The sequence below is a fragment of the Pygocentrus nattereri genome, chromosome 5, assembly GCF_015220715.1.
Source record: "Pygocentrus nattereri isolate fPygNat1 chromosome 5, fPygNat1.pri, whole genome shotgun sequence".
In the NCBI taxonomy this organism is placed as follows: domain Eukaryota; kingdom Metazoa; phylum Chordata; class Actinopteri; order Characiformes; family Serrasalmidae; genus Pygocentrus; species Pygocentrus nattereri.
The window spans coordinates 43,127,852-43,272,030 of record NC_051215.1 but is presented as its reverse complement, the minus strand read 5'-3'; the positions used below and the strand labels follow the sequence as shown (position 1 = coordinate 43,272,030).

General features: G+C 39.4%; 1 protein-coding gene and 1 non-coding gene across 4 annotated transcripts; one reads left to right on the top strand and one right to left on the bottom strand.

Annotated features, from left to right (window-relative positions):
• Positions 1–35,218: 35,218 nt before the first annotated feature.
• Positions 35,219–106,038, top strand: LOC108426857 (cilia- and flagella-associated protein 46). 3 transcript variants are annotated; one of them, XM_037538275.1, is made up of 59 exons: positions 35,219–35,500; positions 35,739–35,860; positions 37,934–38,065; positions 38,293–38,357; positions 39,331–39,495; positions 40,132–40,255; positions 40,460–40,548; positions 41,210–41,359; positions 42,697–42,796; positions 42,917–43,015; positions 43,276–43,466; positions 46,097–46,325; positions 46,499–46,619; positions 47,824–47,956; positions 48,369–48,484; positions 48,646–48,779; positions 50,068–50,180; positions 52,031–52,243; positions 52,334–52,565; positions 57,532–57,675; positions 58,554–58,664; positions 58,764–58,945; positions 59,299–59,430; positions 62,141–62,306; positions 62,663–62,720; positions 63,548–63,689; positions 63,992–64,175; positions 66,048–66,201; positions 66,513–66,694; positions 71,030–71,170; positions 71,405–71,566; positions 72,760–72,908; positions 77,336–77,434; positions 77,810–77,882; positions 78,022–78,192; positions 79,174–79,374; positions 81,305–81,411; positions 81,531–81,704; positions 81,934–82,066; positions 84,098–84,295; positions 85,016–85,204; positions 85,634–85,762; positions 87,277–87,456; positions 89,060–89,221; positions 89,782–89,879; positions 90,311–90,387; positions 90,728–90,888; positions 92,408–92,514; positions 92,835–92,920; positions 93,916–94,083; positions 97,450–97,529; positions 97,942–98,002; positions 98,589–98,624; positions 101,635–101,737; positions 101,855–101,967; positions 104,233–104,314; positions 104,508–104,644; positions 105,326–105,424; positions 105,563–106,038. In XM_037538275.1, the coding sequence occupies exons 1-59, from the start codon at positions 35,452–35,454 to the stop codon at positions 105,661–105,663; spliced, it is 7,809 nt and encodes a 2,602-aa protein (XP_037394172.1). In that variant the 5' UTR covers positions 35,219–35,451; the 3' UTR covers positions 105,664–106,038. The 3 variants fall into 3 exon arrangements, with proteins under 3 accessions (XP_037394172.1, XP_037394173.1, XP_017552148.2); XM_037538276.1 differs by having other exon boundaries at positions 90,725–90,888; positions 93,919–94,083; XM_017696659.2 differs by having other exon boundaries at positions 90,725–90,888.
• On the bottom strand, positions 62,931–63,001 carry trnag-gcc. Its single transcript has one exon. It is a non-coding gene; the product is annotated as a tRNA-Gly (tRNA).
• Positions 106,039–144,179: the final 38,141 nt, after the last annotated feature.

Below are 144,179 nucleotides of genomic sequence, written 5' to 3'. Positions count from 1 at the left end.
CACAGGGCGCCAGTGGCGAATTTGCCAATCCTGGTGTTCTCTGGCAAATGCCAAGCATCCTGCACGGTGTTGGGCTGTGAGCACAACCCCCATCTGTGGACATCGGGCCCTCATACCATCCTCATGGGGTCGGTTTCTAACCGTTTGTGCAGACACATGCACATTTGTGGCCTGCTGGAGGTCATTTTGCAGGGCTCTGGCAGTGCTCCTCCTGTTCCTCCTTGCACAAAGACGGAAGTAGAGATCCTGCTGCTGGGTTGCTGTCCTCCTACAGCCTCCTCCACGTCTCCTGGTGTACTGGCCTGTCTCCTGGTAGCGCCTCCAACCTCTGGACACTACACTGACAGACACAGCAAACCATCTTGCCACAGCTCACATTAATGTGCCATCCTGGATGAGCTGCACTACCTGAGCCACTTGTGTGGGTTGTAGAGTCTGTCTCATGCTACCACGAATGTGAAAGCACCACCAACATTCAAAAGTGACCAAAACATCAGCCAGAAAGCAGAAAGGTACTGAGAATTGGTCTGTGGTCCCCACCTGCAGAACCTGCAGAATCCTTTATTGAGTGTGTCTTGCTAATCGCCAATAATTTCCACCTGTTGTCTATTCCATTTGCACAACAGCTGTGAAATTGATTGTCAATCAGTGTTGCTTCCTAAGTGGACAGTTTGATTTCACAGAAGTTTGATTTACTTGGAGTTATATTGTGTTGTTTAAGTGTTCCCTTTATTTTTTTGAGCAGTGTATGTTAGAACTTGCTCTGCTTGTGGGATGCAGCCTCTGTTTTGCACTATTCCTCAGAGAAAGGGAGAAAAGAAAGAGAGAGCAAGGGAAAAGTTGTCCTCTCAGCATTGTAAAGGATATCAAAAGTGGCCCACATCCCCGCGTCTGCTGTCATGATGTCCCCATAGCAATTCTGAAATAGTGAAATTTGCTGACTAGTGTCGTATAAGCCCCTTTGTGTCACTAACACCTCACACAAAGGTGTCGAAAAGAAAAAAAGCTTCACTCCCGCGCTACTCCAACTCACCTGGCCACTGCTTTCCCTGCTTTTTTCTATTCAACAGCCAGCCTGGTAAGATTAAGAGCATGAGTCATGAGTCTAAGCAGAGTGCTTCTGCCTTTAATGCAATACAACAGAAAGAAGGAGATTGAAGCCTTGTTCCAGAATCACTATGTCTCTCTTTTCTTATTTCACCTTTTCTATAATTGCCAATTCCAAGGTATAACTGACACCATGTTCCTGATGCTGGGAAGAATTGAACCAAAAAAAAAAGGTATCTAACTGCTGACAGAAAAAAGAGCAGCCCACGAGAAAACAATACTGTGCTCTAAGGAACTGAAAACCTTCTGAGTATAAATAAAGCTCTATGTTTTTATCTCATGTTTAACAACCATTAACAGTGGCATCAGCACTGTCATGGCCAGCTTCTCATGGCCTGTTGTTAAATGTGTTAAAATGTGTTAAAAATAATTTATTATTTCTCATTATCACAATAAACAATTCTTTTTCCATGTAAAGTAGTTCAGTACAGTATTATTGCAAAATAATCCTCAAAGATTATACATTAACAGAACAATCATTTTAAACAACTGGCTCACTAATACAAGTATTATATTAATAATTACGTTCAGGTGTTTGAGCCACAACCTTTGCTAACAAGCATATAAACTCCCACAGATTGCTATGCTGTCTCCATAGACAAACACTGGCAGTAAAATGGGTCATAGTGAAGAGCTCAGTGATTTAAACGTGGCACTGTAAAAGGATGCCGCCTGCCACAAGCCAGGTCATAAAATTTCTGCCCTGGTAAATTTGCTCTGATCAACTTTAAGTGTTTTTTATTGTGTAATGGAAGCACCTGGGAGCAACAACAGCTCAGCCTGACAGCTGTAGACAATGTAAACTCAGAGAAAGTCTCGAAAATGTTACCTAGCCAATGTTGCATCACTCACTAGAGAGTTCCAAACTGCCTCTGGAAGCAACAACAGCACAAGAACTGTGTGTTGGGAGCTTTTGGTTTTTTGGCTTAGCGGATACCAGGAAAAAACGACCTATTGGAATGCATAATGCCTATAGTGAAGTTTGCTGGAGGAAGGACAATGGTCTGGGGCCATTCAGGGTTTGGGCTTGGTCCCTTAAAACCAGTGAAGGTTGTTGTTAATGCTACAGCATGCAAAAAACATGTTTTTCTAACTTTGTGACCTCACCTTACTGAACTTTTTTTTGCGATGAATTGGAACCTCAATTGTGCAACTGCCTGCCATCACAAACCAATAATGAACTGAGACTCATATACAGTTCAAAATCGTATGGCTCATATAAAGCCTTGCCGGAAGAGTGGAGACTGTTATTTGTAGCTGCAGAGAGAGTGATGGACTCCATGTTACTGGCCATGGTTTTGGAATACGATGTTAAACAAGCTCAGCACATATATACACACACACTTCACTAAGTATGCCTCAATGTATTTACACTCTTCGTCCATTTTCTCAGGTCAATTTACCGTATTGGCACACATTATTATTTGTTAGCTTCCTTTCACCCTGTTTTTCAATCTTCAGGACCCCCCCACAGGACCCCCACAGAGTAGGTATTATTTGGATAGTGGTTCATTCTCAGCATTGCATTGACACTGACGTGGTGGTGGCGTGTTACTGTGTGATGCACTGGTACAAGTGGTACAGACGCAGCACTGCTGCTGGAGTTTTTAAACACTGTATCCACTCACTGTCCACTAGACACACCTACCTTGGTGGTCTACAACTTAAATGTAAAGCCAGACATGATAGCTCACCTACTGCTGCACAGTTTGGGTTGGTCATCTTCTAGTTGTTCATCAGTGGTCACAGGATGCTGCCCACAGGATGCTGTTGGTTGGATATTTTTGGATGGTGGACTATTCTCAGTCCAGCAGGGACAACGAGGTGTTTAAAAACTCCAGCAGCATGGCTGTGTCTGATCCACTCAGACCAGCACAACACACACTAACATACGACCACCATGTCAGTGTCACTGCGGTGCTGAGAATGATCTACCACCCAAATAATAAAAGCTCTGTTTTGCTCCTGTAGAAGCCCTGACTACTGAAAAGCAGGGTAAAAGGGGGCTAACAAGGCATGCACATAAACACATGGACTAGAGTCTGTAATTGTCAAACTATAATAAGCACCTGTGTGGTAAGTGGAGCTGATAAAATATACAGAGAGTGTAGCTATGAGGATGTATACGTAATAAAGAGTGGCTGATTGGTGTGCATTATATATATATATATATATATATATATATATATACATATACATATATATATATATATATATATATATATATAAGTGTGTGTGTGTGTGTGTGTGTGTGTACATGTTATTTTTTCTACATGGTGGATATTCTAGCTTGTCTTTAGAGATACGGTCATAATGTCATAATGTCAGTAACACATTAGAATGTCTGGTTCCCTGCCAAATTAACCACAGATGACACATATGTTCCACCAGTATGAATCATAGGCAGCAATCTGCAAGTCAGTTCAGCACCATGAACAGCATTTCAGCCTAACTCTTGTCTCCTGAGGACAGAGAGGGTCGATGAAAATGAAGCTCACTGCCAGAAGGCTAAATCCTACCTTTGGGACCAAAATCTTGTAGTAACCCCACAACCATCAAGGGCTGAAAGTCAGCCAGCGAGAGTAAAATTCACCATGCTTGGTGGGAAGAACAAGAAAGGTAGGAACAATGCTTTGATCAACTGTGTTCTTTCCTAGCAACTATAATGAGTTTGATCCATATTTTTGACAAAAAATATATCATGTTGAATGGCATTTTTCCAACATTCTGCAAAGCTTTTCCAACCCAGCACCAGCTGACAAAGAATACATTTATAAGCAGAACATGGCTAGGTGAATTTTTGTGTACTTATCAATACAGCTTGATACTAGCCAATGAAGAGTGCCTGTTAGCTCATATATACAAAACAGTTAGTATATTGCACCAAGTCTATTCAGCTGTCCCGTGTCATTCTGCTATGAGGAACAGCTCAAGAGCATGCTGCTAGAGGGTTATCTAGAGATAATGTACATGCTTGAAAGCTTCCATACAATCAAGAAATCAAAACTGCTTAGCTAAGCTCAGCTAACACCAGAAGAAACTTAGATGTGAAAATTAAGTAACAAAGAAAGCCCATCACATTTATAGCTATGCAAAACCTCTCCCAAGTGCTCAGCTGTCTCTTTCTGTCAATCTTCCTGTGATGTCCCACTAGGCAGATATCTCCCACACAACAGGAGGCTGACCCTTGGAACTTCATAACCCCATGAGCTGGCTCTTCAAAGCTCAATCAGTGACCTACTTCCACCCTTGCACTAATGCTCTGACTCTCACTTGCATTGCCTAAGTGAGTCAGGAAGGAATGGAGGGGAGAAGTGGTGAATAAAGAGCATCAGCATTGTCTCTCTGATGATTAATGGATGGCAAGAGGGAGGACAGTTTGAGAAACACCAGCCCTCAACAGGCAGCTGCTTCTCACTAGCATTGTTCTGCTCCTTGCAGCGAAACACACAATCATCTTATGATTAAGCATCAGGAGCCAATGCATTATTGACCTTTTTCCCTGGGTAGAAATACCTTCAAAGACAGGGAACGTGACTCAACATGCAGCAGTGAATCTGCTCAGAGACTAACATCAGTATCACTGGTTGAGAGCAACTTCCAGCAAAATGGATTTCAGGCAAAGTAAGGACTCCCAACACTGCCAATTATACCAATTATACAAATTAGCCCAGAAATGGTCCTTGCTTCATCTTTCTTCCCCTGTGGAAAGCCAGCCATACATTTCTGAGCAGCATGAAAAAAATAAACATAAAAGTGCTTCCTGTCTATGAGTATGGAAGAACATGTTAGACCATGTGCACACACCATGTAATTAGATCAAGATGTTCTTTCTGACTCGTGATTTTCTCGCGTCATGTAATTAGAGGAGCAAGAAGGAGTCCTAGTGTGGTCCTTATGTAGATAATACAGTGCGATTGGTGCTAGGCATGCTGGGGGTTCTGCTCTGGTCAGCTCCCAGCAGACTTGCAAAAACTGAGAGCAGTTTATGCTAACACAAAAAAGCTAGACAAGGAAAGTATCTGCTAATTATCCAGATGAATAGAACATACTTCTCCAAAAGCCTGCCAGCCTTAATGACATCTTGCCTCTCTCTTTCTGTGTTACAATTAGAAAGCTGAGAAAATATGCTGTACTACACATAAACAAACACATCCACACAAAAAAAAACATGGGCAAAGCCATATGAAAAACATACAGGCTCTTTACAGTTTGCACCAGCCTGCGTTTCCAGGGACAGGATTACATTCGAATTTCACCTCAGGATGACTGTGTGTGTTATTTAGTACAAGTGTGCCATTCACAGTAAGTGTAGACAGAATGCATTTTTTATATCCTCATACAGTAACATAAGCAGAAATTTATCGAGAGCTGACCAGCAGGTCTAAGTAAGAAAATGCTTCGTGCACTCTAGACAATAAAAGCAGTTTTATATGAACAAGAGCCAAGCTTGATGCAGTTTATGGGCAGAAAAGTAATATCAGATCTCCTCTGATCACATTGAGGGTGAACTCTGTTGAAAAGTATAAATAGAATCCAGCCAAAGTAAATCCAGATACAAACCAATAATAACACATAACAAACAAGATCCTATATGCTGAACCTGAATGACATGCAGCATGCTGATGTCACTGTCTTGAATCTGTTACTGTCACATTGTTTGCAGATTGTGATGCACGTTTCATATACTACATGTAGCACATCTGCAACAAATGCCACCATCTGCAAAGAACCTTCTGGAAATGCATATGTCAGAGGCGGTATATGCATTATTTTGAGAAACAGTGACAACAAACACTGCTGCCTTTGGCATTGCTTAAAAATGAGGAAAATATGTGTGTGTGAGACAGAGAGAGAGAAAGAGAGAGAGAGAGAGAGAGAAAGCAGCTATCTGTGGCTGAGCTGTGCTTGGAGACATGCCTATTAGCATAGATGGATAGATGGATAATCTTTGCTTTTAAGGTCCATTATCTTCTGTAAGCAAACAGCCTAAAAATATAGGATCAGTGAATTCCGCACCCCTTATTCTTTCTCAGGAATGAGAAGTGTGGAAAGCTGACAGTTCCAGCTCTAACGCACAGAGACAGTGGCATAAGACATGCACACACACACATACACACACACATACACACACACACACACACACACACACACACACACACACACACACACACACACACACAACAAACCACCCACCCACCTGCATTCCATTTTATTACATTTTTACTCACAAATACATTCACAAACATGAGCAGTATTTCCATTATACATTTCTAAACACACCATTCGCACTCACACACACATACACACACACAGTCCATCCCTCAGTCATTGCTCTTTGTTTCTTTTTCTCTTATTCCATGCAGGGTACGAACTGTCTTTTCTCATTATGGCTCCATCACATGCTCCTCTCTCTCTCTCTCTCTCTCTCTCTCTCTCTCTCACTGATGAGAAATGGCTATAATGACTTGGCTGCCTGGGCTGAGTGAAGAATGGTGGTGCCTGGGCTGATCTCAACGGGGCACAGCTGCATAGACAGAGTGTTTCTGAGGCGAGGCGATGGGCTGGGAGACAGGAGACGGCAGCCGCTCCACTCTTGCCCTTCATTCCACCCCCTTGAGGAATCGCAAACTGTATAATGCCACCCTACAAGCTGGCAAGGAAAAAATAAGAAACCATGAAACTTCTGGATAGACATAAAACACCTTTTTCATGTATAGTGTGTGTGTGTGTGTGTGTGTGTCTAAGTGTGTCCATGCGTATGCATGTCATGTCAGTGGTGTAGCTAGAATTTTAAGTGAGCCTGTATGTTCCAAGTTCACTATAGTTATCACTATAATGAGGATTACAGACAACAATTAGCTTGCCAGCTAAGAAACCTGCTAAGAAAATTAACTACAAAAAAATAATAATAATTATCTATTTTAGCATACCATGGCATACCATGGCAGGTACTGGTTAATTAACCACAGGCCAACCTGTTACAGCTAAAGCCATAGTGTTTAGGGTGATCGGATAAAGACTGCCATTTTCTCATTAACATTTTCTTTAAAGACATAGTATTGTTGGTTACTTGCCATTACCCTGGTCAACTGTTCCAGTCACTAGCTAGGTAAGTAGTAGTAATAATAGGAAGTTTAGGAAGTTCAGCTAATCAGCAGAAACATTTGAGCACGGTAATGCTGTGCATATACAGTATGTTGCCCTTCAAAGAAAAAAACTTTGTTCCATGCCTCTTTGCAGCATAGGTTTTAAACAGCAATGGTGTGCAATTAGTTTAAACATTGCCTTGGTGACAGCATTTGCTGAAAAGGGGAGTTTGGGTAGTTCCTAATAGTTTAATTTAAGTATAGTTTAATGGGAATTCCACAATTCCAAAATTCCAAAAAACACACTGTCTGATCTCTAAGACGTTGATTTATGAGAAGGTTTCTGCCTAAAATACTGTGGCATTCTACCACTGGCTGTACTGCCATTGCAGCTTGTAAGCATATATGCAAAAGGACCACAGGCTCATAGAAGGGACGTGTGCACCTCAAGAAGGGACGTGTGGTAAACACTTACCCTGGTCTAATTAGTTGTTGGTTTCTGTGTGCTTCTTTTTTGCTTAGTTGTGTAATTCCATTCATAGTCCAAAGGTACATGTAATACAAAATACAGTATCTTACAACGATCAGCAAACTCAGATGACGTGTGATTTCACTGGTGGTTCACTGGGTTCTGTCACCACCACTTTAAAGTCAGTAAATTTGTCCTGCAGGTACCCTGTACCTACACCGCAGATGCATGCGCATGTGCATCAAAAATGTATGACATGCAGAAATTTCTGAAACTTTCTCAGCTCTTCTTCACTTAGTTTGGTTTGCAGTTAATAAGAGAGAATGAAAGACAGAGAGAGAGAGAAAGAGTATATCTAGGCAATACACATTTTGGAGAAATAGAGAGAAAGAGAGAGAGAGAGAGAGAGAGAGAGAGAGAGAGAGAGAGAGAGAGAGAGAGAGAGAGAGAGAGAGAGAGAAAGAGAAGGAGAGGGAGAGAGAGAGAGAGAGAGAGAGAGAAAGAGAAGGAGAGGGAGAGAGAGAGAGAGAGAGAGAGAGAGGGAGAGAGAGAGAGAGAGAGAGAGAGAGAGAGAGAGAGAGAGAGAGAGAGAGAGAGAGAGAGAGAGAGAGAGAAGGAGAGGGAGAGAGGGAGAGAGAGACCCGGATGCCATGCCACATCAGTATTAGAGCACTACAGTTTGCCACTTGTTACTATTCTTGGAGAAAAGAAGGAGAAAATGAATATGGAGAAATGAAACATGGTGCACAGCAACAGAAAAATAGTTGAGAGTCACAAAGAAATGGAAGTCAGAGGGAAGGAAAAAGAGCAGAAAAAGATAGGTAGGCCAATTACAAACAAGCTTTTATGTGAAATGCATGTCTGAAGAGTCCAAGTTGAAAGAAGAAAAAAAAAACAGAATTCCTTAAATATCACTCAGCTTTAGAAGATTTTTATATGCTTGCACCGAGCACCAAGTTGATGAGAATTTGAGAAAGGAAGACAGCCTGAGGAAAAGGAAGAAAAACAATGCTATAGACTGCAACAGAAATAGCAAGGTGTTTTTTGTGTCTTTTATTGTTTCCATGCTGGTGTAGGCTGGTGACCTGGGTTCACTGTGATAGGTTTCTTTGAACGAGTCTGTTGAGTAGGCAACTGACTCTGACACTGTTACATTCAGCTTTGCTTTCTCATGCCAGCTGAGCTGCAGAGCTTTGTGGGATATGTCATGTACCAAGCATTATCACAGGTGATTTCAAGAGCACTCACACAAAGTGTAGTAATCCTACTTACACAAGAGAAGCCTTAGAATCAGCACAGGCTTTTGTGACCACAGCCAGTAATTCACTGCTTTCACTGCTGTTTTCTGCCACTGGTTCTCTAGCATGCACAAGCGTCTGAAGCAAATTCCACACACACACACACACACACACACATAAATCTCTCTCTCTCTCTCTCTCTCTCTCTCTCTATATATATATATATATATATATACACACACACACACACACACACACATATACAGTACTGTGCGAGAGTCTTAGGGAATGTTTGTTTAACCATTTTCAAACCTCTCCTCGAGGAAGCCCAGTATTATATGTAGTTAAAAAGCAGCTCCTGGTTTGACCAATCAGTGCCTCAGTAAATTGTGCTCATGATGTAATTGATGATATTATGGGGGCAGTCGTGGTGGAGGTTAGGAAACCAGCCTCATGACTGGAAGGTCGCCAGTTCGATCCCCAGAGCCGACAGCACATGACTGAAGTGTCCTTGAGCAAGACACCTAACCCCCAACTGCTCCCCGGGCGCTGCGGATTGGGCTGCCCACCGCTCCGGGCAAGTGTGCTCACTGCCCCCTAGTGTGTGTGTGCTCACTAGAGTGTATGTGGTGTGTCACTGCACGGTGAAATTTCCCCGTTGTGGGGCTAATAAGGGTCACTTAATCTTAATCTTAATTAACAAGTCTCTGTGGCGGCTGTGAAGGTGGCAAGGAAAAATATGGACCCAAGAAATTCTTGTTACCTTTTATTGTTTTTATGTTTATTTGAATTATGAATACGACTTTATTCTAATGTATATTGTCATAAACTCACTGCTGAGGTCAACTGTTGAAAAATTTGCTTAGATGCCTAAAACATTTGCACAGTACTGTATGTATATATGTGTATATATATATATATATATATATACACACACACACACACACACACACACATACACTATATTTCCAAAAGTATTGAAATTTGAGTGACATCCCATTCTTAATCCATAGGGTTTAATATCACCCCACTCTTTGCAGCTATAACAGCTTCAACTCTTCTAGGAAGGCTTTCCACAAGGTTTAGGAGTGTGTTTATAGGAATTTTTGACCATTCTTCCAGAAGCGCATTTGTGAGATCAGACACTGACATTGGATGAGAAGGCCTGGCTCAGTCACCACTCTAATTGATCCCAAAGGTGTTCTATCGGGTTGAGGTCAGGACTTCCACACCAACCTCGCTCATCCATGTCTTTATGGACCTTGCTTTGTGCACTGTTGTGCAGTCATGTTGGAACAGGAAGGGACCATTTGTTCCCACAAAGTTGGGAGCATGAAATTGTCCAAAATCTCTTGGTCTGCTGAAGCATTAAGAATTCCTTTCACTGGAACGAAGGGGCTGAGCCCAACTCCTGAAAAACAACCCCACACCACAATCCTACCTCCACCACACTTTACACTTGGCACAATGTAGTCAGACAAGTATCATTCTCCTGGCAACCACCAAACCCAGACTGGTGTATCATATTGCCAGATGGGGAAGTGTGATTCGTCACTCCAGTCCACTGCATTCGACACTTTGCATTGCGCTTGGTAATGTAAGGCTTGGATGCAGCTGCTCGGCCATGGAAACCCATTCCATGAAGCTCTCTACACTGTTCTTGAGCTAATCTGAAGGCCACATGAAGTTTGGTGGCCTGTAGCAATTGACTCTGCAGAAAGTTTGCAACCTTTGCGCACTATGTGCCTAAGTATCTGCTGACCCTGCTCTGTCATTTTCCATGGTGGACCACTTCTTGGCTGAGTTGCTGTCATTCCTAATTGCTTCCACTTACAATTCCACTGCCAGTTGACTGTGGAATATTTAGTAGCGAACAAATTTCATGACTGGACTTATTGCACAAGTGGCATCCTATCACGGTATCACTGGAATTCACTGAGCTCCTGAGAGCGACCCATTCTGTCCTAATTGTTTGTAGAAGCAGTCTGCAGGTCTAGGTGCTTGACTTTATACACCTGTGGCTACGGAAGTGATTGGAAGACTTGAATTCAATTATTTGAAATTGGCTAAGTTATTGCCAAATTATAGCAGTGACTAAAAGAAATCTTTGGCCATTTAAGGAGTTAGAGTTTATATACATCAGAATAAAACTACCTAAATTGTTAGCCATATTGCAAAATACGGTAAAGGTAGCTGCAAAGCCAATTCCACACCAAGTAAGAATAATCGACCTCGCTCTCTCTGGGTAGGTAGGCTTGTCCTCAGCATGATGCTATCAAATGCAGTGGATGTTAGCTAAGATAACAACATTGGCAGTTAGTGTTCTGTCCAATGATTTTTGTGTTCGAGGCAGTTGGAAAAGATGTGGTAGTGCTTCACGTGTCTCAGAGGAAGCATGTGCTAGTCTTTGGTAGCATCATGTGATAGACAGAAACCTGAAACAGCAGATGGAGTTAGCTAAAAGACTAAATTACAGAGAAAATTGAGTTAAAAAAAGTATAGAATATAATAAAAGGAAGAAGAAGAAGAAAAAGAAGAGGAAGAACAACAACATAACAAATAGTAATTAAAAACAAATGCATAATAATAATAATAATTACCTTTCATGTTTCAGGCCTTAAGGGCGGCACGGTGGCGTGGTGGGTAGCGCTGTCGCCTCACAGCAAGGAGGGCCTGGGTTCGATTCCCTGGCCGGGTGACTGGGGTCCTCTCTGTGTGGAGTTTGCATGTTCTCCCCGTGTCTGCGTGGGTTTCCTCCGGGTTCTCTGGTTTCCTCCCACAGTCCAAAGACATGCAGTCAGGCCAATTGGGTGTGCTAAATTGTCCCTAGGTGTGAGTGACTGTCTGTGTGTCTGCCCTGTGATGGACTGGCGACCTGTCCAGGGTGTATCCTGCCTTCCGCCCGAAGACTGCTGGGATAGGCTCCAGCTCCCCCCCGCGACCCTGACGGAGAAGCGGCTTAGAAAATGGATGGATGGATGGTTTCAGGCCTTCATGATTCTGTTGTGAAACTGTTCCATGAGCTATTCATTGTTTTATTCATTCTGGGGGATCCAGTCAGTTTCAATGACACCTCAAGGTTTTTCATCACATTTCTGATTTATTAAATTACTTAATCAATGGTCCTGTGGCTTTCTGAGTTCATTTATGGTGATAGTTTATAGTGATCACTTTAAAATGTATTTTGGATCTTGCAGTCTCTGTTTGGTGCATCATTGCTTCATCTGAGCTAAACCTGCTAGAACGCCATGTGTCTGTACTGCATGTACTGTAAAGAGCAGTTTTAAGGTATAAGGAGTTGGTGTGAGAATCCTAAAAAAAATAGAGAGAGTCCAAAAAAGAGAAGTAACCTTACTCTCAACCATATTCTTAGCATGTATTCTGAGAGTAATTCTGAAAACTTTTTAAAAATACAGACCCACGGGCATTTAGAAGAGCAGCCGAGGGAAAGAGAAGCCTAGGGCACTTAGAAAAGAAACTAAGTAAAGAGGAGACAGAAATGCATAGAAAGCCAGAAAGCTAGGGGTGTATTATGATTCGAGGGACTGAGGCCAGACTGCAGGGAGACACACAACTTGCTGCAACACAGCCGGAGGCAAGTAGCTGAGAGTGAGAAGAGAAGGAGGGAGAGGGGAAGGAATGGTGATGGTGGATGAGAAAGTAGCAGAGAAGTGAGAAGGAGAGGAGAACTCATGCAAAGAGAGAGGAGAGAATGGGGAAGAGGGAAGAGCAGGGTTAAAATGACCAAAAAGAATGAGATGAGCAATATAGAGCAAATGTATGAGAGAGGAATTATAGATAGAAAAATAAAGAAAGATGTGATTTTTTGCTTCAGCAGAGGAGGCCCTGACAGAGACAAAATGACCCATCTGTGGCCTTACATAAAGTGTTTTCCTCAAGTGGGATTATGAATGTGAAAAAAAGTGCTGTAATCTGCTACTCTCAGTCCTGCGGGAGACAAAGAGCAAAGGTATGTGAACCATGAAACAATGGGAATTTTACTATGTCTTTATCCACCCTCCTGCCTCTTTTGTTCACCCTTTCTTTTCTCCAAATGACTGTGCTTTCTCAATTCACTGGGCAATTATTAGATAATTGGAATGACCAAACACAGTCATATGCATTGCCATGGCTTCTGTGGTAAAATGAAAAGTAAAATGGACAGCTCATCAGCGGTCTATCCATGTGCTGTATGTAGAAATTCATCACAGCTGATGAAACATACATCTTCTACTGCATATTGTCTATTGCCATTAATCTCCTTGCAATACACAATGAATAACAAAGGCAGTGATACGCAATGAACATACCACACATGTCAGACTCAATTCACTCTCTCCATTCATTTCGATTACAGCCTGGTTTACCCTTCTTTAGAAGTGTTAAAATAACAATAGGAGTCAGAACATCTCTCCTCACTCATCAGTATGGGTCCACTGAGAAAACCGTTACAACACTCAATGCTTTTAATGTTGCTGCCAGCTTTTAAATGTTGGTTGTTGAAATGCAATTACTAAAGTCCTAACTGAGGACTATGTACATATAAACATGCTTGTTATTTGTCTATGAATTGCTGTTTATTTGTTTCAGTATATATCTAAAAATATAGTTGAAATGTTTTATAAAAATCAATTGGTGTAGTTTTGAGTTTCAGGGGATTGTTGCATTCAGCGCCAGTCAAATGTGTGAACACATCTCACTGGATGCATGCTTTTAAATGTAAGTGCATTTTGGTCTGGGTTATAATTAAATGCTTCCAAATTGTTTCTAAGACCGCCAGCAGAGTCTCATTATGGAACTCCCTGAAGTCTGTTGGAAAAGCACCCCAGGCAGCTCCTTATAAGACTGCTTGGGAGGATGCTGAGAGCATATAAAACTACACTGAGACAAGGGCGGTCTATTTTAACCTCTAAAACTGTAAAGGTTGATATTTGGTCATCATGTCAATTCCTATCCAATTTTTTCCTATACAGGATTTCTACTTTCTCACTGTGTGTGTAGTTTTAAAGCAAAATTTGTAATGATCCATAATGCATTTACTTCCAATGTATTTTATTAATAAATCAAATGGAAGTGATCTAGAATGCTCTCATTCACTGCTCTTGTTTGATACTGCTGCCCATAATCTGTTAGGGTGAGCATGTTACAGCTGTCTTGCCCGTTTAATTCAGTGAGTTTATAACTTCGGTTTTGGTCTCATTGTAAAGAGTCAGGGGTCACTGTGTCAGTGAAATATTTTCGAGACTGGACTCTGAATCTCGGCTCCAAAAATGCACAGGGTAGCACGAAAGCCCTGGTTCTCAACAACTGAGAAATGGCATGTAGACTGTAGATACATAAAAGAGAAGTCTCGCCTGGCTAGTAGCTGCGAAAGGGCAAAGAGATTTATGACGAACATTTGGAGACAAATGGACTTTTTCACATTTACAAGCAGCACAGTTGGTTTCCTGAAATGTTAAATCTGCGACGAGAGACAATCAAACACTAAAGTTGTGAAGATGAAGTCACTTCTTTTGCGAATTTCCTCATTCCATCTTAAATGGTGCAGCAGCTACATTCGGCACCTCAGGCAGAATTTAAGGTGGAACAGAAAAATCAGAACAAGAAACTGGCAAATGAGAAGCGACTTGAGCCTCATAAAATAGCCGAACATTGAGAGACATTTTACAATAAGCTGCTCTATTTCTGAGGAAAAGTTTTCTGGTGGAGATGGGAGGAAAGCAGCTATAGTTGAAGCTTAAAGCAGAGCAAAGTAAGTCTGCATTTTCATTCATTTTTTTTGCCTGTACTAGGGCATTATGACATACTGGACGTTAAGTGTTGTGGCTCCCAAGGTGGACTGATTTTTGTTGAAAGGACAAAATGTCTCTTCTAAATATTTGGGTTGTGACTCCTGATCTAACCTTGCTTTAATGCACAGGGTGCTGATTGGATTTTTCGCTCATCCAGCTGTATTTTTGTTATGTGCCGCCACAGACTGTCCGGGGGCTGTCCTTACCCACTTCCAAGTTTCCGTCGACATTACGGTATAAAGTAAATGTTTTTTTGACATTTATGAATCAATTCAGAATCGATCACATCCGCATCGCGATGCATCTAAGAATAGAGTTTTTCCTGCACCCCTAGTAATTACTAATTCATTACTAGCAGTAATTGAATAATTAACATTGTGAATATTTCATGATAAGTAGTTAACAATGTAGTTACTATATTGCTTGCTATAGTTACTGGACAATTGATAGTAGACAGTGAATAGTTTACTGTAACGTAGGGGCCTTCATTAGAATTAAATTAGGGGCATTCAGATACTCCTGGTTGTAGCAGGCAGGGGTCAACATACAGGCTGCCAGGAAAATATGCATATCCATACTTAAAATTAGAAAGGAAAGCAAGTGTCAAAACCAGTGAAATCCGACGCAGGAATGGACACAGGTTGCAGCACAGAGACTGCGCAAACACATGGTGGAAACAAAGGGGAATATAAAGCCTTCTTAATGAGTCCAAAAGGAGCTGTAGCTGTGTGGAAGAGGAGGAGAGTGAGGAGGGTCAGAGTCCAAGTCAGTCTCCCCAAGAGTGGGGGAGACAAGATATTCATAGTAGTTACTGAAAACTTTATGGCAGTTACTGAATCATTCACAGTATTTATTGAATAATTCATGATAGTTATTTTTTATAGTAGTTACTGATTCATTTGTTGTAGTTACAAATTCCAGAATAATAATTACTAACAGAAAACTAAGTCTCTGTTTTAAGAGGTTAAAGAACTTAAAATTGAACCTGATTTCATACATTTAACAAGAAAACTTTTTCATCACTGCACAATTACATATGTGGTATTTCATAGACTTCACTGTTGTTCACAGGGTTATTCCACTCAGGTGGAATTTTATACCATTAACGTAAGCTCTTGTCTTACTACAATTATGAAGACCATATTTCATAATGCATTAAAATTAAACTAATCTGATATTCCACTTCACTTTGAATTTCCGGGTTTGGGATTTGTCGACATAAGCATTAAAAATTACGCTTTTGTAATCATCAAAGGAAACAGACACAAGCAGAGCAAGTAAGCAGGTGAAAATTTACTTTGATAATGTGACCCTTGGATGAACTTTTATTTGACGCCTTGTTGGATGTTGTCAAGAGGGTGTGATATTTTTCCTCTCCAATTAGTGAGGGAAGATGAAGCAGGGTCTACCTGCCTGACATGCAGCTCTGGATAATTATGTTGGCTTGCCACACTCCTCCTACAGCTTTCAAGTCAGAACTACCACACTTGGCATGCAGCTGCAGGCCATGCTCCCTAATACATGCACCTCTCTGGTTTTTTCTCCTTTAGATTTTCATTCATTTTATCTCCCAAACACTTCTGCGATCTCAAGCCAAAATCTGACTATGTATTGATTATATATACAAATATACCATTTTTATTTATATATTTATTTATTTGGTGTCCATACATCTAGAACAACTATAAGTAATTAGAAACATCTAGGAGCAACAACCTCTCAGCCACAAAGTGCCAAACCACAAACTCACAGAGAGGGGCTGTCAATTGCTGAAATAAAGTGTAGTGCATGTACAAATCATCAATGTTCTGTTGCATCACTCACTTCAAAGTGCTTCTGGAAGCAACATTACCAACTGTGTTTTGGGAGCTTCATGAAATGGGTTTCCATCTGCTCATAAGCCAAAGAATAGACACATAGATACTACACACTGGAGCAATAGAAATGTGTTCTCTTGAATGATGAATCACGCTTTACTATCTGTCTGTTATACAAATCTGGGATTGGAAGATGCCAAGAGAATTATATGGAATGTATAGTGTCACCAGACTGGCGACCTGTCCAGGGTGTATCCTGCCTTCCGCCCGAAGACTGCTGGGATAGGCTCCAGCATCCCCCCGCGACCCTGACGGAGAAGCGGTTTAGAAAATGGATGGATGGATAGTGTCACCAGCAAAGTTCGGTGGAGGAGGGATAATGGGCTAGGGCTATTTTTAGGATGTGGGCTTGGCCCATTAATTCCAATGTAGGGTAATATTAATGCTACAGAAAAGGCATTTTAGACAATTATATGCTTACAACTTTGTGGCAACTGTTTGAGAAAGGTCTTGTTCTGTTCCAGCAAACCTGTATACAAGGCAAGGTTCATTAAGACACATTTTGATATGCACAGAGCCCTGACATCACAGCTGGACACCTTTGGAATGAATTAAAACAAAGATTTCGATCCAGGCCTTCTTGTCCAACCTCAGTGCTCTTTTCCATACTATAAGCAGTCTAAGCAGTCCTTTAGGGCCCCCAAGCATGAATGTGTAGTGGGCACAGTGAGTTGTTAGGCACTACAAGGCTTGTTGTAGTTCAAATTAAGTTAGTGGCTAACTAGTTAAAATCTAGGAAAAGAGGTGTTAGTCACATTGTGTTGCTAGCTAGCTAGTTTTTCATCTATGAAAGCAACTACCGACTGCGTCATAGACTACATGAAATGCATCTTAGGTTTGATCAACAGTGAAAGCATGTTTAAAAGAAAATGTACTGATTTTCAAAAATGCTCGTTGGACATCATGTTGTCGTACTTTAGAATTCACAAAACTCTTTAAGCTCAAAATAAGCTATGAGTTAATTCCTTTTCATTCATCCATAAAAATTGATATGACTGGGACACATCCTACTTATCAATTAGGCCCCCACCCCACCCTGTAGATGTATAGAAATAACCTATTTTCTGTCCAGCTGTGCTACATTGTGCCAGTACACATCACTTCAGTGTGAATAAGCTGGACTGAACTACTGTAGTTTGAAAGGCAGATGCATGTAAATCACAAAAAACAATCAATTCTATATGCACTACATAGTTTCTACATGGTCTCTATGAACAGAGTGAAGAAAGAGAAGCAATGTAGTAACCTTAGAAATTACTTGTGGGGGAAGAGTATACTTAACAATCAAACAATTATGTGACCGTTTTAAAGTGGTCATTCAGACTGATGTGGTCCAGAAATCACAACAGCAAAGCAGCAAATGGAGAAAACTCAAGAGTGGAGACAGCACTGCAGAGAGATGGTGGCTGTGAAGAACACCAGTTAAAGTGTTGCAATGCTTCCTGTGTGATAGAGCACATTCCTGACAGCAACTCACAATAAACATATTCCATATTCCAAGGTAGTCCAAGGCTGGTGCTAAAACCGGTGAACTAGCCAACAGACAGTTCAACAACACTGCCAGAAATTTTTAAAAGAAACTTTTAAAAAATGATGCATTTGACAAAGTGATTAAACATTTGCTGCTTTGAAACATAAAGTGATAACACAACTGCATTAAGCAAAATGAAAAACATTGCCAAAAACATTGCGCTCAAAGATTATCTCACAGCCACGATGACAGATAGAGACATTTTTGAATCACCCACTTGTCATGTTAAGGTGAGTCAGGGACGATTGCTGTGTAAGTGTACGCAAAACTCGGAACAGATAGACTGAAATTTGCCTTTTACATACTGCATCTTTCTGTGTTCTCAAATTAAATCCTGTATGCCTAACATACACCAGAGCAATCCACCAGATGTTTTGAACATTGGTCATGGCTTTCCTCACTGACTTCCCTTCTGCTTGATTTCAGGTGTAAGTTTATAACTCCACTTGCATTTCCCAGAGGCTGAGTCTTGGCTCCTTTCACCCTCAGCTTTCTTATGAGAGGCCTGGGACAAAGTCAAAGTGCTCTAGGAACTTGTGACGTGCAAACAAATAATACCAATAGGTACTTTTTCAACCTTGTAATTACAGTATCCTTTGGATCTGAGAGGATCATTTGAATGAAAGTGAACAGAATCATGAACATCATTTTATGGAGCTGCAATGTGCTCAACATTAAATCACTGGTTGTTTTACATTAAAATTAATACACACTTGGTATCATAGAGAATTTGATTTTTTTTATGACAACAGACATATAGTACACGAGTCAAACCAATAAGATAAAAAGAAGGACAAGCTGGACAAAAATCATGACAACAGACAGTAAATACTGCAAACAAATAAAGTGAAAAGCAAGACAAGCCAAAGAGAAAAAGACAAACTGGCAGTATACTGAAGAAATAAAGTAAAAAGATTGTATCATGTGTCCACACATATACACACACTAACACACATTCAGAATCTTTGTAGCAAAAATACAATAGTCTACTGTAGCAATCTGAGTCAATAATAACTAGGTAATAATGCTTTGCTGTGCAGAAGAGAGGGAGAGCCAGGGCTGTAGCCTGAAATGATCAAAAAGCCAGCTATGTTAGCTTAAGGATGATGTTGCCTTCATTGCAGCATAAAGTCATCATTGTAAAGTGAGCTCTAAAAGCCTAAGGATCATATAGCATTCATGATAACAGTGTGAGGTCATCATTAAGAAAGCCAGCTATGTTACTTTACGGATGATAGACTTCATGGCAACAGTCTAGAGTCATCACTGTTTAAGTTACCTAAATATATTTGCAAACCCTTTTTTTTACAGTCCCCTAAGTTCTAGGTATTAACCAGGTAAGTGTGAGGTACAACCTCCAAAGTACTAGGTAATTATTTTAGGTGATAAGATGGTAAGTACCAGGATAGTCTAAATTAATTTTCCTGAAATGTCTCACAAGCTCTAGGTATTATAGAGGTAAGTATGAGGTACAAACTCCAAAGTACTAGGCAATTATTTTAGGTGAGAAGATACTAAGTGCCAGTATAGTCTAAATGAATTATTATGAAACGTCTTGCAGGTTCTAGGTCAGGCCCATGTGCCTTGTGTTTGACACATGGGTACTAGATTGTCACTCTTAGAGGGAATGTATCTATGTGTTAAATGTATTTACCTGGAACTTCAAAAGAATAAACAGGATATGAGTAGGAGCTCAGATCACTCAGATCTGTAGAGTCTTAAATAGTATGTATCTGTCTCCTACCTTGATACTGGACTCAATCTGAACTGTAAAAGAAAGCAGGGACTCTTTCTATAGTTTTATTGGGTTCTTACCACAAAGTTCAGAAAAATTGGCACTTGTTATGCAAGTGTAAACAGACTGTAGGAGAAAGCAGGATTCGGCACAATGGTAATACCAAAATTAAAACCTTTTGACAACACAATTCCTGTACATTACAGTGTTACTTACCATTTCATTACTTAAAATAATTACCCAGTACTTTGGAATTTATACCTTACCCTTAGCTGGGTAATATCTAGAACTTGTGAGACAATTTACACTGTCCTAGTACTTACAATCTTGTCACCTAGAAAAATTACCTAATATTTTGGAGTTTGGAGTTTGTACATTTACCTGTTTAATACCTAGAACTTAGGAGACTGTAAAAGAAAGGGTTACCAAGATATTTAGCCTGTCATGGTAATAGCCTGTGATCATAGAATTGAAGTCCCAAAAATCCTGAAATCTTCTTCTTCTTCTTCTTCTTCTTCTTCTTCTTCTTCTTCTTCTTACGGCTGCTCCCTTTAGGAATCGCCACAGCGGATCATCTGCCTCCATCTTGCCCTATCCACTGCCTCCTCTACTTTCACACCAACCATCTCCATGTCCACCTTCACTACATCCAAAAATCCTGAAATAATCATAGTAAAATCTGAACAGCTGGAGGAGCTCGTTGTAAACTTTAGCTATGTTAGCCTAAGGGAGATTTAGCCTCCATCCTAAGAGCCCGAGGTCATCATAGTAATTCTGAATTAGTTTGTACATGACATGACAAACTGGAAGGTTTGTTTCAATTAAATATAAGGGGGGAAATAAATATGAAGGTGGACTTTGAGTAACTGCAAGCTAACTCAAGTTTAACACTAACTTACAAGCTGCTATACAACTATACTAGCTGTCTAACTGTCTTCTAAGCACTGTAGCGCCCATGCTGTAATGTGAGGCTTAAGAACACCCCATAACCATGGTAGAACACGGCCCGTTATTTGACACTTTCATAAACAGTAATACAATGGACAGTTCTTCTGGGGATCAATTTCTGTTATAGCCAAGCTACTTTTACATCTGCACAAGCAAATAAATGGATTGGATATAAAACTTGAGGCACTGGTAAAATAAAGCAAATAAAGCTTCATGTCATGCTTAACAGCCCTTAACAATAGGAATCTTACTGGCCCATCATGGCCTCATGCTTTTATAAAACAGTAGCTTATAAAACTTATTATTGTGATGCTTATAACTTACTGTAGCACATGGCCCATTATGGCCTCATGCTTTTATAAAACAGCAGCTTATAAAAACCTATTATTATAATGCTTACAAAAACAGTTCTTTTGGGGAGCAAAGTAGTTAAAAATTATTCCATAGATAGCAAAGTGGATTTGAAAAACTTATGAAAAAAGCATAAATATGTGTGTAGTGTATTTATTGATCATTTGATCCCTTTAGCCCAGTAAAAAAATGCATTTAAGATGAACTCTTGTCTGCCCAGATTATTTTTTTAATCACTTAAGTACAAGCAGTTAAAAAGTGCAGCACAACACAGAGTTGCTATTGTAGGTTGGGCCTCAATACTACTGGGCTTTAATACTACTTTAATACTACTACTACTTAATGCAACTGCAACGGGACATGCTGGTCAGGCATGCAGGGTCAGTGGTTGGTGTGGAACTAGACTCTGTGGCCAAAAGAAGGACTGCACAAACTGCTCTCCATTATGGAGGATGATGGCCACCCACTGCACACCATCATCACAGACAAGAGGAGCATGTTTAGTGGCAGGTTGCTGTCACAGAGCTGCTCTATCTATCCATCTATCTATCTATCTATCTATCTATCTATCTATCTATCTATCTATCTATCTATCTATCTATCTATCTATCTATCAGTAGTGGACAGTAACTAAGTAAATGTAATTTGTTACTGTACTTAAGTAGTTTTTTCCTATATCTGTACTTTATTTTAGTTTTTCCATTTTGGGCGACTTTTTACTTTCACTGCACTACATTTCAAAGTCAAATATTTTATTTTTTACTCCACTACATTTTGAGAAATCTGTCGTTCCTTTTGGTTTTTGTGTGTATAAAAACGTAACATGTCAAAATGAAAGAAGTGCAAAGCAAGAACACCAATCAGGGCACAGCGGTCACTTTGTTCTGAGCTGGTTTTGACCTGTTGGTCATACCAACCCAGTGCAGCACACAGTTCAACGTCAGTACAGCAGTGTAAAAATCTGGGCTCACATGCGTCACCTAAATGATGAACTAACCTAACTTTGTGTAAATAGACCATAATATAGAAATATGTCCACATATGCAGTCGTGACTGATGTGTTTCTTTTTTTCTGAATTCATACAAACACTTTCCTTTTATAGTAAATCAGTTTGGGTTAGTTTATGTTTATGAACAGAGGCCTACAGATCAACACAGTAAAGGAAAACTTATTTGTGATCCTGAGTTTAAAGCCAGTTTTTATTCAGCTTGTAACTAATTTACAAAGTAATCTGAAACTGAAACTTTGCTTGTGTGTAAAAAGTGATTTCAGAGCCGCTCGGTTCTCCCTGATGGAAACTGTTTACCTTCAGTGTTTTGTGCTTATGATCATTTTAATAGACGTCAGCGTCACTAAATGACGGTCTATTAAAAGACTGGTTTACCAAGAGAGAAGCTGGAGGATTTTCACCTGAAATGAGTTCATGAAGTGAGTCTTGTTATAAAAATGATAACAGGACATCAGAGCCATAATTACTCTTTTAGTACTTTTACTTTCGATACTTAAGTACATTTGAAGACAAATACTTTTGTACTTTTACTCAAGTTGAGGTCTAGAGTAAGGACTTTTACTTTTACTGGAGTAATATTTTACCTTGGGTATCTCTACTTTAACTCAAGTACATGATTTGTGTACTTCATCCACATCTACCTACCTACCTACTTACCCACCCACCCACCCACCTACCTACCTATCAATAAACTACATCAAATCTGACCTCCTTCAAGAAAACGACATTTGAACTGAACTAATAGCTGAACTAGCCTGGTGTGAAGTGTTGATGAGGTAGACAGGTAAAAGTGAGAATGAATGAAAATCAGAAAGAACAAGAGAAAGCATGAAATGTGAGAGACCAAAAGAAAGCATGCTGGTGAGAGAGGTGGATAGATTGTGTATGTGCAATATACAGGCACATTATGAAGTAAGCCTAGGCAACCATTAAGTTTGGCTTTGGAGCTAAGCTTTGACAGCCCCAGCTGCACCCTCCGTTCACACAGTGACTGTTTCGTGCATTACTTTAACACTAGTGTACTGACAGTAACCAATCTCCTTCCCCTCTGTGACAGATGCCTCCCCTATGGAACAGAAGGCTCTCATTATCAGACTTCTGATTCAAATGAAGATCATTTGTAGCAGCTCCATGAGGCTCCATACAGAAATATATGAGTGTGCAGCCCTTTGGATGTGACTAAGTAGAGCTGACTCACCCTGTCCAGTCCAATTCATTGTGATTTAAAGCTGAAGCACACTTATGAGAAAAGCCTCTTTAGTGAAGCTTATAGTTTTTGAGGAACATTGAGCTAATTAACAAGTTTATTTTGGGGTATTTTTGGATCTCAAACTCCTTTGAGAGTCAATTACTCTGGATTCTATTTGTAATCTATCTCCATGTTTTTGGGCAAGAATATGTGTTCAAGGTAAAATCTTACCAAAAAGCACATTCCAAAATAAGACTGTGTTCTCAGATCATATATTTTTAGCAACACGGGCCAGAAGCGAACGACGCAGGAAGAGACTTCAGCAGCAAGTCTCTTTAGTCACACATAAAACTCTTATAACACTTCAGAAAAAGACTTCAGTAGACTGAGTCAGTGGGCCCATTAAGGTGGGGGGGTCACCAGTCAGTCAGTCAGCATCTAAACCGGAATTCATCAGGAGCATCTCTGCCTACGTAAAGCATCTCCATGCAGCAAGACCTTTTATAAAGTAAGGCAACACATATAAATAGTTTACTGTCCGTGGCAGAGCATGTGGAGGTGTAGGGTTAGGAAAAAAGAGAAGATGTAGAGGAAGAGAGGAAAAGAGCCCAGAACATCACATAAAGAGGATTTAAGTTAAACAGGTTAATGAGATAATCAATCAAATGGCACTATACAAATATAAAAAAATAGAAAAGGTCTCTTCACCCTAACCCTAACCCTATCCCTCATCCCCATTAGTGATGGTCATTTTGGGTATTTCTGTCTTTTAGCTTCCAGCTCAGCCAAAGTTAATAATGTCTGACCAATGATCCTTTTTTGTTTATTAAAAACTGTTAAATACAATTAAACGCCTAATTAAAAGTGCCATAGAATATATTTATTCAGTGTTTTAAATTATCATCTGATGTCTACCTGCCACTGTGGGGGGGATGTCCAGATAATTTTACATGCCCGTCATTTGTCTTTAGAGTGAAACAAGACGTTTTCCCTTTTTTGGGACCTCATGAATAATTTTATGAGCTGTGCTGCGGTTTGCTGGTTTAGAGCAGAGCACCACGATGGCTCACACAGACGCATATAGACAGTAATTAAGCTAGATTGTTATACCATTCAGTTAGATGTGCTAGTTACTTGGAGCTTGCTAAAAAAGTGTATAAAATCACACAGCATGGACAGCTACTTATAGGACACAGCTGGGTTTGTCATGCCAATGAAGTTGGAATTACCCATCTCTTTAGTGTCAAGCTCTGTGCAAAGCCTGCTCAATAGTATAAGAATTTGAGAATGAAGTCTGGAGTGAAATGTGCAGAGCAAACTAATCACTTTGAATTAAGGGGATCCTGATGTGGGAGCTTCCTATTCTCCAGCTTGTTTTACAAATTTTCCATTCCACATTAAATGGTGAGTTACATTCAGGTGCTGTTCATTCTGGTGCCTGTACAAGCTGTAGCTTTTAAGGTGGAATGGGACATTTGTTTAAGAAGCTGGTGAATAGGAAGCCAACTTCAGCCTCAAGATGAACATGCATACATGCTGACAGCTTGGTTTCCTGAGAAGGGTATGAAAAAAGTGCTGACATCAGCTTCACAGCCTAGAATGGTACATTTCTGCACATAGTCTGCCATTTTCATTGCTGTTTCCCTGTTTTGTTTTGCCTCATTGTTTTGTTGTTTGACAGTACCAAGCTTGAATGTGTGCTGGTGTATGTACATTTTGGTGTATGTACATTTTAATAAGTCAAAATTCTTACATAACAGTTGAGGATTTTGGAATTTACCTGTTTTAACACTTTTGCAAATGCAGGATTTGCATTTGAAGGAGGAGATAACAGTCTTGGAGGTTGATTTCAGAGTTGTTTATTGCTACTTGTTTTAGTCAAACAAATGTTTCAACATTCTTGCTAGATTTGGCTCAAGATCTAAAGTCAGATATAGTTAAGAAGTTTTACTGGATGAACTGCTCTTCAACACAAATCAGCTCCCAATGTTCATCTCTAAGTCAGTGTTCTAACAATTTGCCCTACCCATTGAACAATCTCACCTCACATGTGCATGTAATGGGTTTAGCATACTAACAGTGTTTTAAACATTTTACCATGTTTTTGATGTTAATTCAGCCTTACTTCAAGTCCATAGTATAGACTCAGCTTAATATTAATAATGTACTCAGCCCCTAATAAGGTGATTTAGGCTAGCAAAATCTACTGTCTATACTTTTAATGCGAGTACTTAATGCTAACATTTTCTGATAGTTTGACTTGGGATATCAAAATATCCTATCTACAAAATATCCTATGTTGAGATCTAGCTATAAATATTAGCTATGGTAGTACATTTTGACAAGATAGCACAAAATTTGATGAATTCAATGTGGAGAAACTGCAGTGGCTTAAACAGACCCTGGCGTTAAAAACCCACTGAACACATTTAGGATAAATTATAATGGTGATTTGCAGGCCAGGCCTTCTTGTCCAACATCAATACCTGACCTCATCAAGATCATCAAGTGATCTTTTGACTGAATGGGCACAAATTCCCACAGACACACTTCAAAATCTTTTAGAAAGCCTTCCCAGAAGAGTGAAGGCTGTTATAGCTACAGAGACTACTATGGGGGGCAACTCCATATTAATACCCATAGATTAAAGTTTGAATTCAAATTTATTTTATTGTCCACTATTCTTTTTCTTCTATTTCTTTGACCATGTTTAAGGTGGCTGAGAACAAATATAAATGCTAACATTTAAAACTGCATTTCTATACTCTGACATAACTCCAACTCACCAAACTGTGTTAGTATTTACATTAAATGAACTAATCTAGCCTAGCAAAGCAAGACCTCCGACTGTGGAATACACCACTGTATCCTTTCCATGGTGATTTCAGGTCATAAGAGCAAAATGTGCAGTTTTTTTTTTTGTTTTTTTTACTGTTAACTTCTTGTTTATTCTATCCTTGTTTTCAGAAAGTTGTAGCATACTTTAAGCAAGGCCCTTTACTGCCTCTCCCTTCAGGGTAACCTTGTTAATAAGGCATTGTTCTGTATGCACTTATCCAAAATAAAGGTTCTCAAATGCAGCCAAAAGCACATAGTCAAAGGAGCAGCAAACTAGAGCCACAACATGTTAACTGCTTGACTGTACTGAAGGACAAAGCCTGTGGGCAAAAGCTCATGCTGGCATACTAAATATTGCATTTTTTATATGTTCCAAATGCCCCATGTGATAGAAATGCCCCTTATGATCTACTTATCTCCAGATTTTCAATGAGCTAAGTGATTTATTGCATATTTTTCAGGGAGTGAAATGATGTTTTGGTTCCATGAGCCGTTCTAACTGTCATAATGTTTGATGTGCCTCTTCTGACCTAATTAACTAGTCAATCAAAACACAAGGGAGCATGCGGCGTAGTAGTCTGTCATGTGGGGAGAGTTCTGATGCTTCCCCTGTGTGGTTTCAATCAAGCAGTGTATATCAAAAAATGTTCAGAATGGTTAGTGTTGAGGACACATAGCAAGAGTGAGCAGACAATGAACGCTCACCAGCAGGCCTGGTTTACCCAGCAGGATGCTAACTGTTTCCAGCTACCTGACCAGAGTAATAAAGAGCGATCTATTTGGACTTCAGATAAAGTTTGTCCTTTCATGACTGAGCAGCAACAAAGAAAAATGATGTTAGTGCTCATTTTGTCTCTACCTGAAAGCCATTTTGAACATGTTCCACTTCCCTCCTAGACTTATATTCATTTGCTTTGATTCTTTTCCTGAGTCCAGCTTTTTGCACTCCTATGATCTCATTTTTTCACATCCATCTGTTGATTCATACCTGTTGAGTCACCCCCAAAAAACCCTGATCTGTCATTCATCTGATTTTCATTTTTCTACATAATTTGAATACTGCAGCAGCTTTAGGTTGTGTGAAGATTTCATGACCAACAGAATTGCTTCAAAAAGACTCAAAATCATGTGGAATAAAACCTCTTTATATTAACTTACTCTCTCAGAAATAAAGGGATGAAACTGCGGTGGTACCCTCAAGGGTAAATTTTAGTACCTTGAGTCAGGAAACATAATTGTATCCTATTCCATTGAAATTATGTTGTAATATTGTATTCTTGACTCCCACATATCCCGTCTTGTCTCCAGAATTTTTAATTTTACTGTTTTAAAACTGTAGGTTATTTTACAAAATGTTGGTAGAACATCATATAAAGCAGTTGGCAGCCGAACAACTGTGGGAACGAGAGCTCGCCAGTGCTGGTCCCTCCTTGAATTGGAACACTATATCAAACATTGTATAAAAACCTGGCACATCAATTTATTCATTACAAAATAATTCACAGAGTATATACAACACCTTACAGGAGATGTCAAATGAAATGTATTTCTAGTTATACCTGTAATATTTAGGGGGCAGTCATGGGCTGGAGGTTAGGGATCTGGCCCTGTGACTGGAAGGTTGCCGGTTCGATCCCCAGCGCCGACAGTCTATGACTGAGGTGTCCTTGAGCAAGACACCTAACCCCCAATTGCTCCCTGGGCGCCGTGGATAGGGCTGCCCACCGCTCCGGGCAAGTGTGCTCACTGCCCCCTAGTGTGTGTGTGGTGTTTCACTTGCATGGATGGGTTAAATGCGGAAATGGAATTTCCCCGGTTGTGGGATCAAAACAGTATCACATAAATATTTGCAACTCTGCACCTGGAACATTTATGTATATGTTCTGGGAATGTTCTAAAGTAGCAGATACATGGACCTCTACAGTAGATATATTATCTAAGGTACTTGATCTCAGTATTCCACTGTCTCCACATTTATGCCTTTTGAATGATGACTCTGCTTTTCAGTTCTTCAATTCTTCGATTCAAAGAATGTTGTTGATGGTTTTACAGCCGCCAGAAAACTGTCTTGCAACTTTGGATTGCCCCACGACTTTCAGCTATGAAATTCTGCATATCTAGTTTTCAAAATTTCATTCGGATGGAATATCTTACAGCTAAGCTTATCAAGGCAAAACAGAAAACGATAAGAAACTGGAAGAATTTATATGACTCTATTCAAGAACTTTAGTTTTCAATTATGTAATGCGATGCTGTTTAGTTGTGTAGTTGTTTATGTATTGTGTTTGCTTTATTTTTGATGTGTATATTCCTAAAATGTATGTCACTGTCCTACCTTCCCCTCCCCCTTACCTCTCTCCACCCTTGTTGTAAAACATGAAAAATGCAAAAAAAAGTTGATCACAAGAAAAAAAACGAGGTTATGAAAGGTACAAACATATAATTTTCCACAGGGAAATACTTCTTTAAAGTCCAAAGTTTGACCTTAAAAGCACTGTTGTACATCTGAGGGTACATTTGCATTGTTTATACCTTGATGAACGAAAAATGTACCAGCACAGCATCTTCATTTCTAACAGTGTACATTAAAAATCATGGACGTACTGCTTTTACTTTGGACAGTCACAATATGCTCTCAGCTGGAGATGTTTTCCAGACAGATAGGCATTGTTCCAACACCAGAAGAAGGCTGTGCCAAAAAATGTGGGGCATTTTTGAGAATCTGAGGAAAACAGAGTGACAACCGTGCATTTCTTTCAGAGATAAGAAATAAAGATTTGGTGGAAACTAGAGAAGAGAACGTTTTGAGTGAGTGCCATTTCTAAATGTGCATTTTGACGGGTGACAAATCTGCACTTCACAGCATTTTTTAAACAACAGAAATGAGGGATTAAACCCTGTTGAGTGGTCTCCAGAGACGCTTGTAAATAAACAGACAAATCAGAACAGGAAAACCTTAATAATAGTGCTTCACTTGTAGCTCACCAGCTCATTTGTCAGTTAATATATTAGACAAAGTAGAGACGTGAGAGGCAAAGCAGATGGGATACAGGAGTTTATCAAGCTCATCAGAGCCTGGGCACACTCCCATCTCACTGATCATTACACTTCACACGACTCATGAACTGCTGCGTACTGGCTCAAACACGGCCTGCTGCAGAGCAGTTAAAAGATCTATATATGAAGTCAGAGAGAAATTAAGGGGATAACTGCCGCATCCTTCAGAAATAAATGTGGAGGTTGCAAAAATTCTGCCGTAGTACGCAAAGTTTCTTGAGAAACAGGACATTTCGGACGGAAGGCCTTCATCAGCTGAGCAAGCAAAGTTGTAGGAAGTGAAGCAGCTAATAGTGAAACATCAAGATATCTAAAGCTGTTGCTCTAAAGGTGTTTAACAAAATGATCAGCCAGTCTTTATTTTGTATCTTTTGTTTGCAGTGATGCAAAGTTTTAGTGGCATGGTTAATAAATTACTCCATACACATCTCCATTAACCTCCATTCCTTCATAAACCTTTTATTTCACTTCTAACTAGGACGCCTTTGATGTTTTGGCCAAGTCTGTGGGATATTAATGGAGGAGACTGCTTGAAAATAAAAGCATTCTTAGTATCATGCTGACGTATTCTGAGGCTTCTAAGGATTTAACAAAACTTTTCAACTGAGTTCCTTTTCATATATCTTTTTATATATAAACAATTAACATATTTTTATATATTTAACATATTTTGTATATTTAAGATTTTGCACTATTTATAGGTCACTGCTTCAATTTAATACATCATTTTATTACAAAAATTTCAGATTTTTTTGGACTTATTCCTTTCATTGAAAGGCATGTTCAGAAGGCTCTCGGGTGGATTTGATCTACTAATCAGAGGCTTTTGCACATATCTACAGTACATTAGTGCACACTATTATTTAAAAAAGGGGACATACTAAATACCCAAATTGGGGGCAACTTCATATTAATCCCCATGGTTTTGGAATGAGATGTCCAACAAGCTTATGTGGGTGCAGTGTATAGGTTTTCCATTTACTTTTGGTCACACAGTGTATGTTAAACTCAAAAACCATCACCCCAGAGAATGCAGAGTTCTACTGATCTTGAGCTCAGAACTGTTGAGCTTTACACCCCTCCAGCCGTCACTTGGCATTGGATGTGGTAACCTTAGATTCATGTGACTGATCCAGAGTGTCCAATTATATTGACAATTCTTTTCAGTGGAGATTCAGTGTATAAGCTCTGTGTGTGCAACTGAACACCTGTGTCAGCAATTGGTGCACCTTAAAGTAGCTGAATTCAGAAATTATATACATAATTGCAATTTCCATTAGAAGTTACTCTCTCTGATCCCCATGTACCCACTAATGCTTCTACTTGCCCTTACTGTTTATACCTGTGACTAATTATGTCTATGTACAGTCCTTTTCTATATTCTGTTTGTGAAGGCTTAAATATAATTATTCAACTGTAATTGCATTTTCATAATTCATAGTATCTTGTGCTTCTCTTATGTATAATAGGTCTCTGGTTCTAAACTTAATGAACTGTTTCTTTTCCTTCGTATAACCTCTGATAAGGACTGTGACTATGTTTTTAAGGAAATGTCCTCAAAATGAAGATAGCTTGCCCTTACAACATACTGCCTCTGGCACCAATCTGTTACACGTGTGTGTGTGTGTGTGTGTGTGTGTGTGTGTGTGTGTGTGTGTGTGTGTGTGTGTGTGTGTGTGTGTGTGTGTGTGTGTGTGTGTCATTTGTTTGTATGCAAACACAAACATACTTTGTACAGCATGGCTTTAAATAATTGATGATTTGTTGGAGCTGATCAATAATTGATTTAATGTCACGCGTTTAACATCTCAGGCAGAACTGTGTAGAGGGAATTTCTACAGAGAGAGAGAAGGAGGGAAAGACTTCCAATCCCTCCTGCTCCATCAGTCTCATGGAATGCAAAACTGTTCAGCAACAAATTCATAAATATGCAGTTTTGCAGTCCAGATTTTTATAATTAATGATAATTAATGATCATTTGGTGGATATACGTACAGCTGGTGTCTAAAACATATTTTCTTTTTTTTAATATTTATCCAACCATTTGGTCATTCATTTGTCATGTACAGTGAAGGATATATAGCTTGACTGACACTGACTTAGTATGTGTAGTTTTTCATGACACCCACTTTTCCATTGCAGTCTGAGAGTGACACTGCTAACAGAATGAACCTCTCCAATTAATAGCAAGATAAAACTTTCTTCATCACTATGAATCCTGAATAGAGTAATAAACATTTATTTGATAGTGTCTTTTTTAGCCTTGTCTTTCACTGTAAACCAAGTTCCTTCTTCTTCCAAATTGTGTTGCCTCAGATCTAATGTGTTGCATGGCTATCCCTCGGCATTGTCACAGATGCTAATGCGATTAGAAAAGACACTGAGCTGAAGGAGTTAATCTTTGTTCATCACCTTGAGGCAAACAGAGAGTGAGAGAGACTCGAGAGATATTGCTCGCGCAGACAGGGTGTGATGGAGTCTATTGACTTTTATGCTGAAGAGGATGACAGTACTCCATTTATCAGCAACTCTCATCTTGGGGAGTAAATGAAGGAAGCCCAAGACAGCTAACACGATTAAGGCCGTGGCCTACATTATGAAGTGGAATGCTTAGGCAGCTATCCATAGGCTGTTGTATCACATTATTTCATTATTAATAGGGGATCTAAACAGTGGGTTTACAACTGATCACACTTAAAATGGAACACTGCTGCCTCTTTTAGGGTTACTGACCTTATTTAACTTCAGGGAAAGGCAGTTTCCAGCTGTTATAGCCATTGTTCATTCCAATGGAAAACATAAAGAGCTCAGAAAAAGCCTGAAATGAACTGGCACTATCTGAGTAGAGATAGACAAATGCTTTGCAGACTTAAGGTAAGGGCTAGTCAGCTTTTGTACTCCATTCAGCTGCTGACTAGAGAAAATGCTTCCTGGCCTATATGGCTTAATGGTCTATATTGCTGGATTTTTCATTTCTTTTAATTAAATTTAGAACAAAAATGTTTTAAAACATGCTTTTGTTTTCATCGTGTCAGATTCTAAGCAGCCCTGGCTGCCTGGACACAGGCTTTAAAAAAAAAGAAAAGAAAAGAGATTACCTCAACATCATAGCCTGCTTCTGTTACACTATTACACAGCACTGCACCCACAAGAAAAACCAGCAGAGCACAGAATGAAATAAAAAGCATGGCAAATGGACAGAAAAATACAAGCCAAGGAAGCATGGCTGGGTAAACATGAAATGTATTGTGAAATTTGTTGGCCTTGAAAGTTGCACAGGACCACTTAAAAGATTTGAAGAGATCTTATTCTAACCATAGGCCTGGAAGATAAATACTTTGAGGTTTACAGTAGGCCTATTTTTTGTCCTTGTCAGATGAATTTGCTGTAATGATACGTCTCAGAACACGGAATAGCAGAATGATTTTCTTTCCCCAGACAGTCTCTGCTTGGAATTCTGAATTAAAATACAATGTGCTTGGAGTCTTTGGAGCTCAAAAAATAATGTAATGAGGCTACTAGAGTCAACTAGTGATATTTGCACTTGCACTGAGACCTATTTACCATTAACAATCTACAAACATCTTGGGAAATTTGAGATTAAGAGGCATGACAGTAAAATTTTGTTCTGTATAATAGAGAATCTTTGCAGCAAATGATAAAAGTTGTGATACATTTAGTGACTACTAAAAGAGAAAAATAGAAAATATGTCTATGAGCACAAATACACTATATTGACAAATGTTTTGGGACCTGCTAATTTTTGAGTTCAAGCGTTTCAGCCACACCCACAGCTAACAGGTGGATCAAATTAAACACATAGCCTTGCAGTCTCGATAGACAAACACTGGCAGTATAATGGGTCATTCAGTGACTTTAAGCATGGCACTGTCATAAGATGCCATCTCTGCCACAAGTCAGTTTGTGAAATTTCTGTCCTGCTAGGTGGTGTGAAGCACGCCACCGCTGAACTCTGGAGCAGTGGAAACGCATTCTGTGAAATGATGAATCACGCTTTTCTATCTGGCAGTGATGAACGAGTCTGTGTTTGGCGAATGCCAGGAGAACATTACCTGACCTGACTGAATTGTGCCAAGTGTGGAAGAGGAATAATGCTATGGGGTTGTTTTTCAGAGGTTGTCCTAAGCCCCTTAGTTCCAGTGAAGGGAAATCTTATTGCTTCAGCCTACCATTTTGGTTGAATGTATGCTTCCACCCATGTGGAATGGCCCTTTTCTGTTCCAACATGAGCCCCAGTGCACAAAGCAAGCTCCATAAGGGCCTGGCTAGGTGAGTCTGGTGTGGAAGAACTTGACTGGCCCACACAGAGCCCTGACCTCAACCCCATCGAACATCTTTGGATTAAACTAGAACGGAGACTGCCGGGCCCTCTTGTTCAACATCAGTGTCTGACCTCACAAATGCTCTTCTGGATGAATGGGCAAAAATTCCCAAGGACACACTCCAAAATGTTGTAGAAAGCCTTCCCAGAAGAGGGGAAATTGCCATAGCTGCCAGTGGTATTAGAATGCGATGTTACAAAAGATCCTATGGGTGTAATGTGTAGGTGTCCCAATACAAAGGAAGAGTTTTTATTCTAAGACCTATTATTCTAGGAGTGCACTAGATAGGAAGTAGGGAACCGTTTGAGATCCAGCCTAGCGATCATGGAATAAAAGAAGCTTGGCTGCGTGAATAAACTGGCTAATCAGCACCCAAACATACTTCAGTACTGAAAAGAACAAAAATGCTATTATAAATACAAATAGTTTCTCTTGAAAGTGGTGGTAGATGATAATGTATTTGCCAGAGGTGGATGAAGTACACAAATCATGTACTTGAGTTAAAGTAGAGATACCCAATGTAAAATATTACTCCAGTAAAAGTAGAAGTCCTTACTCTTGACCTCAACTTGAGAAAAAGTACAAAAGTATTTGTCTTCAAATGTACTTAAGTATCGAAAGTAAAAGTACTAAAAGAGTAATTATGGCTCTGATGTCCTGTTATCATTTTTATAACAAGACTCACTTCATGAACTCATTTCAGGTGAAAATCCTCCAGCGTCTCTCTTGGTAAACCAGTCTTTTAATAGAACGTCATTAATTAGTGACGCTTATGTCTATTAAAATGATCATAAGCACAAAACACTGAAGGTAAACAGTTTCCATCAGGGAGAACCGAGTGGCTCTGAAATCACTTTTTACACACAAGCAAAGTTTCAGTTTCAGATTGCTTTGTAAATTAGTTACAAGTTGAATAAAAACTGGCTTTAAACTCAGGATCACAAATAAGTTTTCCCTTTACTGTGTTGATCTGTAGGCCTCTGTTCATAAACATAAACTAACCCAAACTAATTTACTAATTTATAAAATGAAAGTGTTTGTATGAATTCAGAAAAAAAGAAACAGGCCAGTCACGACTGCATATGTGGACATATTTCTATATTGTGGCCTATTTACACAAAGTTAGGTTAGTTCATCATTTAGGTGACGCATGTGCTCCCAGATTTTTACACTGCTGTACTGACGTTGAACTGTGTGCTTGCACAAGCTCAGAACAAAGTGACCGCTGTGCCCTGATTGGTGCTCTTGCTTTGCACTTCTTTTGTTTTCACATGTTCATACACACAAAAAACAAAAGGAACGACAAATTCATTCTCAAAATGTAGTGGAGTAAAAAGTAAGATATTTGAATTTGAAATGTAGTGGAGTGAAAGTAAAAAGTCGGCCAAAGTGGAAATACTTAAGTAAAGTACAGATACAGGAAAAAACTACTTAAGTACAGTAACGAGTTACATTTACTTAGTTACTGTCCACCACTGGTATTTGTTCAATCCAAACATCGTTACAGGTCCTAAACAGAGGCGGAGGGAGCTGAAAGCGCAGGTCTGAAAGTGTGAGGGCTAAAGCAGCAGTACTGCGGCTCTGCGGATGGATACTACTGGAGCACTCCAGTTCGGCGTTACCGTTGCTAAGATACACCTCCCTTAGCAACAAGCACGCGCACATAAAGTGGCTGGCTAGTTTTTAAGCGTTACGTTAGATTAGCTAAATTAGCTATGCTTATTTATCCAGAGTGAGACTTAGCTATTAGCTGGTTTTCTTCTCGGTTTAGAAGCCGTAGTCATGTTTGCTTTTTAGCGCCTGACAAACCGTAGACCAGTTAGTTCAGTGTAAGGGCTGCCCTTACTTTTGAAGTAAACACTCCAGACGTCGCATAAATGGATCTAGAAATCCGTCACTGCTTGATAAAGACACAGGGAAAAAACGGTAACAGTAGAAACTCGGTTGTCGTTTGGGCTCTAATTTAACCACAGTTGCAAATAATTGTATTTCCAGCTCGTAATTTTAACGTAAACTAATTATGTCTGTTGTCGCTTGTGGTAACTTGGCTACAGTGTAAGTTAACTGTTAGCCTAACTATAGTAAACGTTAGCTGACCAGCTCTAGTGCGTATAGCCATATTCTAGCTAGAAACGTGTCAGCTTAATGTGCCTCTGTCTTACAGATCCTGTAGCTCTGAAGAAAGCCTACGCCGCAATTAAAGATGTTGTCTCAGGAAAGACGACGTCAGATGCCAAATGTCTCCTTCCTGAGTTATGTGTGTTGTGTGCAGAGCAAGCTTTACGGGTAAGAATTTAAACACTGTTAATTACTAAGTTTGGGTTGTATGTGAAAATGTTGTCATAGGTTAACTAGCTACGTTACAATAATGCGATCCGCTTTAATTCATATATTGCTTTGCCTTGACATATCATACTTGTAGTTGTTGCTGACAGGTAGCTTTATACACTGTCAAATCCATATTTGTTATTCACATGGAAGCAAAATGGTTTAGACATTTCAATAGAAAAATGCATATATGTGTCAAAATGTCCCCTAACAAAGTGGGGGTTTTGGGAGTCTGTCTGCTGATAAGCAGAACCTGAGTATTTAGTTGAGCTGTGTGGCCTTAGCAGCTGGAGGATTGCTTGGCTGGCATAACCCGGGCAAATTAGCCACAGGGGTGGGTGAACCTCAAATCGAGTAGCTCAGAAAGAAAGCAAAAAGTGTCAAAGATTACAGGCCCTGATAAATGAGCTGCATGGCTCTCAGAGTTGTTGATTTGCTCATTTTCCTCTAACATCCTTACCTGACATAACATTAAATAACCACATCTTAAGTGGCCTGTTATGCAGAGAACACACCTTCAAAGCTTTATCGTAGACAGCAGAAGCCTTACTCTACAGATTAATTGAATTCAGTACAGTTGAATTTCTAAGAATGGGGCAAACAAACATGAAATGGGGCTTTATATGTAGCCAGCGTGTTCACAGTTGAAGGTGAGGATGCACTATTTGAATTGGAAATATGCAACGTTTATGTTGTATACTTTGTGTGTCAAAAAAATAAAAAAACTCTTTGTAATTGCTGTGTGTCACTCACATGCCTTGTGTGAACGTGTGACATTTGAATGACAAAATGAAAGCATCACACTGTTGTTCTCTATGGGAAAGCACTTTTTTTTGAAGAAACCTCAGGCACTGAGGATAAGCTTTATTTTGCATGCACACTGCTGAGACATAGAATTTGGTTCTTCCTGGATCTGCAGAATGCATGCAACATCTCAGCCTGCCATGGAGAGGGATTGAATGGAGTGGGGAGGGGGCTTTGCATTCCCACCGCAATAATACAGTGCTTTCACCCAGACAGAGTGACAGCAGGATCAGGCTGTGCTTCGGAGAGATAACACTAGCGAAGATAATTGGTCACTGCACTTTTTTAGATTGCCACATCTCTTTGACATGACAGTTTCAAAGTATACATTGCTTATCTATGGTCATGGCCAAATGTACTGTAGTAATACAAAGAGCCAAAACTTATCCTCTCTTTGGGCCATAAAAATGAATAAAAGTATGAATTAGGTCACAGTTATCATGTCTTGCTTTGGAGGTTTTTAATCAATTTTTAATGAAGCCTAGAGTCAGTACGTACATTTTTGCAGTCATGGCTTGCATAGACTATAGCTCTTTCATTTCATTCTCTATAGGCAAGTACTTCTGACTGGTTATTCATTCCAAAATTTAACCAAGAAGTTCCAAAATGGCTATAGTTATCATGAAATGTTTCATTTTTATTTCACCTTTAAGACAAAGGTGCTGTTAATAAGAAAGCTAACTTCTTATTAACAGCACCTTTGTCTTAAAGATGAAATAAAAATGAAACATTTCATGGTAACTATAGCCATTTTGGAACTTCTTGGTTAAATTTTGGAATGAATAACCAGTCAGAAGTAAATCCAAAGCTGGGCTCCATTAGGAACATATCCTCCAGCTCCCTGAAAAACTGTCGGGCACATTGGAAATTTATATCTGTCTGAAACTGAGCACTGTTGCATAATCTATGCAGGGCAAAGCTGAAAAAGTCTGAAAGTGCTGTCCTATGAAAGCTTTTTAGAGTCCAGATTTTGCCACTGGAGTGTATTTTAAATGTTCAAATAATGCAGTGCCTTCACTGAATGAAACAAGCCTTGTATGAGTAGGGATGCTGCAGAAAGAAAAATGTTAGGTACACTGAAAGCTTATACAGGCATTGCTCTCCCAATCACATGCTCAATGAAGATTTAAGTGACTGCACTGCAGTGTAAACTGGATTCAGAAAGTGGCTAAATATTCATCATCTGCTTGCAGGTGTATTTTGATTTGTCTGTGCTTGTGTTTTCAGCTGGGCTGTAAGGAGATTACAGAAGATTGCCTAATGATGTATTTTGAGAGCAAACCTTTGCCTAATCAGTTTCTGTGCCGTGCATACTTCTGTCAGGCTCAGTTGAACTCATCTTCTTCTGTCTGCACTGTGGTGAGTAGTTCTGTTGCCTGTATTCATTACATGCCTTAAAGTCATTTCTGAACAATGTTGTGTAAGGTGCATGACTCATAGAGGGTGATGGGGACACATACAACATGCACAGATCGTGAAGATGTAGTCCTTCTTAGTGCATGTGATTTGTTATTCTCTTGCTTTTCAACAGACACAGCATAGTACCTACTGTTTCTACTGTGTCTGTGTCTGTGTTCTATTTCCAGGAGGATATGGATAAAGCTGTGATGTACTATCTGAAAGCTATAGAGATATCCAAAGACAACCCGAGGTAGGCTGTGCAGTTAGCAGGAAAGTGGAGCAGTGCTTTTCCATCTCCTGTCTTGACCAAAGAGAGACAAGTCTGTGCTTTTTTGACATGACAGTCAATGTTGAATAAGTTACTAAAGTTGTGCAGCTTCAGTTGTAATGTCTCACAAAATGCTATCCTGTCTTAAAAGCATCATCTGAAATAGGCTAGATATATTTTGGGAGAGAGCGAGATCTCAAAGGGCAGGTTGAGGGAGTAGGCGACTTGGTATAAACCCCAAGACTGAGACAAGACTACACTTAGTACAAATACACATGTTCTCTCACTAAACATTGCTTAAATACTTTATGTCAGGATGGCTGCAGCTTCAGAGTGCCACTAAGCACTATAAGTAAGTACACTCAGCAGTTCATGCATATTATGGTTGCATAGTCATGAGTGATAGATAACCAATCACTGCTTTCGGTCTGGTATGGAAGCTCTCACATACTGCCAAAGCAAAAAATATGTTGGATATGGAGCATGCTAATGTGTGCAGAGCTCCCTGGTGGATAAATTAGCTCTCAAATAGTCTTCAACCCCCTTTTTTGGTGTGATGATTCCCCTATGCATCTACATCACCCCAGTGGCTCATTTCAAGGCCATTTGTGAAGACCTAGATCCAAGGTCAGCACATGGTGAAAATTGAGATGTACAGAAAAATCAGACACTGATTCTCTCAACAGCAACAGCACTGAATAATTGAACTGGTTTCAGTTTCCCTAAAGCACAGCTGTGTTAAGATAATCTTAACTGTTAAAAAGTTTTCGAAGTGATGCTCACTGTGACATCTTTTGGGAAAACAGATCTTGAATATTTTATTCCCATTCCTGTCTTGACATCTCTTCTTTCTCTGTCCCTCTCTTTAACTCTCCCTCACTTTCTCGCATTCTGTCTTTTTTTCTCCTTACTCTCATTATCTCTAACTCTCTTTCTTCTTCTATCTGTCTTGCAGATACCATTTCCTGGTCTTCAACGCATCACTTCTGTACTTTCAGACTGTGCGTGTGTTCCTGCGGCCTGGCCAACGTCGGCACCTGGTCTCCTCACTCACACAGGTGCTCAGTGCTCTGGAGGTGGTGCATGAGCCTGACTACGCTTGGCGGGCTGAACTGATGCTGTGGGTGCTCACAGATGTGCACTTTAAATCTGAATGTGTTTAGCAGAATTCAGTTATAGCGAGATTTAGGAACATTTTAAAATAAAATGTATCTGAAATTGAAAAGCTGACGCTTCCTTAGCAGAAACATCTGCAGCCAACACTACAAAAGTTTAATAAGCTCTTTAGTGTTGGTTAAAGATGTTTATTACACTATTAGAAATAAAGATATGTGCTGGTACATTTTTGTTCATCAAGGTACAAACAATGTAAATGTACCCTCAAAGAGTGGTTTTAAGGTCTAATTGTGCACCTTACATACTTTTTTCCACTAGTAGAAAAGTATATGTTTGTATCTTTTCATAATCTGGTTTAACACAGAACAGTCAAACAAAAAGCCTGGAGATGAGACTGAATGTGTGGAGTTAGTCCAACTTTGATCATATAACTTCAGTGGATGGTACAGTTATGTTCTCTGACTAAAGATACTGAGATATACCCTTGAGGTACCACCCCAGTGACAAGAGTAGTACTGCCCCATGACAGTTTCATACCTTTCTTCTCTGAGAGTGTGTCTAGTCAGTTTTCTGCTGAGGAATCATAGTTGCATATGTCAAAGCTGCCACTCCAAATAGTTCAACTTGCTTTTGTGTTCAGACTGCTTGTTGAATGCCTAGTGGATGCTGGAAAATACAAAGAGGCAGCTACTTTTGCCAAGGTCACCTCTGATTTTATAGAACTCCATAAACCTGAGATGTATCCCCGCATTTTCTCCATACAGGTAAAGCATTTGCTCTTTCTCCCGTCCTGTTAGTCACACTCTTTATTAAAAGCTACCTGAACAGCTGAGCCCCTTCACACTCTTGTGGTCTTGGCAATCCATTATCCAAAAGAAGCCAAAAGTGTTATTTCTTCTTTCTTTTCTTATTTTTCATGTTTGAGATTTTAAAATTGTTGTGTGCGGATGTTTTGACATGATTCACAGGTACGATATAACCTTATAGATGCCTCCAAAACTTTGAAAAAAACAAGTCCAAAATTACTTGTCATCTACAAGATGCAGAAGCTCAAACAGTAAGTTGATTATTTTCTGTGCGGTCAGTAATATATTTTTTTTCTGTTTTGCTGTGACTTGGGTTATATAAAATGTAATCAGTTTTCTTTTCCAAAGGGGGTAATTGCACTGAGGGGGGATATGTGATATTCATAGAGATGTTTCTACACTGTAGATTTTTTTGGGAAGCCTCTACAGAAAAAAGTGCCTACTTTGCATTTATTGTCTAATATACATTTGAATATTTCTGTTAATCCCAAAATGTTTGCAAGGACCTCTTTCTTTGATGTTTCTTATATAATTTGATTGAGTTGGTGCTGATGTTTTTATATTTGACATCAAAAGGCCCAGCTGTATTGACATACTGTATCTGTTGAAGCTGTTGTGGGATTTTGCTTAAGGCCTGTTAATAAGTCTGGTGAGTTGCGTGGGCCAGTTTTTTTTTTACCCTTCACAAGAGCCCGTGGGGTGCATGATCCTGTGCTGTCCAAATATAAATGAATTTGCTTAGCAGAGCAAAGGAAAAAAGACTTTATCCATCCTGAAATTAAAGTTTGAGGCAACTACTAATTCAAGTATAAATCTTGTGGTGCTTAATGCATCAGCAATGTTCCCTGTCATATACATATCTGCAGGTTTTTTTGTGCAATTATTTGTTCAGACTGTCTGTATTGTCTCCAGCATGGCTGAAGTGAGTGAAGGACAGAACAAGTCTACTGAACTGATGGAGATTTTCCTCTTGCTGACTCAATCATCACAGCCCCAGTCACCTGCCTCTCACAGATCTAGTCATGATCTTGATGAAAGCTCCCCTATTCCTTTGGCTGACAGGTAGGCCAATTACCTTATGACCTTGTAGCACTGTGTAGCTGCTTTATGGCTGGGGGTGGGCAACCAGTTATGGTCTTGATAGGTCCCTTTTGCTCTACAGATAACAGAAATAAACAAAGGAAATTACACATCAGGTTAGCAAACATCCATTTGAAAACTTGTTTTCTAGTTGTGCTGGTTTCGTAAATCTTAGGCAATGATGTTTACAGGTTTATTAAAGAATTTACACACACTGTATACAAAAAAAATTAAGCACTGTTGTTCTTTAAAGTTACATTTTTGATCATTTAGCATAACCTAGGAGTAGCTGACAATAGGTGGCTACGTGTATTTATAAAAATATTTTATAAAATACATTTTTTTACATGCAATTTCAAATGTGCATGAGGAGGTGATAGTGAGGGCCAGAATGCACAGATCAATCAGAATGAGTGATAATTCGATATGTCGGCCTTGTGAGCCTGGTTGACCTGGCTACTTGAGTGAGGCTACATTGCAGCTATGAGGCAGCTTGGGGAGGCCACTTAAGCAATGCAACAGATCTTGAAACAACCCCGCAGGGCCTATATCTGTGTGATGTTACACCATAGTTACAAGCTCCACCAGACAGAGAAAGACCTTTCCCAGCAGTCAAGGACTCTTTATGGGCCAATTAACTGACTCTATACAGTAGTCCATGGAGCTTTTTACCCTGCTGGCTCTGTAACTCTCTGTGTTGTTTTGTTTATTGTTTGTTATATATTTTGTTATTTCTGAAAAGTATCCCTGAGCTTGTGAAAGGTAGTATATGAGTTAAATTAACCCTCAGAAAGTACAGGGTTGCAGTCTCACTGTACTGAGCTGGCTACTCCTACATGTTAGCTGCTAGCACTAAGAACAAATGAGTTTCAATGTGAGGTCTTTATGCAGTTTAGCTGATTTTGTGTATATCTTTAATGTTTTGTTGAATGACAGTGAATCTTACTCATGATAGGTATTGTTTAAAGCCTAAGAGAAACTTGCTCTGTTGAAGGCATTCTCAGCTGGGATGTCCCAATCTAACCAATGTGTAGCAGCATTGTTCCAGACAGCATTTGTTTTGGTTAGACTGGAAATGTAATTATTTATATCAGAAAATCCTATTGTGTCCATGGTAACGATGTGACCTTTTCTTCTCACCTAGCCCCATGTGCACCTTTAACTAACAGATTTTATATATACAGTATCATTACTAGAGAAGCAGGTGTTGATGTAAAAACAGTGTCATCATAGCATAGAATCTGGTATGCTGCAGCTGCTCTCTTTATAGTCATAGCTTTCATACAAGTAAATAAACCTTGGTTCCTGCTCTGTGACAGGACTGAGCTTCTGTTGGAGTTGGCCTTTGTCTCTCTACAGTTGAAAGAGCACAAAATAGCAGAAGACTGCCTGAAGGAGCTAGAAGCCACTGATGCTGCCGTGAGTGAACTAACTACTCTGACCCCCATGCTCTTTCAGATATGCCAAATAGCTTTCTGTAGCTTGTTTTAGTGAGATAGAGACAGTCAAAATTCTGCATATGTTCTCTTTTCCGTGCAGACAATCGCTCAACGCATTATGAAGGAGTGTGTTGAGTGTGAGCTGGCTCTAAAGAAACTGAATGGCCACATTGAGGACTACACCAAAAGCAGTGTGGAGGTGCCAATATGTGATTTGTTTATTGAAACTTGGCTAGTGTATTTTTAACAAAACATAGAAGAGCTACAGATGGTGTTAACCCATAGTAGGTGTTTGATGCTGCTAACACAAGGCAAAATCAGTGATGTGCCATAAAAGAATAAATGCCTATATGCTAAAGAGTGTGTACAGAAAACCAAATGAGTTTCATGTTAGTTATTTAGGCTGCTGTTCTACAATGAGCAGTCTGTAATAAACTTTGCTGTATTTTCTGCTCTAAGGCCAGACTAGCTATTGTTGGCCGATTGGATACATTGCTCCAGAGGGCAATAAAGGAGGGAGATGGTCAGGTGACGCAGTGTGTGTGTGCTTCTCAGTGGAACAGCTGTCTGCCTCTGCTGCAGACCAACCTTCGGAGGAGCATCAAAAGACCTTTGCTTGCTCTTGCACATGCACTGGAGGATATTAACAGGTGTGAACATGTTTATGTATTTGTTATTTAAATCTGAGTAATGCATGTTTCCCAGTTATTCCAGCTTTTTTTTCCCCCCCATTGATAGTTGTCCATCGGAGCTGTGAAGAAAACTGGTACACTGTGTTGTATACAGAACACAGAGCTAGGCAGATGTTCTGCAAAACTAATGAATTTAGACTCAAAAGCAGGGCTCAGAAATGGAATACAACCCCAATTCCAATGAAGTTAGGACGTTGTGTAAAACAAATACAAACAGAATACAATGATTTGCAAATCCTTTTCAACCTATATTCATTTGAATACACTACAAAGACAAGATATTTAATGTTCAAACGGATAAACTTTATTGTTTTTTGCAAATATTCACTCATTTTGAATTTGATGCCTGCAACACGTTCCAAAGACGTTGGGGCAGGGGCAACAGAAGACTGGGAAAGTTGAGGAATGCTCAAAAAACACCTGTTTGGAACATTCCACAGGTGAACAGTTTAATTGGAATCAGGTGAGTATCATGATTGGGTATAAAGGGAGCATCCATGAGAGGCTCAGTCGTTCACAAGCAAGGACGGGGCGAGGTTCACTACTTTGTGAACAACTGCGTGAGCAAATAGTCCAACAGTTTAAGAACAACGTTTCTCAACATGCAATTGCAAGGAATTTAGGGATTTCATCATCTACAGTCATAATATCATCGAAAGATTCAGAGAATCTGGAGAAATCTCTGCAAGTAAGCAGCAAGGCAGAAAACCAACATTGAATGCCCATGACCTTCGATCCCTCAGGCGGCACTGCATTAAAAACCCACATCATTCTGTAATGGATATTCCCACATGGGCTCAGGAACACTTCAGAAAACCACTGTCAGTGAACACAGTTCACCGCTCCATCTATAAGTGCAAGTTAAAACTCAGCCATGCAAAGCGAAAGCCATATATATTGACAATATACTGACAAATCCACATTTCAAATTGTTTTTGGAAATCATGGACGTTGTGTCCTCTGGGCCAAAGAGGAAAAGGACTGTCCGGATTGTTATCAGTGCAAAGTTTATCCATTTGAACATTAAATATCTTGTCTTTGTAGTGTACTCAATTGAATATAGGTTGAAATGGATTTGCAAATCGAGGTATTCTGTTTTTGTTTATGTTTTACACAACGTCCCAACTTCATTGGAATTGGGGTTGTAGAAAGCATCGGATCATTCTGAGCAAATCCAATATTTTAGCATTTCTGTTCTCTATATATGTTACATAGACATTAGGTAGAATAAAGTAAAAAAACTAGTCATTAGGCTATATGTAGGCCTAATCTAATGAAATAGTGAATAGGCAATTAGACATGTTAGACATGTTGATAACATATTCCGACACATATTTTACTGTTTCTGAAGCCAAAATAAAATTAGATTATAAAAGTCTGTACTTACTTACCAAAGGTTGTTATAATAGCATAGCATTGTCTGCTATGCTAAGAAACAAAGAGCAGGAAACAGGTCTAATTAAAGTGAGGAGAAAAGAGTATTCAGACACTTTTATCTTCGTAGCGACATATCATTATGCTCCCACTTTATACTGAGTGTCATGTTCTTGGGATCATAATAAGTGACACTTTTTAATCCCACAAACAGGGAAATTTCACCTCCACATTTAACCCATCCGTGAAGTGAAACACCACATACACACTAGTGAGCACACACACACTAGGGGGCAGTGAGCACACTTGCCCGGAGCAGTGTGCAGCCCTATCTATGGTGCCCGGTGAGCAGTTGGGGGATAGGTGTCTTGCTCAAGGACACCTCAGTCATGGACTGTCTGCACTGGGGATCGAACCGGCAACCTTCCGGTCATAGGGCCAGTTCCCTAACCTCCAGCCCATGATAAGCGCAACCTTTAATTCTCCAGCCATGATAAGCTGAATTATTGCCGGAGTTCAGTTTTTGTTTCTTTTGACCAGAGTACACTTTTCCAAAAAAGTTCTGATTTGTAAATGCTTGTGCAAAGAAATTTTATGTGGGGTATTTGAACAGAGACGATTGTGGTGCAGTTATTTGCAGGTTGTCCTGCAGCTCTTTTTGAGTGACTGCTGGCTTCTCTCTTACCTTCTATGTTGTGAAATCTTGCATGGTGCTCCAGTCAATGGGTGATTAGTTTTGGTGCCATGAAATTTTCTGCTTGCATACTACTGAACCACATGTACTGACAAGAGTGTTTAAGGACTTTGCTGGGCTCTGTAGTTTCTTCCATTTTAGTGTTCTTTCATAGTGTTGGCCCTGAGAACTTGCTACTTGCGTGAAATCATCTTTTATAATGGCACCAGGAGCAATTTGCATGAGAATGTTTTCTTTTTTGCAACATTGATAGTAATACATATACATGATGCTTTTGTACAAATGCAGATATATTACTATCTTACTTTCTTTTTCCATATAGGTTTTGTTTTGTAAACGTAAACGCTTGTTATAATATAACTATAGGTACCTCCTGCAGTCATTGATCGTCGACTTTTGAGATGCTGGACATTGTGCATGAAGTCTTGCATTGAATGAAAGCAGATGATGAGATATGCTGTTGATTCAGAGACATTTGGGAATTTAGAAGTAAATGAATGTGTACCCCATGTGTATACAGCATGTTGTTGGACATGCGGTGTCAAGTGCATGCTGAGCTGGCTGCTATAGAAGAGGAAGAGCAGAGGTTGGAGCCTGCATTAAAACACCTCCATACAGCCCTGGGTCTGGATGAGAAAGGCCAGTACCAGCAGCATCTGTCCTCCTCCTTGCACCTCCTTCAGCTGCACACTAGCATCTACACTACGCCCACACGGCCAGAGGACCAAGCTGCTATGCTCATCCAGCAGGTCTGACCTGAACACTACAAAATTTTAGCTGCTAACTAGTCATATGGTTTGAGCATAGAGATGCGCAGATATAATCAGGGAGCCCAAAGACACTGCTGTGATCAAAGGGGCTTTTGTGTTGGAGAAATTTCTTAATATTTATAGGTTCTTCATTCAGTGTCTGTATTTTACAGGCAAAAGAGGGGAGTGGCTGTGAGCCAGCAAAGAAGTGGCACCCCATGTTGATTACTGCTGGAATTGCTCTGGCACCTGACTCCTTCCAGATGGTCCTGGATGCAGACAGTGCAGTAAAAGGTGTTTTATATCAAAATGTTTAGCTGTCATCTTTCCTTTGGTGCTAGAATTTCTGTAAATGTAAGTATACATATCAGCATGTCAATGATGCAGATTCCAGACAGATGCTAAAAGCTGAAAGGAGTCTAGATATTTGTGGAGGCACTAGTCACTTTGTTATTGGTATCTGCTTTTTCCACAATCCGTCTCGGTCTCATTTGATCTCTGTTCTCTTCTGCTCTCTCACTTTTTAAGAACACCACAGCTCACTGAAGCTTATTAACCCTAGGAAGAGTTTCCCTCATTCTGTGTCTGACAGTGATGTGATGCAATTTTTGTGAGAGAGAGAGAGAGAGTGTGTGTGTGTGTGTGTGTGTGTGTGTGTGTGTGTGTGTCTTGTGGTCAGAGCCTCCAAACCTCAGCCGGAATTCACTCCATTATTCAAGAGCCACAGATACAGGCAAAAAAAGGTGTTTGAACTCAAGCAACAATGCTGACCCTGAGGGACAGTGTGTATGTGCATGTGAATTGAATAAATTATGAGTGGGGATGTTTTCTTTTTGCATGCTGTGAAGAATTAAAACTGCGTTGAGGATGCTTGGTCACAGTTGTGTAATTGATTTTAATATGTGTAATTGATTTTAGAGATAATTTGGTGTAGAAATGGAACAGGAAACAATTTGATTCACTCTGAGCAGAGCCAATATTTTAATGTTTCCATTCAAACCCCAACATAACATTTATAGAAATGCTAGGACAAAAGTGAAAGCTAGTTACTATGCTGTATGTAGCCCTAATATGAATTAATTGTGGCTAGGAAAGCTGTTAGACTAAGCATACTCTGTTTATATTGATAAAGACATGTTCAAACACAGCTAGGAAGCAAGTTGGTAGTCAATTTGGCCTAATTGGGCCACTGAACCAAAAAAAAAAAAAAGAAATTGGTGATGACATTAATTTATTTGGCATTTAATTGCTACAGCATAAAAGGCTACTAGATACATATTTTAGATAGTATAACATAACATACCTCCTTATTTCATGGAGAGTCAGCTCTCAAGATGCTGCCCAGCGTATGTGAAATGATGCATTAAATGAAAGCATGTGAGACATGCTGTTGATCCAAAAACATTTGGTATTGATATTAGCGTTTAGGTGATGCTGAGTTATTTTGTTGCCTTCTGAGTATCAAGTAGAGCTCTTTGCAGTAGCGTGCTGTGTTCAGTTTCAGGCAGCAGTCCCCAGGGCCAGGGCCATTTGGAGCAGCTTGCTGCCAAGGCCCAGCAACACATGACTTGTGTGCAAAGGGTAGAAGGTCAACTAGCCAGTCTGGAGAGAGGCACAGATGATCGAGAGAGGTATGAGGATCTATGCCTGCTTACCGCTCACTTCCCAAGACATCCCAATGTTATGTGTGAATGTATCTGTGTTCTGTACTTGGAACCTCACAGGACTGGCAGACTTTTTCAAGAATTGTCAAGGATGTGTGAGGCAGCATTGTGTAATGAATTGGAATCCGCTAGGACCTCATTAAGATGGCCAGAACCGTTGAGCAGCCCTGCTCAAAATGCTAGAGAGAGAGAGAGAGAACATACCATTAAGGATAGTCACCTCTAGGAAATATCTATTATTTACTTTAACCCAAACAAACAAGCTAACTAAAAATGTTTGTTCTTGGTGTCTGTTCTCATTCTCCACCAATGGTGGAGAAGATTGCTGCTTTTTTGTAACTTCCATTATATGCATTCTGGTGGTATGTTTATGTGGAAGGATGAGATTATGGGCGTCTCTGGTGAAGGCTGCACGGAAACAGGAGCTGTGGGATGTGTGCAGGACAGCGTGCCGCTTCTGTCTGCTCTATGATGATGGTAGATGGAAAAACAAACGTAAGTGACAATGAGGTTAATGTCTAACTTTTTGTAAGTGAAGAGTTTGGAGGAGACCCAGATTTCACAAAGACTTTCTAAGCATTTTGAAACTATATTGTCATTAGTTTGTTTACATTTACTGTTGGAATCTTTTTGGTTACTCTGCTCTCTGTCACCAGGTGAGCTGATGAATGAGATAAAGCCAGTGGAAGGCAAGCACAGTGACCATGGAGTGGCAGCAGTAGGACTGAATCAGGGTGGGGAGAGAGATCTGCTGCGTCTGCTGTCCGAGGTTCGCTTCATCTGTGCAGAGGTAGGCCTGATTGTTGACAGTAATTGCCTAATTTACCTGCTCCAACAACTGAAGGCAGGATGTATTTGGGACATTCAGGAGTTGCCATATGGCCATCTACAGCCCATCCGTATTGAAGCACAGAGCATGGATGGCCTGTAGCTTGGTACAGTAATTTAGGTGCACAACTCCAGTCCTGGAGAGCCGGTGTCCTGCACGAAACTTGAAGGTTTCCCTACTCAATCACACCCACTAAACCTGCTAGTCAACAGATAGATGCAGTCAGGTGTGTGTGAGTATGTAAACCAACAAACTGTACTGGACACTGGCCTACTAGAACTGTAGCTATGCACCCCTTGTCTATATATTAATAAACTATAAGATGTTATACCTGTAATCACGGACACCACACCTGCAAATTAAAAAAAAAAAAGAAAAAAAGAAATGACAGTCTGAAATATGTCAGGGGAAAAAGGTCTCAGTTGAAGAATTGTAGCTGACAAGTTTGTGATGACATTATTAAGACTGCCCTGGACCTCCGGGCTCTGTTCCGAAATGAAGTCTTCAGAGACATTAACTTCCCTTTGAACCAAACAGAGATGTGAGAGCGGGAGAATTGAGAGGAAAAAGAAAAGCGATGACCTTGACAAAAGCAGAAACGGCTGTCTCTGCTGCTCCTCTTTGATAGCAGCCCATCTCTTTGTTCTCCATGAATATGTTTCCTTTGTTTTTAGAGAGGTCGGCTTTTTCAAAAGGCGTCCCTCTAATTTGATGAGGGTGCCAGGCGGCGGAAGTGCAGGGATTGTACTCCAGGCTCCTTAATCGACCTGTCTCGCTTTGATCCTCTGTCGCAGTATGTTAGAGCCTGGTGCCAAAGGCTCTCAGCAGTTCCGTCTGCTTGGCCCACAGACTCCCCATCACCAGCTCAGTATGAACAAGAGACTAGAAGATGTAGACGCTCTCCAGCAAGTTCTTTTTATAGGTGCTCCTGAGTATTATAGAGCTAGAGTATACCAGCTTGACTCTACAGTATCTTTAGGTTAATAGAAATCCATTGTTGTTGAATGATTATAGGAAGACAGGTCTGCAGAACAAGGATTACTAACTGCCTTAAAAAAAAGTTTATTCTAACCTTAATTTGTCACATGTGGTCCAACTAAGACCAAAGTCTGATGCTGAGAGGACTACAATATTTGTCTTTCATTCAACCTAATACAACTGTTCTATTATAATTTATGGCATTGTTTCTTTCTCTGTACCATCTTACCACTCCTATGCTTTTACTACAGTGTTTTGTTATTTTTCACAGGCAACCATACACAAACTTCGGTCTGAGGGGGTAGAACTTAATGGCTCGCCTGTTCTACCCATTGAGGGAGTAGCACGCCCACCCGAGGATGATCATCACTGGGCTCTGTACAGGTACACTCAAATACATGAGTCTCCATGCCTCAACTCTTTAAACTGCCCACATAAAGAAGGACTCTTATTTAGGTTAAAGACCACGTTTTGGGTCACATTCTTGATTAAAGAAAGTGCTAATAATACATTGTATTTATATTGGTTTTCTGTCATGTTATGAATATCACTAAATTTAAATTTTTGTAAGGTGAAATTAATTTCCAGCATTCCTCTGTGTTCTAAAATGAAAATTGGCCATAGAGGCTTTACAGAAGTTTGACCAAAGAGTGTGTCCCACTAAGAAACTGTTTCAGGAAAGTAGTCCATTGCTCTAGACTGGACAAGATACTCATGGGGTCAATAAAGCAGTTTTTTATTCAGTTGCAGCCTTCTTCATAGATTCAAAAATAAAATGACGACAACCACCCCTAATGGAGGGGGGGGGGGTGTTGCATGCCATATAATTCTTTTAATATTCCACTTAGCATAATTAATGTGTGTTCATCATGACTGTAACTGAAAACCTTAATTGAAAGAAGGTGTTAAAGATGCATGTGACTATAATCATAATATCAGCATGTGTGGAAACAAGCCATGGACAAATTCAGTGACACACATTTTCTGTGTATCTGCTTACACTTGGTCTGGGTGATAGGGTGATGCAACCCAATGCAGATGTTTAAAAGCCAATAATAGAGGACTAATTTGCCTATAAATGGCTTGCTAAATAATATTAAATGGTATGTATGTACAATATTTTATTAACTTTTACTGTTAAAGCATTGGGTTATTGTAAGGCCCTAAATACAGCAAGAGTACTCTTACAGTAGAGTAAATTCCTCACTCTCTCTGTTTCCCATATTGTGATTTAATGTCTGATAAAAAATGCAGCATTTTCCGTACAGCCAAAACATAATCCTACATGCTCTTGAAATGCTTCTCTAGCTGATTTTTAGAAAGACTATAAAAATGAAAAAACTTGTCTTTTTCAATAAATCACATACACATAGCTTTGGAAATCACTTGCAGTCTGACGTTCCTCCAGCAAGGGCTGATATTAACAAGCAAGTTGTCACCTACACCAGACAAACATTTTTGCAGTAACATCTGTTAAAACAACAGGTGAAGTCATTTTTAAAACGACTTGTTGGGTTACACAGACTTATGTTATTCAATGTGTGATTTTATTAAAGATTTTCATTCAACAGTTAATTTAAAAAAGCATATAGACTAAGGAATACAACATTTTTAGCTGCAGCAGGCCAACTGTATTGCATTTGGGGCCAGGGGTTGGGGGGTGGTGTAATTGATAATGGCAATTTTTTAAGTACAAAAATTCTGCTAATTATTTTGGTTATCGACCATGCCTACACATAATTACAAACACATTCTAGACTGCATTCTAAACTAGCCACTTTATCTTGTGGAATATGAAGTGCTCAGCCTGATATACTTAGCTCTTCACGCTCAAGCTAACCTGTAAAGACAGGATAATCAGTGAGAGCTCAGCTTTGTCCCACACTACAGCTTGCATTTAATGACTTTCTCAAATTATAAGCCACAGGGAACAATAGTCCCTGAAAACCCATGGCTCACAGCTTGGTAAACAAAGCTCACCAAACACCTTCTCAAATAAGACTGTTAATTGCATAATTGCATAATAATAATGTTGTGTTCTGCCCTTTGCTTATGTTAAACAACACATCCTGTCTCTCGTCAGCCATGAGCTGACGACACTAGAGGATTAATGTCTTCCTCTCTAACCCATATCTTTGTTTCTCTGTTTCTCAATCTCTCTCTTCCTCTCTCTCTTCTTTGTCTCTTTCTCCTTTTGTGTCTCATTCTTTGAGTTTCTCTCGTTTTGTCCACAGTGATTGGATTCGAGAGCTGTCAGCCTATGCTACGTCTAATTTCCTGCGAGGGGCTGAACTGGGGGCAGAAATTCAGGAGGAGTGGGTTGTGGTTAACGCAGCTGTGTACCTATGGAACTATAACAGCCAGTTGCTGGCCACGAGGGGACACGGCACTCTCCTGGCCACATTCAGTCGACTAGTGGAGCTACTCAAACAGACAGGCCATGCTGGGTGAGGCAGTGCCTTCAACCCCTGATTTAAGCACTTTTTTTCAAAATTGTTTTATTATGTATGTCTCTTGCACTGAGCATGTCTCTCTAGGGAGGTGGTGCTTCTGGTCTTTTTGTGTGATGCTGTGGCTAAGGGTATCATCCAGCCTTGGTATGAGACATCTGGACAGATCAAACAGGAGCAAGATAGTGGAAAAGGAGGGATGCAGCAGCAGGCTGACAAGGCAAAAAAAGGTGGAGGAAAGATCTCAGAGAAATCAGGCTCTACCCACTTCCTTACTTTGGAGGCAGCTACTGTACAGGACATCAAGAAGGCTTTAGAGGTGAGAGGGGAGTGTTGAGTTGATTACATGCTAGGGTTGGGAATCTCTAGGCACCTCATGATTCGATTATGATTCAGAGGGCTGTGCTGCTATTATAAAATTTTATCGATGCATCTTGATGCATTTATTTTTCTATACAGGATTTCTTTTTTTCTTACTTTGCAACAACTTTGGAACTTTTAAAGGTAAGTATTTGTAATTATCCATAATGAATTAACTACATTACTAAAACAAACGGAAGTGATGAGACGAGTGAACTGGAAGGCTCTCATTCACTGCTATTGTGCAGAGCACATGAGACAGTTCAGTTACGCTGAAATACGATTCTGTGACAATGGCTGTCCACACATCATGTCTTATAGCTACCCTACCCATTTTCTTCAGCGATTCCATGATTTGGTTTTGGTCTTGTTTACACTTTTTACACTTACAGCATTTAGCAGACACTCTTATCCAGAGTGACTTACAAAAAGTACTTTGTCAGTCTAGAGAAAGTATCTTTACTAGTTACAAATAGGTTAGAGCGAAAGCTAGTTCTGAGCTAAAATATGGCTAGAAACAAAAGCCTATGTTAATACTTAGAGAAAAAGGAACAGAATAAAACATAGTGCAATACATTTCACTGTTGTAGAGTGTGAGGATTTTTGTGTCAGTAAAATATCTTTGAGATAAGACACTGTATCTTGGCTCCAAAGTGTGCAACATAGCACGAAAGCCATGTTTCTCAACGACTGAGTACGGACACAAATCATTGGCAATAAGTTGTGATAGAATGTGTAATTTGCTTCCAAGTTGGAAGCTTTGATATTGCTTGCTCGATGATCCTCAACAAGTACAACTGGACAGAAAACGGGTGGAAATGTGTAATATGGTTTCTCATGTTTATCATTTCCAAAATAGTGTAGTGTGACAACTTCTATGTAGTCTGGCTTCCGTCCAGGTTCTTTTTCCCTTCAACTTTATAGAAGCCAAAGTGTTTTTATATGCTAGCTCAGGGGTTGGCAACATGCAGGCTTTTTCTGCATTGGTGCAGCTCTACAGCACAATTATATTTTAGGTAAGAATAAAATAATCCTCCTTTGTAGTAAAATGCTGTGCTGATCGTTCTAACACAGTTTCAACAATAGATGGTCTTAAATGCTGCTAATTCACCATCCTATAACCCTGAAAGCTGGTGTGCAGACTGCAGGTTACATAGCAACGCAGTCTAGTTTAGCTAGTAACTTTAGCTAACTAAACGGCAAAGAGAGAGATTTAAGATGAACATTTGGAGATGTATGGACTTTTGCAGTTATAGACACTGCAGTTGGTTTCCTGGTATGTTGTAACGTGGAGCGAGGTAGCGGACGCATGTGCGGAGGTAAGCAAATTTTATTGAGGGCAAATTCAAAATCAGGGTCATAATGGTCAAGGGTCATAGAGCCAATATGGATAGACCATGGGGCAGACATGACATAAACCAGAATCAAACCAACTACACAGACAGAGATTGAAACAAAGCAAACATCAAACAAAGACCAATACAAAGACCAGTGAAAACAAAGGGCAAACACAGGGCTTAAATACACACCAGGAAGACGAGGGACAGATGAAAACAATTCTGACTTGATTAGATCTCTAGAATGGTGCATTTCATGTTGATAATTTTGTTTATATCCTAATGACTTAATTATGCTGATTTTTTTCTTGCAAATCAAAGGAATTTCCTTTTAACTATGTAGATAATAATGCAATCAAGTTCTCCTCAAGCTGTGTACCTTGCCAAGCTGAGCTGCAAAGTCTGGTGTCATTGTTGTTTCATTCAGAGCAAACACTAACTTTGGAGTTGTTGGAGATAACAGTGTGCCTGGAGGAATGCCCAGTGCAAAACTTTGTGTGCTATGAATAGATCATAGGCCCTTTAGGTCCTGCCTTCATCAGCCATCTGTCTGAGTTCAGGTTCTCCCAGACTGGATTAAAGCACACCAGTGCACCTCAACTGAGGTGTGCTGTAATGCATGCACTGTAAAACAGGGGAGTTGTACCTGCTCAGGTGTATGGGACAGGAATATGGTGCTTAGCCTTACGCAGGTCTTTGTTCCTTGCTCAGTGTTTTAATACTGAATTCAGCTTAGCAGATGTTACTCAGAACCCATACAAAACATCAAATTAATTAGCATTAATTAGATTTTAGAAAAATTTGAACAGAAAGCTGGCGAATGAGAAGTGACTTCAGCCTTGTAAAAGTCGAACATTGAGAGACATTTTACAAAAAACTAATCTACTTTTGAGGAAAAGTTCCCTGTGGGAGGAAAGTAGCTGTAGCTAAAGCTTAAAGCAGAGCAAACTAAGTCTGCATTTTGTTTATATTTTTTAGCCTATACTAGGACATTAGCACATACTGAGACATATTGGACATTAAATGTTTAGGCTCAAATGGTTGGTTTGATTTTTTTTGTTGAAAGAACAAAATGGCTCTTCTTAACATTTGGGTTGTTGACTTCTGACCTAACCTAGCTTTTAATGCAGAATGTGCTGGTCAGATTTCTCGCTCTTCTATTTGTGTCTTTGTTATGTGTTGCCACAGTGTCCAGGCGCTGCACTTTCACACTTACAAGTTCCGCCTTTTGCGTTCCGTCAATATTACATTAACAATGAAAATTTTAAAAATGTAAAAACCGATTTTTGACATTTGTGAATTGATTCAGAATCGTCCAGGTCCACATTGCAATGCATCTAAGAATTGATTTTCCCCTCCACCTCTATTACGTGCGTCAGTAGAACTCCCCTTCACTTGCTTATAAAGGCTTTCAGTCATACAGGTCACTGAATTGTGTATTGTAGTCCTCGAAGGAGGTCAAGGCATACTATTTATGGACAACAATGTGCACGCTTTGAACGGAGATGACTGTTGGTTTGAAAGAGCTGTGAAGATGGCCATCTCTGTCAAGCTGTGAAATCGTCCTTGAACTATCAGCTGCCTACGTTGCTGTCATAACGTCTTTATCCTTCGTGCCAAGTCACAACTCCAGACTGCTGTAACACTGTAATGACATCATAACTATGATGTGACTGGTTGCCTAGTGGTGCAAGAGAAAAAAGAGAGAACCAGAATGGTGCTTAACTGTTGGGACTGCTCTGCTAGTGATGGTGTACTGATCCTAGACTTGGCATGGTGAAGGAGCAAAATGACCACTTTCTCTTGTAAGTGTATCAGCATTTAACTTAATCACCAATGGGTTTAACAAAATAGCTAGAAGAGATTTAAATACCAGGGAATTTCCCACCACTAAGTTGAACCACTAGTTGGTGAAAGATCTTCAAGATAATATCATGACAGTAGTCACCTGATTTACTAATACCTGTCTTTCTCTTAAATGTGAACCACTGATTTTATTTCCAAAATGTATGCGTAATTCGGTCATTAAGATGTGAACGGAGTCACTGAGAGTGGTTTGATGTTAAATTAGTTTAAAGTTTATTACAATGGTGGCAATGGGAACCAGTGGTCATGATGTCAGAACTAAAATATAGCCTTTTTATTTACTATCCAAACTGATAAGTGTACCTACACATACTAATATGTAATATTGATAATGGCAAAATAATGATGAATCTAAAAGATACATTTTGTTTTGACACTATTAAGATTTAGGGCAAAATCTTATCTATCTCATCTATAATGAAAGGCTGCATCAGGCCTTGGGCAGCTTCTTTGTGTTTATTTAATGTAAAAAGTTTAAACTTTTCTGTGAGGTATCACACATTTTTCAGATGCCTGGCTCCAGTTACCAAAGTTGTGAACAATTCTGACTTGATTAGATCTCTAGAATGGTGCATTTCATGTTAATTTTGTTTATATCCTAATGACTTAATTATGCTGATTTTTTTCTTGTAAATCAAAGGAATTTCCTTTTAACTATGTAGATAAAAATGCAATCAAGTTCTCCTCAAGCTGTGTACCTTGCCAAGCTGAGCTGCAAAGTCTGGTGTCATTGTTCTTTCATTCAGAGCAAACACTAACTTTGGAGTTGTTGGAGATAACAGTGTGCCTGGAGGAATGCCCAGTGCAAAACTTTGTGTGCTCTGAATAGATCATAGGCCCTTTAGGTCCTGCCTTCATCAGCCATCTGTCTGAGTTCAGGTTCTCCCAGACTGGATTAAAGCACACCAGTGCACCTCAGCTGAGGTGTGCTGTAATGCATGCACTGTAAAACAGGGGAGTTGTACCTGCTCAGGTGTATGGGACAGGAATATGGTGCTTAGCCTTACGCAGGACTTTGTTCCTTGCTCACTGTTTTAATACTGAATTCAGCTTAGCAGATGTTACTCAGAACCCATACAAAACATCAAATTAATTAGCATTACATTAATTAGATTCTCATCAGGACGTTAATAAGCTGGACCTAATTAGATCTTAATTAACTGGGTTTGTGAAAGGCTGGAGGCAGATCTCCAGGTGGGGTGATGCCTACCTCAGCTCCCAGAAGATGCATAACAAGGAAGATGCACTTCCCCAATGAAATTACACATTCAAACACTCTAGCAGCATTCCAGTGAAATTACATGTGCAAACACCCCTTGCAATTTCACAGTTTAATGCATCAGCAACTACTTTATTGCATTTATCCCTTTCCATTTCTGCTTTAATAGACATAATTGTGTATCATTCCATGTGGATTTAGAGAAACCTTTTAAATTATGTGCTGAAAAATTTGCAAGTTGATGCTGTGAGAATAAGAGGCAGTGAGTCTGAAAGATTGGAGACTCTCGGTGGGTCTGCCGATACTGCCACACAGCCAAGACAAAGGGAGGGAAAGATGGATGAATGGCTGTGTGCAGGCAATTCTAAAGTGATGGATGGATAAAATAAATGAGAAGGGTGATGTATTTAGGGATCTATTTTTCAACAAATGGATGGATGGATGGATGGACGGATGGATGGTTGGATGGATAGATGGATACTGATATCTTGTGTGTGTTGTAGATGTGCGACTATGCTCTGCGGCTGTGCAATGGGAATGAAGAGACGGTGCCCATCATGGTAAGGAAACAGCTCATCAGCACATGGGTGAAAACCAAACGCCTGCTGCAGCAGCAGATTGGACAGAAACTCGACACTGATGATGAGGTGTGTGTGTTTTTGTTTTTTCTTTGTATATCGTTGTTGTCGGAAGAAAACCTTGTATCTCCAAAATGGTAACTTTACAGAAGCAAAAAACTTGCTTTACTTTTAATGTAAGTCAATGGAACCAGATGTTTTTCCAAGTCGTTTTGGGTCAGTTTATTTAGTCCATTCAACATGAAATACAGACAATATAAAGTCCAACTGGTATTTTCAAATCATGCCAAAAATTGAAAAATGTGAAAAATGGAGATAAAAGGTTTTCGTCATACAGCAGTGATATATTGTGTTTGACATTTGGTACTTGTCCTCATGATGATGCATTTTCTTTGTTAATTGAACTGAAAGAGACAAAATATTGCAGTTTCATTAATAAAGTTGATGTTTAGGTGCATGCATAGCTTTGTTCAGTTACAGTATACAGTCTTTGCTCAGTTTCTATATATATATATATATATATATATATATATATATAAACCTCTTAAATTATGTACTGAGCGCTTTTTTTTATCAGTCAGACTGAGAATGGTTTAAATTGAACTTGCATAATTAACTAATTATCTGACCTATTTATCCCACCTCTTAAATGAGACACACCAACTGAATTATTAAATTATGTATATAGTTCCAGGGTTTGGAATTCATTTGACAACAACATCTTAAAGTTACAGTAGATCAGTCTGCTTTACTGAGCATCATTTGTAGTGCTGCATGAATATTGCTAATGTTTGTCAATATTGACAAAGAAAGACTAGCACATACGTCACTTGGCATAAGGGCTCAGTATGGATAGACTGTGAAAACAAAATATGCTGAGACAAACATAAACATAAAAAAATTAATTCAGTAAGGTCAGATAGTAATTGTCTGTGTGGCAACCCTAGAGTAAAAATGAGGCTGTGGCAGCCATGTCCCGTGTGCTGGTTGGAGTGGAGATGCTGCTGTGTAATACTAATCCCAGACTAATGGAGTTCACCGTACCCAGCCTTGGAACGGTAAGAGAGCTGTGGCTGTCCTCACTGTAGCCATTCAGCTTGTAGTTTTATATCTGTGATTTCTCACTAACTCTTTTTTTTTCTCTCTTTGTCTCTCAGCTGGCACAAATGGCATCTGACTGTAAGTGGTCTGATCCAGTGGTGGAGCTGTATGTGTGGTTTCAGCTTGCTCACTTTGCCCACCAGAGCCAAGATCATGACCTGCTTATGACCTGCACACAGAATGCACTGCAACTGGAGAAAACTGCCATTCATAAGGCAAAGGTTACAGCATGCAGCCTGTAAGTGCTTTTACCAGAAGCCTGGATATGCAAAAGAATTTGATTGTATGAAGCTCAGCAGTTGTCTAAAGGTTTATATGCAGGAAAGAAATATTGCAGGCCAGCATAGAAACACTGCCCCCTAGTGGCCATGAAATGATACTCCTTTAAATGTGACAGCATGGCATAGTTTGTGTATTTGTAGTGTTTGTGTTACAGCAGTATTTAAATTGTATAGATTATCCAAGTCACAGAGAGCCAGTTAGCGAGTTATTATGTTAATACACCAGCTATTTAAAAATGTTTTTAGTTAAAACACTGATTTTGAGTAATGTAATTGATTTGTAAACTAAAGTGACTTTATATGTGTGAAGGTACAGTGTGAGAACAGTGAAGGAGATGTTGAGCAGCTCTGCATGTTTAAGAGGACTGAGTATGCTCCACAAGTCCGTTGGCAATTCTGCAAGCTATACAGCAGCGCTGGGCATGCTTCAGTCTAGCATCAGGTCTGTCTGCTAAATCCTTCTCAATCCTTATACTAGGAGTAATATGTATCTTTATACTGCCAAATACAGTTGCATGCAAAAGTTTGAACACATTCGCACATTTTCCACAGGGAACAAACTTAGATATGGCATTTTCTGCAGATTTAGTGTTGCATGTTTTATGTTTTATTTTTCCCATTATGTTACATACAGTAGAAATGATATTAAAATTTCATATCACGATTATCATGACCAAAATGATCACGATTATTGGTATTATTGTGATATTGTTCAAATGTGTTAAAGTAAAATAAATAAATAAATAAATACTGATACACAAACTTTAACTCGTTTCACCAACTTTTATATTAACACAAGTAGAATTGGCAGCAATATGCACTTTTTGTTTGCATAAACATTAAAAATATATAGTCAGTACATTTGAAGTATTTTGTATTACTTAAAATACTTGTAATACTCTTTAAACAAAAAAACTCTACAATAGTGCAATAACATTGAGGTAACACTTTTTGTGCAGAAAATTGTCCTTACTGGAGGTTTAAATGAACAAAACCTTACATAAATCAAATGTACACATAAAAGCAACATAACCATTCTAAACACAACATGTATGCATGTAAGAACAATTTGCTACAAAACTCGACCAAATGAACACCACTGACTGTATGTCCAGTCTCTTCTTCATAAAGAAATAAATTGCTGCTGGTCTAACACAACCATGCATGTATGCATCTTCCCTCACTTGAGATTGAAATGCAAAAATGTCCGCATATTAACTTTGTTCGGTTTGAGTACTGATCTCTGAGGAGAGACTATGTGCCCACTCGCGCTGAACAATCTCTCTGATGGCACACTGGTTGCTGGGATGCACAAAAGCTTCCTGGCAACCCTGGCAAAATGAGCCAGCTCTGATGCATGGCCCCTCTACCATACTAATGGATCCTCTTCTGCTGGAATGGATGGCAGAGACAGGTAGACCCTGACCTCTTCTTTCACCCTGTTTTCTGGGTTGTCCGTAACTGGATCCTCTTTGCTTTTCTGCTGCCTTTTTGAGGTCATTTTTCCTCAGCAACCCAGCCAGGACTTTCCTTTCTGGTGCCACTGTGGAAGTGCTGGTAGTGGAGGTGCTGGTAGTAAAGATGCTTTGTGGTTCTTCTTTCCTGAGCAGCTTCAAGGCCTCCTGGACACAGCAGTCAACTGTTACAGCCTTAGGCACATCCAAAAAGCTTGTTTTGAAGTGGGGGTTGATGAAACAAGCCATTTGTATGACTGTCTTTGCCTTCTCTGTGCATCTGTTGTTAAGGTCTTCTCTCATTATCATTCTCATCTCCTTGGTCAGGGATGTCTCTTCATCCTTTTCCACTAGAACTTCACGGGTAATGTGGTACAGGACAGGCTTGATGGTTGACAGTGTCACTCTTGTTTCTGAGGCAAGTGCATCTGTGAACTTGCTCAGATGGTCAAGGAGCTGGCACAGTTGCTCCATGACACTAATGTCAGTTTCCTTTGGCATTAAATGCCATATTCCTCTTTCCCCAGCCAGTGTTGCACAGATTGGTTATTGTTGGTCAAGGAAACGCTTAATCATCTTATGCATAGATCCCCATCGGGTCACCTCATCATGGATCAGAGCCTTCTGTGGCAAGTTAAGGGCAGCTTGCTTTTTTCTCAGTTCTTGCCTTCTTTCAATTCACAGTTGATTCGCCGATTGTTATTTTTTGGTTGTTTGTTTTTTTGAAGCTAAAAACTTAATTTTATATTATTAACGAACCATAAGCATAGGTTAAACCACACAAACCATGACATTTTTTTCTACTTCGAAGTCCCCACAGACTGCTACGTTAAAGTTAACTTTCAAGTAGCGGGTGGTGGTCGCGAAGATGACTCGTAAGGTTTGATGTGTTGCCCCCTATCGCCGATATTTTCTTTCGGCATGTTCTGCAGACAGGGTGTTTATCTTCAATTAACATTATTATAAAACCCAAAATATGACCAAACGTCAGACTTGGTCTTCTTAGAGGGCAGAAATATCTCAGAATCTCTGTCACTACATTCCGCCATGTTCTCCCAGCTTCCCCTCCTCCTCCCCCTTTCCCTCTACACACACACACACACACACACACACACACAATGTAATAACGATTCTGCCTTTTTTTGACTCTGTACAGCGAGTTTTTCACACAGTGGTAATCGACCGCGGTTTTAATGATACTTTCAAGTTAAAACGGTACTACTTACCATCATTAATTTACCACGGTTTACTGTTAAACCAGTAATCGTTTAATCTCTTAACATACAGTAAATTATTTTTAATTGTGCATTACAATATACAGAAGTGTGTTCTCTGTAAGAGATGTGTACTTATTTAAAAAAAAACACTTATAAAATCAACAAAACAAATTTTTTGTAACCAGGGTCATCTAAATTTCGCATATGACTGTATTTTTATAGCTATGTTTGGGGCATTGGGAGAAACAGCATCACATTGTAGCTGTTCTAACGTTTTGTTATACAGTGTACATGTATAATGACAATAAACCTTGACTGAACTGAATTAAAGTTTGCACCAGAAAAAAACAACTTCAGTAGTATTTAATAAGTTGTCAGTGCACAGTCGATTATCTTGGCCTTTTCTTAATGCTGTTCTTGTGGTTTACTCTGTTCATTAACATTCAGTTAAATCCTCCACTGTGTTGTGCTATGTTTGTAGCTTTGCTGAACAGGCAGGTAGCTGGTCTCTGTGTGGGACTGCAGCCAAGCACTACTGGAATGCCTGCCTTCCTCTTCTAACCAGTCCTGAGCAGAGAAGGCAGCTCAAAGAACCACTGGAGCACATCGTGAAGGCCCTGACCAACACCTACCCTCGAACAGGCACTGTAAGAGCAATGCCATCTTACCTTTTCCCTTAGCTTAAAAGTTGCTAAACTCCCTATTTATTTATACAATAATTATATGCTAGAGCATCTTGCGTAATAATGTGCAACAGATCAGAATGATTATATAGATTTTGCACTATTAAATTATTGTATTATATAAATGATTATATAGATTTTTGCTGAATTGAAATTGCTAAACTCTAAAGAGTTAGCATTTTCGTGTTGGTTTTCCTAGTACCCACTTCCTGTTGCCCAAGATTAATAGTTTGTAACTGAGCCTTCAGATGCTGTTGCATTGTGCATTAGTATAACAATAATGTAAAGGGCAGTATAAAAGATACTTTTACTCTGAACAGGAAAAACGTGAGAAGGAAACACAAACAGAGCCTTTGACCTCAGCGCTGGACACTGACAGTGAGTAGAAGTATATATGTCATCCATTCATGTGGAAAAGAGACTGAAAGCAGTCACCACAGTGTGTCGTGGTCGCATTCTTCAGAGAAAGCCAGTTTCTTGCTTTCCTTCTTTTTTTTAAAGTAAAGTTAAATATTAAACGTCTTAAACAATTTTCATAATACATGGGCAGTGTCTCCTGTGTAATGGCACAGACAACAAAAGTTTGACTGCATTGGCCGGGAATCGAACCCGGGCCTCCCGCGTGGCAGGCGAGAATTCTACCACTGAACCACCAATGCTGACATGAAAGAGAGGAAGGACCATGCGGCTTTAAGCAGGAAGTACTACGTCATGTGGCCACATCAACAAAAGCTGGGGGAGGAGCTGAAAGACTTAGCAAGCAGTGCGGAACAGGGGAAACAGTCAGGCATGCTCTGAAGTGCCTCACACCGACCAGGGTGACAGGCAAACATTTGTTCTTTCCTTTCGACCCCCCTCTTCCCGTGTTTCTGCCCTTCCCCCCACCTTCCTCTGCCTGCCGCTCTTGCTCTCCTGTCTATTCATACTCACTCGTCTGCTCTCAGCCCTGCTCTGCCTGCGGTATTCAAATGACACCTGAGGCTGCTGAGTGTTAATGTTGGTGGACAGGCATGACCCCCGGTTTGGGGGTGGGGGGCTGCTGCAAAGTATGCATTATTTTGTGAGTTCTGAAAATAAATGGGGCAGAAGTAATAAGGCAGTTTTCAATCATGATAAATTGTGAATTTGTGAGCTGTAACCTCAAACACACATTGACTTTTTCCTTCACTACTTCTCTCTCTCTCTCTCTTTCTATTTTTCTATAGATAAGGCTGAAGATGACCTGGCAGTGAGGGCAGCTATGTACAATGTACTATTTCATATCTATACTGACAGTGGTAGCTGGAAGAGCGGCCTGAAGATCCTGGACCGGGCCATCATGGAGATGCCACACAGCCCACAGAGACTGTGAGTCCATATGACCAGGGCAAATACAAGTCAAAGGGACATTTTTGTAAAACGTTTATTAACATATGTGTACAGTAGGTATAGGAATGTGCTTAATGCTTGCAGGGACATATTGTTGATAAACAACAGAAAATAGGGACAAACAGAGATGTCAAGCCAGACAGCGCTGTGTTTGTGTCTCCATGATATTCTGCTAATGTCTACCTTTACTTGCATGATTGTTCTATATATGGTGTGTGTGTGTGTGTGTGTGTGTGTATGTGTGTGTGTGTGTGTTTGTGTGTATGTGTGTGTGCGCACAGACTCCTTTATAAGCAGCGGGTGCTGGCGAAGGCTAAGCTGGGGGAGAGTATTGTGCTGGATATGCAGAGGTTTAAAGAAGAGGGAGAGCAGGCCTGTGCTCTGATGTGGCATCGTGTGGCTCTCTGTGCCAAAGATACACAGCAACAGTTGGCGTGCTACCAGAATGCCATCAGTACCCTAAAGGTGCACAGAAAATACCATCAAGTCGTCACTGTCAGACAAAAACCTTCTATCTCTGTACAGTAGAAGGAAAAAAAAACATTCTTAGCTTTCAGTCTAACTTAATGTGAAGAGATTTCATTCCATGTAATACTCGGCCATTTCTATTTGACTGTTCAGCACAAAATTTGACCACAGTGTAAAGGCACCTGTTGTTTTGCAATTATGTCAAAAAATGAGAAATGATAGAAATGGAGATGTAAAATATTGGTCCAGTAATGATGTTTACACAGGCGTATGTGCCAATTATAATTCATTTTTACATGAGCATTTTGCAATCTCAGTTTATTTAGAATTAACATAAGATAATCCTGTAAGGGTCCAGCTGGCCCTGCCTGCTGCCAGCAGAGGGCGACAGCAGCAAGGCTCCCAACTGGCCCCGCCTGCTGCCAGCAGAGGGTGATGGCAGCAAGGGCCCCAGCCTGCACCACCTGTTGCCAGCAGAGGGTGACCTCTGCAAGGAGCTATGGACTAATCAGGCTCACTCTGTATACCTGCAGGCTCCCCTATTTAAAGCTGCGGCAAACCTTTGTGGAGGGGTGACCAGTATGGTACTTAGTCTTTGGAAATAAAAGAAAAGAAAAGAAACAAATCTGCCCCAAAACCAAAAAGAGAGAAAAAGAGGGCTGAGTAAAGAAATTGCCCCAAAAAACAAAAAAAAGAGTAATTGCCCCAAATTACTCACAAAAAAAAATCCAAGCCATACAAAAGGTGTTTGCTCTGAGAGCAAACAAGTGAAGGGAAGCATAAAGTCTGCCTTACCGTCATTATTACGGTGAAAGTGTCTTTTGTGCTCTAATTATCTTTTATTTCACCTTTCTAACTCAGCCTTTTGAGCATGCCAGTTCCCACCTTTTTACTTTCCCTTCCTTGAAGGGCTTCAACCGGGGTTACCTATGCGTCCTGGTGGCGCAGCAGTAACTCCATGCACCGCCGATAGGTACAGTGGTGGTTTGAACCTGGCTCTGGGATATCCCACTAACAATGTCATATACACACTCCATTGCCCCTGTAAATCTCCTTTTTTTTCACTGGCTTTCAGTTCTGCGCTTGGTTCCACCTCCACACTGTCCCTTAACAAATCCTTTATTAGTCCCACAGTGCTACAGCAAGATAAAAAAAAATCAACTTCTCCTTCGCAAAATTAACAAAATAAAACATTATACAAAAATCTATAAAAATCTGTTTGCTATAAGAATATTTTTTACATATTGCATATGGAGTAGTGCACAAGAGGTATTAATTATATGGCACATGGATTTTTACAATTAACAATATAAACATAACAAATAGAAAAGCAAAAAAATATTTACACTATATTGCACACAGAGTACTGCATATAAAGGATTGATTATATTGCACACATTACATATTTTTAGTTAAGCTATTTTTGTTACTGTACCTGTAAGGGTGATGGCACTGGTAGCGCTGGTAAGACTAATAGGACTGATAAAATTAATGAACTAAACATTCAAAATGGTCTGTTTTTGCAACTTAACTTTGGCATACTAGGAAATATACTGTTCCAGTTCTAGCGATAGAAAATATAATCATATGTAACATACAGCTATCGTTTGAACCTATATCCAAATCTTAAATGTAGCCTTGTGATGCAAAGATCTTCATTTGAAATCGTGGCTTGGCCATGGTTTAGAAAATTCACATTTGCATTGCAACATGTGCATTTATGTAATGACACCTACTGGACATTCATGTGTACTGCATACAATTAACTGAAAAAGGTGTAGACTGTGGTACCCTCACGTTGAGCTGTATATGATTTATTATTAACATTGTACAAGCATGTGATGTTTACACTGTGTTGTGTCTTTCTAGAGTGCCAGTAGTCAGTGGCAGAAGGTGGATTTCCTGCTGGAATTTGGGGAGTGGCTGTACTATAGTAATTTTCCTGTGGTAGATGCACAGCTGCAGATTCAGAGTGCCATAGACATTCTCCTCACTGCCACCCCTAACACAAGCCAGAGCCCCGGTAACCTAGCTAATCTATTTATTGAGATAATACAGGCTAATATACATGAAGATGTGAAAAATGCTGTGAAAGTACTCATGTTGTGGATGTTTTGGTGGCCTGGAATATAGCTGAGTTGGTGTGCAGAGAGACAAATTGAAGCTTGCTGAAGCAGTTTAAGTAACTAGATTTATGGATTCTTGCAGTGTAATACCTTAATCCTCTTTACAGAGCATTCTTTGTTGGTAATTCAGAAATTCATTTGGACATTCTCAGTTTCGTATCTGCTCTGTCTCTTACTTGTCTCTAATAACATATTTATTCCTGTTAAGAGACCTCTGGGCGGCCAGAAGGGGTGATTCCAGTCAGCTATCTATCTGAGCTGAGGGAAGTGTGGCGTTTAGATGGCCTAGTGAGAGCACACACGCTGCTGGCTTTCATGGAGTCCAGAGTATCCCCCCTGCACCAGCAGTACATGCTCCTGGCGTATTCCTCTGTGTTGCAGATCTGGCAGGTGAAGACACAAGACTCTAAGGAGTATCAGCTTTTCTTTTTTGTGTTCATGATGTACAGTGCAATCCATAAGTAACTGAGGAGTGATTCTATAAAACTCTTTTTATTCAGCATTCCACATTTTACGCACCCTACTTTAAGATTTTCCAGTTTCTTTAGTAAGGTTTACAGGTCATTGCACTGCAGTGATTTCTGAGCTTGAGTGCGAAAGTGGTTTTCCACAAAGGAATAGCTGCTGTCATCAAAGCGTGTTGTTTGTTTACAGTACTTATATGGTGTTTGCTACTCTTGCATATGGCGTACAGTAAATTCTTCTCATTTGATCTTCACTGCTTAGCCTGGTACAGTGATAACTGATGTTATTTTTTATTGCCCATAGGGTATAAAGGCATGCACAAAGCATTTGGCAGTTTGACTGAAAGCAGTGAGTCTGGCACTGTGCTGCATGGCCTATTCATATTTTTTTCATTTAGTTTCAATTTTGTTGTTTGATCATTCAATGTTTAGGTAAAAGGTACATTTGGTTAATAATTTGGTTTTGCACTTTTTCATGTGCTTTTGTTTACTAGTGCATGTTCTCCCCGTGTCTGCGTGGGTTTCTGCCGGGTTCTCCGGGTTTCCTCCCACAGTCCAGAGACATGCATTTAGGCCAATTGGACATGCTACATTTGCCCCTAGGTGTGAGTGTGTGTGTATGATTGTGTATGTCTGCCCTGTGATGGACTGGTGACCTATCCAGGGTATAGCCTGCCTTCCACCCAATGACCACTAGGATAGGCTCCAACAGCCCCCCACGACCCTGAGGGAGAAGTGGCTTAGAAAATGTGTGTGTTTCCTACTGTATACCAGGCAGATATTAATGTGTTTGACGGCATATCTCTGGATGGGGGCTGATATCAAATGCTTTTGTCATCTCTTTGATTCAAGAAAAACACAGAGAAAAATGTATTCACAAAGTACAAACACATTATTGTAACCACTGTTATAGGTCTGCCATAGAGGGATAAAAACAAATTATCTATCCTGCATATCCCACCTAAACCAGGTAGATTCAGCTGTAGAAAAGGGATGCAATCCTTTAAGAAAAAAATTGCTTACTGCTCTGTGGCATTCTTCCCTCCTCTCAACTGATATCCTTAACGTGAGCTTTTCTGCTACAGTGAAAGGGGTTGTTTCTCCGTGGGCAACTGCAAGTAGCGTGAGTGGAACTGGTAGAACTGTCCTTAGCACTGTCAAAGCCCTCACCTACAACATGAAAATGACATGCAAGTAGTTATTAGGGCTCATACATGAAAATTACAAAACATGAATTATATCAACGTTACAGATACGTTCATACGGCAGGTAAATTATAGCCAGCTAGCAAGCTAATACATGCTAGTTTTATGCTAACGTTAGCTGACTTTCAACGCTGATAAACGGCATAGTAACAAGTGATAGTTTTCTCTAGCAAAGCGAGAAAGGTGCACAGTAAACTCTTAACTTACTTGATGATATTTTATCACGGCAAACACTGGTGTCTGCATGTGCTTGTAATATATTCAGCCCCGATTCTCTGATATCCGGCGGCAACACGGGTTTGGGGGTTGCCAGGAGAACAGTACTTGTCTGACTACATTGTGCCAAGTATAAAGTTTGGTGGAGGGGGGATTATGGTGTGGGGTTGTTTTTCAGGAGTTGGGCTCGGCCCCTCAGATCCACTGAAAGGAATTCTTAATGCTTCAGCAGACCAAGAGATTTTTGGACATTTCATGCTCCTAACTTTGTGCGAACAGTTTGGGGACGACCCCTCCTGTTCCAGCATGACTGCACAACAGTGCACAAAGCAGGTCCATAAAGACATGGCTGAGTCAGTTTGGTGTGGAAGAACTTTAACTGTGAGTCCTGACCTCAACCCGATAGAGCACCTTTGGGATGAATTAGAGTGGAGACTGCAAGCCAGGCCTTCTCGTCCAACATCAGTGTCTGACCTCACAAATGCGCTTCTGGGAGAATGGTCAAAAATTCCCCTAAACACATTCCTAAACCTTGTGGAAAGCCTTCCCAGAAGAGTTGAAGCTGTTATAGTTGTAAAGGGTGGGCTGACATCATATTGAACCCTTTGGATTAAGAATAGGATGTCACTCAAGTTCATATGCGTGTGAATGCTGACGAGTGAATACTTTTGGAAGTATAGTGTATCATAATATGATATTTTTGCTCCCACCTCTACTGTGAATGCATATTTCCTTAAAAGTCTCTTTGCTATTCACACTGGCCAGGATAAAGTTAGGAAACTTTTTGGAAAAGTCTGAAAGTTTTAAAAGGTTGCCTGGAAGAGGGTGTATGACAATGAAATACCCGAACAGCAATGAGCAAGCAGGGTATATGTGGCAAGATCTGTAAGAATGGGTGGGGCTTAAAGACAGATCTATCTAAGACGAAGCATTTGGTGAATACATGAGTGGCACAACACACAGGTAGCAAAATTCTGGTGACATGCAGGACTAGCTAGTCCAGGAGTCACCCCACAGTGTGCGGAACCATAAGTGCTACAAATATTTCACCTTGTCATTAAGTCCAAGAGAAAAAGGATAAAGTGGCCAGCAATTAACATAGCATCACTGTGGAACCAGTTAGACAATGATGTAGAGCAGATTTGCTATGCAATCGTAGCGGGAAATTTTGACAGAAAACTTCCAAGTTGTGACAGCAATCACTGTAACCTTGCTTCCTAATGATTTGGAGCAGAGCAAGGGACATTTACTTGAAGAATCAAAGGGAGGTAAATGTCCAGAGTATCAGACAAGCGCTGAAGAACCTAAGGTGCCAGTAAAAGCAAGCAGAGGAGGCCTGACCAAGCTGACGTGCATCCTGAGGAAGACAATCATTGTGCTACATTGAACGGAGTGGCATTGGAGGCATCACCGTGAAAGAGCCCATAAGCAGGTTACAGTCATAGCCAACCCTTACAAGTTTACAAAGAGCTGTTAGGGCAAAAAGGCAGGCTGGTGTGCTTACAAAAGGAGATAGACCACTTCCTGAAGCCAACATACAGGAATCCAGCAAGAAAGCAGGAGTTGCGAGAGTGCAGCACCACAATAAACCACCCTGAACTAAACATGCAGTTTGATACATCAAAGCCCACCCAGAAAGCAAAAGCAGGTTCTGCTCAAAGACCTAACCACCTGAAACAAGGTTTGGAAGAACTGTTCAAAACTTCTTGTGTGCCTGTGGGAGATCCTGCAAGTATTCTGGAGAAGGGGCAAGATTCTGGATCAGTAAAGAGTTTCTAAAGGTGTTTGAATATCTTCAGTGTCATCTTCAGCCGTCTCTGTAGCTGCTTCTTAATGAACAGTTTTATCAGCACATCAGTTCAAATAGGTGGCATTACAAGCATCTCAGAATATTCAGAACATGCAGGAGTGGTCGCAAATCTTATCAGAGAGGCCAGGGAGAACAAGGCTAACCTGTCAGTGCTGTGGCTTGGCTTAGTGAATGTACATGGTTCTGTACCGCACAAGACACTGCAGTTCACACTTGTTAAACAACACGTCCCAAGCAGAATTGGAGCTCTCCTAGCTGACTATTGTAGCAATGTCAGGCTGAGTCTTCTATGGAGTAGTTACATCAGGCTGGAACGAAATCGAGGTTGGGAGGATCTCAGGGTGCACAGTCTCAACGATCGTGTTCTCCCTGGGGAAGAATTTTGCAAAATGTTGGCTGAACCACAATGTAGAGGGCCAGAGACAAAATCTGCCCAATGCCAACCACCCATCAGCGAATTCATAGATGACCTGACAGACACAACTTAGTCAATCTCAGGTTGGCTGCAGGTGGCCTGCAGATGCAAGGGCTTGAGAAGCTGATGGAATGGTCCTGAATAAACTTCAGACCAGCCAAGTTGGGATACATGGTGCTGAGAAATGGAAAAGTAACCTGATAGTCATTGTTTCATTTAAAGGGCCCAATCATGGAAAAACAGCCTGATTAATGCTTAGGGGTAAAAGAGACATTAGAAAGTGGTTATGTAAAAATGAAGCATGACTGTTTTTGGTACAACCAAAACACACAAACAATATAATTGCAAAGAGAAAGAAATAACATACCAAAAAGTGGTGAGATATAAGCCCTTTAAAATCCACCATGCCCATTGGGTTGAGTTACTTACAGACTGCACTAATAATCTTATGATACTATACTATAATGTTAAATATTTGTATTGCTGCTAGCATAGTGAACCAATTAAAGACATTAAGTCAATGAAAACAGCATGGTTTGCTTTGTTAAATTACAATAGCTTTCACTTTGCTCCACTTAAGTGAATTTACCTCCTCCATATGTGCCTTTAATACAGGTGTCAATGGAATCAGCACAGGAAGTCATTAAAGAGGAGCGGAAGAATCCTGCTGTCATTGCTCCACCTACGTCAGCAGCCAGCACCAAAAAAGACAAGGAAAAAGAGAAAGAAAAGGAGAAAGGGAAAAAGTCAAAAGAGGTTTGGTGCTTACCTATAGAATGCATGCTTTTAAAAACTGTTGAAAGTTATTTTAAGTTACTCCCCAAACAGAATTAAGAGAATTTATGCATGGGCCTTTGTTTACTATGAAGTACACAAAAGTCACCATTAAATAAGCAAACACAAATTTATACATTATAACATTTTAATCCTTGCTTCTATACACATCAATATTAATCTTGGAAAATGCCCCTCTCTCTCCAACCTGTCCAGTCCCCTCTTGTTGAGAAAAGGCTCAGAGGCTCAGTTTCAGACATCTTCCTGCCTTCCAGCCCAGAGGAGTGGGCTCACTTTGAATGTCCTGAGGAGGTCCGCCATGCTTTCAGACATGACAGTGGCCCTTACTCCATCAACACGCACAGCATCAGGGTGCAGGTCAGTGGTCTTCACTAAGAGGTGATGCTCTCCATGCTGTCAGTCATTAGTTTGTCCCAGTCTTTTACTCTGTTCCCTGACACATATAATCAAAGAACCAGTATAGTAGAAAAACCTTGCATCGATCCCTACCGTGATCTCTGAGATTCAGTTTTCTTACTTGTGGATGAAGTGGGAATACTGACCTTTATGTTTAGTCAGCATGAAAGTGGAAGCAGTTTTACTTTGCTGAGAGACAAGGACAGGTACATTCTCAATCCATTTTGCTGAACTGAATGTGATGAAGTTGAATTGCCCCACAGGAAAATGACCATGATCTCCTGACACATGAATCAATCAGAATTAGCATGTTTATGGAAGAATGTAATTCAACATATTTTAAATACAATGGATTACACCAAACAAAATATACAGATGAACAGAACTTTATTCATAAATCTATCGCTCTGTATAAATTTACAGATTGTAATCTCAGTCTCTGCCTGCTGTTTTATAAATAAATGGCAGTGCTGCCATCTAGCTATGAGTTTCGCTTCCTACCATATGTTTTTGTTATGGGTTTAGGAATAAATAAATAAGAAAGGTCCTGAGAGACCCAACATGCAGCATAGGGATGTTCAACATGCAAAATAGCAACTCCAAAACAAGGACAAGGACAAGTTGTAACATGTGGATTCAGAATGTATATTTCAATTTTACTATTCTTTGCTGTGATTTCCTGCATGTCATTTGTTGTGATATGATGCACCTAAGCTGACTGAGCCAAAGCTTATTTTTGATAGTCTTCTGTCAGCTGTACTCCAACAGTTCAGAGATGCTGGGCACAGCAGAGCAGGCAACTCTCACAAAACCATCACCCAACCTGTGAATGCCACTGAAACAAATAGTTCAGACAGAACGTAGCGCCAAACAAGTGACTTTTCTTCCTGCTATGTCAAAAAATCTTTTTCCATTACTGGTTTTCGCATTTCACTTTTATCAATAATCCATCTTTTCCATCTCATGCAGGCATAATAACTTCTTTTACGAAATTTAGACATGCATGGGAATTTCTAGCTTTTACTTCCAGGTTTTTTATGTGCATTTTCAAAAGTAGCAAAAAATGTTTTGTTGTTTTAAGTTCTGAGTAATGAACTGCCCATGATTGAATACTTGTGTATAAATGCCTTGCCTATGTCTTTGTCTGCTTACAGAGCCGAACTCTATTCTATCTGGATGTCCTAGTGAAAGAGCTGGAGTCTATATCTCTGACCCCACTTACCCTGGTTCCTCTGCACTTGGCTGAGGTCATTGCTCATGACCTCTCTCTCAGCAAGAGTCACTCCGACCTGTACCGACTCAGGTACAGAGATCTGGTTTTGCCAGCTCTAGACAGCAGATATAGATGTATGCTGTAGTCCTATGAATATTATCATTTAGTTTGAGTCATTCTAGTTCGAATTTCGCATCAGTGCCTCTAAACTTTGAACACATGGACTGGGCCTTGACTCAGTGTCCTTCAAACATTTCACTTTATCTTCCTCTTGGTTTTGGGAGAAATGTCTTCCTCTTGTGTTACTTTAATTTCAGTCAATGAAACATCAGTCTCTGCATATGCTTATTCAGTTTTTATGTTTTTAATACTTACTATTCGCTACCACTTAATACAGAACTTTTGTAAGTTAGCACCAAAATTAAAGCATTGTAAAATTAGTAACCGAATAATTAATCATATAATTAATAATTGTCAACTTATTGACACTTATTAAATGTTAAACCACCAAATTAACTACAGTAACTGCTAAATGCTACACTGTGCTAGCTAGGACAGTTACCTGTAGTTTATCAATGATCTGCTCATTTTTGTTATTGAGTAGAGCAACCTTAGCAGATACCTCAAGTGTGAGTGGACAAAGTGTAGCACAGAGATGACAGTGTTTTATAAAATGATTGCAGTGTGGTGTTTTTTTAAAATGTGCCCTTCTAAAATAAGATACAGTACGTATAAAATTACTCCCAATTATACACCAGTTTGTTCCGGCCACGCAAGCTGATTGGTTGAGATGCGTTTTAACCATGCTGTTATTTCGCCACAACATCACAGGTTTTTCACAAACACTGCATCACTCTGCTAAGACGCTGTTGCTAAGCAATGACTTTGACAGCTGTAAGAGACACTCATTCATTTGAATGTGTTTACTTCTTACTTTGTGCACAAACAGAAAATGAATATTTTTAAGATCACATTTGACCGATAGCCGATTTATCAGACTATGAAAATGAGACTACACTAAAGTCCGAAACTGTCATTACTGCTGAGCAGCCTTACAGTCGCCAGCTGTGACAGAAGAAAACCTAAACAACCTGGAATTAACCAGAAATACCATTCACCAAACAAAATGGGTTGTAAAATGCTTTACAGACATTATTTTTATACAAACCCAATTCCAATTAAGTTGGGACGTTGTGTAAAACATAAATAAAAACAGAATACAATGATTTGCAAATCCTTTTCAACCTATATTCAATTGAATACACTACAAAGACAAGATATTTAATGTTCAAATGGATAAACTTTATTGTTTTTTGCAAATATTCACTCATTTTGAATTTGAGACCTGCAACACGTTCCAAAGAAGTTGGGACAGGGGCAACAAAAGACTGGGAAAGTTGAGGAATGCTCAAAAAACACCTGTTTGGAACATTCCACAGGTGAACAGGTTAATTGGAAACAGGTGAGTGTCAGGATTGGGTATAAAGGGAGCATCCCTGAAAGGCTTAGTCATTCACAATCAGGGACGGGGCGAGGTTCACCACTTTGTGAACAACTGCATGAGCAAATAGTCCAACAGTTTAAGAACAATGTTTCTCAACATGCAATTGCAAGGAATTTAGGGATTTCATCATCTACAGTTCATAATATCATCGAAAGATTCAGGGAATCTGGAGAAACCTCTACAAGTACAAGATTGCCCGTGACCATCGACCCCTCAGGCGGCACTGCATTAAAAACCGACATCATTCTGTAACGGATATTCCCACATGGGCTTCATAAAACCACTGTCAGTGAACACAGTTCGTTGCTCCATCTACAAGTGCAAGTTAAAACTCAGCCATGCAAAGCGAAAGCCATATATCAACAACACCCAGAAACGCCGCCGGCTTCTCTGGGCCCGAGCTCATCTGAGATGGACTGATGCAAAGTGGAAAAGTGTCCTGTGAGTCCACATTTCAAATTGTTTTTGGAAATCATGCACGTCGTGTCCTCCGGGCCAAAGAGGAAAAGGACTGTCTGGATTGTTATCAGCGCAAAGTTTAAAAGCCAGCATCTCTGATGGAAGGGGGGTGTGTTAGTGCCCATGGCATGGGTAACTTGCACATCTGTGAAGGCACCATTAATATTGAAAGTTACATACAGGTTTTGGAGCAACATATGCTGCCATCCAAGCAACGTCTTTTTCAGGTATGTTCCTGCTTATTTCAGCAAGACAATGCCAAGCCACATTCTGCATGTGTTACAACAGCGTGGCTTTGTAGTAAAAGAGTGTGGGTACTAGACTGACCTGCCTGCAGTCCAGACCTGTCTCCCATTGAAAATGTGTGGCGCATTGTGAAGCAAAATATGACAACGGAGACCCCGGACTGTTGAACAAGTTGTACATCAAGCAATAATGGGGAAGAATTCCACCTACAAAGCTTCAACAATTAGTGTCCTCAGTTCCCAAACTTTATTGAGTGTTCTTAAAAGGAAAGGTGATGTAACACAGTGGTAAACATGCCCCTGTCCCAACTTCTTTGGAACGTTTTGCAGGCATCAAATTCAAAATGAGTGAATATTTGCAAAAAAAACAAAAAGTTTATCCGTTTGAGCATTAAATATCTCATCTTTGTAGTGTATTCAGTTGAATATAGGTTGAAAAGGATTTGCAAATTATTTGTGTATTATGTTTTTATTTATGTTTTACACAATATCTCAACTTCATTGGAATTGTGGTTGTACAAAAATTGACAAAACAAAGCTAAGCCTTATATAGCAGCAGTGTTATCACTCAGTCCAACTCTAAATATGAGACGCATTTGGCGAATGGTATTGGGTTCATTTCCGGCTAATTCCAGGTTGTTTAGGTGTTCTTCTGTCACAACTGCCGACTGAAAAGCTGCTCAGTGGTAAAGACAGTTTCAGAACTTAGTGTAAGGAGCTGGAGAGCAAACTGCTGGCAGTTTGTTACTCTGATGTGGCAACAAACTGATTATAGAGGAGCTGCGATTTGGTGGAAGAAATTGCTTACGTTAAAAAATATTAAATGCAACATTTACGTCCCAATTTATTTATTTCTTACTTTATTTATTTAAGTGTTATATAAACGCAATAAAACACTGGAGGTTGTATGTTATCACGTATAACATCACGGCTGTGATGATCTACAGCGAACAAATCACAGCCGTGATGTTATCTCACGATAACGCTCGCGTTCTATTACTTAAATGGCTTCCACAGGGCATAGAGCTGTATCCAGTTTCAAGTTCTGTGTGTTCTCATTTATTGTGCATCAATGAAAATGTATTATATTTACTGAAAAATCTTTAGCATAAAATTGTTGTTTAACTATTAGATTGACGTAGGGCGTTCTGACAATACCACTTTCAGTTACCTATGTTCTTATACCTAAAGCAATGTCTTATGGAAACTCTTTAAAAATTCAAAATTCAAACTGAACAGTAAATTAGGTGTGCTTTTAATATCTTTTTTATCAAGTGATTCTATAAGATGGAAATAATACTTGTTAGAAAGTTGATCAAATATAAATAATAGCACAAGTATAAATAATTTCGCTCTCTTTTTCTGTGGCCTATGGAAGACTATTGGTGGTCATTTTGGTGGCATATCATACTTCAGAAGTTTTGACATTTTAAAATTAGAAAGAATTAATTCCAGAAATTAATAAAGACTACCATAGCAAGTGCTACCAGAGTGTTTTTTTTTTTAAATAAGAGTTCTGACTTACTATATCACATTGTTTCTTTCAAAATGTTAAATACTCTGGTTCAAATTCATTTTTTAATTGATTTTCTAAGTGAAAATAAGTTAACACATTCTTTACAGGGGGCGCTCTTAAATATGCCATTTTCTGCTAATTTTAGTGCACAGTTTTCGTGTATTTAAGTTTAATATTAAAAAATGGAATATTAAATGGATCCATGTTTGCACAGGCTACATTTTATAGTTAATTTTTTGCCTAATATATTAAAATTCAGAAGACAGAGTTGTATGTAAAACTGTGCAGATGCATCTTCTCTGTATTTATTTTCCTTTAGAACATGTCATTTGACCAGGATTGCCCAAATTTTGGCATGTGACTGTATGTACATTTAGTATCTTAAACATGAAGTGTTTTTTTTCTTCATACAATATTGTGTTAATATCATGAATTGTGATTGTGAAAAGATTTAGTGGCTGGGATAGTGTAGTGGGTAACACCTCTGCCTTCTACGCTGTAGACTGGGGTTCAATCCCCACCTGAGCAAACACCCTACACTATACCAATAAGAGTCCTTGGGCAAGACTCCTAACACCACCTTGGCCTTCCTATGTAAAATGATCAAATTGTAAGTCGCTCTGGATAAGAGCGTCAGCCAAATGCCGTAAATGTAAAAGATGAGTGAACGTCTTGCTTTCACTTTTGCTCTAGATTCACATACACTTGTATCTCTGTTCCTCCCCATAGTATGTGTGTTTACCACTGTTCAAAGCCTGGAGTGGGTTACCTTAGAGCTTTTCATGTATTTCAGGATAGTGAAGACCTGTTGCGACCTGGGACTTGAGTCTTCATCACCATTCAGAGAATCATTACTGAGCTTTGCTTGTGTTCCTGAAGATGAGCAGATGGTGTAAGTCATGTTTACAGTATTGGAATGTAGTAGATCATATTGTTAAAATCTACAGGGACAACTTAGTAACAGTCCTGGCATTCACCTTCATTGGAGTATGACAGCGGGTTTTAGAATAAAAAGGGAACTGAGATGTGCAGTAGAAAATAAACAGTATCAAAATAGGCAGTCCTATGTGTTGGCTTTTGTGAAACATAAACATGTCCTTCAAATACTGAGCTTAGCTGTTGGTGAGCATGCAAGCTGTGTGCAGAATAGCTCAACATGATAAACTGAAAATTGCATTATTGAACTTGATTGTTTAGGTTAATGTGGATTCACTGCATGTTACAGATCAATAAATGTTGATGCATAATACCTTTTATTTGATCTTAGGTGTCGAAATGCAATTGCTCTCCAGAGAGAAAGAAATGGATATGAATCAGAGAGTAAAATCAAGACAGATGAGGTTAGTTTGTTGCTACACACATTATTGAAAAGGGCATTGGTGAATTGGAATTATCAGCCTCCCCTGCTGCTTCCTACTCTCTGTGACATTCCTGTGTAAATCAAAGCAATACAGTAGCTAACTTGTCTCCACTCTTCAGCTGCTGCCTCCTCACAGTGGGAGCACTGCAGCTGTAGATAGTGTGTCCAGGAAGAGGTTGGGCTGGTGCACTGTGCAGGAGCTGTGGCTGGACAAGGCTGCTCTGTGTCTCAGTATGGGCCTGTACCAGTCTGCCAGGAGCCTGCTGGCTGAGGCTCACCTGGTGGCCAAGGTGAGAGAGGACACTCACAAGTGTTCATGCAGAGTTCTGTTGGCTAGTAAGAGTTATAATTAAGCATCAGGGAAGAAAGTGCTGTGCACACATGTCCTGAGTTTTATCCAGAAGTGCACAGAGTCAGCTGGTAGTCAGGTTCATCTGTATCAGTGATTCATCCATGTCATACACCAGTTCGCCATAACATCAGAACCACCTTGTTACTACACACATTGTCCATTTTATCAGCTTCATGTACCTTTTAGGAGCACTTTGTAGCTCTACAATTACAGACTGCCATCCATATGTTTCCTTGCATACACTGTTAGCCCTCTTTCACCCTGTTCTTCAATGGTCAGGATCCCCAGGATCACCACAGAGCAGGTATTTTTTGGGTAGTGGGTCATTCTCAGCACTCCAGTGACACTGACGTGGTGGTGGCTTGTTAGTGTGTGTTGCATTGGTACAAGTGGATCAGACACAGCAGTGCTGCTGGAGTTTTTAAACAGCTGTGTCACTGCTGGACTGAGAATAGTCCACCAACCAAAAATATCCAGCCAACAGCATCCTGTGATCAGAGCTACTGTCTCTGCCTTTACATCTACAGTGTGGACCAACAAGGTAGGCGTGTCTAATAGATTTAACAAGGAGTGGATGCATTGTTTAAAAACTCCAGCAACACTGCTGTGTCTGGTACACTTGTACCTGTGAAACACACATTAACTTACCACCGCCATGTCAGTGTCACTGCAGTGCTGAGAATGACCCACCACCCAAATAATACCTGCTCTGTGGAGGTCCTATGGGAGGTTATAACCATTGAAGAACAAGGTGCAAGGGGGCTAACAGATGGACTACAGTCCGTAATTGTAGAACTACAAAGTGCATCTTTATGTTAAGTGAAGCTGATCAAACGGCCAATGTGTGTAAAAACAAGAAGGTGGTTAAATGTTATGGCTTATCATTGTACTAATGCTATATGTGCCTGTGTACTTCCAGGGACTTGGAGAAAAGATGTCATTTGCTAGAAGTTACCACTTGTTGGCTGTTCTGGCCAGTCAGGAGCAGCAGCATGGTCAAGCCCTTGCTTTATTAAAGCAGGCTGAGGAGATAGGTGGGGATGAAGATTTCTGGTTCCACCTCACTCAAAGCCTCCTGAACACCACAGCCAACTGTGCGGGAGAGGACATGTACATCCAGGTTCATTTTATTCATTTATACAAATACTATGTTTTTTGCTGTTTTTTCTTTTCATTTGAATGGATTTTAAATGGATCATAAAGATTTTATTAATCTGCAATGATTTGGCAGCCTTTCTGGATGGCACCAAAACACAAAATTATCAGAAGGGAAATTGTTAATGTGTAGAAGCTTAAAGCTGGTCTACATGCCCAGTATTTTAAGATCATTGTTAAAACAGAGATGAAATGAGTAAAATGAGTCTTGTGTATTCATGTGCAAAATTATTTTTAGCACAAAGCATGTGTATGTTCTTTGTTTTTTTGGTTTGGTTTGTGTTCAACCTATAAGTTATAAATGCAAGCAATTAATAACTTTAGTGCTATAGCACCATCTGCTGGACAAAACCCCAGCTGTACCACTTTGACCATGAATGTAGATCTGGACACTAAAACTACGTTCACATGGCTGACGTGATTTTTCTCGTTTTTAATGTGCCACAGATACAATGTTTTCACACATATCACATCTGAGTCACTTTGAGCTTGTTTACACCTTGCATTAAGTGATGTTCTGTGTCCAGATAAAATCTGGATAAAGTTTGGCCAGATCACACTTACACTTTTCACTAAAATCTCCAGTCCCCAGTGTGTCCAGATGAAATCCAAAAAGGCACATTAACACGTACACAGTTTCTGTTTTACTTTTGTTTGCTTTTTTCCCTTTACATGACAAGTTGACAAGCTTGGGCACTGTCATTGGCCCAGAGTGCAAGAAAGCTCTTAGTTTTTGGATATTTTTAACCTTGTATACCCTTTGTCTTTCATTTCCTTGTTTATCCTCTCACCTGCTCATCAACTTTTGGCAGACGCGTTTCTGCTGTCATAATTGTATACGAACAACAAAAACACATTCCTTTTGCACTTGTAAAAGGTAAAAATCTGTCTCTTACCACCTCCAAATGTGCTTTGAGTGATCCACTTGTATTCTGAATGCAGTGCATCCTGGTTAGCCTGACCTTTCATGCAGTAAAATCCACACATGACCTGATCATCAAACACATGATGATATGAGGTGTAAATGGGCCCTTCCATATGTGGTCCTAGATTAGATATATATCCAATCCATGGCTATGTGTCCTTCATGAGAATGGCCGGATCATAATTTATGTATTTTTTCCACTGCACGTGCACCATCATCGATTGTTAATGTGGCAGCAGAGCTTGAAGTGAATACCAGTAAATGCTGCAAAAACATCTGATCTTCTTTTGCCCTTTTTTGCCCAGCTGAGAGCTGCTCAGAGCATCATCACCATCATGGCTTGTTTTCACTAGTTTGTTTGTTGTTGTTCATGACATATGGTTTATTCAGTGGGATGTACGAATGTGGATCGTTTCAGGGTATAGGTTCACATTCATTAATGACAGGTAATAGTCACTTACCCATGCAACAGATCGGATCAAATCTTAAACGTTGAGACTTACAGTGTCAATGTAGCCTAAGCACAGCAACTGTTCACAGTAACTTCATAGCAAAGAACTCTTAACATCACACCTAATTCTCCAAGAAATACTGTAAAACATTAGTTATATAATGTCATAGTTCATGTACTGAAAAAACAAAAAATATTTTATTTTGGAAGGATAACTTACAGAACAGTTAAATAGCTTAAGAAGTCTTCATCATAAATTGCCAGAGTAAGATTATTGCAGTTGCTTTATTGTACCTTTAGAAGCCCCAGTGTAAACATTGGCTTGGGTTGCTGGACCCAAAAATCCTTTTAATAATTTACTTTTGCTTCGCAAAGATAACAGAATGGAATTTCTGGAAGAAAAGGAAATGCACTGTGATGTTTTTTCAGCAGGTTAAACCACTTACATAGAATGGTCCATCTATGCTTGATTTGAAGATTTGAAGAAGACAGTAATTGCAGATGGTTTCTTCTCTGTAGGTGTGCCAGATAGTAGACAGAGCCATCAGCCTTCTCAGATCAGCTCTCGAGCAGAGACCAAATCGAGCTCCTGTTCTCCATTTCTACATCGCATCACTGCAGGCAAAGTAGGGTGCATGCGTGTGGTTTTATTGCTTCGTTTGTCGTGTCTCATTTTCACAGGCATTCACACATTTTCTAGCATAAGTGAAGCACTATGCTCTTGTGTCTTGGTGTTGCCTTGTAGAGGCGCAGTGCTGTGTCGCTCTACACTAAGGCCTGCTTGTGCTGACCGGGTCAAAACGGTGGAGAGACTGAAGTCAATTTGTGACACTCTGAAACACAGTGCTGCAGCTCTACTCCAGCATGGCTACAGAACCCCTGCTGCGGAGACAACTCTAGAGCAGGCAAACTCTCTGAGGTACACCTCACATACCTGGAACATAATTATTGCTCTTTGGTCTGTTAATAAATACAATTTGCCTTTCATTATACCAGAAATATGCAATTATGAATGATGAATTATGTATGAGAGGCATCCAGTACAGTCATCCCACATGCTAAGAAAGATAACTAAGGTGTTGTGATCATTTGAGAATGTTTTTGTACTTCATTCAGAAAAGGTTAGCCTCTGTTTTTGTTGTATGAAGAATGCTGGCCATGCTTACTTCCGTCAAAGAAGAGAAACAGCAGCACCTACTCGATGCCCTTGTGCTTATGCAGCAGGCTGTGTCTCTGCAGGAGGAAGTGCTTTCCCATTGCCTCAAGCTTCTCCCAACTGAGGTACCTTTTCTGTAATCTAAGCATGTCAAGGCATTGAAAACTAAGCTTTTGCCATGCTATATGTGGTTTCTGAATGGCAAAGTGACAAAGTAACAAGGTTGGTTATTATTTGCAAACCATAAGAACTAGGGGTGTAACAGTGCTTGTGTCACTGTAATTTTTAAGATGCAAAAATATAACATTTTGTGGAGTTTGTGACGGTGTATTGTGGAGAAGGGACATTCTGTTAATTAAGGCACTGAATGCAATTGCATTGTTGGAACACCAAACAGCTATGTTTATTAGTACGTTCATTAGTAAATTAAAGTAACCTTAATCTCAAGAAGATGCCTTCATATATAAATGCATATACAATAAGCTGCAATCAAACTAAATTAAAAAATAATAACCTGCGTTTAATTGATAGAGACCTCACTCAGGTCTCAATCTCAGAAATCAATCTCAGTGCAGTTTAGGTCAATATATAAAAACTGAGTGCTTTGCATTTCATCATGAGTCATTCTTTTCCTTGGATAATGAAATGAAGGCTACCAGTGTTAAATAACAGGCTACAGTCATAATATGAATCAGTGAAAGCAGCAGCTGTGATAGTCAGCATGCCATTGAAAAGTCTGTCATATTTACATCCCTTCCTCACATTCTGGTTGTAATTAGCTTAACAGGCTACCTGCCTGCTGGACAGATAAGCATTAAGGCCTCTCCTGTTGCAGAAAACACAACTTATTTTTTATCATGTCTTCACAGTGTTTGGGACGATCTGTTGTAAGATTGGTGAAATGCAACTTAGCACTACACTGAGTTTGTTTATTTGGCCCAGCATGAGGCTACCTTGTGTCTGTGTGTCCTTTTGGACAAGCCCACCACTGTATTGTACCAACTCCGCTAAATAACCTTAGTAATTTATTTTACCTCATGTTGTACTCTGGAGTTTCATTTTCACAACCAGATTATTCCATTATAAACCCCACTGGGTGTTCATGTTTATAAAATGGCAAAATTAACACTCAAGCTGTTTGGGGAACTCTGAATTGCTAAAGCAATTAGACTCCTGCTCTGTTTACACTCTTGTAATTTCATTTGGCACAAAACCCCTTGATAAGATGAAAGACAAAGTACAACTATAGTAGAACTATAACACTAATCTGATTGACCCAAAGTTTGTACGCACATTCAAGAAACAGATATGTGATGGCTAAACATACTACAACAATCAAAAATCAAAGGCCTCTTTTTATAAGTACCACTTATCCAGTAAAGTACCAAGTCTCCACTGCTTGGATAACTTATAGGTCTCTACATACAGCAGATGGTGCTGCTTTCCCAGCAAAAGCAATAGACATGGTGCACTCTACAGATTCTAGACTGATGACATTGTTAGATGATTTCAATATCTTTAAGAACGTGTGTATTTTGCAGAAAAAGGACAGATATATAACCTGCACTGTACAAGTGAGTGAAATGTGTCTTTGATCATGGACCTACCTGTCATTCAGTCTACTCCTAAGCACTGTGAAAGATAAACTGGTGGAAAAGTGAATGTTAAAACAATAAAAAAGCTTTGCAGAGGACCACAGTGGGGCTGTTCACAGATTTCTGTTCAGGGTTTGTGCTGATGGCTCAAATGTGAGATTCTTGAAAAATTGCTTTCATTTGCTCATCAGCTCTCTTCCTTTTCTCTTCTACCTTGCAGACTCTGTTGAATCATTCATGACTTGCAGGTTGTTGTAACAACTTTTCTGGGTAGAATTTCTTAGTCTCTCTTTCTCTCTCTCATTGCTTGTGCTCCCTCTCGCTCTCTCTCTTTCGCTCATTGCTTGCGCTCTCTCTGTGTTTCTCTTCCTCTCCATTATATGTATGCCCATGCTTATATTGAAGTTCATCGAACCCTAATCATGTGTTTGTTCCCTACAAAAAAAAAAGGTTGCATTTATAAGGTTTTTTGAAGTTCTGAGTGCTGTTAATGTACTAATTACTAATGTACTAATGAGATTGTGTGTGTGTGTGTGTGTGTGTGTGTGTGTGTGTTTCCAGTGTGGGCGATATAGCCTGCCCGCAGTGCGTGTGTGTGTGGACTTTAGGTTGGCTCTGGTTAATCTGGCTCTGCTGATGCTGGAGATGCAGTGTGAGGAGGAGTTGCTTAAAGTGAGACTCCGAAGCTGGAAGAGCTCCATTGAGAGAGCTGTGGAGGACTACATCTTGAGCAACACAGACCTGAATGCTCTAGAACAGGTCAGACCTGAATGTTCTATAACAGGCTGCAATCAATGCTTGTACAGACTCCCAGCACTACCAAATCTCTGCTTGGTGTAAGCGAGAATGTAGATAAAGGTGTCTGTTGTTATAAAGATGGCTGATTGCTGTCAGGTCACCAGTAAGCATCACTGATGGACTGTCAAACAAAGTTTGTGTGATGTGTCCTGTGAAATGCAACCTGAGCCCTCTGACTTTTAAAATGTTTGCAAGATGACTCACAGCAACATACAGACATCATATTTTATCATGCTTTTTTTCCCCTCCCGACTCAGTTTAAAACATGAGGTTTGGCTTAAATATGGACATTTTACCTTGTAAAACATTTAAAAATGTATTACTTTGTATGTTTGATAGTTTGAGAGACTATTGCCAGTTCCTGCTGCAAAGAGTTGTCCCCTGTTGCACTGGCTTGTTAAGTATGTATAGATTAGCCATCAGCTGTAGTCTTTAGCTGTGTATTCAAGTGCAAATTTTCACAGAACTATTTAACTGTTGAAAATAGTTGATATGAGGATCAAAACAAGTATACACTGGATATACAAGACTGGGCACAGGTTGGAACTAAACTCAGAAAAGTAGATCTCTAGGACCAAGGTATAAGACCACTGTACTACAGTGTGAGTTGCAGTATGCAGTAATCAGTATGTGACTTTCTTGGTTTTAGGTTTTACTGAGTCATCTTTTTTAATCTTGTAGGATTGGCTGACTGTGACTCAGTCCCTGGGTCAGATGGCTTTGACTCAGCTGTCTGTGATCAACTCTCTTTCACTGGACTGCATAGAGACCAAAGCTCGCTCCATTGCCATGCTCGGAAGGTGTCTGAGATTGATAGCGCTGCAGAGAGATCCACTCTGCACCATTCCTTTGTGGGATGGACCAGTCATGGTACAGAATCCACATGTGCAGCAGCAATACAGACTGCAAGAGTACAAAGGCAATATTCACAACAGCCCAGTATATGTTTTCATTAATATTTAGCATGAACCAATGAGAAAGATAGTATAATATTTGCTGACAGCTGAATACTTCTGTCCATGTTTGTTATTTTAATATGTGCATGATCTATCTGTCAATCAATCAATCAATCAATCTATCTATCTATCTATCTATCTATCTATCTATCTATCTATCTATCTATCTATCTATCTATCTGTCTGTCTGTCTGTCTGTCTGTCTGTCTGTCTGTCTGAATTTTGTGCTTTGTAACACTTAAGTCCATATATTAAGTGCAGTGAAGTCAGATTAAAACTCTACAGATAGATTGTTTATTAATTTTGATTAGTTAGACTCAATAATGTTTCTGTGCTGCATCAGGTGGAGAACAGAGAAGAGAGAAAGGCAAATGAGGGTGATGATGACGATGAGGAAGAGGCATGCATGGGAAGAGTGGATGGGAGCACAATACAGAATGGAGAGAGCACTGCCAAAAGTGTTGAACTGCAGGTAGCGTAGTCCCCCTTAAACATATACACACCAGTAACAAACTATGCTCATTAGAGCTAGGCCTTCAGTTTAAGCTATACATATCAGAACCCAGTTAAAACGAGTTAAAAAAACAACTCTATGATAATATTAATTTTTCTAAGATTATAGTAGTATGTTAGCGCTAAGCTATTCCCGGCGTTTTTTTTTTGGTCGTTATAGGTTAAGCAGGGATAGTTGAACCTTGTAAAATACTTTCAATGTTTTATTTGATGCTTGTAATAAGTATATTAGCACACAAATAGCAGCTTTACAGTTACGTTTTCTGAAAAAAACTCTGACATAGAGTTGCTGCCTGAAATGCACTGGTCAGGCTACAACTTATACTTGTGATCAGTGACATATCTAAGATTTCAGAAGGCCTAGAGTGACCATTTTTCTCATAAAAACAGTGCCTCCTATTGTCAATCAATGAATGATTGAATGATTCCTTTGTGACACGTTAGGCCTTCAGTCCAGCTTGTGAAGTCCTAACCAGTGGGAGAGCTAACTTGGCTGAATCCACAGAGAAAATTGATTGGACAGTTTTCCACTGGGTTTTTCAAGAATTTACCTCTTTCATTTCCACCCAAAACTTATCAATGAAATAAAGAGTATTACTACAATGCTTAAAGAGTTTAAAAACATCAAGCATCATGATTCTAATGAATAAAAATAAATTGAAATTCCAGACATATATTTTTTCTCATTGATTTTCTCAAATCAATAGGCCTGAAGACTAAGAAAAATCTATAAAACAGAATGGATAATCACTTTGGTTCTGAAACCTGTCCTCAGGCCCCACCATATGATCCACATTTTTGCTTCACCCTAACTTGCAGTGCATAGGAACAGAGTAAAATTGTGGATGGTCTGGGAGGCCCTGGGGACTGATTTAAGAACCACTGGATAAAATTCTAACGTTTAATAATGACTGTTTTCTTGCAGTATTGTGGCAGCTATGATAACCTGCATATCTGTTAGTATGTGTGTGTGTGTGTGTGTGTGTGTGTGTGTGTTAGTGTATATATATATATATATGTGTGTGTGTGTGTGTGTATGTTGTATTTGTGCAGTGGTTGTATTACATTCTGTCATACACATAATAATTCTTTATGATGGCAACTTGTGTATCTCTGAATAGAGAACTGTAGGTAAATAGACTTGTTTTACACACAGCAAGCCATGTAATACTGATTCTTCAACTGAGTAGTTTTACTCTCAGCAAGACAAAATAAGGTTATTGCTTAAAAAAACACATCTCATCTCAGCATATCAGCAGGAATTCCAGACATGTTTTGTCATTCTGGCACATAATGGTGGTGGATGATATTGATGTGTTCAGATTATCACATTTATACATGGGTAAATGCGCACACACACACACACACACACACACACACACACACACACACACACACACACACACACAGCACCACTACAGGTACTCATCAGGATGTGCAGTCTCACGGTTGATTTTGTTTGCTTATCTACAGACAAATAGGAGGGCAGTGCAGCAGAAGCTGGCCCAGGCGAGTGAGACTCTGGCTCAGGCTCTGAGCTTGGCTCTGCAGCACAACTTCCCCCATGTACTCTCTCAAGTCTGTGTGGACTTGATTGAATGCTACAGCCAGTATGACCCAGCAGTCTGTGGCCAGTACCTTGCTCTGCTACAGGTGAGAGTGTGTGCTGTTGTCACAGAATGAAGATTTCCATATATATCACCCTATACAATTTAATGTAATGGCTAATCTATCAGGGTTTTGCCTGTGAGGGCTTCGTGTTTGCAAAGTTGATGACATAAACCATTATATCACATCACAGTATGTGGATCTTTTCATTGCCTTACATTGACATCCCAGGGCTTTGCAGCAGCATTTGTCATTCTGTCTCTATTATAGATACAAAGATTAAACTAGATATTAGATGATGTCATTTTGTACATAGCAACATGAAGCCACTTCTGTTCTACACTGTAAATTAAGTGGTTGTCTATGGACATAATGTAAACATATGTGAAAATGTTGTGCCTCGTTTTCCTACAACAATCCCCAATTTTTGGGTTAAAGGCTGTGGCATGTGATGATATCTGTATAAATCTAGGCTAAATCTAAATAATCTAAAGCATTGTTTAATTTAATAACTGACTTTGTAAATGATTTCTAATATGTTGGATTCTCTAGAACACACTTCTAGTTATGTATGATGAGTAAAATAAAAAATATATATATTGTTGCATGTAAAACCAAGACATAACATGTTAAGAAATCTGGAAGAATATGCGCTGCCAGATTTACAGCGATGTTAAGAGCAAATAACATGGTGGTAGAGACGTGTGGCTGTATGTTTGCTTCATTTAAATGTGGTAGCATTTTTGCTTTATTTGGTGTGCTATTAGTGTTTTGTAACACACACAATCCTGTAAAAAATAATGCCTGTGTAAGGGTTCAGCCTGCACTGCCTGCCGCCAGCAGAGGGAGGCGGCAGCAAAGCACCCAGCCCAAAACCAAAAGAGGGAAAAAGAGGGCTGAGAGAAAAAATTGCCCCAAAAAATAAAAGGGGAGAAGAGGGCTGGAAAAAAACAAAAGAGAGTAATTGCCCCCAAATTACTCACAAAAAAAAAGAAAATTCAAGCCATACAAAATGTGTTTGATCTAAGAGCAAACAAGTTAAGGTAAGTCTGCCAAGTGCAATAATTACGGTGGCAGCGTCTTTGTGTTTTTGTTTTGGTTTGTTTCACCTTTCTACTCGGCCTTTGTTTGAGCACGCCATCCGTGGCATCCCCTTTCTTTGCCCTTCGCTTCCGTACCTTTTCCTGTGTCTCTCAAAGTGCCGTGACCGTCACCACTTGCACACTCTAGTGGCGCAGCTGTAGCGCCGCAGACCGTCGACCACAGCAATGACGGTCCAAACCTCGGTCTGGGCGCTTCATTAGTGGAGATGGCAACTGTATTTTCTCTTCCCCCTTATTTCCCATTACGTTTTTGTTTTTGCTGGGCTTCAGTTCTGCGCTTGGGTCCTCCTTCTCGCCGTCCCATTACTGCCTGAACCACTTTTTGGTACTTTGTCCTGGTAAGGAACTATTTTGCCATGGCTGTTTGCTGGGAATGCTGGTAATATCTGAAATCTTTTTCTTTCTTTTTTTTTTTTTCTTCCCTGCTTTTGACAGTAAACGTTACTTTGTGCTACATTTACCACCATGTTTATACACTGTATGCATATGTGTATTTGTAATACTTTAAGCTGTTCAGTCCTAATCATTCCCTGTTTCTGTCTCAGAGCTGTGTGTGCTGCGCTGACATGTCCAGCATTTTGCATGCTGCATGTTCAGACCCTGGTCATTCTCAATTGGCTGCCCTGCTGGGTCTGCAGAAGACCCTTCAGTCCTCTCCACAAGTCCTCCTCTCAGCAATCGACCACTCACTTCACTCACTCTCCAAGGTGCTGCACTCTGAACTTTCACACTGTGAAAATTACACTTTGGAGATGACTTAACTTTGAGAAGAGAAAAAAAAACATTTTATCTGCCATAAGGATGCATAGTCTAATACATTATTTCTCATCCCTCTGCTTGGGCCTACCTGATGGTTGCTGTAACTTGTGTTCCCAGTATCCCTGTTCCACATTAATGGTTTGGTTCAGGTGTTTTGGTAGCTGGGAGACTGTGAGAGTGCGGACCCTCTGATGGGCCTCAAGGACTGGATTGAGAAACGGTCTAATAAGGGAGAGCTGGTCTCAGATGCACACAAAAGAATAACATTTTTTCCAAAGCTTTAATCCTGTTTTGTTCATCTAAACTGTATTGTTCCTGTGGCTTGCTTCATTTAACATGAAAAGGTCAACTGAATTCTTTTTTTTTACATTCCTATTTTAGCCCCCCATTTACTATACAGCAGGTCTTACATCAACAGCATGTCTAGATAAGTTATCCATCTGGATAAGCACTTCGGAGTACCAGGATTCACGCCTGATCAGACTGTAAATATGCTTTATCCGTTCAGGGCTACCAGCACTTGACTATAAACCCTAACCACCTGAGCTTGCTGGGAGAAATGCCACCCAATCTCAAAATCCTTCTGCTGCAGCACTCTCAAGATGGGTAAGGTCATGCAGCATGTAATCAGTAAGAAAACATTTTTTCTAGTAAAACAAGCTAATTTAAAGGAATAGTTTGACAAAAATTCTAAATTATATCATTTTTTTAATTATATGTTTTGCTTCTTCAGTTTAGAACTGGGACTACTAGGCTAACAGTGCTAAAAAGCAATGGAAGTAAATGGTGGGATCATAAAGATGTACAGATTGCAAAATACAGTCACTCATTGAGTCAGTTTTTACTTACATGTTTATACAATGCACATGTGCATAAACACATACTTATCACACTCTCCTGATTCTGTATACACCCAGGATCATGATGTCTTCTTTCCCAGTAGTAATGAATAGATACTGATGAGTGCACTTCTACCATGTTCACATCTTACACCCCCAAGCAGTTAATAAGATGTTGTGTTTGTTTTCTTTTTGCAGTTCAGTGCTGTATGGGGCTTTCTATGAGAAGACAAAAGCCACTGAGAGTCAGAAAGGGAAGAGCATGCAGATAGCAGGTAAAAGAGCCATACCTTCTGGATTTCCTCCATCACCTCTTCAGCTCTTTCTCCAATACGTTGTATTCATGCATACATGTGTACAAAAGTGTATTTGAACAGAGAGTGTAGGCTCCTAAATTTTGAAGCTTTTGCAAAGAATGAAAATGCATCCATTCATGCATTGTAAAGAACAACTTATGGTTCTGAGGATGCTGATTGGATGCTGAATGCCTGCGAGGGGAGAGTGTCTTGTATCATTCAAAGCCTTGTGAACTGAAAGGGGCTCACTGGGACCTATTACTGCACTGAGCTGCAAGGGCTGGTGTGCATCTTATCATCTGTTTGTGTGCTGAAGCAGGTGGGTTAGCGTGTTCCAGAGTGGCCAAGGCTCGAGTCCATCCTTCTGTCCTGCACCAGCTCCAAGACCAAGTGCAAGCCTTCAGACACCTTGCAGCACAAGCCCTGCTTGCAGATTCTCGCAACCACATATGTGCAATACCAGAACATTGCACTCAACTGGTACATATGCACAAACTCATAGTACTGTGCAAAGGACAGAAACCACCCTTTGATTAATTTCCAGTCAAAGCAGCAATTTTTCAGTGACAGGAAAAATGGAGGAAACTTAAGTTTAACAGAAAATTTAAAAAGCCCCAAAAAGTATAATTTTAAGTCTATTAGTATTTTATTTATCGACTCTTTTATGCATCCTAATGGCACGTTAATTTAATTTAATTACAGCTCTGTCCTCTCAGCAAAAGATGTTCTTAAAGGTGTCACTGACATTGTTACCCTTCAGAAAAACACTAAATTAGATAAGGTTATCAACATGTATAGGAAATGGAAAAATGAAAAGAAAGTAAGTGAAAACAGGAATTTTCAAAACTGGAATTCCAAAAATCATTAAAAGATATAGAGAAATGGGACTGTGCAATTTTTGAGAGAAAGGAAATCAACCTTCCCTCATGCTTCAGATGTTAAAAATCCACAGGTGTTTCTGTCTATCCTTCCACTGTGAAAAGATCTGAAAGGATGTAGAAAAGAGTAATGTTTGCAGTAGAACACTGAAACTGGACATCTGAGATGTGTAGTAAGGTTTTATGGACTGATGGGTCTAATTGTTTAATTAGATTTAATTGTGAGAAGCATAAAATGCAACTTCAAGACTGAAGGTATTTACATCTTTAAAGGTTTTTACAAGAAGCACAGAAAAATATTCCTGGAGATTTCTTCCTCTCAAAAAAGATTCAGATTCAGATTCAGATTCCTTGATTGATCCCAGGGGGAAATTGCAGAACTGAAACCATGAAAAAGGCAAAGGGTGGACATACGAAATATTAGAAGAAAATGTTGTTATGTAGTGATGGAGGCTTTTTTTGTAGGTTTCTTTTAAATGTTTTTGGCTTTTTTCCAAACAATGGAAATTGAATGATTTGTCCTTAATGGCCTTTTTGACTGGTGTGGCATGCGCCCGCCCCGAGCTCCGCCTCCTTGTTATTGCCCCCAGCTGGCAACTTGACCACCTGGGTCGAACGTAGCAGCCTCGCTGCATAACGGTGCAGGGCCCGGGTGGCGGAGCTCGGGACTCGCTCCTTGCACTGGTGCCTCTACGGTTGGCACCAGCGTCCTCGTCCTCCTCCTCACACGGCCACTCCCGTGCCTCGCATCCGTCCAGGGAGTTCGGGCTTTGCGCTCTGCCCCCTCCACACTCACGGCTCTCTCTCTGGCGTCCTTGCCGAGGTTCGTCGCCACTGAGCGTTCGGGCCCCGCCTTTCTGCCGGCTGCCTCGGCCGTCATCGTCACCTTGGGGGGTGGGCGCATGCCACAACTGGAAATCAAATAAGTGAAGGTTGGTCTCTGACTTTTGCACAAGCATCTGCACTATGTACACTGTTAGTGGTGTGTCCTTGATTATTGTGACAGTAGGACCTCTCATTAGAAACCATTTCTCTCATTGTGTAACTTTAAAATAATCTCTGTCTCTCTCACTCTCTCTCTCCATCTCTATCTGCCTGTCTGTCTCTTGCTCTCTCTACAGGACGACAGCACAGACAGAGAGTTGGGGTTACATTTGCAGGCTATAGTGAAAGAAATGAATGACTATCTGGATCCTGTTCTCTCTCAGTTTGACTTCTCCTGTTTTAGGTAAATAAGCACATACACACAAACGACTTTTCGCAACATATGTATCTAAAGCTTTCAATAATGAATGTGTGTTTGTTTGGATTAGATTTTTTGCTTCCTCAGGCAGCCATTGAATATGTCGCGCTTGTGTTGATGCATAGTTCGGAAAAGTACGTAGTTTTATGTATGTGTGTGTTGACCTGAGCGAATCCTCACATTCCCAAAGGCTGACTATCCCCACTCCTCTCAAAGACCCATTTTCCCTTTCATTTCCTCTTGTCAGTGGAATATTCCTCCTTTTGTCGCTCTGATCCTCTCTGTCTCTTATCGCTCTCTTTCAGCCAGCGCCCTCCATCGATATCCATCGGCGAGTCGGCCCGGTCCAAAGACAAGGAGGAGAGAGGGACTGCAGATAAAGCTCTGCCTGGTAGTCACCTCACTGGCTGTAATATCCCCATTATACACATGCTTAGAGAAGACGCAGTCCCATTGCAGTTCAGTTCAGGCTCTGCGGCGTCAAACATTAAAACTGCCATGTTTTTAACCGTTTAACTATTAATGCAAGCTGATCTCGTGGCTTTGTCTAGATTGAGGTTAGTGTAGCCCCGCTAGCAGAGATCCACTATGTGTACTTGTCAAATTCTTTGATTTTGATGTAAGTCTAAATTTGTGCAAAGCAGTAAACTTTTTTACTCTTGTTTTTTTGGGTTTAGCAGCATGAGATCCAGGATAAGATTGCTTTTTGATATTTTCTGTGTGCAGGAAAAGATGTTTGTTGACAAAACAAGACATCTGTGTCAGTGAGACTTAAGTATTTAATTGTTCCATGAGTAGTTCAGTTTTCAGTTTGTAAGTTCAGTTCCAAGTTTCAGTCTGACTGTGTAAACATCTTATAGTTTGTGTGATGGAGTCTCTGAATAAGACTCTCAAATACTGGTCTCACCATTGCTCTCCATTGATTTTTCAAAATTTCTGGTTGAGATGCAAAGAAAGTCCTTCAAAGTAGTTTGATGTGAAATAATTTTTTTGGGAGAAACTTACTGACACACATTTCTTTATAGTGTGCTGGAAGGAACCTGGGGTCATGATGTCTTCAACACAAATATAGCCATTTCATTTTTATTTTATTTTAAAATAATAATCTGTAAGCTTACAAGTGTCTTCTGAGTTTTTGTATGTAATGTTCTTAGGAGGACTTCCCTGCATTTACCACTCCTCCATGAATTAATTAAAAATATGTTTTAGGCCAAAGCCTTATCTCAGCATAGGCAGCATATTTGTGACTGTTTGCAAATGACCCTGAATAAATTTTACATCATAACCATTTGATTACGCAGAAATTTTGAAAAATGGTGTGTGCCTGTGTGAACGCTCTAATGGGAGATTGTACATTATTCTGTTTGTATATGCATGTTTGTTCAGTAGGATCACCTGCAGAGCAGGGGGAGTGTGTGGTACTATTAGCTGACAGGATGTTGCTGGAGATGCCGTTAGAAGCTCTGGCAGTTCTGCAGGGGGATGGAATCAGCTCAGTGTCCCGGGATTTCTCTCTGCAGGTCTTCCACACACGCCTCCAGAGAGAACAGCCAGGTAAGGCAGCAGCAGGATCACCCTTGGACACAGGTCGAACCATTGGACACTTTTCCACTTTGCCTCAGTCCATCATAAATGAACTTGTGCCCAGAGTAGGCAGCAGCATATCTAGATGCTGTTTATATATGGTCCCTTCTTTGCATGGCAGAGTTTTAACTTGCAATTTCAGAAGTGTTGCTGAGCCCATGCAGTAATTTCCACAGCCAGACAGTGTTGAGTTTTGCCCTTGTCCCTTGTGTGCTGTGTTTTCTCTGATATGTTGTCTTTGGACTATTGCAGTAGTAATAGTACAAAGATTCTAAAATGAGATTCCAAAACTTTACAACCTCAAGAATTCCCAGAAAATTCAATGTTCTAGGGAAGGTGGTATTCCAAATGTGACAATGATATATGAGTTGGAATTTCACTGGAAATCTTCTTTAGGGTGTTGTGTGTAATTAGCTGTCGAAAAGAGCTAACCCTACTGCTGTTGGAAATGTCAGGTTGTAGAAGACTCCATGTAAATTTATTACATGTTTGATGGGTTCACATCTTGGTTTCACCCTGCTGTCTAAACAGAAGAAGGATTCTCACTTGGACAGAGCTGTCATATTTACACTCAGACTTAATGGAAATGCCCTACAGATTCCAATTTGTTTGAAGCTAGTTACTTGTATAGTTTCAGTCTTTACTGTGACTTTACTGAATTAAGAACAAGCAAAAGAACATCTTACATTATGACTGTGGGTGGCAGAAGTCAGGAAGTATTTTAGGAAAGTCTAAATGCATCCTGAGGTATTTCCATCTGAAGCCTGTTAATCTCTTTCTACCCCCCACCACCTTGTTCACAAAACCACCTAATAAAAATGCCATGCTAATGGGAGTCCTCTAATAGGAATTGCACAGTCAGGATTTACATCCTCATAATCTCTTTTAAAATTCAAATGTGCCTCTGTGTACAGGGGACTGGAGGACTGGTTTTAAATTTTATTTGGGTAATTAATTTATTCCTTTCCAACTCATGTGCCCCTTGTGCGTGTAAATTGTCAAATTAAAAATGAAATGTCCTCACCCGCATTTACCCACGAAGTGTACGCTCTGACTCATTAAAGGCTGAAAATTGGGAAATGTACTATTAGATTGGGGTAAAATAAGCACACATTTGTCCTATTTATTAAAAAGAAATTGAAATGATTTTCTGTAAATAGGATTGAAGTGAAAAAAATGATTGAAAAAATACTCGTAATTGAAGGCATTACAGAAAGGAGTAGGTTTGTTTTAAAGATATGGGTACAGCATTATTAGTGCACTTAATCTGAAACATACTGAGTGGCCTCTCCATTCTGGCACCATTTACATTACCTTGAACATTTTAACTTAATCTTGCATGTAATCATAAAGTAAGAGAGTGAGAGAGAAATAACTGTTAACTGGGTCACTGAGTATATCTGGGACCCAAACAGTGCTGTACTGCATGACTTCAGACGATGTGTGAGCTCAGTGTGATTGGTAGGCTGTGGGTTGATGAAGCTCAAGGGAAACGTTTATCTTCTTCAGCTCTATATGTCGGGCTAACGCATCATTTAGGTCATTGTGAGTCCTGCTTTTACTTTTCAGCAAAACTTTATAATATGGATTCTTATACCATGAATGATTATAGAACTAATCTGTGTAATTCATCACTTATAATAAATTAAGGTTTGGTAATATTATGATTAAGCACTGTAAGTGGATCAGGGGAAGTTGTTGAAACAGGGGAAACTGGCCTGCAGTACTCAGGACTGATACATGCCAGTCAGAGGCCCCAGGCAAAACTGTGAGTACCACCCATAGTCACTTCCACAAAGCAGAGGATTTTTCTCTTAGTACCAAAGCCATTTTACTTGGTAGAAAAATATCAATCACCCTATCAGCATCATCCAATAACCGGCTAAATACATTAACTGTTTTACTATGCCAGTGTCCAAAGTTGGGCTATATGAATAATGAAGCATCCAATCAGGAGAAATTTGTATTTCTTAAGGATGTAAGAGGGGGGGGGCTGTACATACATATGCCAAAATACCCTTGTTCAAATAGCGTTTTTTTTTTTTAATATCCTATACAGAGAGCATTAAATATTAATTTATAAAATAAATTTAATAATAATTTCATCCTGTTCATTTAGTGTACAGTTCCTGATAAATTACTGAGTTTAATATATTAAAAGAACATAAAAGATATTTTTAAAATATAAAAAATGTTTTAAACATGGTTTTATTTTTTCCAATATGTTAAATTCAGTGAATAAACAGTAATCAGTCATTAAAATGTGCAGGACTGTGGTGTCTGTAGAGAATGTGTTAGCTTATGTTTTATGTTATGTTTGTATTGTTTAGGGTGAGCATTTTCTTTTCTCAGGACCATCTGCATTTACATCAGATTTATAATAAATGTGAATCCTGCTGATTAGTCAGCTTCTTTGCCCCAGCATCTTTGAAATTTCAAATGAATGATATTGTACTTTTTTATTCAAATGTGATCATGCTTGCTTTTCCAAAGGTTGGATCATTTAGTGAACTCCCCACCCCCTCACCCCCTCACCACCCCCAGTGAGCACAAATTAGGTTCAAATGAATGTGTCAAGTGCATGAGTGAATAGAGAACACCTGATGCAGATCAGACAGAAAGGCAATGCTGATGACAAGGTTTTTGAGAATGGATGTGTGTTTATGTATGTACATATACATGTGTGGACTTACAAACATAAGTGCACATATTTACATCCATGACATGTTTTGCTTCAGTAGAACAGCTGTAGGAATACTTTCAGGAACAAAAGAATTCCATACCATATTCCCTCCATTACCATAATTTTGACTTCTGTAGTTTACCATTATGTCAGGAAGACATAGGGCCCAGAGCTGCTCACCGAAGGGGCTGTTTGTTATTCAATGCAGTATTTTGCTTGGAAATTGCTGGATGAATAACTGTGTGGAATATAAAAAAGCTTATTTTAGCAATGAAATGTTTTGGGTTGACACAATGCATTTTCCTTCATGTTTTATTTCAAAGCACTGTGAGTATTTGAAGTTCTTTTTCTTTTCCCCTTTATTCACCCACATCCTCAGTCCATACCACATCAATTTTGCACTCATTGATGTGTGAATATTCTCTGCTCTTTGTTGAATTTGCAGATGAATGCCATGGCTGGCATGCACTGCAGCAGAACAACAAACAAACTTTTACTTAGCCACTGATGCTAAAGGTCATTTGCTGTTTTAGCGCTGAAGATAGATTTGGGGTTTGTTGTTGGTGGTTTCAGACAGGGCTAATGCTGTGTCATTTAAAATCCTCAGTCAGACGGTCATTTCCTGTTCTAACACTACTTCCTGTTGATGACAGTTGAAAGTGACCATAAAAAAGAGACCAAAGGTGGAAAGCCAGCCAAGGGGAAAGGAGATCAAAGCAAAGCCATCAAAGTGGTGAGTCAACTAAATGAATCTGGCAGCGGCTGATAGAGCAGTGGAATATTACTTTTACCTGTCCTCACAGCAGTCAATTATTTAACTGACCCTTCCTCTGCTTTTAACTCAGCCTCTCTCAATCAGTTACATAATATGTTTTTCCTAATGATACTGTGTGTTTGGGTGCCCAGTCATTTTTCTTTCCTGTCATCATGAACCAATCCCCGCGCTTTGCCTCTTTCCTTTGTCTGTACCTTCCTGCAAGATGCCCTTTTTATTTTTCAGATTCTAACTCATTCTTTCTGCTTCCTCCCAAATGCTGAAGAGTGTAGCTAATTCTATGATGGTGTGTTTACTACATAGTTGAAATTTTGTACATGCCTGGCCTTTGAGGAATTTGTAATTAATGTCATTGGTTTTTCTCATGCAGGTCCCAGTAAACCGTATCTTACCTTTAAACACTCTCCCAGTGGACACTCACAACTTCAAATGTATCCTCACTCTTTTCTATGAGCTCACTGTAGTGTTTTGTCATTTGGACATGTCATACTTCAACTTCCTTTTACCTATGTTGCTTATCCAGTTCTTACAGTTTTATTTTGCACTCTCATGACTGATTGAGCCGTCTTTTCATAGTAGATGGATGGACAGAAACACCTGTGGATTTTTTTTAAATCCGAGACTTTATTTTCTCCTTTCTCATGAAAGTTTCAAGTACTGTTTATCTGATGGTGACAGTTTTGGTGATCTGCCAGGTCTTGCATGATTATTATGAGTCCCATTTATACTATATCCTTTAATAATTTTGGAGGCTAGGTTCAAAAAGTACCTCTTTGCTCATTTATTTTCATTTGACTTTCTCTTTCCATGTACAAGTGAGTCATCTTATTTTTAAACTCTTCAGAAACATCTCCTGCAAAATGAACAACTTGTACTTAATGACCACTGACTGGAACTGAATTATAGAAGAAGGGTGGTTTCTGACTGGTTGCCTGTACTGTATATGTAATTTGAGTTTGGTCATGAAGATGAATTCCAGTTTTATCCACCATTAAAAATTCTTTAACACATGTTCAGATGTTGTTGATCCGCAAAATGATGGGGGAGACTGTGGTAAGTAGAGTCAGATGTTTTGCTTGGTGAATATGTTAAGAACCAGTATGAACTACATACGAGCTAATATTATGTAAATGCTATCAACTACCCAGAGGTTGTCCAGCTTGTCTGTCAGGCCAGCCTTTTATCATTAGTGAGAAGATTCATAAGATGTAAAATTCATGAGGTGCCCTTAACTATTTCGGAGCTGTGAGAATGAGAAACTTCTTCACAAGTGTGAAGAGTGTTGTAGATGCCTGAGAAAGTTTTTGAATATATGTTAATGATGTGTTATTAGTTCTAGTAGTTGTATCTCAGTGTTTTACTTCCCATGACTACAGTACATACAGTAATTTCTGAGGGACAATGACTAGATCACTGATCAAGTGATATGATTAAATAAATTAACATAATCCCTCAGTAGTGTTCTGAATTGTTTCACTGGCAGTAATTTATGCTCATTTGTAACATGTTGTAGAATTGCTGGAGCACTATAAACAGAACTTGTGCTGTGGGCTAAGAAATGATGACTTATGGTGATGTGTCCGATAGATGGGGATGCTCATAATGTCCCTTTTGATGTTCCAGTGGGACATTTGAAGCAAAATGTTCATACTTTTTATATAATGAGCTGTGTAAATATTACATGTTGCAGAAATAACCAGAGTTTAAATGTATGGAAATCGATTATATCTACTCCCAAACTTTGTGTGGTTGCATGTCCTGATCCTGATATCCTTAATCCTGCTTGAAATAGGGCTTTTTTGGTTTTGGAGATGATGTTCAATGACAGAAACTGTCCATTACATGTAGCACAGTAAATACTCAAAACAAAAAGCAAAGAGCAAAATTGATTTTTGATGTTGTATGTAGAATATCCATAAATGTGAGCCAAAAGGCCAAAACAACCAATGTAAATCAGAGAAGAAGGCATTGTAGATTCTCCTAACAGTCCAGTAAATGTTCTTGACACAACGGTGGAACAAGAGTTAAAAAATGATTATGGGATCTCACATGATAGCATGCTTTTATACTATTTTGAGAGCTTGACTAACCTATAAAATCATTGTTTGGCTCAAACTATAAGCACAACCTCACTCTAATCGTGATATTTTATTGTATTGCACTCAGAGGACAGATTTGAGTTCCCATTAATGAGGAATTCCCTTATAGCTCCTGCCATTTGTGCAAACCACAAATGATCTAGTCCACTAGCCTGGATTGTTTATCCAAGTCCTCAGGGACTCTTTGTCTCTTGCAAGCCTTGATGGAACACAACTCTCTGAGGAATTAAAATGAAGTCATCCATTCCATTAAATTATATACCTTTACTTTGTTATTGTGAATATATGAAGCACTTCTCGTTTAGCAATCCTTGTGCTATCTCATTCTGTCCTGACTGCCTCATCAGACAGCACTGGCTGTAAAGAACACAACTACTAGAAGCTAAATGACTAATAGAACAGTAGCCTTGTATGGATTTAGTTGGGCTCATGTTTATGTTGATTGACCTCTTCTTGCCCTTGCTGTAATTGAAAATGTCATAGGACAGTGGTAGTCCTGCACCTAGCTGGATTTATAATACCATGTCTGCAGCACTTTTATGTGAGATGTCTGCAGTGGTTTTACTGCAGAAAGCTGTTTGAGCCCAGGCAGCCTCTCACTATGATTAATGCTCTGTTAGAAAAACAGTGGGGTGTGGCCATAACACACCACCCTCCCTATTTCCAACTACCATCATGCACTTGGGCTTGGAGATTTTAAATGGATAATTCCCCTTTGAAAAACATTTCCCAAACATTTTTATTTAATCATTTTGTACTTACCTGACTTTGATGCCCACATGCGGTCTGAAGAGATTTTGTAGAAGTCTCGGTCTTGTAACGGTCTCGTCATTGTTTGGAGTCTCAGTCTCAGGGTAAGCTGGACTGGAAATTGTTCTGGAGACCAGCCGAGTGCCTCAGTCTGAGGCAACTGGAAACTGAACTTTTTTATCTATCGAAATTGAATATCAACAAAACCTTCATACAGAATAAAACAGTCCTTTCTTTGCACATTTAAATACAATTTACTGCTGGTTGAGGTTGGTTTGACAATTCAGACATCCTCTGAAGGCAGATTAGAATGTTGTTGCTATTATTACATTTTTTAAAATTTAATTAATAATAAAGTATGTGTGTTGTTTGATTAATATGCAGTTGACTTTAGCTAGTGATTCTAAATAAATGTTAGAGAAAAAGGGACAGAGAATAATGTTACGCTCATTTACTTCCAGACATTACAGTGCAAAGCTGGACTAGAGTCATGTATAAAGAATGATAGAGAAAGTACAACAAACTACAAACAAATTTCATCATTTCATTTTTTCTTTTTATTTTTATATTCTGAAAAATACTTAATCTGGTCTGGGTCTCCTGGACTTGGGCACTTCTAGTCTCGGACATTACTGCTAAACTTTTCTGAAGAGCAGTTGGTGCTAGGCTGATCTTAGCTTTAGTAGAGAGAGGATTTGGGAAACTGTTACCCCAAATGAAATGAATACTTTCCATAAAAGACAGTACATGTCTAGTTAGTGTTGCTTTAGAGGTCTGGCCTCTAATGCCTGATCTTACAGGAACGATTTTGCAGTGAAATCCTCCTTTAATTGTGTATTTCTTCCTTACTTTTTCCATTTACCAGATTCTATTCATCAGAAAATTAATAAACTTTTCCTGATTTGACCTTTGTGTGTTACACTGAGAGAACAGTAAACTACACAAGGCAGTGGTTCTTCATGACCAAGATTAAAAACCACTGATCTGTGCAGAGGTGGGTAATTCAGGTCCTGAGAGTAAAAGGCCTGCCCACATTTGCTGCTGGTTCAAGCTAACAAGAAAAGCCAGGCAGTTAAAACTAAATCCACCTCTGGATCGGTGTCATAAGCTACATTCCCATTCATTTGTTATGGGAATAGTAATGCATACAGTGTGTAAGTGACAGGAATAAGTGGAATTACATTCTATTGTTTGATGGGTTTTCCATCCCGCAGAATGGAGCAGTCCAGCAGAGAGAATGAGGAAAACTCTAGAGATGTACTCTCAGCAGTTCACACCTCTCTGGGATGGGATCATTGGCAGTGAGCATGTCTGCAGGTGAAGGTTTACCTTTGGCAACACAGAAGAATGCACAATCCACTTAGCCAAATTTACCACACCTTTCTGATGTTTGCTCTCTGTAACGGTTTATATGATGCTGGTGATCTCTTTCAGTCCTGCAGATCTGGAGCCTCTGTTGGCAAACTGCAGTTCTTTCATCTTCTATGGCACAGAGCGCTTTCTCTCCCACATTTCACCTGCCAGGCTAGTCACCCTCAACCTGACTGGTATGTGCCCAGACACTTCTGTTTTTCTTTCAGTCTGCAAAGATTATGCTAGCTCTGTATTTCAAGTCAGACTCCTTATAAATTCTCATGTTTACTGTGGTGAAATGAGTGCTGAAGTGTTCTAACAGAGTGTAAATAAAAGCTGCCCCATGCTTTCATATTTCTGTATCATATGATGTAACAGTTATTCTGGATGCATTTTAATAAATTGTAAGCAGTCATATTTTTAAGGCCTATTGCTTCTTGTTTTGTCAGAGAAATGAGACAAAACAACAAGTCATACGTTTGGCTATCACAGCATGTCTTTGTATTTGTATGATAACGGAACAAACAAACTTTTTAAAATGGAACAGACACAGAGCTGTTCACCCACTGTGGTTGTGAGTGAATAAATTTTAGAAATGTTTTAGCTTTGAAACAGAACTTTTTAGTCATTTTACAACAGAGACATTCTGTTTTACAGTTTATAGATAGAACAGGCCCTGAGAGTATGTGGAGTGGTTCCTCTTATGCAACAGAGTGATTTATTGATCTCAAGGACCATGTTTATAGCATCATCAAAATTTCTGATTAAAAGTGAATCAGGCCTGCCAGACTTACATAAGTATGAAATGGAGACATTAAGCTATTTAAGCACATCAATCATTCATGTGCCTTGAGATTGCATCTATAGAAAAACCCTTGTCTTAGAAAACCACTTATTGAAAACCTCAATAAATTCTTATTGATACTGTCACTTTCCCACATGCAAGTGGAAGACCATCTGTTGATGCAGATAGGTGATAAACAGGTTTGACCAGAGAACATTTTAGACATTTCTGAACTTATTTACTTAAACATTCAGTTCAGATGGATATTGACAAAAGTATTTTGTGAGGAATGTTTATAGGGGATTTTATTTTTTTCAATATTGCCTTGGTTGATATTGACAGTTAGAGAAGAGAACACACAAGAGGCATTCACAAGAGATCCGCTATTGGAATATTACCAAGAACAAAAATAAAATGGTCATCTCTTCTATTGTCTTGTTGTAGATTATTTACTTTTGTGAGGTTTTTTAATATGCAAGTTACACAGATGCAGATTTCTGGAAGTTGAGCTGAGTGAAAGCATGACTTTTAGTGGGTTCATCTAACATAGTTGCATCATTTTTCACACACACATCACACACACACACACATATCACACACACATATCACACACACACACACACACACACACACACACACACACACACACACATATATATATATATATATATATATATATATATATATATATGTGTGTGTGTGTGTGTGTGTGTGTGTGTGTGTGTGTGTGTGTGTGTGTGTATATAAAATATACTTAGTGAAAACAGAAGATCCCAGACGAATTAACAGAAATATCTCATCAGAAAAGTGTGCTTTCCTCTCCATTTTGGAAGGGATCTGTGTATGTGAACAACAAGCAATGGGTAACTAAACAAATCCAAAGCTGTTTGGTCTTGTAACCCGGTAGGCTCTTCTTGGCCTTTGGCAATATACTCTTGTGATAGTCACACTAGAATCAGAACAGGGCTTATTGTACATTTTAAGTGTTGTCATTCACCCCAGAGGTTATGATGCAGCTTGTGGCCTGATTATTTTAATGGAAACCACATGAAAAAAAGCATTTGCTGTTTTTTGAATGTTCACAGAGGAATAGAGCAGAACTGCTCTCCCAAGCAGTTTTGTTTGTTCTCCATTCAGAACATAAAGGCCTTAACTGACTGTGGTAAACTGTGTAGACAGACAATTTTGCCTCTAGATTTTGTCAGTTGTAAATTTTTCTACAGATTAGTTCTTTATTATCAACTAATCTTCCTACATGAACTATCATATGTGGCCTACCAACTTTGCATTCAGTATTGTTTTTACATGGCTTTAGAAACTTTCAAGCAAGCCAAAGCCTTGTAGCCTTAAGTTTTAAAAAAAAGTAGGACAACATGGACCATATTGACAGTGCATCCCAAAATAGGAGCACTGATCTACGATCTGTTCTTGTCCATAAGATCATCATAAATAAGACATGAATCTGATTCTGAACTAGAACTCCTTCTCTAAGAAGCTTTGTGAAAATGGGTGAATAAAGCAAAGAACGCAAGTCTATAGTGTGGATCATACCATCACTGTCATTGTAGTTATTCAGCATGAATTTTAACTTGGTGTGGTACAAAGTCATGCAGTTTAAACAAGCTCATGGTTGCCTGTGCTGTATCTCCCTGTTTACAATACACTTCTTCTACAGAATGCCAGATGGCTATCCTCTTTGACCTGGTTCAGAACAACACTAGTATGCTTCGTCAGTCTCAACAGGATGTCCAAAAAAGGTGAGACCATGCACCGTGTGCCATCTGTGTAATATAACTTCAGTATAACTTCAAGTATCTCGTCACTAACTCCTTAAGGCTTATAGAGCACACGTGCCCCATTCTTAATTGGTGTAACATAATAATATGATGAAATGCCCACTAGCAGGCTTGATCACCCCTTTGTTTCTGTCCTTGTGCCTCGGCTATGCAGTAAGGCCCTCTTGGCTCTGGAGGCTCCATTACAGTGTGTGTATCTGCTCACTCTCTGTGGAGTTCACTCTGTAATGCTCAACCAGTGGTCCAGCAGCGCGAAGACTAATGCTCAAAATATGGAAGCCATCATGGAGAGTAGGTCTTTTACATGTTGGGGTAGATAAATATGCCAACACACAAACATAGTGAAACTCCGACACTTTCACACACCTACAGAAACACACCCAGTTCACAAACAGATTCATACATATTTTATGCAAATTTCTGCATGAATCAGTGGTTGAGATATAAACAGTCATGTAGAGTGATTTGGTGTGAAATGGTTAGTTGCAGAGAAAATACCGGTTGTCATGTCTGCAGTGTAATTCTAATGCTATTTAAAGTCCATCAGTGAACCTACATCTTTTCTTAGTTTTTTGTATGTGATGTTTATAATGTAAAATAATAGTATATGTAAAATAAATTTTCTTTGGACTATTTTCCTTACAATGCTCTACATGTACCTCCCCATGGATGGGTTTAAAAAATTAGTTTTAGACAAAAATCTTAAAACTGTCTTTAACAATGTCTCAGCCATCAGGCAGAATATTCATAATGATTTTATGTAATTATTTGATGTACCTTTTGAGGTATTAAACTCTTCAGACAGAACAATTCTGTAAATTTAGCATGTTTTTCTAGAACAGAGCATTTTGCACCAAACCACTCTGAATGATTTACATTTTTTATATAGATTTATTTATGCCGGAATTTTGAAAAATTGGTGGAGTGTCTTTTTAATGAGTGTTTGTATGTGCGTATATCACTCTTATGTAGATCTCTTGAAAAAAGGACTGCTGTCTGGCCAGTCTGTCCACACTTTGAGGAGGAGCGCAAGTGTTACTGAAAGAGATGTAAACGCTTTGGGCCAGAGAGGTTAGAATGCTTCTGTGGTTGAGTGTAAATGTGTTCAGTGTTCAGTTGATGAGTGTGTCTGAGCTAGTAATAAAAGTCTTGATTATTTATTGTTTATGAATCCTTTAATGCTCATGTGCCTTTTTCTCTTTCCCCCAGTGGCTATGTGTCCTATTGATGTGGACAGTGTACTAGGCTGCGGTTCACCCTCTTCTCTCAACTTCATCATCTATGGACTACCTAATTTAGTCATTACCTGACCCTCTGGGGCTGTTCAGGATTTAACTCCACACAGCAAGGAATGTTGAAAATAGTCTAATAATGCTATTGCCCCAGGCTCAAAACTTTGACACAAACACGTACCTAATAAGAGCTTTTTATTATTTTTCCAGAACTATTATTGTATTCCACTTTTTTCTTTTTTAAATTTGATCTACTTGTTTTATTACTCTCAATAAAAAATAATCTTTCAGTAGACTTTGACCACAGTGCTTCAGAGCATTTTAGAGGAGATGAAAAAGTTTATTTCAGTCACCTACAGCCTACCCAAAAGGTTTCTGGGAGAGTGTTTGAGCTTATGGAACATTCAGCAAATAATTTAATAAAGTAGATTTTAAAGCCATGGCCATGTCAAAGCTGGACTGCATTTGAGTTGATCCCTGTTCTATTAAACAGAATCACAAGTGTGTTTACTTAAGCTTCTAGAAGGGTTTACAGCATTTTTGTAAAAGCAAATGGGTATATTACTGTTTTAAAGGTGGGTGTGGAGGCATGCAGACTTACACATTTTCTTTTAATAGACTAACATATTGTTTCGTGCTTGTTTCATGGCAGTATGTGTCAGTATGTGGGTTACCATCTCTGTACCTCTCTATATCATACAGCCTCAACTGACACAGTAATTCCTATCGATTTTGAATTGTACGTATTTGAGGTGTGTGTGTGTGTGTGTGTGTGTGTGTGTGTGTGTGTGTGTGTGTGTGTGTGTGTGTGTGTGAGAGGCAGGTAAATGCTAGTGACCGGTATTATAGGCCCTCCTCTGCTTTTGAGCACAGGCTTGTTGCCTTGTGCTCAGGTCTTATCTTGTATCTATGGGTCACCTTGTCTCGTCTCTGTAATGCTATGATTGCATAGAGACTAGCTCCAGAGACTGAGCTCTTATCACAGAAGAATGCAAACATGAAGAGTTTCCCAAAGCAAAGCAGAGAGTACAGGACGGAGTCAGAGTTGTGAAAACCCATCAGAAAGCAAGTCATTAGGTAAGAGCTGCAGTATAACAATTATGCTTATGTGCAGTGTATAAGTGTTCGAGTGATCAAACCTTGCAATGGATTCTAATTTTAACAAACAGTGTGTGTGGTTATTAGGCCTTGAAGCAAACTGCTTCACAGCAATCAGTGATTCATTCAACTAAACAGAGCCTGGTTAGGGTTGATTATTAATGTTAATTTAGAGGGATGTGTTTATCAGAATATGCAGCGTAATAAGAATATTACCTCTAATCCTCTAATCCTCTGTTTCTCAGTAAATTCAACTCATTTTTAATCAAAAGACTTGTAATTGGGACACACATTTCCATCCACAAAATCCTCTGGCTTGTGGTGGGGCGGATCATTTTTTTTTCTTTAGGAAGGCATCGACCTCTGGCTTTCAAAGACTGTGTGGAATTCATTAATATCTAAAGGAAGAGCTTTAGGTAAGCTGTGCCAGTTTGAAGTATGAAAGTGTTTGATATGTTTTTAAGGGGCTCCCAGAAAGAGCAGTCATGCAAAGGGCAGGAGGCACAAGAAGGAGACCCAAAACATTACTGAAGGTAACCTGCAGTACAGTATTGGCTAGCTTGCACCACGTAAGCATTAATTTAGCTCTGTTCTGTAAGGGCTAATGTAGATATACAGGTCTGAATAGATGCTTACCCGTATCCTTAATAGTAGTTACATTATAGTCAGGATTGGGATGTGATGAAATACAAGGATTCAGAATACAGAAATTAAATACCTGTACTCAGTCCAAGTTACATTTTTTACATTTTTAGAAGAATACTTACTTTCAGAATACTTACTCCCTAAATAAAACATACAATCTGCAAAAGAAACACTATCAATGCTTGTTTATTAACTAATTAATTAATTTATTGTTAGTATGTGGCCAACATGCTTGTTGGGTGAATTCTAAAGAGGACCTCAATTAATGGCGTCGTTACAAATACAGAAGCTCCTGCTAATACTTCAGCAAACTGATATATCAATGTGATCATTTATTAATTTCAGTGTTACTGAGCTCATTAAGAGATGATCACACTAATAATCTCCTCAGAGGTGGACATGTTTGCGAGTGATAAGCTTAGCGTCCTTGTTGTGCTGGACTCCTGCTGAGGGAATTATGGAAGCAGCAGTAGACCTTTTAATGAAACAGAATTACAAAAAGAAAACTGCCCACCAGTAACAGAGGAGTTAATTAAAAGAAAAAACATTTTTCTCGTATGCCTTATCAAGATGTATTCTAAAATGTATTTTAAATGTATTCTGACTGTTACTTTTTGTGCGTTGTAATAGAATACATTACTCAATTCATTTAGGACAGTGTAATCAGCTTTCAGCCATCATTACTTTTTTAAGGTATTTTGTTCAGTCCTGATTATAATTCTACGTACATTCATGGAAAGACTATACTAACATTTTTTTATCAAACCTTGAATATTTTGTCAGTGAGTGGAATGCATTGTTATCCACATACATAATGCATTGTTATTTAAGTAACAATGCTTATCAGAACTGTTTATAGCCTGTAACCATTTGGTAACCATAAGGTGCTTTGCTGTGACTGATTAATGTTGTATTTGTGCACTTTAGACTACACCATGCAATGACTGAATTCTTTGTTCTGATTTGGTCAAAAAGAAGTTGATTCAGCTCTGAAAACAACCACACAGTCGTCTGCAAGGCAGTTACAGTTGGAAAACAAATGCCCTTATTAGAGTGCTTGAAAAAGCGCTCTATTGTTATCTCTCATACTACTTCTTATTCTTCTTCCACACTTTTCTGTGATTAATACAGCCTGAACTGCTTAACGTACAGACTGAGTTTCGAAGGTGTAGGCGCTATACTTGTGCTGTGTATTTTTAGAGTCAATCTGATTGGTAGTTTTTAATAAAATTAAGTTTAAAAATTAAAAACCTCCCATAAGAATGAATGGCGGAATGTTCAGAACTTCAAATTCTAACTGACATTGATGATGTCACAGCAGGCCACTCAGTCTCATAGACACAGCTGCTCACGCAGGGAATCTGCTTTAAAATCCTTAAACTTTCACCTCCATTTCAGTTTTAAATGGTAAAATGAGAAACTTGTCCTTTCTGAAACCTCCAAATATCTCATCATTTTATCAATTAGCTTTAGAGTTATGAGCATTTGTTTGGCACTAGGCACAGAAAACTGCCCCATTCACTCACATGTAAATTTCTCAAAATCAGAATCTGCTTATTTCAAGATTTTCTGTATTTAATTTGTAATAACTCAGACATTTTCTTTTCAATACACACATTACACCAAAATAATCCTCAAGGGGTCTTATCTTACACCATCTATCCGGTTAAGCGATGACTGTTTGTTCAGAAGGTGCAAATCGAACTCAAACAAGGCTTCTCCACTAAGAGCTGCATAATAACAGAGTGAGTTCATTTGAATGACCCCATCCCCCCTCCCCCCTCAAACACATACATCTCTCCCTCTCTACACACACCACACAGACACACACAAACCAACACATACCTAAGGAGGTGTTGTTCACCTACAAAGAAACACACACAAACGCACACACACTGCAGCTCTTTTCAAGCACTCTTGCAGTTCCTTCAGGAAATACACATCTAGTTCTAATCTGTAGTCCTTATACACTACATGGCCAAAAGAATGTGAACACTCCTTCGTATAAGTGTGTTTGGCTATTTCAGCCACACTCATTGCTAAAGGTTGCGTGAAATCAATCATACCGTCTCCATAGACACATGATGGCAGTAGAAGGGCTGTTATTGTGCATTTGACTCTGGAGAAGTGGAAGTGTATTCTCTGGAGCAAGGTTGAATCTGCAGATGACAGGAGAATCCTGTCTGCCTGAAAGCGTAGTCCCAACTATAAAATTTGACATAGGAGGAATAATGGTCTGGGACTGTTTTTCAGGTCTCTTAAGGCCTATGGAGTTTGTTTGAAGAAATTGTTGGCCGCGTTTGACATGGAACAACTTGACCAGCCTGTTCAGAGAACTGACGTCAACCCAATCATATGTCTTTGTGATGAATTGCAATGCTGACTGAGCCAGGCTTATTGCCCAGCGTCAGTGCCTGACCTCACTAATGCTCTTATAATAGAAGTAAGTTCTGACCACCATGTTTCAAAATGTAAAGGAAAGTCTACCTAGAAGAGTGGATGCTGTTATAGCAGCAAAGAGGAAACAAACCATATATTAATGGACGTGTGTTTAGAAGAAATGCTCAACAAGTACAACTGATTTGTAATGTTCAGGCATTTACATGCATTTCTGTGAAATCTTAATCCCTCGGTGCATATTTAAATCAAGACTTAAACTTATAAGTAACCATTAAAACAAAGTGAATGTGATTACAAACTAGAATTTAAATGAAATTACTAAAGCTAATATTTCAAAATTTGGACTGTTTTTTAGTTCCATTTCTTGCTAGCCATTTTTACACACACGAAGCACTATTAAAAACACTATGCCAATACTAGATAGGGCTCCCTTTGCTACAAAAGTAGCCTCAATTCTTTGTGTCATTCTCAACCTTCCTTTGAGATTCTGGTCCATGTTCACATGATTATGTTATGCAATTCGTGCAGATATTTCAGGTGCGGTTTTATATTCCAAATCTCCCGTTTTATCACATCTAAAAGGTGTTCTATTGATTTGGATCCAGTGGCTGGTAAGGCCACTGAAGAACACTGAACTCATTGGCATGTTCATGTTTGAGACAATTTGAGACAACTTTAGCTTTGTGATGATTCATTATCATGCTGGAAGTAGCCATTAGAAGATGAGTAAATTGTGGCCATAAAGGGATGCACATGGTCAGTAACAATAGTCACATAGGTTATGGCATTTAAGCGATGACTGATTGGTATTAACTGGCCCAAACACCTTTACAAAACATTCCCCACACCTTTACATCACCTCCACCAGCCTGGACGTTTGACACAAGGCATTTGGGTTCGTGGATTTATGTTTTTTGGCACCAAAGTCTGTGTGGCTCAGCAGAAGTCAAGATTCATCAAACCAGGCTCAGTTTTTCTAGTCGTCAACTATCCAGTCTCGGGGAGGCTGTCTGCTGGGGCCTCAACTTTTATCCCCCATTCTGATGGCTGATGTGAACATTACCTAAAGCTGCTGGCCCATATCTGCAGAATTTTATGCACTGCACGTGATTGCATGAATGAGTAGGTGTACAGTTGTTGCTAATAAAGTGCTTGGTGAGTATAGTTGCTATGGTCTTGCACAAGCCCTACCTAGTTTTGTAGACATGATGCAATTAAATAATAAAGAATGAATTGACAAGGTTATATGATAAACTTAGATAAAATATTCTTTGCAAAAAAGGTATAACTCATGGCAAGTTGCCATGGTATAAGTGCATCACTTGGCCCTGGAATGGACTGTTTTGTTGTTTATTGTAGTAACACATAGCCTAGAGTGGTTTTCTACATGGATACGTAATGCAGTGTCCGAGAAACCGTTTGACATTTGACACAGGAATGTACCTACATTTATGTCATGTCTATAAAGACATTTTATATCACATGACAGAATCACATGTGGTGTTCCAATACATTGATATTGGTAATCTCATTATGTACACTGCTGACAATAGAATGTTATGGGGGCTCCAGAGAGCAGAAATTACTGTACAGTGTAGATACATTGTAGAGACCTGAACAAGACCATAACTGCGCTATGTATACAACAGTGTGAAACAGATGTACTGGAAAATAAGATGACCTCATACAGTCTAGTAGTACAGTCTTGGAACCTTTTCTGGCTTTCTACATTGCAGTGTAAGTGAAAACATCATGCTGTTAAAGGGTTGAAAAAAATAAATCACAATGTCACCAAAGCTATCATGTAGCAGATTTATGAAATTCGAAGAATTTGAATATGTTACTAAAGGTGATGTGAAATAGAACACTGTATTTACAGTTGCGTAGTTGAATAAGGAGAGTGTGGTACATGAAACTGACATACTATGAATCAAAAACTGTTGTCTCCTCCTTCAGATACAAATTTCACATTTGCAAGAGAGCATGGTAAATCATGCCAGTTCCAGAATGCTCAATCATTATACTTCAGTCTTGACTCATTAATATTTACACCCCCAAAATGTACATACACCAGCCTATGTTCTAGTCCACTAGGTATTGTGAAGAACGAAACAGCGAGTGAGCAACGCCAGTGAAAATGCCAGACTATATGCAGAAATGTTTCAGGCTGTGAAGGGGATGTTGGTATTTTCATTCCCTTCCCAAGGAACCAAACTGTCAACGTGGATGGTTGATGTTTATCTTTAAATGAGGCTGAAGTTGAATTCCTGCTGGCCAACTTCTTAATCGAATGTTCTGTTTTACCTGAAATTCTACAGCCTGTACAGCTGCCAGAATGTAACTGCGGAACCAGTTTAGGTGAAACGGGAAATTTACAAAATAAGCTAGAGAATACGATGCCAACTTCAGCTTCCACGTGTTTAACAAAGGTTTATCAAACCTTAGATAATATTGAGAAGGCTTCGTTCAGCATTTCACACTGAGGGGCAGTTCCAACTTTATTAGCATCACAACTTACAGGTTATCTTCAATCGAAAGCTTCATAGAGAGCTAACAATTTTCATTTACTTTGAGTTGTTGTCGAGAACAAAAGCATGCACCCAGTATAGATAAGCAAGCTCCAAGTGACTAGCATATCTAACTAAATAGTATGACGACCTAGCTTATTTCCACAGAGGTTCATTTTATTTTCCTGTCTGTGTCTATTTCGAAATATTGCTTCTGTGTAAGCCACCAAGGTGCGCTGCTCATCAAATTATCAAATTATTCATGAGCCCACCAAAAGAGGGAAAACAGCTTCTTTCATTCTAGGGCTAAATCATAAATGCATTGTATGGCACTTTTAAGTTGTTTTTGTTGTCGCTATTTAGATTTCAGTATTCCCTTCGCTACAGGAGTTTTGGAAGATGTTTTAACAGTCAAGGATGTGAGAAAATAGTCACTACAGTTTTAGAATACTCCCAGAAGCTGTAACTGTAACTCTAATGTGTAATGAGAAAAGTGCAAACATACTTTGGCCAAATCCCCAGTCTTGCAGTTTTTTTCCCCTTAAATTGGATGTCCAATTTTTACTACCAGGAGTTTTCACAAGCATTCCAATGAGTCCTCGATAACACCTCCTCTTTATAGTCCGCATCACAGCAGAGGGCTATCACCCATCCAACTTCGCGTTTTCATGACCTTGCAGCTTCTGACCAGTCATAGCAGATTGTTGTTGCAGCAGATAAGATGAAAAACAGGACTGCAGTGTAATCTACGCCAAATGAATCATTACACCCCATTAGGTCACTTTCACAGTCTATTCTGCATTCATTTAGAAATTAAAGCTTAAATCAATGCCATGGCTCCACATGGGAGTACAACATGAATTAAGGGCCATCTGTGAGCACGAGATTCTACAATGAAGTGTTATGTTACCCCACACATGCTCACCCAAGACTAAAATAACTCCTGTTACAATAAATAATGAACAAATTTAATCTGCATCAAAGGCATGTTAATCATGACTTTCATTACAGAGATAATGAAAATAGTTATATAGCCTGGATTTGTAATCACTGTGGAATTCATACAGTTTTGATTTATGACTGTTCTTCATAATTTTTGTTAGTCACCAATTTTCAATAGATAAATTGCTTGACGTGCTTTCTTTAGTTTCAAGTCAAATGCAGTGGTGCTTGAAAGTTTGTGAACCCTTTAGAATTTTCTATATTTCTGCATGCCACGGTTGGCTCCTCCACCCTCGATATCCCTGTGTATTTAAGCACTGAGTTTGCCTCTTGTGTTTGCTGGTCTTTGTTGCTTGAATCTTTGTTTGTTATTTGCTGTGTTGTATGTTCTGCTTGTTCTGTTGCATTCTGGTGTCTGTTATGTCTGCCCCCCGATCTCTCCGTATTGGTTACTTGAACCTGGACTGTTACGACGTTGACCCTGGATTTGCCCTTAATAAATCTCCACATATGCGTCCGCCTCCTCGCTCCCCGTTACGCTGCATAAATTTGACCTAAAACATGATCAGATTCAAGTCCTAAAAGTAGATAAAGAGTACCCAGTTACACAAATGACACAAAAATACTATACTTGGTCATTTGTTTATTGAGGAAAATGATCCAATGTTACATATTTGTGAGTGGCAAAAGTAGGATTAACAATTAATTTGAAGGTGAAATTAGAGTCAGGTGTTTTCAATCAATAGGATGACAATTAGGTGTGAGTGGACACCCTGTTTTATTTAAAGAACAGGGATCTATCAAAGTCTGATATTCACAACATGTTTATGGAAGGGTATCATGGCCCGAACAAAGGAGATTTCTGAGAACCTCAGAAGAAGAGTTGTTGATGCTCCTCAGGCTGGAAAAGGTTACAAAACCATCTCTAAAGAGTTTGGACTCCACTAATCCACAGTCAGACAGATTGTGTACAAATTCAAGACCATTGTTTCCCTCCCCAGGAGTGGTCGACCAACAAAGATCACTTCAAGAGCAAGGAGTGTAATAGTCGGCGAGGTCACAAAGGACCCCAGGGTAACTTCTAAGCAACTGAAGGCCTCTCTCACATTGGCTGATGTTCATGAGTCCACCATCAGGAGAACACTGAACAACTATGGTGTGCATGGAAGGGTTGCAAGGAGAAAGCCACTGCTCTCCAAATAGAACATTGCTGCTCGTCTGCAGTTTGCTAAAGATCACGTGGACAAGCCAGAAGGCTATTGGAAGAATGTTTTGTGGATGGATGAGACCAAAATAGATTTTTTTTGGTTTAAATAAAAAGCATTATGTTTGGAGAAAGGAAAGCACTGCATTCCTGCATAAGAACCTTATCCCATCTGTGAAACATGGTGGTGGTAGTATCACGGTTTGGGCCTGTTTTGCTGCATCTGGGCCAAGACGGCTTGCCATCATTGATGGAACAATGAATTCTGAATTATATCAGAGAATTCTAAAGGAAAATGTCAGGACATCTGTCCATGAACTGAATCTCAAGAGAAGGTGGGTCATGCAGCAAGACAATGACCCTAAGCACACAAGTCGTTCTACCAAAGAATGGTTAAAGAAGAATAAAGTTAATGTTTTGGAATGTCTAAGTCAAAGTCCTGATCTTAATCGTAATGTTGTGGAAGGACGTGAAGCGAGCAGTTAATGTGAGGACACCCACCAACATCCCAGAGTTAAAGCTGTTCTGTATGGAGGAATGGGGTAAAATTCCTCCAAGCCAGTGTGCAGGACTGATCAAGAGTTACCGGAAACGTTTAGTTGCAGTTATTGCTGCACAGGGGGGTCACACCACACCACAGAAAGCAAAGGTTCACGTACTTTTGCCACCTACAAATATGTAATATTGGATCATTTTCCTCAATAAACAAATGACCAAGTATAAGATTTGTGTGTCATTTGTTTAACTGGGTTCTCTTTGTCTACTTTTAGGACTTGTGTTAAAATCTGATGATATTTTAGGTCATATTTATGCAGAAATATAGAAAATACTAAAGGGTTAACAAACTTTCAAGCACTACTGTACTTTGTACGCTGCTGTAAGTGGGGGAATGAATGAATGAATTATTATATTCCGTGTACTAATGATCATAAACATGAGTCTTTTGCCCACACTTTGTTCACTCTGTTTTGGCCTTTTGCAATGCTGGGCTACTGTCCCTAAATATGTTTTCTCATTGTGGTTGATTCCAGCATGAATGGATATTGATTTTTGGCTTTGTGTGTGATAAAGTGGTTGCTTGCTCAAATCTTCTAAACCCTTTAACATCTGTTCAGTTGGCCCTCAGAAATATGGTGTCTGTGCTTATATTGCTTTAGATGAGAGGGAGCTCCAGGCTCTGCGGCTGACTTTCCATCAGCTGAAGCCAGGAAGGCCCAAGAGAGAAAGGCCCAGGAGACGCTTCACAAGCAGAGGTTACCCACCTACATCCACCACCCCACCGTCACACCCACAGTTTGGAAGGTTTTATATGAAACTTCAGGTCTGTCCATCAATAAGGAAAAGCAGACTTGAGAAGGCCTTGACCAGGTCAGGGAGGCTGAGCCCTGCCCTGTCAGATCCAGAGCTTCTGCACTGTGGGCTTGTAATAGTAACTTCTGCACTGCAAAATATATCTTGAAATCATGCTTTTACATGCATTTCATAATCTGATAACTGCATAAAATCAGATTTTGTCAGTGATCCAATCAATGTGTTTACATGCACTCAAGTAATCAGATAGTGGGAAAACTCCAGGTATACATGAGTTAAGCTTTAATCGGATTTCTCCTTTTCAACAGACCAATAAGCTCACAGAAGACATGATGTAAACATAACGTAAAACTCAAACTTCACACTCAAAAACTTGGATTAAAAAAAAAAAACATTGCACAACTTTACTTGAAAAAATTAATATACATCATCTAGAAGATTTAAATTCTTCATTTCTTCAAGCATGCAGTTGGTCCAAAAGTGTTTTGTTGCCATTGTGCAGCATTGCTGCTTACTTATTTCCGGTACTGCTGTCTGTTTTGCACTAAAAAATCCAGAGTATACATGCACTGATTACTGTGCTGATTACTGAGCTCTCCTTATTGAAATTGTTAATCAGATTTCTACACTTGACCCGGATCTAAGAAATCTGAATATGCTTTTTATATGATCATTTGAATAATCAGATAACTGCAGAAATTAGATTATGATTAATTATTATAAATTTTATATACATATATATATATATATATATATATATATATATATATATATATATAACATTTCTCATTATGAGATTGTTGTAAGAGTTTTATTTACCTTTATTTAACATTATTTACCTCACATCTAAACATTTTTATTGATTTTAAGGCATTTTAGTGAATGGAAGAAAGGTTTGCTTGTTTCCAGCATTATTTCATAAAACAAGCAAAATGAGCTACCAGTCAGATTATCTCTAGATGAAATAGCTTAAACCAAGTAAAAAACATGTCGAAATCAGTTGAAAAATCTTAATATTTTTACAACGATCTCATAATGAGAAATAGTAGCTGTTTTAATTAGTCTTAAAATGTTTTTTAGTTGCCAAGATATCATTTTTTGTGTGTCTGCTTAGGTTATATAGGCATTCTGGAAATTGGAGCTCATATCTTACTTATGTCACTGCTGTGGAGTGTGTAATGTCTGAATTCCTGACAGTATAATACTGAAACTGTCTCGACTTGAGGAAGGGCTTCCTAAGTAAAGGTAGGCCGTCTACCCAGGACTTTGTTGTTTTACTAACCGCCATACAAATTAAACTGCTCTTGATAACAGCTTCTGCTAAACGAATACATGTAAATCCCATGCCTTTTCTAATGAGGATGTGGAGCTACAAATGATCAGAGAGAACTTGTAACCTTTGGTTTTGCTGCATGTCCTCCTCAATGATAGATTTTGTCTTCTTTAAACATTCTGGTGCGGCCAAGAACATGACCTATTACCTGAAAATATTCCATTTGCTCATGACTACACCAGATTATTAAAGCACCGCTGCCTGCTTAATCAGAGCAGATAGCTGTGAACTCGAAGCTGGACAGTGGGCTCGACTGATATGACCTGTGTAGATCTATCAGAGAGGCCAAGAGACAGTACAGGCTGAAGTTGGAGGGCTACTACACCACCGCAGTGGCAAGGACAGCACATCACCAACTACCAACAGATGAGCAGGGTGTTCACAACCAGCCACACTACACTACCTGATGAACTAAATGAGTTTTCTTCAAGGCCCTCAACCCTGGCCAACTGAGAGACATTATGTCCACACAGAACACATCACTCACTGTGACATCAGTGGGTGTGTGCAGGACCTTGAAGAGAATAAACCTACAGAGAGCAGCCGGCCCAGACAACATCCCGGGCGTGCACTCAGGGTTTGCTCATTAGAACTGGCTGATGTGTTTGTGGACATTTTCAATCTGTCCCTCATGCGAGATTTTGTGCCATCCAAGTCCACCACCATCGTACCCCTCCCAAAGAAAAGCATTGTGACCTGCCTAAACGACTATTGCCCTGTTGCACTCACCCCAATCATGATGAAGTGCTTTGAGAGAATAGTCATGACTCACATCCAGGAGCCCATCCCACACACCATAGACCCGCCTTAGTTTGCATACCGACAGAACAGGTCCACAGATGACGCAGTGACCACTGCCCTCCGCATAGCCCTCACACACCTGGAGGGCAAGGACACATATATCAGAATGCTCTTCATTGACTACAGCTCAGCATTTAACATGGTCATCCCACACAACCTCTCAGAAAAGCTCCTCACCCTCGGACTGACACCCGCCCTCTGTAACTGGGTGCTGAACTTTCTATCAGACAGACCCCAGTCAGTCAGAGTCGGCAGCCGCACATCCAGCACAAGAACAGTGAGCACAGGGGTCCCCCAGGGCTGTGTGCTGAGCCCCCTTCTGTACACACTCGTCACTTATGACTGTGTGGCCTCCCAGAACAAAACCAGCATCATCAAGTTTGCAGATGATACTACAGTCATTGGACTGATCACCGGTGGGGACGAGACAGCATACAGGAAGGAGATGGCTGAGCTGGTGGCCTGGTGTCATGACAACAATCTTTCCTTGAATGCAGACAAGACTAAGGAAATGATTGTTGATCCAAGGAGGAAGCAGGAGCTGCACACACCCCTGTACATTGGGTGAGACTGGGGTGGAGAGGGTGATAACCTTCAAATTCCTCAGCATCCATATCAGTGAGGATCTCACCTGGTCTCACAACACACACTTCATCATCAGGAAGTCCCAGCAGCGATTGTATTTTCTGAGAACACTGAGAAAATTTGGCATGCCAGCCAAAATTCTCAGCACCTTCTACAGGAGTACGATTGAGAGTGTTCTTACCAGCTCCATCACGGTCTGGTATGGAAACTGCACTGCTCAGGACAGAAAGGCTCTCCAGCATGTGATCAAAACTGCACAGTCCATCTCAGGAGCAGCCTTCTCCTCACTACAGGACATTTATCACAACAGGGTCATCAGGAGGGCCCACAACATCATCAGGGCCAGTACACACCCCCAGTACAGACTCTTCACACTCCTACCTTCAGGCATATGCTACAGGACTGTGAAGTCCAGGACTACAAGACTGATCAACAGTTTCTATTCACAGGCCATCACGCTGGTGAATACCTCACTCACTACCTCCTCCCCGCTCCTGTTCTGAACTGGTTTAACTTTGGCCAACCTTGAACTCAAAAACTGCACCTTACATACGCTGTACTGCTGCTGTTAGAACACTACTGTTTACATCTGTTACTGCACAAAACACTACTGTTTACATCTGTTACTGCACAAAACACTACTGTTTACATCTGTTACTGCACAGAACACTACTGTTTACATCTGTTACTGCACAAAACACTACTGTTTACATCTGTTACTGCACAAAACACTACTGTTTACATCTGTTACTGCACAAAACACTACTGTTTACATCTGTTACTGCACAAAACACTACTGTTTACATCTGTTACTGCACAAAACACTACTGTTTACATCTGTTACTGCACAGAACACTACTGTTTACATCTGTTACTGCACAAAACACTACTGTTTACATCTGTTACTGCACAAAACACTACTGTTTACATCTGTTACTGCACAAAACACTACTGTTTACATCTGTTACTGCACAAAACACTACTGTTTACATCTGTTACTGCACAGAGCGCTACTGTTTACATCTGTTACTGCACAGAACGCTACTGTTTACATCTGTTACTGCACAAAACGCTACTGTTTACATCTGTTACTGCACAAAACACTACTGTTTACATCTGTTACTGCACAGAACACTACTGTTTACATCTGTTACTGCACAAAACACTACTGTTTACATCTGTTACTGCACAGAGCGCTACTGTTTACATCTGTTACTTCACAAAACACTACTGTTTGCTGTTTACATCTGTTACTTGATGTACTTTATGAACAGCTGCTCTACATATTTGCACATACGCATGTGTAACTTTAATTTTATTTCAACTTTGCACATACTATCCATTTTTACTTTTACTTTTTTACTATTGTTTATTCTTATATTTTCTTTTTTTCTATTCTCTTAAGATTATATTTGGTGAATGGAGGAACAGCAAAGTAAGAATTTCATTGTACAGTGTAACTGCCTGTTCTGCTGTGCATATGACTATAAAACTCTTGAATCTTGAAATGACCACTCAATTCTACATTAACTGCTCACTATCTGAGTCTGACAAGGTTCTTGTTAAACTATTAACTGATGTAGTGTATTCCAACACTACCAACAGTAGTGAAATACATTACACAGCGTGCAGGCTCTTCAATATAAATAATTATACCCGCCATTTCTATTCATAGAAACAGGCATGCTCCGAGAAGGCTGGGGGCATCACACCACACTGTGCTAACTGGTGTCCCTCATCTGTTTGTTTTGATCAGAAACCTTAAAAGGGTCATGTACATCTTCATATTTGGAAGTGTGAACCAATTTGCACATCAGCCTACAAATGGGACAACTGCTAAATGTTTTCAGTAGACCAATCTGCTTACTTCCCATGTTTAGAAAAGGAAACACCATTCTTTTCTGCAGGAGCATGTGCTCCAATGTGTTTCTTCTGAACAGTAGTTCTCCTTTATTGTCCTCTCGAGGGCATTTAATTAATGTCAGTCAGATAATGAATGAGGTGTTGCTGTTTTTCATTACGAGCTAATGATAATCATGAACAATATACAATGAAACATTGGTAACTTATTATTAATGAAATAGGAGTTACTCATGATTGGGAACAGTATAAAGTAAAATACATGGTAACGCATAAATACTGAACAAGGATATAATGAAGATCTGGAACAGTATTATAAAGTGAAACTCACTATTAACTAGTAGTTAATGCTGATCAGGAGTTAATCATGATCAGGAACAGTATTATAAAGTAAAACACATGGTAACTCACTATTAATGAACTAGTAGTTAATCATGAACAGGAGCAGTATAATAAAGTGAAACACATGGTAACTCACCATTAATGAGCTAGGAGTTATTTATTTCCTCCATCACTTGTGGACACAACATTTTCAGTGTGGTATGACAAGGGTATTACACAATTCAAATATTTATATGTAGATGGTGTTTTTGATAGTTTCGCCAATTTGTCATCTCGATATGGCCTCCCTGTTACTCATTTGTTTCACTATTTTCAAATTCGCAATTTTGTGGCTGAGTGTTTTCCTAATTTCCCCTCTTTACCTCCAGAACAGCGGTGGGAAACCATGCTTTCATTTGTTCCCCATCACAGAGGAATTATTTCAAAGCTGTATGACATTATCTTGGCTTTTAGTAGCCACTCAACTGGTAAATTTAAAGGCATATGGGAGAGTGAGTTGGGAATACAAATTCATGCGGAATCCTGGGAACAGGCCATAGAAAGGATTTGATCTACCACCTCTTGTGCTCGTCTCAGACTTATCCAATTTAAGGTCTTATACAGGGTGCATTTCTCTAAGATTCCATGGCTCTCCTTGTCACCTTAGCCACATGTTTTTTTCTTTGTCCTGATCTGAAAGGCTCCTGGGATGGTTATTTTACAACTATGTCCACTGTTCTTGGGGTGAATCTCCAACCTTGCCCTCTGATCGCTATATTTGGGATTCCCGACCCCTCATTAGCACAACTCTACACAGAAGGATATTATAGCTTTCACATCCTTACTTGCAAGACGCACCTTATTGTTGCATTGGAAGTCTATTAAATATCCTTCTATCTCCCGTTGGCTCAAGGACGTCATTTCTTTTTTTTTAACTTGAGAAAAATTAAATATACGTTGAGAGGATGTACGGTCAATTTTTCCATAAATGGCAACCCTTTATTTCCTATTTCACTAATATGGAGATACTACCTGATTGAGTGTGTGCTTGTTTTTGTGTTGCCTTTTATATTGTATAAAAAAACTAGCAATATGTGAGTTGGTCATGTTGAGCTGAGGTGGGGTGATGGGGGAGGGGTGGTTATTGTTTAATACACGGTATTTAGTAATTAGTTTAATTATTTTATGCTTCATTGTTATTATGGTTTTTTTTTGGTTAGTTTTGTTGTTGTTGTTGTGTGTGTATGTGACCGTGTACATATACATATGTTTCAAAAGGCGAAAAATGGGAATTGGTAAATTGTATTTTTTTGATTGAAAGTATTGTATTTTTCCAATTAAAAAAAATGAATGAGCTAGGAGTTAATCATGATTAGGAACAGTATTATAAACCAAAACACATAGTACCTCCCTATTATTGAACTAGGAGTTAATCATGATCAGAAACAGTATTATAAAATGAAACATGGTAGTATTAATGAACTAGGAGTTAATGTGTAACGCCAGGGAGCGAGGAAGCGGACGCATGTGCTGAGATAAGCGACACTCCAGGGTCAAGCCAGTCCAGTTTCCAATGATGAATATCGAGCTTAGGGTGGACAGACATAACTAAGAACACCAAACAGTCCAAAATTGAACAGAACAAGCCAAACATAAACAACAAACACCAGCCAAACATCAAACATCTAACGATACACATCTCAAACAAAGACCTGCAACCACACAGGGGAAAACACAGGGCTTAAATACATGAGGGTAAATGAGGGACAGGTGGAAACACAGGTGGGAACAATCAGGGCGGAGTAACCAAACAAGATGCCGACTTGGATCAAAACAAAAAGCACATGGACTAGACCAAAACAAAAGCACATGGACCAGACTGGGAGGGCCCAATCGTGACATAATGATTTTCAGGAACAGTATTATGAAGTGAAACACAAGTAACTCCCCATTAATGACCGAGGTTAATGATGATCAGGAACGGTATTATAAATTGAACTACATTAGAAATAAAACCCCCTAAAGATATAATGTATTTTAGTAAAAAGATATTAATAAAGAAATTTTCACACCCAAACAAAACGAAATCAAAATGTGTCGTTACTACTGAAGGAGAAAATCTGAGAGCTGAGACTGATCACAGTGTTCTGCTAGTACATTAGTTACACATATATGTTTCATGGCTGAGGCACAAAGGTTTACTTCCTATGAGCTTATATCTAGCCAGCTAGCATGCACTCATAATCAGCAGCAGCTTTAGGTTTAATAAAGCACTTGCATATGCTTAGAATTCTGAAGCAGCATGGAAAAACATATATTGTACAAGAAGACCAAACCAACTTAGCTCAAATTAGTTAGCACGTCAGCTAACTGTGTCTACTTTAGTGCTGCAGTCTGAAAATGTTGAATCTGAATCAAAAGTCTCACGTTAGCTGCCCACTGGTCTCCCATGAGTCTGATTCACTCATCGTACATCAGAGGACACATCGAGTCACGATTAAAATATGAACAGAATTATCAAACTAATCCACGGAAAATGGAGGATTAACTGCTGTCCTTTACCAGCACTAGCAAGAACCTCATGGGTGCTCAACAGAAACACCAAAGCTATCATAACAAGAGTCCTGTACAGCTCTATTGTTAAATGTAAGTTTACTTAATTCAATCGAATATTTATATCACCAGAGACTGTGTGTGTGCGCAATACTTACCTGAACACCTACCTGCGATACTCACCTGTTGACAGTTACCTTGCAGAGGCAGCAAAAGAGAGGCAGAGCAAAAAGAGCTCACTCATGAATGTGCCGAACGGCCCACGGCTACCTCATGAGAGGGGTGATGTCTGTAACCTACGTCACAGAAAACAGAGTAGGACAGTGTAGCAAATGTGCACACTGCAGCTAGGGACTTTACCGGTAATGGGATCTTAAGGCCTTGTAATATCAGTTATGCTTTTATTTATCCTTGTTTTTAATCCACTCCTGCAGAGGGGAATGGATGAGCTCAGGTAATGTAGGGGCGGGGCTAAACCTATAAGAAGTGGGAGAAAGGTTCTGGGAGTAGGCTAGCTCAGAGATACTCACCTGAGATTGTGAGGAGACTGAGGAGAAAGGAGTAGAGCAAAGCTTGATAGTTTAGTCCTATGGCCTTGTGGCCTAAGACTACCTATAATTACCTGTGCTGCTATTTATTCAGGTCAACATTTTAACCATCGTTTATTTTGTGTTTGTACAGTTTTCTTTTGTGTTTCCACTTTTGTAAATAATTCACGCCGTTTGCAAAGAATCGTTCCGAGTTGGTCCATCTTCAGCCTGCATCTGCATACCTCATACCCATTCAGCTACAACCTACCTGGTGACTTCGTGTCTCCTCATGGAGTTCGGCGAAGCATCGTCACACATACCAAAACTGCAATAATAATATTATTATTATTATTATTAGTAGTAGTAGTAGTAGTGCTAAATGTTTTCAGTAGACCAGTCTGCTTACCTCTCATGTTTAGATTTTATTTTATTATTAATAAAATAATAATTAATAATAATTTTATTATTAAATGAAAACATTCTGATCTGCCCAGATAAGCCATCATGAAAAGACCAATTAGACGTTATTTGAAATAAAATATAAAATAAAGGATTATAAAATCAATTTGTCTGTGGGCCAAGTGCCAGGTGGTCTTCCCCAAAAAGACCTGGTACAAAAATGTAGGTAAAAATATTCTGTATTTTTCATCCAAGTACTTAAAATACCACTACTACTACTACTAATGATGATGATGACGATGATGCTGATGATAATAATAATAACAACTATTATTATTATTATTATTATTATTATTATTATTAATGATGCTCCTGCAAAAAAGAATGGTGTTTTCTTGGTGTTTTTAAACATGAGAAGTAAGCAGACTGGTCTGCTGAATATTGTAGTATTTTAGTAGTTGTCCCATTTGTAGGATGATGTGCAAATTGGTTCACACTGCCAAATATGAAGATTAGCCTTTTAGGGTTTTTGATCAAAACACATGAGGGACAGCAGTCAGTACAGTGTGGTGTGATGCCCCCAGCCTTCTCGGAGCATACCTGTTTCTGTTAATAGAAATGGAGGGGAAATCGTAGAGACTGCACACTGTGTAATGTATTTCACTACTGTTGGAAGTGTTAGAGTACACTACATCAGTTGGTAGGAACCTTGTCAGACTCAGACAGTGAGCAATTAATGTAGAATTGATTGGTCATTTATGAGTAATTATTCTAAGAAACCATAGTCACTAAGAAATTCTCTATGAGACTCAGTAGTTATTGTATAGTTAAGAGTGAACTACCCTAATCATTAGTTCACTATTGCCTACTGAGTAGTTAACTAGTAGTCCTTGGTAGTTAAGCGTAGTTGCTTAAACATTAATGCATTAATTACTCATTTATTCCTGCTTAATTTCTGATTAGTTACTTATTAACTAAGAAACAATATTGTAAGGTTTTACCAATTTGTATATTATACATTATATTTTGTACAGCCTGATTTGAATTCTTGTGATCAAGTTGTGATTAAATGAACCCGACTGAAATGTTGTTCCCCTGTTAAACTTTTACTGTTCAACAGGCATGTTTTGATATAAAATATGAATGTTGCAAAACAGTGTGTGGAAAATACTGCATGTTGAGGGTGTGTGTGACAGAGAGACGTTCTAGAGCAGCCAGATGGATTTGAAATGTGTAATCTGTATAAAGACCAGGCTACAAGAGTACCCCACACTCCTGTTTACAAATTCTAATTGAAATTTTCTAGGTGATAAATAATTTTCCATTTCATCTCCCACTGAGCTCTGAAGTAGAATGGAAAACCTGTAGTGCCCCCCCCCCCCCCCCCCCCCCCCCACCGCCAACCCCTTCACTTCTTATTGATTTTCCTTGGTTGCTGCAGTTCTGAAGAAAATAGACTTAGCTAGAGAGAAATGTGATGCAGCTTGGTATGTTTTTCACTCAAGACAACAAGGAGAGATTAAAAGACTAAATGCAATCTGAAGGAAGAGAGAAACCATTGCTGTTCAGTCTTTAGGTATTTATAGCTTCTAAGCTTTTTGTGGAATGCTTCAAACAATTCCTGCCTGTGTGCACGCTCAGACACTACGGTAGTAACCATGATACTCTGTTAAAAGTGAGAGGTCAGCTCAACTCAAACTGATATAGTAATTGATTACATGGCTTTCCTTGAGTTGGCTCAACTTCACAAAAGTTTGCGCAATGCAAACTTCTTAGTTGAGTTGAAAGTTCTTTTCATTTTTTATTTCTGCATCACACTGAAGTAAGTAAAAAGAGCTTTCCTGCTAGACAGCATTCCCTCTTGAGTACATCGTTATGGATGGCTGTGGCATTGCTGAGGCGCAAACTCACAACCTCCTGTTGGGGTGACAGCTTAGTCCACTGCACCACTCACTTGAAGCAACTCAGTTTTTGTGTCAAATATGTTTAATGCACTGGGGAAAATGTTTGTTATTTTAACTTTAATGTTTGATATAGTCTCATGGGGTACAATAGTCTAATAGTTCATCCCAACATCAGAAGATTGAAGTTTGAATCCTCGAAATAACATAGCTGTCCGTATCCGGAAGCCCAAAAGGAAGATATGCCAGATGGGACTGTGTGATAGAAGGAGTGCCAGCTAGTGGGGAAACTGAGTAAAAAAAAAAGAACCCAAATTCAGTTATATTTGTTTAACTGAGATGCAGACCTAGAAACAATAGCTGGGAGAACTTTTGACTCAACTGAAAAGTTTCAGAGAGGACAACTGCAGCTTTTGAAGCAAACCCAAACAGGAAAATGCTGCGATTTACAGGACAACTTGCACAGGTATTTCACAAATATCCATCCTTATCATCCGTTACATTCCCTCATTTTCCATTTCTTATTGTCAACCTCTCTCTCTCTTTCTAACCCCTTTCTAACCCCCCCCCCCTCACCCCCCATCCTTGTTCACTGCTCAAACAAGCATAAATGAGTTGACTTTGCCATCATTAATTGGATTGCTCTTAACAGTCTATCACAGTCCATTTGCTGTGAGCCGTTGCTGCTCCTGTAGCTGGCTGGCTGGCTGCTGTCTCTCAGGCCTTTATTGATTACAGATAAACACAGCCCTTTGCTTTCCATCCACAGCATTCTCTTTCCCACTACAGTATATGATGAGCAAATGAGATTAAATGTATTTTATTACTGTGATTAGAACCTGTTGGTTTTGAATTGCTTTGAGAAGCCTTTGCAGTTTCAGACTGCACTGCTGTGCTATGCTTTCTCTTTTCTTCAGCTCAGGATCCATTACACAGAATAGTATGCCATAATGCTGCTTATGTTGTACAGTCTCTTTCTACCGTCATACTGTACCTAAAAGTTTACATCTAAATGGATGCAGATATTTGATCTACTATATTCGAATTGTCACTTGCCTCTTCTGGGTCTGAAAACACAACAATCAAATGCAGTCGTATGAAAATCTGTATGTAATTATGTAAGTTTTGGCACCTGTAGTCAAATTTCATGTTTTGTTGATTTTGTGAAAATAAACACAATCATATCATCTACAAAGAACACACGTCGTCTTCCATAATTACTGTTTATTAATTACTGCTTATAAAGAAAAAGTAAAAATCTGCAAATAAATTGAAATTATGCACTAAAAGGGGCAGAAAATGTCATATTTAAATCGGTCCCTGTAGAGAATGGGTTTCTTTTCATTTTAGTGAAAATTAACAAAAGTTGACCAGGGATGTTCAAACTTACATATATCTGTGTAACGCGGAGCGATGAGGCGGACGCATATGCTGAGATAAGCGAGATTTATTAGGGGCAAATCCACGGTCATGGTCAAGACAGTCCAGGGTCATAGGGCCAACACGGATAGATCGGAGGGCAGACATGACATAAACCAGAATAAACACAGCAAACAGAGACCGAGACATCAAACAAAGACCGGCGAACACAAGGGCCAAACACAGGGCTTGCATACACAGGAAAAATGAGGGTCAGGTGAAAACAATCAGGGCGGAGTTACAAAACCAAAACAAACGCACATGGAGTGGGAGGAGCCAATCGTAACAATCTGCATGCACTATAGTGGTTTCTTAGTTTTTATTTAAGTGCTGTGTATAGTTTCATGTTGCCAGTTTTATGTCCCTACACTACACAATTTTCATTTTTATGAAATAATTGATAATTTGCTGATCAGATGAAAGAGGCCTGTTAAACCAGGGAACATGCAAAATCTGTGTAGTTTGGGCAGTGGGTTCCCTGATCTGATATTATATTACATTGCCTTTGGTTGTACATTCAATTAATTTAAAAGGCTGTTTTTAAAATGTAATGTTTGTTTTTACCCACATACTGCCACAAATACAGACCAAGGTCAAAACTGAGAGAGCAAATACACAATACACAGAAATGAGCAAAAGATAAAGTTAAAAAACAGGTCCAGGTCAAAAACCCAAACAAAAAGCCAAAAACACAGGAAAGAAAAACTAATGAACAACCACCCAGCATGCAGTACTTCACAAAGACTGTGCAGAACAAACTAGTATTTATAATGAAACAGAAACAAGTTATAGGTGTGGACAGTCAGTAGTCTGGTGGTGTAGGGCGATGAAGTAGCTTGTGATAGGAGGGTTTTATAGGTGTGCATGTCACATGATGTCCCGTGGAGTCCTGGGAGATGTAGTCCATAGACTCAATAGAGCGAAGAATGCTACAAGGTGTGACTTGAAAAGTTTAAAATTAGGGGGTTTTTTTTGTTGTTTTTTTTTAATGACAGTGAACACATTTGATGTGCAATTATATTTAAAAGTTTGGAAGCCCATGTCATATTAATAAATTCATAATATAACAAGCATTTATACAGTATATATTTCAAAGTTATAATCAAAGCACCAGAAGGGCTCCAAAAATCTGTTTAATGTTTTGGGAACAATAAGAATTCATTACATGATAAATAATATTTTATAATGTTATAAATTAATACGCTCTCTCAAGTTGTCTGCCTCAAGATTTGATCTCCACTTTTGAAATAGGAGGCATTATTGAAATTCATTTTATTGTGGCTTTATTCTTGACACTATGAAGTTTTATAAAGTTATTATAGAATAATCTACCGCTTATTGCATCATTCTGAACTTGTCTAAAATTGCTTAATCACTTTTTACTCCCTATTGATCATTTGAAACTTGAGGATGTGCACAGGTCTAGGATATTGTAGTCATTTTGTACATTTATCTGTGATCACATTGTTTAATTAAAAAAAAAAACTGATTACAGCCGGCTGCGTGTTGATTACAACATTTTGAACAGAAGTATACTTTATCATTTATTTTGTGAAAAGAGACTTCGCTGTGATGAGAGTGATGGTGTAAATTCTGATCATCTTGCAGTCATATAGTCAGGATTTTTGCTGGAGGCTGAAAGAGATGCTCCTATACACAGCAGGATTAAAGACAAACTTAATCCCATAGATGCCAGGACAGTTGGCATGCAGAGCTTTGATTAAAGCATGGGGTAAAGCTGCTGCAGCCAGATTGAGAGGAAAGATATGGTGTTGCACAGATCTGCAATGTACGTTTCTGTGTAGCCTGGAGCACAATAGTCTTTAATATTCAGAATAAGATGTGTTCCTCATCTTCCTCCAGTAATACATTGGGCACAGTGGAGCTTGAACCTGTATATTGCAGTGCATTCAGTAATGGAATGAGAGAAGGCTGATCTGCTGATAGGCTTTTTGGTTCCCCTGTGCATGCATTTCCAGGCTGTGCTGGGAGAAAAGGGGTGTTGGAATGAAAGATAGAGAAGGAAAGTGATAAACCCTTGCTCTTTTATCAAGGGCTTGAGCAGCCACAGTGTACGCACAAACTGAAACAGCTGCACGTTTACTTTTCACCCTCCTGGGTTTAAACAAAACATGGTGCTGCACCAAGAGATACTACATGGATGTTTAACAACATTACTAGAAATATATATATAGGTGAGTTCATTAATTATATGCTGTCCTGAATCTTCAAGGTTAATAAAAGGTTCATCACCCTTATTTCAACTAACGCCCAGCTCCGGCATGACGTTGAAACTATGAGAGGAGAAAAAGCAAAGTTCCTTCAAATACGCAGCAAACTGGAGAAGGTGAGAGAGAAGCAACACAATACAATAGTTGTCTGCCTGAGGAATTGCTTGAAAGGTGGCTTTAAACACGTTAAACGCTTTTAAAAGTACTTTAAGGCCAATGTAACATCATTTTAAAGTATTATAATTTTTTGCTTTGTGAATCGGATTCCTGTTTCAGTTTGTTAAGTTACTTATTAAGTAAATGATTTAGCTCTTTCCAGTGTGGAATCACTACAGACATTTTAATTTAGCCCAAGACCAAGCTCACGCTGTGCCCACAAAGGGGGCCGTAGATGTGGTGAATTCATAATCTGCACATTTGATGAATCAGGTCATTTCAACTCCTCAGGCACTGCAGGAGACTCATCTGCAGAAAGGCAGAGTGCTGCAGCAGGCCACTGAGAGCACTCTCATCAGGTATTGAACAGTCTCCTCAGTCTTTTCCCCAGTGATTTGCTCTTTACTTCTCTCTGGCTTTTTCTCTGCTAATTGACATGACCAGTTTATACAGATAGCAATTTCCCAGCCAGCTCACCAGAGGGAGAGCAGCTCAGAGAAAAGCTAAAGGAGAGATAAACATGGGGATTTAGTAGGTCACTTAGGGAAGCTCCCTTTACTGAAGGAGTTTCTGCTCTCACTGTGTGGCCGTGCTGTAAAGGCAACATTCTTGTCCTATCTTCTTAAACCTGCAAAGACAGAGGTGGCAAGGGCAGAGTGGGTAACACTTTACATACTAATAATCATTATATAATGATTTATTAACTATTAATTTAACTATTAACTATTAATTTCCCATTATTTAATTATTAGTTAACTCTTCATTAAGCATTAGCTATTACTTAGCAACTGATTAAGCACTTATCAATTAGTAATGGAGTACACTTAGTTGGTAAGTTACTTTGTCTTTAGTTTATGTCTTACTTACTCTTATCTGTGTACTAACTGCTGCTTATTACATTGTTAATGAACTAATTATTGATATTCATATACAGAAGTAACATGATATCTTACTAGCGCTTATGTGTTAGTCCTGTTAATTATCTGTTAGTTAACTTTCAATCACCTTCATATATTCAGTTGCTTCACTTTTCTTACATTGGTTCTTGTTCGTTAAAGATGCTTATGGTCACATCTGACCGGAAGATGAGCGCACATAAATTCTTGAATGGTTTTGTTATTCATCACTTTCATCTTTGGCATATCTGTACAGACTAACCCATCCTGCCCTCTGTAACTGGGTGCTGAACTTTCTATCAGACAGACCCCAGTCAGTCTGAGTCGGCAGCCGCACATCCAGCACAAGAACAGTGAGCACCGGGGTCCCCCAGGGCTGTGTGCTGAGCCCCCTTCTGTACACACTCTTCACTTATGACTGTGTGGCCTCCCAGAACAAAACCAGCATCATCAAGTTTGCTGATGATACTACAGTCGTTGGACTGATCACTGGTGGGGACGAGACAGGATACATGGAAGGAGGCCATGAGGCTGGTAAATACCTCACTTATTACCTCTTCCCCCCTCCCCATTCTGAACTGGTTTAACCTTGCACTCAATAACTGCACCTTACCTACACTGTACTGCTGCTGTTAGAACAGTACTGTTTACATCTATTACCTGCACAGAACAATATTGTTTACTGTTTACATTTGTTACTTGATGCACTTTATGAACAGCTGCTCTACATATTTGCACATACGCACATGTAACTTTAATTTTATTTCAACTTTCATGCTGTACATTACTACTGTTTTAGCGTTATTCAATTATTTTAGAGTCAATCAATCATTATTTGAGACTTTGTAATCCCTAGTGACAGAAATGATCAGATTAGGCTGTGTGTGGTGAAATAAGGGCTCAGTTGATTTTTAGAAAACATTTAAAACAAAAAGAGTAACATTACAATTCTTATCTGCTTTTCTCCTTATTTTTCTGTGTGTGTGTGTGTGTGTGTGTGTGTGTGTGTGTGTGTGTGTGTGTGTGTGTGTGTGTGTGTGTGTGTGTGTGTGTGTGTGTGTGTGTGTGTGTCAGGAATGACACTAGGGCACGGACTCTCCGTGTTTTAGAGCAATCTTGCTGTGGAAGTACAGGAGCTGCAGAGACAACTGGGCCATGTGAAAAAATCAGAGCACTTTCTACAGGAGAAAAATAAAACCAGACAACCAGACCTGAATTGTTGCTTTACAGGTGAGAGAAAAGGTGAATACACAGTCACAGTCACACACTACATTACAGTACACACAGACAATGCACAGTCCAGCTCTGTTCACATATTGAAATGGTATTTTTCTCCAGTCTCTGCTGTGTGGTGGGAACTTTAAAAGCCATAAAGTGGATTCAGCAAGAGGACAGCAGAGTGTTATTGTACTGTAGCAGATATACAACAATATTTTGTTTCTATGCTCATAACATGGAATACACAGTGTACCACACTTGGAAACATACACAAAAGCAGCAAGTACTAATCACTAGAGGTCAAATATGAAGTGCCCACAGAAGTATTGGGACCCTTGCTGAAGATCAGTCAAAAGACAAAGATGAAAAAAAAAATCTTGATCTTGATTGACAGTTTGAGAAATCCAACTTTTCAGTGGGGTAAATTTCACAGAAAATCAAAATCCTTCGATATAAGCTCACTGAGCACTTTGTTAGGTACATCTCATCATTTAATCAGATCCACTTATCATATAGGAGCCCTTCAGTGTACTTCAATTACCAACTGTAGTCCATCTGTTTCTCTGCATACTTTTTTGGAAGCCCCATTTTTGGAAGACTATCCTCAGTCCTCATATCAGCGCAACACGCATGAACACACCACCATCATGTTATTGTCAGGGCAGTGCTGAAAATGACCCACAACCCAAATAATACCTGCTCTGAGGTGGTCCTGTGGGGGTTGTGATGATTGAAAAAAGTGTGAAATGGGGCTAACAACGTATGCAGACCTACAAAGTGCTATGGTAAGTGGAGCTGATAAGATGGACATTGAGTGTAGGAGGTGTTTCTAATAAAGTGTTCGGTGCATATTTTTAAGTATGTGTGACAATTCTTGGCAACTCCTCCATCTACTCTTTCTACATCCCTTTGCTAAGATAACACTGAATCATAATCATCTGTATTACTGCTGAATGACATGGCAGAATGTGCATGCAGGAACCTGAGACCATCCTTTCATATAGCATTCCTCCACATCATTGTCCAAGTCTATGAAAACCAGAATCCTTGGTTCTCACTCACAGAAAATCTCACAGATTTTCAGTGGAGTTCAGGTCAAGGGATTTGGGTGACCTTTGCAAACACTTAATTCTGAGATCATCATTCCAGTGAAATGTCCCAAGAGACTTAGAGGGGTAAAGTTGATCTAAATCATAATATTTGACAGAGATCATAACAGGATTTCCTAGTTCTTTGGAATTACAGCCACCATAGAACATCATACGTCCACCACCATACTTCTCATTTTTGTCATTGCCTGATTTATAAAGGTCAATAGCCCGTTGTCTCATTTCTTTTGTGTATTCTATAATCTTCCCCATTTGATGGATGGGTCACCTCGCTTTTATACTCCAGTGAAACTGGAAGGCAGGGTTGACAACTTAAGAATTCTCAAGACTAAGATGTGCTTAAAGGTAAAATGAACAGAAGTATTTCATTTCAAAATTTCAGTTCTATTCATAACAGTTTCTATGGTTGCCAGTAATAGTGTTCAAGATGTGTTTATAAGGATGATTTTCTTTGAAAAATGTACTTCACTGGAGGCTTAGATTTTTTAATGTCAAGTGTAAGATCCAGCTGATAAACATCATAGAGTTGTCCTTTATCAAGAGCTTCAGTGTTTCTAGAGGGCACTGAGAAGAGATCCCATAGTGTCTGGACTCTCTCAGGGATGTCTCGTCTTGATCGATCTTGCTTTATCCCCTTTCTCTCTCTGAAATAGTTTTTTGCCATAATATGTTGTTAGTGGTGTGAGATGAAAGCTTGGCAGATCAGTCTTGGTCTGGTACAGCTGTAGATTTCTACCTAACTGGTTTCGCTGCGTCTCGTTATGAAACAGACGACTCTCACTGGACCTCTCCTGGGCACACGGCTATTCACCACTCGACTGCCAGGAACATAGAGAAAGACAGTGAGAGGAATCAACTGTTCTTTTGTTCTGGGTCAACAGGCCACTCATAAAAAAATTTAAGTGAGAGTGAAAAAAAGAGAGACAAAGGCAGAGGGATGATATGAAAAGTACATTATTAAGTACACATTGTTGTTTCTACATTCATTGTCCGTTGTATTAGGTCCACTTACAATGTAGGCTCACTTTGTAATTCTACAATTACACAGTGTACTATATCTGTTTCTCTGCCTACTTTGTTAGCCCCCTTTCACCCCTGTGTCAGAACCCCCACAGAACAGATATTATTTGAATGATAGATCGTTCTCAGCAGTGCAGTGACACTGACATAATAGTGGTGTGTTAGTGTGTGTTGTGCAGGTACAAGTAGATCAGACACAGCAGTGCTGCTGGAGTTTTTAAAAACCTCTGTATGACAACTGGGTGGAAAGTGTTCACCCACCAAAACTATCCAACCAACAGCGTCCTGTGGGTAGTGTCCTTTAACCACTGATGAAGGACTAGAGGCTAACAAAGCATGCAGAGAATCAGATGGACTACATAATTGTAGAACTACAAATTACACTTAAATGGTCATTGGAGCTGATAAAATGGATAAGGAGTGTAGATACGGTATAAGGAGGTATATGTAATGAACTGACCATTAAGTAATTCATTTTTCAGCATTAGTAATAAAAGCAAACACACACATACACACACACACACACACACAGAAATATGCAAGCATAAGCTACAGAGTGAAACACACTGAAAGTGAAGAGCACCTGTAGTCGCTGTGAGTTGAGTGACTTCAAACCAGCACTTCAAATTTGTACCTGTCAGCAGTCTGTCAAACTCTCTTCTAAATATCATAGTATATCATTTATAATAATTCCAGCTTTCAGCCATTTTTAAAGACAAAGGCACATTAGCCATGAAAGTCCCCATCCTCAAAAATACTCCTGTCCCACAAATCACTGTGTGCTTTTATAATGATTCTAATTAGGGTTATTTTACTAATTGTGTGCATGTTTTTGTCACATTGAATTCTCATTTCAATTGCTAAATTACACTATTTTTGCCACACACAATGACATCTATTGTGAAATTATTATCCCATTCCCTACATCTTAAACACACTTTTCTGCACAGTATGATTGCTGAAAAGGCCTTTAAGCATTTGAATATGCAGTCACACTGTCCTTCACGAGAGCAAGCAGGAAAAAAGATGAAGCACACTTTTTTCCCTTTCTATGAAAGGCTGATGTGGATGCAAACAATCTCAGGTGCACAGTCACAGGGATTAAAGCATGTTTAAAGATGGTATGAGTGTGGGGCTGGTGGTGAGGAGGCTGAGCTGATTGTGGTTGTTCACTCATATCACAGTAGAGCTCAGTACAAAGAATCTCTGCAGAGCCAATATCCTCCAACTGTTAACACCTCAAATTTAAATAGAACTGGTTGAAAGGGAAAGGGACTTTTTTAATACATGTGTTTATGGTTTGTAAACTGCTGATCCTCCCCACTGAGACTGGTGATTTTGCTGTTTACTGTCCAGTTATACACTCACCGGCTACTATATTGGGTACACCTTGCTAGTAAAGGATTGGACCCCCTTTTGCCTTCAGAACTGCCATAATTCTTTGTGGCATACTTTCAACAAGGTGTTGGAAACATTCCTCATAGATTTTGGTTGGTTATTTGAGTTCCTGTTGCCTTTCTATCATCTGAAACCAGTCTGCCCATTCTCCTCTGACCTCTCACATCATTTTCGTCCACACAACTGACCGCTCACTGGATATTTTCTCTTTTTCAGCCCATTCTCTGTAAACCCTAGAGATGGTTGTGCGTGAAAATTCCAGTAGATCAGCAGTTTCTGAAATGCTCAAACCATGCCATGTTCAAAGGCATTTAAATCCCCTTTCTTCCCCATTCTGATACTCGGTTTGCATTGCAGCAAGTTGTCTTGATCACCTCTACATGCCTAAATGCATTGAGCTGTGGCCATGTGATTGGCAGATTAGCTATTTCTGTTAACAAGCAATTGAACAGTGAGTGTATATCAGGCTAGTGCAAGTCAGCACTCACTGCAAGTTGTCACATTCGCTGTCAGCTACAATAATCGTGTCTAGCGATAGAGTATAAATGTAACACTGGCAAACATATCGTAGTTATATTAAAATATGGCCACTTTTTCTGGTCTTATTTTTTCATTCATTTATTTATTTTATACTACTTGAAAATGCCAGCTGTCTTTCACATTGTGTTAATACTTCATGATGCATGTAACAACTGAAATGGTCCAGAATTGGTCCAGAATTACTTAATCCTATGTAAAAAAAAATGTTAAGGACATATAATTTCAAAGATACCAATATTGACTCAGGGTCTCCAAATCTCCCTGTCAGATTCAAGTCCAAAGATCAGTGCACACCAATTTCTGTGCAGGTTGCATCAGTGCTAGTATCAAGTTTCTTAAGCCTGTGTGGAGACACATGCACCACTTTGCTGGCTCAGCGTTGGCTTTGGACTCAATGCTATTGACTTTGGGTGTCACCCCAGCAGAGCTGAAAGTTACACGATAATAAAGCACCTTTATGAAGTGCATAAGAAAGTGAACCTCCAACTAACCTTTGCATCAATAGTGCTGGAGCTTTGAGAGTGGTGGCTAGAGCATCTGATTGAAATGTGGATTCAGAGCCAGTAAAAATGGATGCTGGAAACTGAGCAGGAGAGCTCAATGTGCCAATCTCCTGGATGTCAGTCAAGGTGATTCAAGGTGATGGTGTGGGTGTGCAGCGGTGACGGATCAGTTCTGACACATTGAGGACGTGGAGCTGCCTAGCAGGCAGGTAATTGTACCAGAGGCAAGTCTCAAGGGACTCTATCTCCATTTCTCTCTCTCTTTCTCTCCCTTGCTCGCTCTTTAGTCCAGGAAACGGGACCCTTTTTTTCCCCTTGTGGCAAGTATTGCAGCTGCTTCCATAGTGTAAAACTTCTCCACAAGGACACAACCGCAGAGGATAGGACACTCAGCTCTGAGAGAAGGCATGATGAGCTGATTCTGATGGCAGACATACAAAAGTGGAGGCCAGTGACAGAGAGAGAGTTTGTGTCCAGCCATGGCTCACAGGACTTACAGGAAGGTTTACTGGACTGATCCCAGTTTACACCTTTCTGACAGGACAAAAAAAAGTTTTAGATGCTGTAGACAACTGCTTTAAAGCATGCAAACACTTAAACTGGGTGTCTGAATTTAAATGGACCACCACTCCAGGACCTCATGAAGGCCAAGCTCAAAGTAGGGGTGGTGGTGCACATGTCAATGTTGTCCGATGGGTACTCAGTAATTATGAGGGTTGTCCATATACTTTTCGCCATGTATTGTATATGTTGATTGGTCCAAATAATTTCTGATTGGCAGTGTAAATGGAGATGCACTAAACTTCAACTTTATTACAACATGTAAGGGAGAGCGAGGAGGCGGACGCACACGCTGAGATAAGCGAAATTTATTATGGGCAAATCCAGGGTCGTGGTCAAAACAGTCCAGGTTCATATAGCCGATACGGACAGATCGAGGAACAGACATGACAAAAAACAGAATCCACACATTAAACAAAGACCAATACAATCATACAAAGATACAAAGACTGGCAAACACAGTGCTTAAATACACGGAACAATGAGGGACAGGTGAATACAATAAGGGGCGGAGTTACCAAACAGGGGGCAGGACTGAAACCAAAACAAAGGAGCACATGGACAGGACTGGGAGGGGCCAATCATGACACAACATTTCTAAAGAGAGACTGAAGAACTACAACTTAGAAGTACACAAAGCCAGGCAGTCTTACTTCTTTGACATAATAATAAAAAATGAATAATCAAGTCAAGTCAGCTTTATTGTCAGTACTACAGTATGTACAGGACATACAGTGTACTGAAATTGTGTTACTCTCAGACCCCGTGGTGTAGCAATAATATTAACATTAAATTAATGCCTGAATCTTTGACAAGTTTACACACCCACCACTACAGGTATATCAGGAACTCCTTTCAGTGGATGAACGTAATGAATTTGCCGCTCTCTTTAGTAATAAAATCCTAAACGTCAGACAGGCTATCAACACAAGTCAGCATGTACCTCAAAATAACAAGATTTAAAAAATGTCCAAATTCTCTGCTGTTGACCTGAAAACACTCTAACAGTCCAGCTTTTAACGTCATCCACATGTGTTCTTGATGCTCTGCCCACTCGCTTTTTAAAAGAAGTCCTTAGATGCTGGGAAAATATCTGTGCTAGTGTTTCTTGATCTTTGCCCTGAATTTGATACTGTCGATCAGAACATTGTTTTAGACAGACTGGATAACTGGGTTTTTCAAAAACGATTTTCAGCTGATTTTAATCATACGTGAAGGATAGGAGCTACTTCACTGCAATCAACAACAGCGAAGACAGAGGTAATTGTATTTGGTAGTCAACACTCAAAGTCAGTGGTCATCTTGATGTCAAAGCTCTGAGGGCTAAAGATCAAAATCTTGGTCTAACAATTGATTCAGGTCTGAAAATTACTAGCCATGGAAAAGCAATAAAGAAAACAGCCTTTCTCTCAAGAACATATCAAAGTTTAAAAATTTCATGTCAAAATAAGGCTTACAAAAACAATCATATGTTTATCTGCAGTCATCTCTTTACTGGCCATTCTAAAACCACAATTAGACAGCTATAGCATGTTCAAAATGCAGCTGCCAGAATGCTTACAAGAACTAAGAGGTCCAAGCACTTCACTCCTATCCTCAAGTCATTGCACTGGCTACCAATTAAGTACAGAGTTGACTTAAAGTTCTTCTAATTGTATATAAATCTCTAAACGGCCTTGGAGCATTGTTGATCTGCTGGAAATATACAAACCCAATAGGCCTCTCTGATCACTTGGAATCGGAAGTTAGTAGTGCCCAGAATCAGAACCAAGCAGGGTGAAGCAGCAATCGGTCAGTATGGTTCTAACTGCTGGAACAAACTCACAGATGAGCTCAGATATGCTTCAAATAAGCCTTTCTAAGTCCAGATTGAAAACATTCTTGTCTTGCCTTAGATCTCTGGGTGTGATAAGCTCCTTTAATTTCACTGCACTTCATCTCAGCACAATTTTAATTTCTTTTAATCCTACATTTTATTTGATTTGCTTTTTCATTATCTTTTATCTGTATCTTTTGAATTGTAATTTTTGATTCATATGACATGTAAATGTTTTCTTAAGCTGTATCAACTCTTCTGAGATTTTTAAAAGTTTGCTAGCACGGGTATCCCAAGGATTAATTAGCTTAGAGGTTGGTTTTACACCAAAGTAAGATTTTTGTTCAGTTACAGCTGCTATTCAACAAAGCGGTAACTTTTGGTGCTCTTTCTCACTTAGGGTGCTTGAATATAATCTCAGTCACAATCAGCCCCCTGGATATAACTCGTATATGCAAAAACAGCATTTTTTGATAATTTCTGCAGAATTTATATGTTCAAGAAGGCAGGCATTTTGTTTGATTATAGCCTAGGTAAGGCTTTAACCCTACAGCGTACCTTATTGAATGTATTGTTTTAAGAAAATGCCTCTTTCCAATTCCTTTCTTCGTTGGTTGCATAATGTACAGTAGTATGTATCTTTAGCAGACCTGTATCTGTAATGTCTGTTTAACTGCTTCAGATCTCAGCATTTTGCTTGCTTTACATTGCGTTATGCAAGAGTGGGACTGTTACAGATGCCCATCTGACAGTCTGTTTATTTTGGAAGGTGGAGAAGGACCACTCAAAGCAGTGTGAAAATCTTAAGGCCTGTCTTTGATAAGTGTACTCTTATCCCCAAAGCACTAATGTGAGTTTTTTTTTTTTTTATCTCATAGCCTCTAAACTGAAATATGGATCCTGTCTACAGTGTCTCCTCTCTTGCTAGCTTCAAATGAACCCATATTAACCATCTTCCTGCAAGACGAGCCCAGAAAAAGTTTCTTCAGTTCATACTTAATAGAGGGCTTTAGTTATCTCTTTCAGCGACAGACCAGCAGGCCAGTTTCAGCTTGTCATCTTGAGGAAAAGCAGCATTGATAATGCAGGAGAGGACTCAAATGCTGACATATTGGGAAGAAACGTATAATGATAGAGGGGCTATATCCACATTACATCCAGCGCATTTTTCTTGAATTGGGTTCGTTCACTGTGGTCCTCTTATGATATTTGTTTGGTTTAATCAGAATTCATTTTACTTACTATCCGAACCTTTCTATACCCCTTAAACCTGACAGACCTGGAAAAATAGGAGTTACATCACATTCACATACCCATTGGCAATAGTAGAATGATTTTTTAATGTTTAGTGTGTGGAACTGGATCTTTCTTTGTGCTACAGTGTTTTCATCTGTTATATCAAGATGTACAAGGGTTCCTTTATTGTTGGATGCACTGGGGGCGCCAAGTGAGCATGTGAGGTCATTCAGATCAGTGAGTACAGTTCAGATCAGTAAGAGCTTATTATTGTATTTTTAGAGTAACGATAAAGCACAGCTGATGTGTGATGATGTGGCTGCCCTCTATTGTGCCTCATTCTTATCACTTCTGTGTAAATATATGCACCATGTGGAGTAAATAGTACATTATGAACATTTTTTAACTTCTTTTTATTTCCTTTTTATCAAATGCAATTGTACAGCTATATCTTCAAAGACACAACACAGGACATAGGGATATATGTCTTGGGGGCAGTCCATGAATTTTGGCATCCCCTCATTGTCCATAAACAATTCCCCAGGGATGAATAATCAAATTTTTCTATAAACATAAAGAAAGTGGATAGATATGTTTTATAATAAAACACAGGGTGCATTTACATGAGGAGAAAAGAAAAAGGGAAAAAAAACATATACAATACATAAACTACATACTACTGACTTTTATTTGAAAAAATAAGGAGAAAGATACCTGTCCAGTATAAAATCTTTCTGCCCTTCTACCTCTATAATCACACAGCACTGTCCATTGATCATCACTTTCTTCTTCTCATTACTGTGCTCAAATGCTAGAACCTATTCGGTGAAAGTTTAGAGTGTAATAAATGAACCAGCTTCACAGTTTTATGTTTTACAGTGAACTCATGTGAACCAATGAGTCCATCACGCACTTTCCTATTATGACTGCACCGTGCCTTAATCCACCACATTAACTTAAGTCTTGAAATTCCTGGCTAAGCACATAATGCAGCATTTAAATCAATTTGCTTTTGGCTTCTTAACTGTCAGACTACGGCTCTCATTGACGTTTTACCTGCTTTTCCTTGCAGCCAGAAGGAGGCGCTCTACAATGGTGGGCCCCATGTTCCGGGAGGCTGCGGCTGGGTTGTGGGTTGAGGCAGAGGGGTCAGGAGGCTGATTGAGCACAGGAGGTGCTCCACATTTCTCCAGTGCCTGAAGCCAGATGAAAAGGAGAGGCTAAGGCAGCTGTCCTTCTCTGTCCTGCAGCAGAACTCCCAGCAGCCTGCAGCAGGCCTTAACCCACAGCTCCTCTATGACTCTTAATAAGGGTGAGTGTCAAACTCACATTGCTGTGATAAAACTATAAAAAATAACTTTTTGGGGGCATTTTGTATCTGTTTTTTTCCCTTGAGGGCCACTTATAACTTTTGTTTGGGTTATAAAAAAGTGTGCATAACTTATCTTTACATGACCATTTTCCAAAATTCTCTTCATCATTTGGAATTAAACAGGCTGTTTTTGGTACTCAGCCTTTAAGACCGTAAATAATGTGAATAATATGTAACTAATCTCTGTTCTGATTGGATATATTGTATGGTGTCTTATTCAAAAAGCAGTCCAATCAGAAACAGCCCTTAAAAGTTCAGCTTGAATAAGCAGAACAAACTGCTTTAGGCTGAATATATGACATGAATTTACAGTACACAAGTAAATTATTTTATAAAAGCATGAATTCAGAAAAGGCTTAGTTTCCACAAGCTGACTCTATGGACTGGAGAGAATATGGTTTGAAGCTTTAACTGTATGTACATATCAAACTCTCTACAAAAAGTTTTCCATTTCATATTTTGCATACTTAGGATATATATTTTGTTAAAAATCTAAACATACTAGTTGTATTATACATAACAAAATGCTTAACCGAAAAATGCAGTGTCCTCCGTACCCCAAATGCAGCCAATCAGTTTGGCATCAAAAGTTTGCTTCTTTAATTTTGCACTGGACAGCTAAAGCTATAGCTATAGCTGTAGCTAGCAAGTAATGGAAGTCTGTTTCAAGCAAAATCTTTTTCGATTTTATTAACCTCGTTACCCCAGTTGTAAAATTGAGGAAGCAAACTTTGGTCACTAAACATGTCTTCAGGAAAAATGTGTAAATTAGATTTTACAGTGGACCGTTCCCTTTAGTGATCAAGGATGTATTAGACATGGAACATGTTTTGTGAGTGGTGGTTGGTGTAGTGTAGTGGGTAACACCTCTGCCTTCTATGCTGTAGACTGGGGTTCAATCCCCACCTGGGCAAAACACCCTACTCTATACCAATAAGGGTCTTGGGCAAGACTCCTAACACTGCCTTCGCCTACCTGTGTAACAATAATCAAAATTGTAAGTCGCTCTGGATAAGAGCATCTGCCAAATACCATAAATGTGAGTGTAAGAAATTTGTATCATGGGGCAGATTTACTAATATTTGGCTCCATTGCAAGCCCCATTTTGGAATTAAAAAGCATCTGTCAAGATTTACTGAATTGGTGGAATTATTCTTTACAGTCTATCATAAGATCAAAGGCAAGGTGTCTTACACTTTTGCCTCAATGTATTTACAGGAGTTTCCCTCTCAAAGCCCAAAATACAGGGAAGAGATTATTATAAAGACGCACCTACTTTGATTTACCAAGACTGATAGTAAATACTGGCTGTGTGGTATTTAACACTTCTATTGTTATCAGTGTCTACTCAATGGCTGCAATTGTTTGTGCTCAGAGACAGAGAAAAGTATGTTTTCTGAACACATTTATCTACTTTCTATACTATATACTACACTATATACTATAGACGGCAGTAAGTATTCAGCCCAAACTCCATTCTGTCCTGTGGCAGGACATTCAACTTCATGAAAAAAGCTCAGTTTATCACCTGTCACCTTAAATGAGGTAACCAATCAGAAAAGAGGGTGGGTAAAACTGAACTAGAGTAGGAACTTGGGGCTATTGGGTAGGACAGGTTTGCTTCCATTTGCAAACTCAAAAACATTTAGCTCAGAGATAAATATTAATTCAACAGTATAGGAGCCATCCTGTACACTATCACCATAGCTTGGTGAGTAGTGTAGAAATGTGGAAATGCACTTTGCCCTCTTTGCTACTATGTGGTGTTGATGGCACATTGTGGTCTGATTTAGAAGAGTTAAACCTGGTGGATATGTGCCAGTGTAGTCTCTCCATTTAGTGCAGTCTCAGAGTCATGGAACATAACTGTCCCATAATCCCCTGAAATAATATTTTCTAAGATGTATTGACTCCACACAACCCGTCTCATCACCAGGCTTTTTATTAAATGGTTCTGTTTTAAAACATTAGTTTATAAAAAGATACAAATATCTACTTTTCCACTAGGAAAAACTTACTTAAGGTACACAGTTGGACCTTAAAAGCACTGTTGTACCTTTGAGGGAACGTTTACACCATTTGTACCTTGATGAACGAATCATGTACCTGCATGGTACCTTTATTTCTAACAGTGTGTGATGTGTGATTCAGAACATCATCAACATAAAATCAAATCAAATTTATTTGTAGCACTTTTTACAACTGGTGTTGTCACAAAGCAGCTTCACAGAATTCCAGAAAAGACAAAGTTTTAACAAGAATGTAAAAACCCCCAGGTGATCAAGCCAGGGGCGACGGTGGCTAGGAAAAACTCCCTCAGAGCCGAGGAAGAAACCTTGGGAGGAACCAAGGCTCACTAGGGGGACCCATCCTCCTCTGGTCAAACTACCTACAAATGATTATACTAGTAATATTAATAGAAGTTGTATTAGTAGTAGTAATAGCTAGGAGTCTATGAAAACATCAATGTAGTTTTCCGGGCAGCTAGTCCAACGCAGGTGGCGGTAGCTGGGGCATGGGCAGCTGGTCTGAAGTGGGTAGCAGGAGAGCTCGATAGTCAGTCATCCTTCAGTGTCCGGCCAGATATGTGGGCGGCCATATGCTCGGAAAAAAGGGAATTAGTTTTATTCTGTTTGGTTGTATGTAAAACAGGGAATATGAACATTTCCAGAGTGTGGCTAATGACTCCGGCAGATCTGACTAGATAGCTTAACTAAAAGGAGAAACCC

Coding starts and splice junctions, on each gene's coding strand:
- LOC108426857 (XM_017696659.2), top strand. CDS start 35,452: ATGGATCTAGAAATCCGTCACTGCTTGATAAAGACACAGGGAAAAAAC. Junction 35,501..35,738: donor AAAGACACAGGGAAAAAACG/GTAACAGTAGAA, acceptor TCTGTCTTACAG/ATCCTGTAGCTCTGAAGAAA. Junction 85,205..85,633: donor TGTGGGATGGACCAGTCATG/GTACAGAATCCA, acceptor GTGCTGCATCAG/GTGGAGAACAGAGAAGAGAG.